This window comes from Magallana gigas, chromosome 7, assembly GCF_963853765.1.
Source record: "Magallana gigas chromosome 7, xbMagGiga1.1, whole genome shotgun sequence".
NCBI lineage: Eukaryota > Metazoa > Mollusca > Bivalvia > Ostreida > Ostreidae > Magallana > Magallana gigas.
The window spans coordinates 43,820,379-43,928,348 of NC_088859.1; the positions used below are offsets into that span (position 1 = coordinate 43,820,379).

The 107,970-nt window shown below is 33.9% G+C and overlaps 5 protein-coding genes across 11 annotated transcripts; 3 read left to right on the plus strand and 2 right to left on the minus strand.

Annotated features, from left to right (window-relative positions):
• Nucleotides 1-1,471: 1,471 nt before the first annotated feature.
• LOC105335511 (PDZ and LIM domain protein 7) lies at nt 1,472-15,870 on the plus strand. Of its 5 annotated transcripts, XM_066065069.1 has the most exons (14): nt 1,472-1,745; nt 3,132-3,283; nt 3,781-3,810; nt 6,421-6,517; nt 7,696-7,790; nt 7,929-8,155; nt 9,420-9,576; nt 11,393-11,575; nt 12,058-12,095; nt 12,496-12,745; nt 13,034-13,220; nt 13,401-13,521; nt 14,228-14,343; nt 14,815-15,870. In XM_066065069.1, the coding sequence occupies exons 1-14, from the start codon at nt 1,632-1,634 to the stop codon at nt 14,890-14,892; spliced, it is 1,845 nt and encodes a 614-aa protein (XP_065921141.1). In that variant the 5' UTR covers nt 1,472-1,631; the 3' UTR covers nt 14,893-15,870. The 5 variants fall into 5 exon arrangements, with proteins under 5 accessions (XP_065921141.1, XP_034314657.2, XP_065921144.1 ...); XM_034458766.2 differs by lacking the exon at nt 11,393-11,575; XM_066065072.1 differs by lacking the exons at nt 9,420-9,576; nt 11,393-11,575 and adding an exon at nt 9,845-9,881 and having other exon boundaries at nt 1,473-1,745.
• Nucleotides 15,871-19,384: 3,514 nt separating this feature from the next.
• Nucleotides 19,385-30,640, plus strand: LOC105335508 (4-aminobutyrate aminotransferase, mitochondrial). Its single transcript, XM_011439414.4, has 13 exons — nt 19,385-19,553; nt 23,353-23,504; nt 25,555-25,672; nt 26,180-26,229; nt 26,560-26,640; nt 26,730-26,822; nt 26,928-27,054; nt 27,916-28,064; nt 28,262-28,399; nt 28,639-28,806; nt 29,071-29,217; nt 29,364-29,475; nt 30,018-30,640. Exons 1-13 carry the CDS (start codon nt 19,502-19,504, stop codon nt 30,140-30,142), a joined length of 1,512 nt encoding a protein of 503 aa, XP_011437716.3. The 5' UTR covers nt 19,385-19,501; the 3' UTR covers nt 30,143-30,640.
• LOC105335507 (GTP-binding protein 1) lies at nt 30,085-38,207 on the minus strand. Of its 2 annotated transcripts, none has more exons than XM_066065073.1 (11): nt 38,050-38,207; nt 37,033-37,161; nt 36,080-36,188; nt 35,153-35,333; nt 34,512-34,758; nt 34,220-34,315; nt 33,790-34,028; nt 33,446-33,590; nt 32,678-32,860; nt 31,881-32,016; nt 30,085-31,644 (listed from the first exon to the last, which is right to left on the minus strand). In XM_066065073.1, exons 2-11 carry the CDS (start codon nt 37,120-37,122, stop codon nt 31,247-31,249), a joined length of 1,824 nt encoding a protein of 607 aa, XP_065921145.1. In that variant the 5' UTR covers nt 37,123-37,161; nt 38,050-38,207; the 3' UTR covers nt 30,085-31,246. The 2 variants fall into 2 exon arrangements, with proteins under 2 accessions (XP_065921145.1, XP_065921146.1); XM_066065074.1 differs by lacking the exon at nt 38,050-38,207 and adding an exon at nt 37,813-38,020.
• A 1,194-nt stretch (nt 38,208-39,401) lies between these two features.
• Nucleotides 39,402-68,686, minus strand: LOC105335506 (cadherin-87A). The gene is made up of 38 exons (XM_034458769.2): nt 68,580-68,686; nt 67,955-68,032; nt 67,161-67,232; nt 65,297-65,430; nt 64,529-64,672; nt 64,201-64,314; nt 63,427-63,561; nt 62,993-63,106; nt 62,432-62,510; nt 55,694-55,806; nt 55,234-55,440; nt 54,818-54,973; nt 54,406-54,573; nt 54,147-54,220; nt 53,821-54,029; nt 53,372-53,573; nt 53,142-53,211; nt 52,789-53,046; nt 51,709-51,835; nt 51,091-51,233; nt 50,104-50,434; nt 49,652-49,809; nt 48,598-48,747; nt 48,362-48,484; nt 47,953-48,139; nt 47,270-47,490; nt 46,529-46,723; nt 46,314-46,424; nt 46,032-46,176; nt 45,544-45,792; nt 44,955-45,196; nt 43,200-43,288; nt 42,787-42,894; nt 41,543-41,690; nt 40,916-41,040; nt 40,552-40,577; nt 40,385-40,419; nt 39,402-40,246 (listed from the first exon to the last, which is right to left on the minus strand). Exons 2-38 carry the CDS (start codon nt 68,013-68,015, stop codon nt 39,965-39,967), a joined length of 5,505 nt encoding a protein of 1,834 aa, XP_034314660.2. The 5' UTR covers nt 68,016-68,032; nt 68,580-68,686; the 3' UTR covers nt 39,402-39,964.
• Nucleotides 68,687-68,934: 248 nt separating this feature from the next.
• On the plus strand, nt 68,935-99,257 carry LOC105335505 (cadherin-87A). Of its 2 annotated transcripts, XM_011439406.4 has the most exons (42): nt 68,935-69,040; nt 69,370-69,421; nt 71,205-71,240; nt 71,778-71,870; nt 72,195-72,331; nt 73,317-73,394; nt 73,675-73,764; nt 75,870-75,980; nt 76,114-76,260; nt 76,903-77,043; nt 77,450-77,525; nt 80,966-81,099; nt 81,873-82,076; nt 82,468-82,632; nt 83,064-83,228; nt 83,643-83,710; nt 84,090-84,333; nt 84,592-84,740; nt 84,886-84,964; nt 85,076-85,148; nt 85,440-85,615; nt 86,865-86,991; nt 87,209-87,357; nt 88,149-88,287; nt 88,508-88,747; nt 91,010-91,173; nt 91,357-91,503; nt 91,920-91,937; nt 92,776-92,904; nt 93,204-93,396; nt 93,700-93,947; nt 94,309-94,494; nt 94,640-94,759; nt 94,883-95,021; nt 95,113-95,385; nt 95,775-96,061; nt 96,213-96,304; nt 96,616-96,702; nt 96,977-97,094; nt 97,672-97,802; nt 98,197-98,225; nt 98,336-99,257. In XM_011439406.4, the coding sequence occupies exons 2-42, from the start codon at nt 69,394-69,396 to the stop codon at nt 98,353-98,355; spliced, it is 5,430 nt and encodes a 1,809-aa protein (XP_011437708.3). In that variant the 5' UTR covers nt 68,935-69,040; nt 69,370-69,393; the 3' UTR covers nt 98,356-99,257. The 2 variants fall into 2 exon arrangements, with proteins under 2 accessions (XP_011437708.3, XP_065921140.1); XM_066065068.1 differs by lacking the exon at nt 91,920-91,937.
• The last annotated feature ends 8,713 nt before the right edge of the window (nt 99,258-107,970 follow it).

A 107,970-nucleotide genomic window follows, 5' to 3' on the forward strand; every position in this document is an offset into this window, starting at 1 on the left:
GTTTGGTTACAGATGATTTACTATATTTTTTACCTGAATATTATTTTATAATAGGAAGCTTGCAATAAGTCAGAGAGCCAGTAATCAAACAGGTCATTTTGTATGGCCTTCATCTTTTGTCCAAAAAAAATAATCCGTATTAAAAATCTTTCAAAAGTTAAAAGTCTGGTATCTACCTTTTGCGATATGTTGGGTGACTTTTAGGGCCTTCACCAGAGTTTCAAACCCCCGTATTTGGTGTTTTTAAATGCCCGTGTATCTTGGCAGGAAAAGAAGATTAGTAAAATTTAATGTCTAAATACATAACAGACATGGAGAGTGGTAGACCTGGCCTCATGTTGGAAGGTTTAAACACTGAACCGGCTACTGCTAACATAAACACAGTTATCTTCAGAGGGGTTTGATTAAATTGGAGTTTCTTAATCGGGCATTTCTCATTTCTCCCGATTACCTGAAGTAGTAAGGGGTTAAAGCAACAAAACACACGTGTACGTAAAATGAACATGGCGCATTATTAAGTATAGTCCAAAAATTTAGATACTAATGGTAAAATGTGGATCATCTTTCAACCATTATGTCATAATTTCGTAAATATATTGATATCATGAAAATTCAATGTAAAATTTTTTATAACATTAAAAATGCCTAACGAATAGTTGACATTTCAATAAATGTGTTAGAATAGTTTAATAACGTATGTTGTAATCTATACAGTTTTGTCGTAATTTTAACTGTCATCAAGTTTCATTATGACAAAATTTTTAGTTATAGACTAGTTCCGAGATCTGCTAGAATTTCAACTATAAACACGCTGTTTTGGATACGGCCAAAATCGGCGCTTGAAATGATGTACATGCATTATTATACTCTATGCGACTGGTCTGTTAATAAAAACAATGTTATTTCAAATACTTCGCTTTTTTATGTATCAAAAGCCATGAATTAATGTCCAAAGGGTAAGCTTTATAATCATATTTAAAGTAATTTTTACAGTACATTAGAATCACATTTCTACAAATAATGGTCAACATTTCCCTCCAAATTCAATAAAAAATGTCCTTGTCGGAATTTCTGGGCGTATCAATCGTGGTATCTTATCAGATAAAAAAATAAAATCATATCAAACAGGAAAAAAAACCGATAATTGATTTTCCATAGTATTCTTGTATAGGGAAAAACTAACGCTACTGCAAATTAATTGAAGTGTTTTATTTACAGATCGGGTGGGTGAAATATGCCTATGACTCTCGCATTTATCAATACAAAAGGACCCTGCTAATTTGGCAGGCATTTCCGCATACTCATTCACACTACAACCCTTTTTTAGATTTGTGACTAATTCTACCTAACATGCAAATTATACATATTAATGTTCCCCTGCCTTATTTGTACACACTTCCTATCGAGTGGGCGTTCCCCCACTGTCTACTCGGATACCTTCTAAGTCAACTAGTTCTCAGCTCTTCATAGCACATTGAAAAACAACGTGAACGTGAAAGCACCAGCTAAACCGTTCGGAACCCTTGTACCGTGTGCAAATGCTCCTTTGCCCATTGACTGTGAAGTGTATTGGGGGTACCAAAAAAGTGTATACATGCTGACACCTTAAACCGAAACGGAACTTTTAAAGTATGGCGTCGGTTCTAACTTTAGAGGCTAAATTAGAACGGGTGGATCCCACAACACCATGGGGATTTCGAATGCAAGGAGGAAAGGAGTTCGGAATTCCCTTGACGATTCTTAAGGTAAGGAATCTCTCTTCTTCAAGGACACACCCTACACCTGCACTCACACCTGTAAATTTTCACGGTTGACTAATCCCAATTTGACAGATTGATGTTTCCTCTAATGACCTAACAGTATTTTCACCTGGATCGGGATATAGTTATCAACCGGTTTCTTGATGGGAACTCTCTATACGACTATAGATCTTTCCACACGGTTAATTTTTTGTCACCTAATGCAATGAACTAATTAAAAATACTGTTAGTGACACACCTGACTGCCATGTATTACTATTTTTGTCATATTGTTATAAAGTACAGCATGTAGCGTTGGATCTGTGCAGAGCAAGTTCTAGGAGGATTAAGGGCCACTTCAAACTTGATTAGTAGTAATACCTCTATTAATAATACCAGATAACATCTGTGTTATGGAGTCTACGCCATTAACATTTCTTCCTCTTCTTTACTTCTTCCCTACTTCAGAACTAAGTAGACAATCTATGTTATGTTGTCTTGCTGGGTTTGTTCTCAGCTACAGAACTATAGCCAAAAAAATTGTGTTGGGTGCTATACCAATTCCTGTACATTCACAATTCGATGTTTCTTAGCATTAGTACATGAAAGCTCAGAACTTAGACATACAGCTACATATGTAAATGGTTACTATGGTTAGGAAAACTGTTACATCAGCAAGAGGATGGGTTGCCAATATCTGTCAAGGTATCAAGGTATTCCTGGAAAGTAATCACAGACAGAGAACGCTAGGATTTGTGTACCTTTCTTATCTCCTCTACTCACCATTCAGCCAGGCATCCGTTTAAAATAACTCTTACAGAATGCTGATTGCGAAGAATATGGGAAGTGGAGAAACATATCAAAACTTGTGTGTTTTGAATGTACAGTCATGTATCTATCATGTCGATCTTGAGTTATCAGATATTTTTCTATCTCTACCAAGAATCTGTGGGGGAGAGAAATCTTCAAATTCACCATGATCAAATTTTATCACTTCAACCTTTTTAGAACTGTAAGATTCTGTTATGAATAACAATATTGTTGATGATGCAGCCAAACATGCTCAGTATTAGTATATGGTACATCTTTTTAAAAAGATGGGTATTAATGAGATAGAATACACAGAACACTTATTCTCTTTTGAGAAGTGGACAGGCATAGCCAGTAATTCATTGACCAAAGCCTTGCTATAAGGACAAGAATAAAGAAGGAAGATGGTAATACAGACACGAAGAGTTCAATAAAACTTTCAAGAGATAAAAGTCATTATTATATCATGGTCATTATAACATATATAAGTGAAATAAGATGGAGAGAGAGAGAGAGAGAGAGAGGAGAGAGAGAGTATAATGCCATTTATTTGCTTTACATATATCTTGTTATATTTGTTAGGTAAATCAAGGAAGTCTTGCAGCTAAGTGTGGACTTCAACAAGGGGACATTATTCTGAAAATTGGCAGCCAGGAAACAACAAATCACAAGCATAAAGAAGCCCAAGACCTGATCATTGGCTCTGGCAACAAACTCGATCTCCTTCTGCAGAGGTAAAGAGTTGGGAGAGATGTCAATGACACAAAAGTTATTTTTATACCACCCCGCCCCCATCTGTGCATGGTGGATTTCCTCCCCATGTCCCTATTTTGTATGTCTGTCCATTGTTGGGTGAAAATTGTTAGGCCTCGATCTTCATGAGAAGTGCAACCACTGGATAAAATATGAAAATATTACTGGATGGTTTGCTACAGGAAAGAGCAATAAACTGTGCATATTGATTTGGTTATGGGTTAAAAGTTCCTGCCTTGCATGTTTGCAAATAATGTTACTAGTATATTATCTTTTTATTCATTCAGTATTCAGAGTTTTCTTGATAATGGAGAGTGTTTTGGGTTCACAATTTGGATGGGTTGGATGCATTGCTTTCTCTGTTTGAGTGACACGAGTTCAAATATACAGTGCTTTCAGCCTATTACTGCTTCTTTAAGCACTTGAGTAAGGGTTAGTTTCAAATCTTGTCACCTCGTATTTTTCTTTTAAATTCAAGAATCCGTGAAAAAAAGTCAAACAATAATCGGTAAGTACAGGAATGCTGATGAAGAGAATGAATCAGTTTTTAGAGTAATAGAAGGAGAAATTACTTGTTGTTTTTGTTTGATGTGATATTAATTGCCTGATACTAAATCTGAAGAGTTGACAAGTTTTAGTTGATAGGTTTGATGTCTAATGTAGATATAATGAAGAGGCACAAGTCACAAGACATGCATGGCCGTTAAATGATGTTTGTTGTACAGTATTTCTGTCGTGACATCTATGTGACCTACGTGTGAAATAGTTAGCATAGCTGCACTTTTCTCAAAGCTTCTGATGATGGAATTAAACAATGTGTTTCTATTTTCTATCTATTCTTTCAAGAACTAGGCATCTACCAGTAAATATTTCAAATTCCTGTGCTTTTCTTTTATTTGTTGCTGGAAATTGCTATTTCTTTTTGGAATGCTTCTTTAAACTGACATATCATTACTAGCCTCTTACTAATAAAACTTTACCTACAGATATAGGAATTTTAATCTTTTTGCAACAATTAAGGCTAATGATATATAGCTCATTGAAATGTTTAGATAGAGTGCATGCTCACATTTTTGTTTTCTGCTTCGTAAAGTCTCCGATCTTATCTAGATATCTTAGCTGTCTATGTGCATTCTAGTATTACATCATAGTAGACATATTTACAAACAGTACAATGTTTAAAGTACACTGACAGACTCTGTTAAAGGCAAGGCCCCTCCGTGGAGAAGTACCTGTACCTTAAGTCTCAACCTCCATATTGTTTATACCAGTACCATACATCTGTTAAAGGGTTTTAGCATTAGTCAATAAATCGTACGTTTTTACGTCCAGTAATTTTGGCAATTGTGGATTGCGTAGGTAGAATGAAAATCAATCAGACGCGTGTAATCAGTAATGAACTACAGGGGGGTAGAAGCTGTATCACACTCCATCACTACATTACACAGAGAGCACAGGGGCCAGGGAGGGCTATATATAGTTTTGTTTGGGTAAACTCCTAGTGATTACTACAGGTCATCCAATCAATAAGTATCATCATGTCTCTCACTGCCAATATCTCCCTCTCATCTAAAAAAGACAGACAGCTGGTTCATCTTGTGTTTACCTGATAGACAATCGTAACAGGATCACAGGTTTACACCAAGAACATGTGGAAACTGCCGGAAAAAGCAGACTATTACATGTTATAATGGGAAAGCTGATAAAGTGGAACCCCCAGTTTATGAGAGCTAGCATTATGAGGATACACATTAAAGCTTTTTACCAAGTTCTTTGAGAAAGCAGATTTGTTATCAATGATCTAGCATTATATTTGATACAGTCATGAAGATACATTTCTTAATCAAACTGTGCATGTATTGAACATTACAGAGGATAAAATAGAAAAAAATCATACGCCATTACACCTACAAAGAAATTAATCAGATAGCTCCTCAAACATGTCTAAGAAAAACTTAAATTGTTTTCTTTAATGTTTTCAAACCCACTCATTTGAATTAAAATGTTTGCACAGAAGCAGAAAGAAAAGATAACAGTCTATCATTAACCATCTCTTTCTCTGTGTGAAACAGCTCTATTGTGAGATTACTTACTCTTTATCCTGGGTTTGACAAGTTATTTAGAAACGTAGGATTTTTAATTCAGGAACTGCTGAGAAAGCATGAGTGTAATAGGTGTATATTGTTATGGCTTGCATAGTTTCTACGTGTATCAGATAAGATTTCATAAAGGCCTAGATGGGAAGCAGGGAAACATTCTTGTGGCTGATTAATCACACACAGACGCACACGCCAAAAACGTTTTACACCCCAGCAAAATATACTGAAGCCAGCTAGGTTGCATTCGCTGTTACCTGTGAATGAACTGTATAGTTCAATTTGCTATTCAGGTGCCGTGGTTTTATTAAACCACCTCAGTTATACAACCACCATTTGGTGAATACATCAACCGACATTTGATTTATGTGCAAGAATTCCCCATCTATTGAAAAATAATAAATCTGTGTGCTCAATATGTCTGCAATATGTGTTAGTTTAAAGCAAGCAGCCATTCGTTACCTGAATTCACTATACTTGCTGAGGTTTGATTTTATCAGTGATTCAGTGAAAGGAATTTTGTTTCTTAAACAAAACACAAAAACAGTTTGACTTATTTTCCAGGACAAGGGCAATTGAATTTTTAATAAGAAACAACAAGGCACTCATTAGCATAAACAATGAGCCATTTGACATTTGTAAAAGAAAATAAGGCTTGATGGAACTGTGAATTCATGATACTACCATACAAATAAATCACTTTAGAAACAGAGGAACCTTTGATCTGTAAATATTAGTCTTCTTTCGTTGTTCGACCTAAAAATTCTACCTGGCCTTGCCAGCACCAAAGTTCCTCATAGAAATTCTGAGGTTTTACCTCAATTTTGAGAACTTATCTCGAAGAATATGAATCAAGTAATTTTAATGTTTTTGGTGATGATATATACTCCGTGATACTAGACATCACTCTTTATAAAATTCCTGTAGATATATGTCATTTATATAGATATATAAGGGATTTAAATTATAAATCTATAAGTGATTTATATAAATCATGTCTTACTTTGTTTTCTATTTTTCAGAGGTGCTCCAGCCCCCCAGCATACTTATGAAAAGTTCGCTACCCCCAGCTTCAACTCGTATTCAAGCCCCTCTGGTGCCCCTCAGGCGGGCTCCCAGGTAAGAAAACAAATGTGGGTGCTGGGAGTCTCTTTGTAAGAGTGGCTATCAAACAATCACCTGCTAAAAGGCGATAGGGATCTGTAATATCTTCTTGTTATACTCGATAGCAAGAATGTTGGTAAACATGCCACCTTAAAGTCTGATAAGGGGAGAGGAAATTGATTCAAATACTGGACATTTCTTGAAAATTAATGTGAACCGATTAAAGTGTGTTAATGCATGTTTATATTGATGAAAGACCAGGACGGATAAGGTTAGGGTTGAGTCATTTAATACCGGGGGTCGTAAGGTGGTGTAAGGTGACAGGGAAAAGGAAGGGGTTTTATAACCCAGCTCAGCCAAGTCAACAGTGTCTGCTTGTGTATTGATAGCGGGTTCAATTACACCACAAAAATTTACACAGGGAATCTGTTGAGCCAGCGTTTATTGTTTACTACATATTTGTGAAATATAAACTGCTTTGCTTCTTGAGACAGACAAGGGTCTGTTAGAGAAGAGTTTACAACTTCCTAAACTTCAATTAAACGACCTCTTTTAAATTTGATATTACATGGTTTTTTTTGTATGAAAAGAGAAGTAGGCATTGTTGACAGCATGAGGCTGAGTCATTTTCAATGAGTTTGGTTCAGGAAGGGTGTTTTTGATGGAGTTGTCCGTATTCAATGATGTAATCGAATGTTATATTTCAATCCTCTTTGCAGGCTATTCAATTTCCTATTTTCAAAAATGTAAGGGATTAGTTTGTGTTTGACAATACACCATCTGACACTTTTATATGTGTTGTTATGATGAAAATCACTTTGCACTCAAAATTTAAGTTTGTTGTTTTGATTTTTTAAAATAATTATTATATATGATACCAATTTTGTGGGAAAAGACACAAAAATACAAAGAAAAATATACAATATATATGAAAAAATACATCTCCTATGTTTTTACATATATAAGCAAGTAACTTGAATGAACTTCTCAAGCCCAATATCTGAAGAAAAATACTCCCACTAATCAATCAAAGGCATACGCTTTTATCAAAATAAAGTAAATCTTTTAAGATCTCCTTGTAATAATATGCAGGTGTTAAATTTTAATTAAGATACTGGCACAAAAGTAATTGAATCAATATGAGTTGGTGGACATATATTGTGTCCCATGTACATTTAGCCATCGTTTTACAGAACTACAATACTGCTGCAAAGCCCTTTGGATCCCCTGCACCCAGGCCCGATGTGGACGCTGTCACACAGCAAACTAGTCAACTCTCCTTTGCCCCGTAAGTAAATCCTAAATTTTACAGACTTTGTTTTTCATAACATTAAACAAATACACAAAAAGTGTTTTTAATGACCATCATGGCAATTTTTGAGTGTAAATGTGATGAATTTTTATTGATGTTTTCTGTAATGTGCAGGAAGCCTGCGGCGGTGCCGGCTGCCCCTCCCCCTCCCCCTCCCATGCAGGGCCAGGGGCCAGGGTTCTACTCAGCCACCCCACCCCCTCCCCCTCCTGCTCAGACCCAGGGGCCAGGGTTTTACTCAGCTGCCCAGAAGTATGCGGACAATGAGGAGAAACCAACATTTGCCCAGCATCAGTCACGCTCCTTCAAATTCCTCCAAGGCATGATGGACAGTGGACAAGGTGAGTTCATCCAAACAGAAAGAAAATCAAAACTAGATAAAATAAACGATGGAATCAAGCATGCGAAAATATTTTGATGTAAATGGGCCAACAATATATATATATAAGCACTTGTGTATAAGAGAATTTCTCAAATTCAACTTTTTAATGAAGATGTGAAAATATCTCAACTATGTATGATGGAAGGAAGTAAGGTCTCAAGCCCTTTCACTTGGTACCAGAGTAAGAGGAAATAGAAAAAGGAAATAGCTGTTTTGTGCATTGTTGCTATTATGAAAAATTGTTGAAGTACATGTAAATGAATTGCAAGAAAATTATGTGACAAAATTGTATAAAATAAAGTATTGGAGTATTAATTATTCATGTAATATAATTAAAATACTTCTATCTGTAATTGGCTCAATTGCATGAATTGTAAGTGAACTGCATTTTAACTTTTCCTGTTGTGAAATGCATGAGTTGTTTCTCAAAAAAAACCTGAACTGCTGTTTGGTGTATTGCCAAAACATTTAGAAGCAAAGTTGAAAATCCTCTGTTTAATAAATTGTGCCTTTGTTTGGTGTATAACCAAGAAAGTAAAATGAATAATTAGATGGCAAAGTTGAAAAACTTTGGTTACATAATATTGAAAAATTACGCCTTAGTGATAGACAGAGCTCTAAAACCACCAAGTCATTTTAAAACAAATGATCAATTTCACTGAACTATGTGAAGAATTCAATGGTTTGAGGCTCTTTCCAGTTCAGATGGTTTGTCTTACTTATTTAAATTTGGTTGGTTGGTATACCAAACTTTTGCTTTTATTTTTTACATTTATTGAACATTTCAATTACTTATATCACAAAGCCGACTTTTCTAATCAGTAAACTTATCAGTATTAAAATTTGATAGGAAATGCCTCATCAAGTTTTTGTAAATAGTTAAATGTCATCTGTGCTTTTATATAGTAGGGAATAACTAGGGATGACATCATATGTCCTTACATGTAACTGCATTTAGTGGCAGAATTATGAGTCATTCAAGTTTAAACTGGCATGTGCAAAGTGTAGGTTCATCAACTGGTATCTAATTTTTCTAGTCCAGATTTCATTTGAAGTTTGAAATATTTGCTGAAATATGTTAGAAACTTGATCAATTAGGTATCAAAAGTTAAAAATCCAGTGTGAATACTAACAAATTAAAACACTTCTTGTGCAAATTGTTCATGTTTGCTATTTGAGATCATGCATGCTGTAGAGACTTCATAACACCCCACAATTTTCAGAGCCACCTAAAACCCTGCGACCTTCTCCTGGCCAAGTGGTTCGGAGTGTCTCACCCAGCACAACCCAGAACAACTTTAACTCCAAACCCCGGCAGTTCAATACCCCACAAGGAATGTATTCAGAGGAAAGTACCAATAGTGCGTTAAAGATGGCAAGGTGTGTATTTTCTACAGACAATGACAAACCCTCAGTTAGAATCCTGACAGCTTTTTCCAGGCTTTTTATATTTATTGTTCATCTTTTGCATGATTTCAGTTCTTCTGTAGCCTTTTTATAGTTACGAATTAACAAGACTTTCAAAGACAGGTGGAAACTAATGTCTTGTCCCCTAGAGTTTAGGGGAAGGGAAGGTAGACTGTCACAGGGTGGAAGGCCTGGTTTGGGTTTTTGACAGAAATGTTGACCTCAGTCATTTTGTTTACAGATATCCCTGCTAAGCCTGAGCCAAGTCCTCCATGGAGGTAACATGTCTTCTGCTTGTTAGAGGGACCATTTTGTAGGGAAGGTGCTATAGAAGATGGCCCCCATACAAAGTTGACTTTGACAATGTACTACCATAAATTTATCATCAAATGTTCACATAAGGACATAAGGTTATACATGTACTCCAATATAAAAGTAAAAAGTTGAAATTTTAGAATTGACTATATCTATATATGCCTCCCCCCCTCCCCCCCCCCCCCCCAAAAAAGAAGAAATTAAAAAAAAAAAAAACAATAAAAAAACAAACCCCAAGAAATTTGCTTGTTCATGTATTAAACTGTGCTTTATGCTTCCAAATTAGCAGACTTCTAGAAAAGTGAAGGATTTTGACCATTTTTGTGAGATTGCAAAAGTTTTGTTATTAATTTCTGATGTTATGCATACACGTACCACCAACAAGTGCAGATAAATGAGAAATAGATTAGAAAAACATTGTATGTAAACACTTCATCAACATTCCTGAAATACTTTAAAAATATTGATTCACACATTCAAAATTTTACTCTCACTAGAATGATAATGAACTAGAATTAAGCTGTTTAATTAAATTTATTTCATTCACTGCTGTACAATGTCAAAGTGTATTGGGGTCAGATATAGCCCTTTCTGAAATGAGTTCCTTGGAGTTTGCATCATCCTGGAGTTTGATGAATATTGTGTTTCAGTTTTCATTTTGTTTTACCAGTATTATGCAGCATGTTTGAAAAGATGGTCCAGTTTCTTGGGAATTATAGAATTTTTGCATGTAGATTGATGTTTTTTCTCCATGGGTCTGCTTGAAGCACAATCTTTGAGTATTTTGTAATTTTTCTATTTTTTTTATTTTTTTTTACATTTAATGGATTACCTTCCTGGCAGTCATGGCAACCAATCTGATGAGAAAAAATTCTGTCACTTTTTTTTTTCGCAGATATTATAAGTTTTTGGTCAAAACGCTTCATTTGGAATGTAGCAATTTGTTTTTAGTACCAGGCAGGGAAGTTCACAAGGAGTGATGTTGCCTTTACTTGGCTGATATTTTTGTGACTAAACTTATATCACTTAGCCTTTAATAACAGGGATAGATTCACCTGTCAGTCTTTATTGACACTGTTAATGAAATATCAACATGGATTTAGTGTTGCGAATTGTAAAGATTAAATAGCCATGTTATTGGCCTTTTGAACCCAGCAATCTCTAACAAAAAATGTGCTGTCTGACACAAAATCTTAATAGGGTTAGTCAGGAAGTTTCAAATTGGGGGACACTTAGGAAAAATATTTCAAGTATCACCTGCGCCAGCATCTAACAATGAATGTTAAGAGCAGGTGCTTGTGTTAAAAGTTTTGTCAATTATGTCTTCTTCTCAGTCTGCACCCATTGATCTGAAGTGTCAATTTTTTGTTTTTTATTCATGAGTGTTTATTTTAAATACCTTATTATGTAATAAACCTGTGTATGAATGCTCTGCATGAGAAAGTAGGATTAGAGCCCTGCATGCATGTTTCAGGACTGGGGACGAGCAAGAGGAGGAACAGACGGTCGACGCTCAGGGGAAGGTTGTGTATCGTCCCTCAGAAACATTCAAAATGGTGCATGAACAAGAGACCCCCAGCCCACCCAAGCAAGAAGATGATTACAAACCTACTCATTCCAGAACTTTTAAAATGCTCCAAGAGAAATTGGGAGCTGGGTAAAGAATCTAGTACATAGTCTGGTCTGTGCCACTGGCATTTCGAAACACAGAGAAGAAGTTAAAGATTCATGAAAATTTATGAAACATTTTAATGACATTTATAGACATGTTCTTGTTCGAAATACATACATTAAACTATTTTCTGGCACAGACTAGAAATTCTACAAATTGGTTGGAGCTAAAGCATGAGACGAATATGATAATTGCCTGTTGTGTATTTACCGTTAAAAGTTACCCAGATGTTGTGTGTTTATTCACCTGCATGTAATCCATCAAAAATCGATTAAATAAATGTTGAATTTTTTGAGCTCTTGAATTCATGATACAAAAGTTGTAATCTTTGTAATGATAAATTAAAAAAAACTTCAGTTCTTAAATGGGCATTTCAAGGATAATTTAATAAAAAGTATGGTTTATTCCCTTTATTATTTGTCATGAAATTCTGGAATTTTGATTTTTTAATTTTTTTATTTATTCAGGGACCAGCCCTCTACACCTAAGGCTCCCCCAGCACCAGGTTAGGGCAGCTAACTGTGTATATCATCTGAACCTCTGTCTCTGAGAATACTATAGCTTTCATGAAAATCTTCCAAAAACTGCATTGAATAGTTTGATAAACAGATCATCTAACTTATTGTATCTATGATATATATAAATGTATACTCAGTTTGATTGAATTTTTCTTGATTTATCTATATAAACAGTATTTAATTTAACATAAGCGATAGGCACAACCTATTTTAGCCGTCTCCCTTATTTTTCTTGATGCTTTAAGTATCATAATTTTCATTCAATATATGTGGATCTAGGCTCATTTGCCCTTGTCAGTCATTTTCAGAAATGCATATTTTAAATCTATGGCCTTGAGTAGCAAAACTATGATCTGTAATTATCACAGCATATTTTTCTTCCTCAAGCTCAATCTTCGGCGCCTAAGCCAGGGGTGTGGACTCCCCCAGCAGCCCCTACTGCCAAGCCTTTCACCCCCAATGTTCAGCCCCCTGCCCCTGCTGCTCCAGGAGGCCCCAAAATGGGCCCTCCAAGGAACCCAACTGGAGTCAATGCAGTTAGAGCCAAGAAGGGTGAAGCAACTATTTTCAAGAGCGGTGATTCAGTGCCAGGAATCACAAGAATTCCCGTCTGTTCTTCCTGTAGCATCTCAATCAGGTATAGCTATCATCACTGTCTGATTAAATCCCAATAAACTAAGAATAAACTTAAGTTGAATTTTAAATTGACAAAGTCTGTATGAATAAGTTTCGAAAGTAAAATGAAGTTTTTGTTGAGTGTTTGTAAATGTTTCTAAATTTACTAATTTGCAAGTACATGTACATGTACCGGGTATACAAACATTTTTGTTGAAAAATAAATCAAGATAAATTGACATAAGTCTGTTCCTGGGGCCTGAGTACATAAATCTTTAGAAAAGAGTTAACTTGTGTTGTTATGTTTCAGAGGGCCTTTTGTGGTAGCTCTGGGTAAGACCTGGTGCCCTGACCACTTTGTCTGTCAGAACCCGCGGTGTGGACAGAAACTGCTGGATATTGGTTTCGTAGAAGAGGGAGGCTTCTTGTACTGTGAAAAGGACTATGAACAATACTTTGCACCAACTTGTACCAAGTGTGGAAAACCAATTGTTGGGGTAGGTCAAGCCTCTGCGTAAAAGTGCGTTAGTAAACATGATTATTGGTTTGATAGATTTAAAGATCATTCTTGCATGATTATTGTCTGATTGGGGTTAGAGATTTCTAAAAAGTATTGAAATGAAGTAGTTTGTTTAATGAAGCCATTCAATGACAGTTATTTTCTTTGATCACTTCAGGAGTGTGTTAACGCTCTGCAGAAGACCTACCACCCTGTCTGCTTCATCTGCTACCAGTGTAAGCAGCCAATCGGCGGTAACCAGTTCCACTTGGAGGATGGCAACCCGTACTGTGAAAATGGTAAGTTGGTACAGTACTAGGATTTGTACCAGTCGAGTACATAGATGGTTGACATTTTGCTGGTACATACTGAGCTTGATGTACAAATGTTGACTGGGATTGACTATCATGTGACCCCTTGACGGATGTGATGGTGCCTGGCACAGTTATATATAGTGAGAAAATATTCATAAATGCTAAATAGTGGCAGTTTTCATAAGCTGAGAGTTCAGCTTACATTTATCTAGAACAAGCCACTTCAATACATTCAGCAGAAGTAGCTATCACTTCTCAAGGGAGACAAACCAACCTACTCCATTCAAAAAAATGTGATGAGGGCAGAAAATACATCACCCAATACCAACATTGAATAATTTGAAGATCTCTCAAGTCTTTATTCTTGGTAAATTGGGCAGTACATACTAAGTTTGCATTTTTGAATTAATATGAAGTATCTTGAAAAGTATGCATCATTTAATTAATTAAATCCCATTTATTGTGAATTTATTTACTAGACTTTTACTTGCACCTAAAATCAATTTTATTATTATCATTTTTTGTAAAGTTTATTTTTACTTTCTATAAAAATGGTAGAGGTAATCTTCTAATCAGGCATCTTTAAAGCTCTCAGTTTACCAGTATTATAATGGCATTCTTACCTTTGAATTAAATGTAAGAAATATCTCTGTTGTCTTAGAACTGCATAAATGTGCTGCTCTCATTGTAGACTGGAGGCAGATGTTCCAGACCATGTGCAAGGGGTGCGACTTCCCCATCGAGCCCGGGGACCACTGGGTGGAGGCCATGGGCAACAACTTCCACTCAGAATGTTTCAACTGCTCGGTGAGTGAATCAAAGGCCAAACTTTGGTGTGCATGGGCTCGTTTCCTCTCATTTTGACACCCATAAAGCATTTTACTTGTCATTGGAATACATGGAGTAGATTTCTTTTTCCAATTCAAATTTTATGAGTAAAGTAGGAAAAAAGGAAAATGGAGGGTACCATTATAAGTAAATAACCAGCAATGTTAACCAATTGAGGAATGAATTTGAAAGGTACCAAATTTTAATATGAGTGCCGGTATAAACCCAATTGGGACAGTTGATGCTTTACAACTGCTCATACAGATTGAATTTATTTGGATATTTGATTTTATAATATGTACGATGTACAAGGGGGAGACAATCTTGATTTTACAAAGAGTTTCTCTTTTTAGTGTGTATATACTGGTTGACTCATATTGTGAGCTCCTGTTATTTAAATACAATGTATTCTAATAAATTTTCTCTTTTCATTTCTTTTTTTTTTCATAGACCTGTGGTGTTAATCTAGAAGGTCAACCATTCTTTGCTAAAGGCGGCAAACCCTACTGCAAGAAACACACCCGATAAAGTTCTCCGTCAAAATCTTAGATCCTCCCATCCACAGTCACTGGACCTTAACCACCTCCTTCCGTGCCTGGAGTTCAGCAGAAATGTGATATGTCAAATTTTGGAAAACAGTAATAAATTTTCATTTTAGTGCCAAATCTTTCTTGATGATAATGGATATGTCTGTCACAGTTAGAGGTCAAGAATGAACTTCAATCACATGTTTAAGAATATTTGTGTTTTGACAGAGGTGCTTTTGTATTAAGCTGTAGAAATAAGCATGTCGTAAACATATCATATGAAAATGAGGGTCAGAATAGCCAGTTGTCTAGCTAGTCGTGATATTATACATGTATTGTTTTACATGCCGTGTCTGGGTGACTCCTTAGATGGTACTATTTATAGTCTTAATGGGTCACAGGGTGCAACCATTTTTGGCAAAAGAATCTCATGTGTGCAAGTATTAACTTAAAATCATGTAAACACTTTTAATCTTCATACAAATACTTATACATGTAAAGATAACTGCTCTAAAATGTTGAAGCTTGTAAATCTACTTTTTCATGCATTTGATTAACTGGATGTGCATTATATACTGCGCATTTCTAGGAGGAATTCACAATAGCTAATTTGATGTAACAGCTTTACAGCCAAAATAACTTTGCACAGATGTTACTCATTGTTTTGATTATGCAATTTGTACATGCTAGTCTCAGGCATTTTCTCTAATTCTTGTACCTATATCTTCATGCTTATCATTAGACTCTTTGTGGAAGTTAGTGGATTTGTTTGTTAACTTGCTTGTAGGATGTCCACTGTTTAATTTCCTGTCACAACATTGGTATGTTTTATTTGTTTATGGATGATAATGTAAATATTGAAATATTGATAAGTGAACAACACCAAGATCAATGATATGCTTTAAGCCAGTTCATTAATGAAGTAGGATTGTTTTATCAATGGATTAATAAAATATTTATCCCAAAATGAGATAAGAAATGTGTTATTGTTTTTTAAAGGTACTGCTTAGGAATATGGAGGATTGGTTAAGTACTCCCCCTATAAATTTATATCTTTGTTTACCTGATAATACTGTAGAATAGTAAACTTGTTTACCATTTTACCTACAGGGTTAAACAAAGGGTGAAATCTAAGGTGGACCAACTGTGCTGTGTTCTGAATGGGGAGATGTGTCTGATGTCTGTTCAATATTCAAACATCCTATATATCTGATAGTGTTTTATATACTTATTCAATTTTGACCATGGTGGTAGTCCACCCTACATTGTTTATCAACCCTGGTAGGTCAGTCATAGGATGCACAGTAGTAAATGACTACTGGTACCTAAATTTCACAAGCTTTAAGATCTGCTTAGCACATTTGTTTAAAGGTATATAACGTTGTTGAAATTAATTTTTCACGCTCCCTTTCAGAGGTTGCATATACTGAAATGGGTATACAGATTTATCAGAATATCTATGTCAATTAGGTTTGGTTTTGTGTACCATAGTGCATTTTTTTAAAAATTTTCTTTGCATGGGTTGCACATCTGAAATGAAATTCGGTATGCAGGTTTATCATAGAATATTTTTGTGAAGTTCAGTTTTAGGTATGATCGAGCAATTTTTGACAGTGCTGTGCTCCTTGGCCTTATAAAAATTCCAATTATTTGCAGTTTTCATTTATTTCTTTGCAGCGGTTGCACATACTGAAATGAAATTGTTATCCTAGAAATAAAAAAACCTTCCATTGGTACGCATAGGATTTGATCAGAGACTCACAATTTCTTTGAAAACAAGTGTGATTAAAAAACAAGTGTATTGATTGGTGGTACCATTTTGCAGGAACAAAATTTTCAATCAAAAGATGCCATAGTAGTGAAGATTGGGGGGGGGGGGTGTTATACTGGTGAAAGATTTAATTCCAAATTTAAAAAAAAATTAAAATAATGCATTAAAATAGTACCGGTAGTTTCAAGAATTCTAAGTTATGTTTAATGATAAAAAGCAGTGCAATCACAACCATATATTGGTATGGTATATTTGATATAGCATAATGCTATAAATATAAACATGCAGACAGTTATACGAGTGCAACCCGTCTGTCAACAGTTTACATATCTATCATGTACATCCAACTGGAATGCTTGTTTCCTATTCAGAGAGATTCAATAAGCATGTTTTAAGTTTAAACACAATCAGATTGAGAATTCTATTTATCGTATATCTGAATTCATGACTAAACATCTAATATATTGAGGCATATATGTATATTTCTTAAATGTAAAATGCATGTACATGAATCATATTCCAATCTGGTTGATTTTCATTTTTTTTTTAAAATAAGAATTGTAAAGTAGCACAGCAAAACAACTTTCATGAGTATAAAGCAAGCCCTATAATTCTTAATGTATGTACAATCCTGACAGTTCATTTTTAAAAGCTATTATGATAATTTTCTCCAAAAGGCTGTAGCCAGTTATACTGTAACACTATATATGCTGGTCAGGTACATGAATAATCTTGGTGACAGTAATGGCCTGCAAATTTGCCATGCATGTTTAAGCTTATTTGTATTACATAATAGATATTACAAGTAATTTTTGTGAAATAACAAATTTTCAAATCTCCTAAATACTGTGTCTTTGTATCTGCATGATGTTTAATCTTACAGCAGTTTATGGGAATAGTAAACATACTGCAGATGTTTGAGCTTGTTTTTACTCTTCAATTGTTTACATATCCGGTATCCTTATGTCACTCTTGCAAGTAACTGAAATAAATTAGATTTTCAATTAAAACTTATGACCAATTACTAAAATTAGTTATGATAATTTTGCAGATCATATAGATCTATTCTGTGTAGAATGTATACATATAATAGACCATATAAATAATGCACCTTGTGTATTATTTGTTATTTATATACACATGTAATTATACAAATACAAATATTTTATTGGCACAAACACAATTACAATAATTGGCAAAGGCCCAATGGATATATAGGAACATCATTGTATGTTTACAATAATTGCATGTACAGTATATATATTTTTACTGATCTATATAGATCAGTTTAACATTTCCTTAGACTAATTGACATCTGTGTTCAAAGCAGTCATTAATGAATTTAACAGTAATTTTTAAAATAGTATGTTTTTCACTATTTAAACATACATGTAAAATGTATCTTTCTTTGTCCAAGTTATTGGCAATATTCATTTCACTTATCTTATAAAAATTACTAAAATAGCTGTTCCTTAGATGAGAATAGGCTTTACATTGAAAAAGAAAATGAGTTTTATCTTCAATTGCACCAGTTTTACAAGCATTACAATATCTTTCATTCCTAAATGTGACATTATATCTACCACTTTCTATTGCAAGTTTATGTGCACTTAATCTTATTCTACTAATAGAGGATCTCTCAGATCTTTTCCTGAGTATATCAGCATAAGGACGTTCTTTTTCTCATATATAATTTTTGAAAAAATGAAAGTTTTTCTGAACTAAAAATTTTTGATGATTGCTCTTGGATACATTGGTCAATGATTCTTTGCTTTATGTTTGGTAAAAAGTGTTGAATTGTGCTTTTATAATTACTAATGTTTGAGAATCCCAAATTATCTAGGATGCCATAAATTTTCTTATATGTCATAGAGAGCAGAACGGATAAGATGCCACTGCATGTGGTTGAATGTTTTATTACATACTAATTAATTAAGATGGGTTTGTATATGATTTGAGATGTAGGAGCATCTTCAGATATTTTTTTCATTGATTGCATGTTCATAGTTCAAATACATAAAAAAAACATGTTTACTGAATTGAAAATGCACACAAATATTAAATTTAATCACATTTTTTAACCATATAAATTTACACACACAAAAACGGCTTCCTCAGGAACACTGAATTTCATTTTTAGAATGTTAAACCAACGCTTTGTATTAAAAACAAATTTACTAATGAATAGAATTTGGGTCATGGTTTTTCAAAAAAAAAAAAAGAAGGGTTGTTTGCAAAACCAGCTGAATCTAGATACAAGTAGCTTCGTTTGGACAAGAATCTATGGTTTTCTTCTTTGTGAAAATGTTCAAGGTATAATCTTATATTCTTATCTGTGTTTTATATAAACACAAAACTTATTGACATCTTGTAACCACGAGTTACGTAATTACATCTAATACTAACCCAACACGTGATAATGTTTACAAACAAAATTTTACTTTCTGTGCGTCTGCGCACTTGCATGATAACATGTAAAAATAATACCCAAGTGATTTAGCACCTGGGTAGAGCCAAGAGAAATACGTTTTTTATGGTGTTTTCATTATTAAAACTGATTTAACATATGTTAAATATATAAGATTTAAGCAAATAAAGGATTTTATATATTCGATTTACTATGCAAAGGCCAAATTATTGTTTATGATCGCAGCGTTATCTTTTCACTGCGAAGAACGAATTGATTGGGAACCGGAGGTGTGTCCTTCATTTACACCAGATTTATCCAGTTTTTTGAATTACGAAGTATACACTAGAAGGCCTTTAACAACAAAGTTCATTGAACGTCAGAACGCAGAGTTGAGAAGACAACAGCAGCAGCAAGCGGGCATATTGTTTAATGGCTGTTTTTCTACGCCAGAGTGTTCGTTTGGGAAACCAAGTCAAAAGTAGTAAGTTACTCTCCTTTCCGACTATCTCACTTCGCAATGACGCCAAAATGGTCTACTTAAGTACTTTGACTGCACGACGTCAGCCAGTATAGTTGTCTACGGTCCTTAGAACGAAGGTAATCAGACCTTACTATGAATCATGAGCTTCAAACCTATATTTATTGAAATTCTGTGTATCAACTGAAGTCTCATGTAAGATCACTATAGATGTACAAGGACTTTAAAACTTTGTATATTTTTTTTTGCGGTTTACTGCACAAAAATAAAAGTCGTGCATTTTTTCGTTCCAGCGCTTATATATGATTTAAACTGTAAATAAAATTTGCAAAATAAAAACGTGTGAGCTCTTAATTCAATGTGGCCAGAAATTAGTCCTGACTTTCACTTTCATTTGGAACCAGTAGCATTGGTTACAGTGATTGATTATGAATGATCGGCAAATTTTGATGAACTTAAGACAGGTTACAATGGTTACTTGTAGCACTGGTTACAAATTAGTTTCGGTTTAGGTTTGAGGTTATGGTTAGGTTAGGAACGGATTAGGGGTAGTTTAGGGTTATGACAGGTTACAGTGGTTACTGGTAACATTGGTTACAAAGTAATTAATTAAATTACGGTAGGTTAGGGTAAGGTTTGGGGTTAGGGTTAATGTAAGAGGTTAAGGTAGTATTAGGGTTAGGATTAGGGTTTAGGGCTAGGGTAGCCATTATAACTAATGTTACTGATGTAACCAAATAAAATAAGCCCCCCCCCCCTTGTAAATCGTGAAAATGACTGTCACCACTGCTACCCTTTGTCACCTAGAGGATATAGCTATAACCATTGTAACCAAAGAAAATAAGATCCCTTGCTTAACAGAAAAAGGCTTGTCATCTGCTGCTAAACAGGAAAAGGGTTGTCACCAATGTTACCTTTTGTCACCAAGAGAGTATAGCCATAATTGTAACCAAATTCAATAAAACAACCTGCTAAAAAAGGTCTGTCACACCTGTTACCCTTTGTCATCAAGAAAATATAGCTGTAACAGGCATTACTGGATAATATAAACCATCTATCGGAGAGATACCGGAAAGCAATTTTGTCATATATGTTACTTTTGTCTCCAGAAAACAATGCCTTGTTACTGGTGTCATGATATCTACTAATTCCTGTTCTATGATGAGGGGAGTCGAATGAAAAATGCACGACATTTATTTTTGTGCAGTTAAAGTTCAAGTAAGAAATGACTTCTATCATGATATTATGCCTGCCTTCAAAGAGAGAAGAATTGATAAATTTTTCAAAATAATTAATCGCCTTTTAAAAGATAAGATCACATGTGTAAACAGAAATTTTCTATCAAATATTGATGTAGGGACCTCTTTGGCAAACATAGGAGATGAAATAAAATTTTAAAAAAGTTACATTCATTTATCTCATAATTTCTTAATTATTTGGAATTATATAAAAATCTAACCTTAACAGCTTATCTTTTATATTTACAATCCAAGTATAATTGTTTACCAATGGATTATGAGACTGTTTGGGTACAACTTCACTTGACTATGATTCGTAAACATCTTTTTAATCTATACAAATCTACCGGTATATATAAAATTGCTGGCAAGACACATTTATCTGACCAAACTTTGAGTGCTGATTGCATCATATATATCTGGTCAATTTCATTTTGATTTGGCCAAATTTTATTTTGCTTTGAAGTGCGGAAAATGACAATTTCCCCTATATTCCTTTTTTTAATATACCTGTATTTTGAGATGGGGCCCTAAAAAGAACCAGATTGTAGATTTTATTGAAACTTTGCAAATATACTAGAGATGATGTAAAATACATATGGTTAAAAAGAATTTTTGCTATTGCATTTATGCAAAATAAAAAAAATTGGCTCCCTTAAACATGGCATTGTTATCTCACCAAGATGAAGATGGGGGAGCTAAATCTGCTTACTGTATCCCATACTGTGGGCATTGGTGTTGGCAACCGGAACTTCACCAAACTTGCATGGATGGTGCATTTGGACATACTTAATTACTATATTATACCCCCGCAAACAAAGTTTGGGGGGGTATATAGGAATCACCTTGTCCGTCCGTCCATCTGTCCGTCTGTCTGTTCAATTCGTGTCCGGTCCATATCTTTCTTATGGAGAAACATGGGAAGTTCTTACTTCACACAAAGATTGTTTATGACCTAAGGGTGTGTCATTACCTTGACCCAAGGTCATTTGGGCAAGGTCAAGGTCACTGGCAGAAAAAGTGCAAAATTCGTGTCCGGTCCATATCTTTTTAATGGAGAAACATTGGAAGTTCTTACTTCACACAAAGATTCCTTATGACCTAAGAGTGTGTCATGACCTTGACCCAAGGTCAATTGAGGAAGTTCAAGGTCATTGTTTAAAAAAAATCGGGCTCAGTATACCAATAATTCAAAATGTTTATATATTAAATGGCTGCTTGACATGTGGAATTTTGTTTGATTCGAGTCATGTTTGTTAACATAAGGATGCAAATGTCCTCATGCACTAACAGATAACTTGAACTAAAATGGAATTTAAAGAATAGAAATTACTTATTTATAAAAAATGGACGGTGATATAGATTCATCCAATATTTTCTATAATAGAAAAAATACATGAGTTATGATTTTTTCTTAGCGGGGGGTATCAATTGTGAGCTTGCTCACAGTACCTCTAGTTTAAGATTTAATGCTGAATCTGGACCATGAATTCAGATGCTACTTTTTGGAGCAGGTTAAAGTTTTTAGAACAGGTGCTCTTTGATAGCCACAACTAATTTTGATGGAGCATGTACTTGAGCATCAGTGGAAGATACACTCTTGATTTCTCTAAACATAACAGGTTAAAATTAAAGGTGTTGTATCAAGTTTGACCTGTTCTTTGAAAGCTGACAGTGATGAAAATGTTGGAAAATTGTGCAAGGTATTATGAGTGACTTTAATGTAAACTGTACTAAACTTTACCCATTATAAATCTAAAGATATCTGATTTTGTTTCTGTGAATTTTTCTGAGTGAAAAATGATCATTTGCAATGAAGATATCTTGGATTATTTGCCTTTCATTGATTCATTAATTTCATTAATTCTTTCACAGGTATATTTATTAATTTTTTTCCAAATGTGCTGGATAAATATCTTGGGACAGACTATAGTGTGTTGGATGGTATATGAGACATTCAGTTTCAGTGCAGTCAAACTACAGATAAGATGCACTCATGCATGCTCAAGAAATTAGACTTTAAATAACTGTTGATTATCTCTACTAGCTGTAATGTTTTAATTAGGTAAACAGAATTTTGTTGTACATGTAATTAAGTCATAGACTGACAGTAATATATTGCAACATTAAAGAGCTAGACCTACGATATAAAGACTTATAGGACATAGTACATTGTTGTTTGATAACGGATCCTTAAGTCATTGAGCAGGTAATGACCTCCCATGACCCTCCTCCACTGTTATTTAAATCCTTCACCGAGTTCATGGTACGCATACACCTAGTTGTTGGACCTAACTATGTAATGATACTACAGATGTAAGAAAGATATTGTTATTATGTATGTCCCTTAGTTGTTTGACTTACGCATACACCTAGTTGTTGGACCTGACTATGTAATGTTACTATACAGATGTAAGAATTAACGGTATTGTTATTATGTACGTCCCTTAGGTGTTTGACTTGACTATGTAAGAACGGTATTGTTAAGTCCCTTAGGTGTTTGACTTGACTATGTAATGGTTCCACAGATATATTAAAGAATGGTATACTTTTGTGTGCTTCAGGCCTACGGTTGTGTTGTGCCTCCCAGCATACAGTAGCAGAGCTTTCGCAGCATGTGACAGCAGGATGTCCAGAGCCCCAGGGTCCAATCCTGAGGACCACCCTCCCTGGCCCCGAGTCCCAGAGGCTGATGAAAGAACTGGACCAAATACAGGTTATTAGAAAAAACATTCACAGTAACACCCCCCCCCCTCCCCCTTCCGCTTGACAGCATCAGGACATCTAGCTATAATAGACATCAACAATGCAATGATGTAATCTGGTAAGCTTTTCCTCATCACAAACAGTTCCCACATTTTTGTTTTGCATACAGTGTGATATAAATAGATTTATTTTGGTTATAAATCTATTCATGTTCTATGCAGTTCTGTCAGTAACTAGATAGCAGGATGTACCTGGTACATTAATTTATTGTAATCACTAGGGAATTAATTAGTTTGAAATATTTGCTGTCTTCCTGGCTTTTTAATGATTTGGATATTTTACTTGCCAGGAAAATGCCAATTTCCTAGCTTTTTAACAATTTTGATATTTGACCTGCCAGCTTTCCTGGCAAATAAATTATCAAAATTATTAAAAGGCCAGGAAGACGTCGGACATTTCGAACAGAGTGACTAAGGATGTGTGATATTGATTTAATGACAGATGCGTTTTAATATATGCACTTGTTTAAAGGACAGAGATGTACATGGCATTTACTCATATATAAATCATTATAGTAGTACATACTATGTTCTCTTGCATTAGTGACTACATGTATTATTAATAGTTTAATTAGGGCATAGCTTTGCGGTTGCCCTATAGTGATCAATCTGTCCATCCATCCGTCTTTCTGTCCTTCCCTCTGTCCACCCAAGATCGCTTGTCTGGATCATATCTTCTCTCCCCATGGCCCAATCTGGGTCATACTTCACCTGCAGAGTGGCTTTGGGTGAAAGGTGTCCAGTGACTGTGAACTATGTTTCTAGTCTAAGGTTAAGGTCATAGCAGAATTATCGATAAAATCTTTGTCCGGGGTGTATCTTCTTTCCCCTTGGTCCAATTTGGCTAATACTTCACTCACAGAATGTATATGGTCAAAGGGGTTTCAGATCATATATACTGTCCGCTAAGCCCTAATTTGGCTCATAGTTAATATCAAGAGAGCTTTTGAGCAAAACATGTACGCGGGTACGCTGTGTTATAACTACATGTCCACATACTGGTACACATATTAATCAGTTAAGATTTCATAACTTGTAGGATGTGAACATGTACATAAATTTCAAGGCAGTTTTGTGACATTAATTCACTTAATTAACTCAAAATAAATGGTAAAATTCTTATCAATTTACATGCAAATGAAGCTTAAAATTCTATATAATGTATCACAAAAATATATTCACTCATCAATTAGATTATTTTTGTGTAAAAGCTACAAGTTTGTTCTTAGACAACCCTCTACAAGTTTAGAGAACGTGTAGATACCTTGTCGTCACAAAAACTTATGATGTAATATGCGAAGAATTTAGCTAGGTGATTCACCTAGTTCACGTACACGTTTAAAATATCAACCTCTCTAATATGAAGGATGCATTCATGTACATTTTTCATTTTATATAAATACCTAATTTAAAAAGGGAAACTAAATTTTTAAGTTCTTTTTGTGAACAGGCCCCTCTATCACTAAAATTTTTAAATTACTGAACTTTCTCAAATCTTTTTTAGGAACATTACATACCGGTAAATGTTTAGGTATAAGTACTTGGATTTGAGACTGAAAATTAATGTAAGGTGGAATAAGACATCGTCATAAAATGGCTGACCTCTGATCGAAATGACATTTTGTTTTATTAAAACAATTTTATCGACGGCAACATATAACTAATTACCTCATAGCCGAGTGGATAAAGTGTCGGGCTTGTGATCCGTACATACCGAGTTCGAATCCCGCAGGGGCTTTTGTTGTTACTTACTGAATTGATTTTTTAGATATTCATTTTTATCCCCAATTTGCAAATTTTTCGCTTATTTGACATATGTATACTCACAATAGACAATAGTTTATTTATCATTATATCTTTCATAATCAAATAATTTACAGTTAATTTGAGTGACTTTTTCCAGATGTGTTATTCCACCGTAAGGAAAGTTGTTGAAGGGGGAACTATATTGGCTAATTTTTACAATCATGAAGTATACCGTTAATTTGATTTTAATTTCAGAATGCAGGATCTGTACAGTTTTTTGTTGACTATGCAAAAAGTCAGGGAAACTACATTGCGGACGTGGATGGAAATGTCATGCTGGATATATTTACCCAGATTGCCTCCATCCCTATTGGTGGGTGTAATCCTCAATTTTTGTTTGAGCTGAAACACATGTAAAGTTGTTTTAATCGCAAGTTAATTTGGTTGTCCCAAAAAAAGCATAAAAAAGCTGCAATCAAGAAAAATTATTCCAGAATTGCCTTTTAGAGTGACTTGTTTAGAGGACAATTTTAGCAATTGTTTGAAACGGGATGGGGAATTGAATGACTTGAATGACAATTTTAATGTCTGCACATCCATAATAGATGAGGGTGGTTCATAGGGTTTGTTTGGTTTCCCTTTGAACTAACTTTGCACAAACTATGACATGTTCACAAACTACTACATGTATTGGACCTTTGATAAAAGTCATTATCATTTGATAACAATTACCTTTATCAAAAGTTCAGATACATGCAGGAAACAACAATGTTAAAGAAACCATGATTTCTACAATAGATGTAATTCTATGAATGTCCCAATAGTTTTTTAATTACTCAGTAATGTTAAAACTTGAGTATTTGTCCTTATTTTTTTTCAGGCTACAATCATCCAAATTTACTGAAAGTCATGAGTGACCCAGAAAATCTGGTAAGAATTTTTTAATTAGAGTCAGTTGAATTGAAATTCCAAAATTTTGTATAGGTCATATAGACCGCTTGAAAGTTGGGTAATTTTCTTGTTTTGGTTTTAGTTTTTTTAGGTTTCTTAGATGTGCTTTCATCAGAAAAATCAGTCATGGTAATAGTTAATGATTTTCTGAAATGACAACTTTTGAACAAATGAAAGTACCGGTACAATATGTAGATGTAGACAAACTGCTTGGGGTATATGTATGCATGCTTTTTTGCCAAGGAGGGATGATGTTTATTGCAAACCTTTATGGTTTATTTCACATACAATTGTTTATTTCCATTTTAGAGCACTTTTATCAACAGACCAGCATTGGCCGTGTTTCCACCCAAGGACTGGGTATTGCGCCTAAAAAACGCTCTGTTGGCTGTAAGCAACTTTCACATCCTCTAAATTAGATAATGATTCAAATCAAATCATGATGGATGTGTAAAACCTATTCCTTCTCTCTCCTTAAGGTGGCACCTCCAGGTATGCATCAGGTGCAGACAATGGCTTGTGGAGCTTGCTCTATTGAACATGGACAAAAAGCCATGTTCATTACATACCAAGTAAGTTTTGGAAGAATAACAACTCAAACCATTTTAAACACGTACTGTACCAGTAACATAAAATAATATACAATAAAAACTATAAAGCTATAACTTGTGTTACAGAGAAAGAAGAGAGGAGGCCTCCCTCCCTCCGAGGAGGAATTGACTTCCTGTCTCTACAACAAGGAGCCGGGATGTCCTGATCTGACCGTCCTGTCCTTCTCGGGGGCCTTCCATGGGAGAACAATGGGTCTGTACTAAGCTGTGGTTTCATCAGTATTTGTGGGAATTAATTTTCAAGGATTTAATGCAAAGCGCAGTATCAAAGATACTTAATTTCTGGACAATGAATCTATCAATACAATTTGTATTATAAATCAGCTCGCCAACAAAATCCAAAAAAAATTATATTCAACAAATGTTGATGAATCCATGGTACCCGGTACATCTAAAACACCAATAATATCTGAATTGTTCGTGGTTATGCCATGTGCAGCTTTAGATACACAAAAAAAGGACTATATATGATATGGGCCTAAAATGGCCCCCTAAAATGAACATCATCATTTTACTTTAATTCTTTGTTTTCTTTGTACAGATATATATATGTGATGTTTTTTCATTAAGTTTATTTTGAATTAAGTGCCCACAGATTAGAAATATGATATCATAAAGACAACCTTTTCCCGCCATTTTTGCATTTTTAGTACAAAACAGCTTACTTTCAAGCAGTTTTTCTTTCAGAAAACATAGAGCGCAAGCTTGAACAAACAAAATACTTTATTCAGAGATGAAACTAGCCAAGACTAATAACTGACAAAAAAATGTTCCTTGTTCAAGCATGCGCTCTTTATTTCCCATCCGTTAAAAGATGAGAAAAATGTCAAAATTTGATTGATTTTGATTGAATTATAGAAATAGTGTCACTTCTGACGTCATATACTGCAAGTGAGTGCAAATAAATCAAATTAATGGGTGAAAAATATATTTAATATCAACTCATCTAAAAAATAACATAACATTTTATTGTTCCCGAAACACTTTAAAAAACGGCGAAATATGGAGGCCAAATTCAACTGATATAGTTCTTTGTTACAATCGGTATTTATAGGTGCTCTCGGAGTCACCCATTCAAAATGGATTCATAAGTTGGACTTTCCAACTCCTGATTGGCCAATGGCAACGTTTCCCAAACTGAAGTACCCACTACATGAAAATGAGAGAGAAAACATGGAAATTGAGAACCGTTCCTTGGAAGAGGTAATATACTTACACATACCTCTGGGCCTGAATGCTTAAAATAGTAATTTCAGAAACTGAGCTGTATTAGATTTAATTCCTATTGATACTGTTCCAAATGGAAAATGAAGCTGATGGAAGAAAACATAAGTTTTGGAAATACTTTTTAAGAATTAAATTAGATTAAAAGTACACTTATTAGTTATTTTTTGTGTCAGGTACGAGACAGGATCTTTGAGTACAACAAGAGGGGTCGTCCAGTTGTCGGCTGTTGTATTGAACCCATTCAAGCTGAGGGGGGAGATAACTTTGCTAGTCCTCGATTTTTTCAGGAGCTCCAAAAGATATGCAAAGAGGTACCTAAAGCTCATCTTTAAGCTTTTTTCCAAATTTTTTTTGGAGAACCTGTTTTTATAATATATGTAGATATATAACGGGTAATGAGAATAATTATAAAACTCCCTTGTATTTTAAATTACACCAAATACAGTCTCCGTATGTGCAGACACAAGACTGAAGTTTTGGGTAAAATTAAGTCGATAGTTACATTTTAGTTTAAAGTAGAATGTTTTTAGACAGAGACTTGTCGTTACAGAACGAGGTGGTACTGCTGATTGATGAGGTCCAGACGGGGTGTGGGTCCACCGGGAAGTTCTGGGCCCACGAACATTTCAACCTTCCCGAGTCTCCGGACATTGTAGCATTCAGCAAGAAGATGTTGACCGGGGGCTTCTACTACAAAGATGAACTCAGACCTAAAGAGGTTTGTTTCATTGAATCAGACTCTGTAATCCTACATCCAATTCCAAGTCATGTATGAAATTTAAAGTTGCTCAAGCATAGATTAAATTTAAATTTTAATTGGGAAAGCTTTACGCTATAGAGAGATTGGTGGTTGTATTATTTTTTTATGATGGAAATTTGTTGGCATCAAAAATCAATAGAAGTTTTTAGAAATTGAATACAATGTACCGATGGTCAGTTTTGATTATATCTATTATATATATTTGTGATCATTAAATTTCAGGCTTTCCGTATTTTCAACACCTGGGTTGGTGACTCCTCTAAGGTGTTGCTCTTGGAGGCAGTGATTAACACAATCAAGGAGTACAAACTTCTCGAAACTGTCCAGGACACCGGGAACTACCTACAGAATGGACTCCATGAAATGGCGGTAAGTAGAGGGAGACAATTCATCATTACTGAAGTAAAACAGTTTTCAAATTAAACTCTGACTAAAAAGCTGCTATTATATGAAACAGTTTCATGAATTAACTTGTAAATACTATTTTAAATTGAATGTTGACCTTTTTTCTGTAGAAAAAATTCCCAAACTCTGTGAGTAATGTTCGTGGACTTGGAACTTTCTGCTCCGTGGACTTTCCAGATGGAGCGTTCCGTGACACCGTTATCACCAAGCTCAGGAACAGAGGTAGTATAGATAGGAATACCATTCAGCCTTAAAGCTGAACACCGCTCGTAACTAGGCACCTTCACACAGATACCTGGTATATGAACTCTTTGACTTCGTTACACCCAATTGCAGACATGAAACTTGTGGCTGACATGTAGTATTCCTTTTGTGGTCTTTGGATTTTATGCATTCATTTCTTATTCTATGTGCATATTCTGTTTGTTAAAAAATCATTGACCAATTTATTTGATGTTAGCATTCTATTGACTTGAAAACTGTAAGACTTGATAATTTTGCGATCGAGTAACACGGCGAGACATGATGTACATCCACACAGGTGAGACCTCTACAGTGAAGTACTTAACTGTTCAGAGGTCTGCCCCTTACATAACGGTTGTAGGGACAGCAGTGATAAAAGAGAAATATGGCGAACAGTGCCTATTTAGGAGCAGTGTTCAGCTTTAAGTGTTAAATTTTAACAGCCAAAGCCTAATCACTTCTACAAATGTAACAACTTTGATTCAGATTGAGAATGCATAATGTATAAATGCTGTTTGTAGGGGTGCATGCTGGTGCCTGCGGGGACAGGTCTATGAGGTTCAGACCCACCCTCATTTTTGAGAGGCGTCATGTGGACATCCTGATGGATACTTTTGAGAAAACCCTCAAGGAAGCCGGTCAGTGAGGGGGGAAGTCATTGCGAGGCAGCATCAGCATTAGATAGTGCTATGAACAATTCATTACAGGATAGTGAATGTAGTATTTTTTAAATCATCAATGCAGAGAATTTTTTCATTAATATTGTTTGTTATGTATAGATTTACATGGATTTGGTCTCGTGTTCTTTTAATATAACAATTTGTAAAGATTGTAGAACATATGTATTGATTTTTTAACATTTTGATTATACACATTTTGTGTTGATGCACATGTTTCTACTATGGTATACATTTTTTGAGGAGATACATAATGTGTGTGACAAATGGGTTTCATTGTATATGAACCCTCTTAGTTCTGGTACATATGTATTCCTAACATTAAATTTCATGTCAAAAGTTTCCCCATTACGTGCCATCAGAACTATATTAAGTGTGATTATTTGACAACTATTAGTATCTGTTTTATAGATACAGTTGTAATCTATGTGTACAGTTTTGAATAAACTCTAAATCTTAAAACAGAAGTTCTGGTCTTTCCTATTCAAAGATGTAAGATTGTGTAGAATTTCATACTTCGTATATGTACAAGCTATTGTATGGTGTAGACAGATGCCAAGTACAGGTCTTTGTGATCCTCAGTGGGCATGACTACCCTTTTTTACTTTCTGAATCTTATTTAGCACAACTCCCATACATTTCACTTTTTTAATGAACACACCAGAAAATCTGTATCAGTCTACATATAAAAATGATTTTTTAAAATGACATTCCAGTAAAAATTTGGGATTTTAAAATTTTTGCAAATTTTTAAATCTGTATGGTCTGCAAATGGACAGATGTTGGAGAAAAAAAAGTTCAGACAGCCACATTCTTGTTGATGAATTCCATCACTTTTGTTTTGTCATCAACAATGTCAATGAAAACAATGAATTTTGCAGCTTCTGCAGTATAAAAAGTTGATATGATTGATTGAAACTGAGTGGTTTTCACACTAAAAAATAGTTCTCAATTACAAATTACAAGCATGCCTTAAAATTAAACATGCACTGACAGTATACCTTTAGCCTTCTTTAAGCTAACTGTCACATGAATAGAAACTAGGCTAGTAAATGCCCCACACAAGTGTGAAATCAGGACTGAACTGTCACTTCTTGCATGGAGCTTGTTGATGGAAGGTTTTCCTTGGATTCCTCCATGTCTAGGTTCTTGCTGCTGTTCCGCGTGCGCCTTTTTTTGCTGGGTTTCTGCGGCTCGTTCTGTGGATGGACCTGATGGTTTGCTTCCTGCGCTTTTTTGGCTGCCCTCTGTTGCCGCGTGTTTTGTGCCACTGCACTCACATGGGGATACAATTTTGTAATGTTCCCGATGGCTTTTGTTCTGCCTTCTCTGAACACCATGCGCATGTCAGTCTTTAAATATTCAGGGTTTTTAATGAATCGGAACCTCACTATGGACTTATCGCCTGTTCGTAGATGTTCTTTGGTCATGTTCATAATGGTTGCTGTCTGTCGAACACTCCCAACATGCACTGTAACACAAAGCACACAATAAATCTGAAAACTCAAAATTACTCAAGAAACTTCAAAATAAGTTTGAACATACATCATTTAATAATTACTGTACATGTACTGGTACACTATCATGCCAGGATATTGAGCCACCACAAAATCATAAGGATTCCACAGTATCCTTTTTTTATAATAATGAAATTCCCTGTATCATGCGAGTTCATCCAGTTATCTACGTATACCAATGACCACTCACCCATAGCTTGGTATCGCACACTTATTGTCGTCGGGTGATGTAACACAAGGATCTCCCCTTCAAACTCCCAACATGCCTTAGGTTCAAGTTTCGGAGAAACCATCACCATACCTTTTCGTATTGAAGACCGTTTTACCTACAATAAAATCAAAATCATAATTTGGAGAAATTTTTTGAATTTCAAAAGAATTAAACTTTTGTTTTATTTTCATCATTCATCGCCTTTTAATTAGTGATGGGAATCGGTGAGATTTTCATAATCGATAATCGGTTTCCCGCAACTAACTATCGATTATAATCGGAGATTTTTATATTTTATAGTGTAGTGCTAAATAAATTTAAATAAACAAGTTACAATGAATAGACTTATTACTAGGCTTCTGTAATTTGATTTACTTAGTATTTCTAGCTATAAAAAAATTATATTCAAAAGATTTTCTTTAGTAGGCAGTCCAACATTAATTTTCTTCAAACCAAAATGGGTCCAAATTTGGGAATGTGCTATATTTCCCGAGTAAGAATATGGAGCTCGTCTGACATGTCAGCCATTTTCAGACCGCCCGCCATCTTAGGGTTAAGATAGTTTGCTTCTAGAATATTCTGTTTATGATATGTGCTCATTGAAAGGGAAAAAACCTCAACCGATTAATCGTAATGAAACCTTTTATGATCGAGCGCTTAGAATGCGATAACAATCGATCGATTTTCGATTATAATCGATGATTGGAACATCACTACTTTTAATATGTAAAAATGACCACAAATTGTATCCATCAGATTCTGGCGGTATTCCTCACCTTTTTGAGTGAAAACGAGGCTGTCTGACCTCCTTTGACCTCTCTCACTGGCATACGTTTGCGGTGTATACTCTTGACAGTGATTTGCTGAAAATGTCCGAGTGCATCAGGTCCAAGTAGTAAAGTGTCATTAAGTTTAATGGTACCTTGAAGAAGAGTCCCTGATACTACTGTTCCAACACCCTGAAATTATAGACATACATTTCATATATTCCAAAACATAAAAGAAATATTTTTTCAAAAATAACACCTGGTAAGTTTAAAGTAAACAGTTTACAATGCATCCTTTGAAGCTGCAATCCCATCATATTACACTATGATACTGAATAATTATAAGTATTGTGAACCAGCAATATATTTTACAGATAAAAAGAATAATGATGCTATTCCTTTACAAGATTGACAAAAGGTATCTAAATTGTGAGTATTTCTGATTTTCTTTTTGAAATCATTGCCAGTTATTTAAGAGTCTGGTAGGTTAAAAAACCACCTACCAATATCTGATTTTTCTAGCCATACACTGTTATCATGTTGACAAAAACAACAAATTAAAATTTAATAATTTAAATCTAACAGAGCTCTGCTTTTCTAGAAATTGCCATGACTATCCAGCTTTTATAAAGCAGAAATGAATATATAGTGTACAAAATGCTTCTGAACCTTACAACATCAGAATTTGCAGTATTTTTTCTTGGGCAGAAACAGCAATGAAATTCAAATTTAATTTGCATGACTTTCACAAAATGAGTTTTTTTTGTTGATACATACTGGTACTGAGAATGTGTCATCTATCTGAAATTCTGCTGGCGCTGTTGTTTCTGATTTTAATCGAGTTGATAGAAGATTCAGGAACATCTTTAATAAGTCTAAGTTTTCACCACTGACATTTGAGACTTGAAATATTGGACACATCCTGCATATCAAAATAAGGTAGATATAATTGTTGTTCAGAGAAGTATGAATTCTCAATGTTTTAAAAAAACCTAGGAGGTTTTTTAATAGATTTAAAAGCAAAACATGAACAGTAAATAATAAAATGTTACCACCTACATGTATACATACTTGTCTATATACTACACGTATTAATATACTTGACCCGTGAGGTTACACACCTTTCGGATGTGAAATTAGTGGCTGAGCACACAACATCATCAGTGTTTTGTACAATTACAGGGATTTTCCTACACCCAGGAGATTTGAGGATTCTCTGTAACATTTTGAGTGTCTCCTGCAGTACGTTGGGGGGACACATGTCAATCTTTGTCACAACAACAAAGACTGGCACATTGAGGGCCAAGGCCAGGCCCAAGTGCTCCTTGGTCATTCCTATCACACCAGCATTAGCTCCTATCTACAATGCAAGAATCAGATTTCATTTAGTATCTTAACACTTGTAAATACCACAATATCTGTTTTCAGAGGGATACATTTATCATATTTTCAAAGGCAAAATTAACACGTCTTCTTTCGAAAAAACAGAACTTCCAAAGCTTAGCTCATCAATAGCGTACAATGTGATTATTGAAAACCCGAAGTGCTTACCATTAACATGGCAAAATCTGGTGCATGCCCTGTCATGCCAAATACTGTAGTTTTTAGGTACTTTTCGTGTCCAGCTAAGTCAATAAATGTGATCACCTGTAATTAAGAAACTTAGTCTTAGGGCTGATGACTTCAAACTTCACACAGTATTTCAATACACATTCTTCAGAAGTCATATAACTTAGCAACATTCAAATATCAAATGAGTTTGTTATATTACATGTACCAGTATCTATTCATCAAAAAGCTAGCACATATATGACTCCAAAACCTTACATAGATTTATTTATACCTTTGAGGACTTTTCACATATTTTAATCCAGTCCAGGTTTCCATGGTCCGGTTTGTTAACAACATTTCCTGAGGCATCAAATCCCAGGATATCATTGCCCACACTACTGGTCCGTCCTGACTCCATCTCGTGTTTGTGTCGGAACAACCTCTGTCTAGCCATGCCACGCCCATTGTCAAGGTCACCATGAGTCAACACCCCTAGTAATGTACTCTTTCCTGCATCTACATTGCCCACAACTGCCACTCTGAAAGCACACAATCCCATTCATCAGTAAATGTTTACAGTCTACCTAAACTGACTTGTAAATGTAAATTCTGTAAACCAACTTTATTCAATGCAAAAAAATTTGCAAGGTTATAATATTTCTATCTCAAAACTGTATCTGTGTAGATTATCTACATGGACTTGGTTACAACAACTAATAGCTACCACAAACAAGATAATCGCTAGTGAAATAATGGTGAAGTAAAGGCAGTGCAAGTATTAAAAGTTTTTTTTACAGTACATACATCACAAAAGTTCCCATCTTGACAGAAAATCTTTTTTTTTTAAGATTAAGTATTCATGATAATTTGAATTCATTGTCTTAATGTGTTAACAGAGAGAAAGAGCAAGGCTGAAAAGGTAAACAACTCTACCTCACTTCCATAAAGTCATCAAATTCCAGCGATCGTCTCAGCAAGAACTCGGTCACCAAACCCTCTCCTTCTTTTCTCTCACGCAGCTGGGCCATTTCTAGACCCAAGGAATCTGCTATGCTTTTCAAGGTAGCTATTGATGCCTGCATATCTTCCTGTGATAGACCTGGAGCATCGCCCTCTAGGAAAATATTAATTCCAGTTTATACCATCTACATACAATACTTGAGACTCACTGTAAATTAATGCATCAACATTTTAAAGGGGCATGGTCACGATTTTGGTCAAATTCTATTTTTACGTTTTTATTATTTACATTGCTTTAGAAATGTAGTTCTAATAATCAAATAAAATTTGAGAGTCATTCGTAGAGTTATAAGCAGGATATAGGGCTCACAATTCTTTGTCATGTAAACAAGACTCGTGCCCTGTTTTTGTTTACATAGGTTCAATATACCAGTCAATAATCTTTTTCCAGCTATCTTATCTATCTTTAGTCTATATTTTTATTTATTTTAAGCATAGATAAACAGTTCGTTTAAGACTGAATTTTTTACTTCAACGTTCAAAATGTAAACAAACGCGTTGTTTATATAGCGATGAATTTCAAGCTCTGTAACTCGCTTAAAACCATGCCCCTTTAACATAAATGGCTGGGTTCACAATCTTCATGAATTTTTTTTTAGATGTTTGAATATGGAATTAAAAATTGTGCAATAACTCTTGTTGCATCTTACCGGCATTCATAATTATTTTTAGCACTCCCAACCAAGCATGGAAATTAATTTAATCTAAGATTTTCATTTGTGACAACATAAACCTTCCCAAACACTTTTCATGTGTGACTGCAATAAAAATTTCTTAATAAGAATACTGTTTAATGTGATTTGCATGCAGACTAGTAGAAAATTTGAAAAGTAATTTTACCTCCAGTTCCAACTTCATAAATTGTTTCCCCTTGACCTTCATCAAGTCTTTCTTTGATCATATCCACAATTATGTCGTATTCCTCATTATTTGGACTAATTAAATGTCCCTAAAGACAAGAAAAAATTAGTTTTTATGACATTTTAAAACTGCAAAATATGTGTTCATTCCACCTTTTTGTTAAATCTAGATATATTAAGTTTTGGTTTTCCTATCAGAACAAAGGACTATATTTGGTATGGTCAAATATCTGCACCCAAATTTAATCAATTTATAAATATAGTATCATATAAATATCAAATCTTCATAAATCATTGTACAGAGGATGCATATCACTTCAATCTTGATTTTAGTCACCAAAGCTGTTTATCTATGACGTCACCTAAGTAACCAAATTCCCACAATTTTGCAAACAAATGAAAATATTCTCTTTTTTCTTTATATTCTGCATTTGGAAGTATAGAGCGCAGGTATGCTCAAGTACAATTTTAACACATTTTTCTTCATAAAATTTTACACATTATACTAAAAAATGGTACTTGAGCAAGCCTGCCCTCGATGTTTCCCAGTCGAAAAACAATTGGAAAACACCCATACTTTAATTGCTACAAAACATCAATTTATCAAAATAAGACAATCTTCATGACATCATTTTTACATTATGACGTCACTGTGGTGATAACCTTTTACATACTTATATTCAATATGATTTCAAATATCTTCCGCCTTATTTTTAAAGCTTTTTATAAAACTTTAATATTGGGGGCGAAAAATGCATAATAGTACCGCACATAGTCCTTTCACCTTTGTCAGTTAAAAGCTTCATGCTCAGATACTTTTACATAGTAATTGAAGCATCTGGTTGACAAAGAGCAAAATGGAATGTAAACTTAGAAGTAATGCAGACACACAATGACATGCAAACTTTTGTCTACACTGTAAACAGATCTTACCTTGCTAACAACTGAGGACATAGCGACATCTTCCTCTTCCTCCGGGGAGAATAGATTCTCCCCATTCTCCATTTCTAGAGTTGCTGCCATTCTAAGATCTTTGTTCCTTGACTTCTAACTTTTGTAAACCTGTGAACCAACAAAAGATCGTTGAAGAAATGATTTTCACCCAAAAATTTAGTGTCACAGTTTGTTATTGTCTACACATTGTTCTCCAACGTCTCATCCCCCATATGTCAATGTTAACCCACATTCAATTAAATGCACAAAAACTTCATAATTTGATTGTTCATATTCTTTCTTATTTCATGCAAATTAGTCATTAACATTATCTAAAATGACGCAAAACATTATTGTTAAATTGACCCAAAGCTTAATTGCCCTTCGCTAGCACCTTAAAAAGTTTTTGTGCCTAAATCAATTTACATGACTATCCAAATGAGATTTGAAAGCAATCGAAATATTCCAAATTTTAAAACCTTTAGTGATATATAATATTTGCAAGAGTGTTTACTATGGCTTGACACAGAATAAGCAGTTTTTTTTAGGAAATTCTATACTACTGTGTATTGCATTGCTCCTTGGGTGCCATATGGTTCGTTTTATAGCATATATTACAAGGCAGGATTATTTAATCTGCAGCAAGTATCATGTCTGCTCTGGAGCATGCAACACACCTTGTCTTTAGTAATTATGAAAATAAATAAGATTTTGCCATCTCTATTTCCTATCGATGCAAACACAATATAATATTACGCAATAGATCTATACAATAAATACCGTTTTGCAAACTTGGAATGCAAATTATGCAACTTTTACTCCTTCGATCAAAAGTCCAGGCGAATATCTCACAAAAACTTTTTTTGATATATATAAAACACAAACTATATTCTCATTTGTTGAAGTAATTGTTAATGTAACACCAATGTAAAGTTTTCTCATACAGCAAAATGAAAATCTTATTCGCCTCCGATTTCTTCAACAGCATTTTCAACTAAGCAAACTCATACATCGTACCTCTATAATGTACCCTATGTATTCAAATCAATGATGCAATGAATGTGAAATTCTGGAAATCTGGCTATATTCCAAACAATATTTTGTTTTACTTCTTTTAAGTCGTTGCACCACCATGTCATCAGAACTAATACTTTCCAAACAGAAAACGTCATTGAAATTCCGGGGAAGGCACAGGGTAAAACCAGACTTTCACAAGACTAACTATCTTCTCTTTGAATTCGGTATTGTTTTAAACATTCAGATAAAAAGCTCTATCTAATGTACGTTCTTTATTTCGTTGTGTTTTTGTTTTACGTAAACGAATATAAAAAAGCGCTGCTTAGTTTTGGAGTTTAACCTGTAAACAAAATTTAATGAGGCCCATAGGTAATGTTGCTCACCTGAATGCTTTCTTTGGCGATTCATCGGAATATGAAGGTAGCGACATTGCAGAAAAAAACATAACCCGCGGTTATGTAAATTTTTTCTGAAATGATCGCTACCTTCATAACCCGCATGAATCACCAAAGAAAGCATTTTATTATTTATATTAACATCTTTCTTTCAACTAATTAATAAATAGATTATGAAGAGTTATTAAAATACCGTTAATGTACACAAGTACGTTAGCAAAAAGAAACAGCCAAATCGTCTCCTGTGAGACTTTGAGTCTGACATCATCATGATTAGTTTGTGCAGTCCGTGATTTTTCTTAGGACGCTGTTGGCTTTGACCAATTGATAAACAGGGCTTGTCAATTTTAATCCTGTCACTTTCTTATTAGTTTCAGCCGCTGTAGATTTCGACCAATCGATAAACGGGGCATGTATATTTCAGCCTGGCTGTTTCTATAGAGCTATGAATTAACTACAAGTTTCCGTAAGAGATAAAAGAAATAATACTTGGTAGATGTTAATATATAGAAATGATGTGAATTCTACAGCGAACCGTACGTGCATAATTTACGCGCATGTAACAATTCGCTGTGTTACCTGTTGCCAAATGTGTTGCTAACACTGAGGGTAATAGAACAGATTATAAACTACAACTAAACAAATCAGATTTCAGTTTTTAACATGAAAGTATAATAAAATTAAATATAAACTTATGAACATATGTTGCATGTACCAGGTACATTTCATGATTCCCCAGATGTAACTATATTCTTTGAGAAAACTGCGGATCAATTTTTAAAATTTTATTTCTAGACGGACCATCAATTACTTGGCAATCTATCCTTTTATCTCATGGTTAGTTTTACTGAACAATTCAGTGCATTATATTGATAATTATCAAAACTAATGTTCAAGACATCCAGACTTAACTTCAAATTAGAAAACAATAAAAAGTAATCATGGTGAAATGGAAAACATTCAAGTTTTATTTAAATATAAAAATATATTTGTATCAAAATGGTTAATGACATATAAAATAGCAGAAATACTTTTCAAAAACACATACAAACACATCCATCAATGAAACTGTGTTTTTTTTATAATCTATCATTCAATAACAAACAGTAGAAAAATGGAGCATTTCATATCATTGTGCTAGTGCAAAAGAATCCATGTATGTATAAATTACAATTTAACAACTTGGCATCTTAAGATCTGATTTCAAATACTGATGTCATCTTCAAGATTTCTCTATCAATCAGAAAAATGTTTTAGAATACAACAAGACTTGTTAACTTCCGTTGACAATAGATTTCATACAAACCCCCAAAGAAAAACACTTCGACATACATGAATAAGCTTCAAGGAGAGCATGAATTACTAGTACATCCTAGAATTTTTTTGAGATTGTTCTCTCCTAATCTAACAACATGGCAAGTAATACATTGAAGTAATACATTTCTCTGTCTGTATGTCTCTAGTATTTGATGATGATTCAGCACTATTGCTGGGTATCAATGATTTAACACGTTGCTAGGTTACATCACTTCTGTCTCTATCCTGTAATCCTCTTCGGCAGGCTCCGACAGTCGTGGGGTGTCTTTGGGACTTGGAGGGGGGCTGGGTGGGGGGCTAGAATCTGGACTAGCATCCCTAATTTCTACATTGATCTCATCGATCTGCTGAGGAATAGGTTCTGGAGCTCTCTCATCCAGCCGGCCCTTCCCGACTTTGGCATACATTGGTTCTCGAGGAACTGGTTCATCGTTCTGGAAGCCGGAGTTATCATATATCTTGAACTCTGGTACTTGTTGGAAAGACTGGAAAGATACAATACAATAGTTATAGCCCCTGCTGCAATTTCTGATTATACTTGTACCTGATTTCCTTTTTATTTGAAAGATATCAATAATATAGAAAAATGCTTCTAAATGTTCCTCCTGCGGCTCATTACTTACTGGATCATACCCTCCTCTGAAACTGCTCTTGTATCCTGTAAATAAAAAAACCCATTAACATTACGTTTTAGTCCTTATATCAGTGGTAGTAAACTATCTCATTTTAAGTCATCACGATTTTGATACATGCAACAAAGGCATCTTTTTAAAACATATTCAACGCTTACGCAGTCTCTCTTCTTTCTGTTTACGCCTGCAAAGCAAAGAAAATAGCGTCAAAAACTGCCTTAACTAAACAGCGTGCATCTTTTTAAAAGGTATCAAACAAAGAATTTGTATCCTTTGTTGAATAACTTGTTATTAGTTTAAAGATCTTGAGGCCGTATACCATATTTTCTTTTTTTTATAATGATTATCATGGAATATTCTTACAAAAGATGATCATTTACTACAGCTAACCCATTGAATATCTTCAAACAATTCAGAGTTATCCCCCTTTAACTGCTCAAAACAATTTAAGAAGAATCATTACATGAATAACAGCTAAACTATCATATATAATGTTGATTATTGATGGCCTTGAACTCTGACCTGCTTCTGATACACCAACATGCCAGCAGGAGGAAGAGGAGAGCGAGGATGATGAGGATGATGACCAATATCATCACCACCATTGTAGGCGTCCGGTCCAGGTAGTTCTTCTCTTCATTGCCCGCCTACATAAAACACGAACATTTAACTTTTTATTTTATTGCATATATTCATACACGTACTGGTACCAGAATGTATTGCCTCAAATTACAGGTTCTAACGGTAATGAAATTATTTTTCCTTTTTTTTTTTCTTTTTTTTTTTTAGAAGTTCTTCACATTATTCAACGTCAAAACTTCATATTAACTAAAGTTAAACCTTAGAACCTCAGTGCATCTAACTTTTTGTGATTCAAACTCATACATGAAAGTTTTAAGTGAATGGCAAGCAGTTGACAAACATTTTAAAATTTGCCTGTGTGAACTTGGTTGGTAATTAATAAATGAACATATACATGTTTCCTAATTTTTAAACTCATAGTTTTGTTGTTTTATTTCTTGGTAATTACTCCATTGAAATTTTCAATGCTATCAAGAAGAGTCTAATGTGCAAAGTGATGAACACCACAGAACAATTCTTCAGGGAGACTGACGGCATAAAAACTGCAAACTTTACAAAACATCATACCTCAATGTTCTGTATATATAACATATCAAACTGGTCACTGTTGGCTGATCTTTGTTGGTTTAGGAGATTCAGTAATTCAGTCGTGGGATAGATGTAGTATGAGGCTCCGTTATAGTTACGACGGATGCCAGATATGTACACGTCAGACCTGAAGAAACAACATACAGTAACACAGGTCAGCTGATTCCTAAAATGTTAACATATTTAGAGGTACTTTCCACAAATTGTGTCAATCTCCTTTCAAGAATTACTGTAGATTCCTTATTAAATGTGAGGAATTAATATCGATGTAAAATCACGAGTAGCACATCTCACGGAATTTAAAGTTTTGGTTTTTTTTGCCAATGTAAACTACAGGAAACTATGAAAAAAAATTGGCATTCTTGCAATTTGATGCAAAACAGTTAAATTGCAGAAGTAATTAAGTACCCGCATAAAATAAGGAATCTACACTAACTAAAATCTGTTACAAATCATTAATGATTTAATTATAAATGTTTACTGTGTGCACATTAATTATCATAAATACAGATAAAGCTTTCAATTGATTTTATAGTCAAAAAGTGGATGACGGTAATTCTAACAGAAAACCATTTCAATCACAGTGCAGTGTGGATTAATATTAGACTGGGGAATAAATCATAGCATCACCATTGCATGTCAGATGACCTGAAAATCAAACCATTTGTATTGTATTCAAACTGTTTTCAACGAACTAAAAAATCCTTGAAATAAGCATTTGACTATGAAAGACTCAAAACACACACTGAATTCTCTTAAAAGCAGTATATTTTCCATACGAAATGTTTCCACAAATACACGGTAAAATACAGTTACATTTAGATACTAAGTATGCCTTAATTTACAAATCTAAATTTGTTTTTAAGGTGGTTTGGGCAACTGTCAATAATAATGTGGATAAATATACATTATAATAAAAGAACTTTCACCCTTTTATAATTTAAAATTTTTACAATATTTGCCCCCAAAAAATGTTTTAAAATTTTTGGGAAAGGTATAAATTATAAAAGCTCCAGCGGGATTTGATCTCATGACATACAGATTCGTAATTTATAGTTAACGCTCTATCCAATTGCATTACATTGTAATAAGGTAGCTATTCCTGGAAAGAAAAAGTTTATAAAATTATACTTAATTTCAATCCGAAATATGTCATAACATAGAGGTGTCCCATACCATCTAAAGTAACCTCATTGTATTTCGCATTGTAAGTGATCACATACCAGATGGATGTAGTCTGTCCATCATCTAGAACATGGTCAACAATTTGGGTGGCGCATACAAAGTCAAAAATAAAGTCACCATTCTGTAAGGTAAGTTTCTGGAGGGATCTGTAAGGAAAAATTGTCGAATATAAATAGTGGTAGTTACATAATCAAATGAATTCTAAGTGAAGAAATTAGTTAAAGCACTGTAAACATTGTATTTGTAACAGTTACAATTATGCTGAGAAATTATCAAATTTGTTGGGGTCAATTCTTTGATAGGTACAAGCAAGAAAATATTCAATGCCATGTCCATGACATTTCTTAAAAACTTTTGCAAGTTTTTGGATACTGGGGCCATTTTGGATATCCACAACGTCAATAAACTTTGTATGATTGCAGGCATGCACACAACAAAGGTAAAAACTTACTTCTTAATTTGTTCAAAGAACTGCCTGACTTCAGTAGCTGGTTGTCTAAGAACCAACTTGACCTGTCTAGTCGGCTCGGTCACAAATATCTGCACACAAAAATAGATGTCAAATTAATTCCTTGTTATTTCAAGAAACTGTAGATTCCTAATTAAAGGCAAGGAATTAAGGTGGAAGGCTACATCGTCACAACATGTCTGACATCTGTTTGAAACGCCATTTTGTTCCGGATTGATAATATTTTGTCATGGTACAAAATATCTATACATCTTCTAACGAGGGAGATGATATAGGAATAAAGTCACCAGAACGCTTATAAGTATGTCAATTTTCTTCCTGTTTAAAGCTTTCAATTAACGTTGATTTTCAGCTGTTTTGTACGGAAAACGTGGAATTTAAATCATTTACTGTTTCACTGCTATTGTCAATACATTTTAGACATGTCATCTGCAACAGACGATCATACATTTGTGATGGATTATTGATATAGGTAAGCAGATATCATATTTTCACTTAAACTATATATGTATGATGAATATAAAATGAAAGTACCATAAGTACGATCCCTTGAATTGATCCCAATTTCCCAAATGTAAACTACTTGCATTGAAACTTAGACATTAAACTAATGTATTTTGATTTAAATAGAAAAAGCTAGGTACATGTAGCAATAGCATGCAGTGGAAGCCCGTATTTGCAAGCCAATTGAGGGAAGGACAGAATTCTGAAAAGGAGCATGTTTTTCATTTCCACACGTACATGTGTATCACTATGGACATCCAATGTATGTATAAATATGCGTATGGTTATTGTTTATAATTGCTATTGTATATAAAAAAGTAAAAGGCAATTTCACTACTAATATTTTGTTTTGAATAGTTAAATATATATAATGCGTTCATCAAAAATATAACTTTTCATCTTCAAATATTATCATAAGCACTACAAATCTTATATATACATATTTAGCATAGACTTGTTCCTTTTTCTTTTTTTTTCTTCGTGAATTTTATTAATTAAAAAATGGTCCCAAGATATTTGAGACCATGTAAAATAAAGAAAGACAACTCTTAAACAGGATCTTTCATACCAAGATTTTTGCAATAATTCAGTATTTTCTTTAATTTTTCAATTTCATTCAATTTCTTTTTTTTATCCTATTAACCAACGAATCTTGTTTATATTTTCAGATTTTTGTGGGATTTTGTCCAGCAGTTTGCCTTAAAAGAATTTTTTTATATTTAAGTTTCATATTTTATGTGGATTCCAATAAAAATCATACAAACTTCATTCATGATGATTTTGTCTTTTATTTCTAAACTTAATGACATTTCACTTCATAAGAATTTTAAAACAGAAATGTTTAAAAATTTGATAAATAAGGGGTTATCTGGAACCAGACTGATATTTTAAAAATTCTCTACAAAATAGAGTATTGTGTTTTGAGGTCTATTATTGTTGATTATTGTGCCGAGTATTAGTAACAAATGCATGCAACAAAAATCTCCTACACTTATTTGGTGTAGAGATCCACCTTAATATCCACTTAAAATTGCGAGAAGCACACCTCGCAGATTTTAAAATATCGCATTTATCTTTCAGACATATATAAACTAAATGCGCGTTCACGATTTTATGTTCTCGCAATTTGATGCAAGACACTTGAATCACGGAATTAAGTACCCGTGAAAAAAAAGGAATCTTCAGTAAACAAAACCTTTGAAAAATGTACCAGTTACTGTGGTATCAACCTACCAGGGCTGTGGTGTTGTGATACAGTGTTCCCTGGTCTGTGGCCCGGAGCTTCAGGTCAAAAGTCTGTCCCCCGTAGCTGTTCATCAGGACCGCATTATACAGGACACCGGAGCGGGAGTCAATCCCAATCGCATTATCCCTGTTCCCCTGCTGAATGGAGTAGGTCACAGATCCCACAGAGTCTGCATCCACAGCCTCCACCTTCAAAATGCTCTGACCAAGGGAAGAACGGACAGAGATACCTTTAGAAAACGAGAGAAAACATATCATTCAGTAACACAATCACTATGGTGTTAAAGCAAAAAGAAATTTTCACCACTATGCATACAGATACAATATACAGCTTGAAATGTCATAGCACTGTAGATCAATTTCATTTTGGGAGATCTCATTTCCATCAGAATATAGTTAATTCATTATTATTTGCAATATACAATTTTTCCTGATTGAAAAACAGGAGATTGACTTGTATGACTAACCTTGACAAAAAAAACTGTTGTTTTTTGCAAAACAAGTTCATGTTTAAATAGTTATCACAAATAAGCAGTGATTTACAGGGTCCTTCATAGATAAAAATACCCCCACTTACACCCATGGTAGAGATTCTGGGTAAAATCTGGTCGAACATCGTTGGCATTCTTGATCTGGATCCTCCAGGTGGCGATGCTTGGATCCATGGCCCTCCGGCGCCGACTCCGGATGACTGTGTAATCACTTATATTGTTAGTGGCTTGTATGTCCAACAGATACACACTCTGTTCTTCTCTATCCAGCCTCTTTGTCAAAATCAGATCTCCAGTCTCAGGAATCAATCGGAAATATCCCTTCTCATTTCCACCTAGTAAAGTAATATAATAATATAAATAACATTATCTTTTATCATCTATATATTCTTTTTTATTAAATTTTTTTAATTCTCATATTAGCAAAGCTTGTAATCTATTAAAAAAATATCAATGTAAACAAAGCATGTTTGAAACTTTAACATAAATATAATTTTTTTCTAGTGTGGTCAAACATACATGTAATTGTAGCAAGTTTTCTTTTTTTACTTTTGAAGCTGCACAGTACACTTACTGATGATGTAATAGAAGACCTTGGAGTACTGAGCATCATCTATGTCCTTGGCCTCAAAACTACTCCCAAGCAGTCTCCCAAGGGAAGAGTTGACTGGTTTGTTCTCATCAATGTCCTCAAACTGGATCTCTTTTGTCTCACCATTCTAAATTTATCCGTAAGTTTTTGTTATAACAGTACAGAAGCACACCATCGAAATCTTAATCTCCATACACAGTATATTCAAATAAACTGCAAAGAAACTCATTTCGGATTTTAACTGTAACTGCAGATCATACTTACAGAATTGGTTGGAAATTTGGGATCATTATCGTTAACATCCAGGATTTTGATGGATAAATACCGCGTGGTCTCCAGGAATGGGTCTCCTCGATCACGGGCAACAAGCAGAAGCTGGAAATAACATCACTTGCATGTAAAAAGCAACCAAATGAAAAATAATGGTAAAATAGTGCAAAAGGATGTGATAGTATAATACAATGAAGTCCTTTCAATACCAGGTAGCGGTCTCGGGTCTCCCTGTCGTACACCTTTTCGGCTCTGATGACACCTGTGATTGGGTTGATACGGAACTCATTGGTGATGGTGGTGTAAACACCATTGACATAGAATCCATAGTCAATGATGCCGTTATCATTGCGATCGGAGTCCTTGGCTTCCACATCGTACACCAACATCCCGAGGTACTGCTCCTGTAATTATAAGAAAAACTTTTTAAAAAACAGTGGCAGGTAATGCATTTTGTTTAGTTGATCACCATTAATGGCTCAAATGAGAATAATAGTATTCTATTAGATGAATCATTGAACAACACAAGACTCTGATCAAATACTATGCCTAAAGCATTGGCTACGTCAAGATACCAAACATTGTCTGCAATCTGTGGACAGCCTTGCAAAAACTATATTGACTGTGGGCAAATCTCCTAATAAACCATGTCCTATTCCAGTGGATTTCTCTACATTTTTGTGAAGGAATCTCCTCAAATACTAGCAGGTGCTTATAAACAGTAGCATGTTTTCATAACCTGATACCTGATTTCATTTATTCAAAATACAACAAGTTTATTAGTTGATTTATTAAATAAATGCATGTATTCAAGAAGGAGAAGAATTTTCATTGAGTTTGCCTCCCGTCAGTAAGCATACGTGAGTCTGGCCATGGAATTCCAACATTAGAAACCAATATACCCTTCCTTGACTTAGATGAATGACCTTGAATTTATTAGGATGACATACCTCTAATACATTGATGGTCATGTTGTCTAAGGGTGGAATGGTCCATTCTGGAGGAGAGTTTGTGGCCTCTAGGACAATAATGGTAACTTTGGCTGTGCTATTAAACGGTCCACTCCCACCTTCATCACGGGCCATGATGTGAAATACGTAAGTCCCAGAATTCCTCAGCAAGCTTCTATCTACACGAATTCTACCATTTGTTGGTTCAATTGCAAAGAAATCTGCATTGAAAAAAAAACCACCTTTATCATTTAGCAAGTTTCCGGTACATCAAATGAATGAAATCAAATAGAAATTCTACAACTGCATGAACACAATAATTTGTGTACTGTGAATATCAAGCATAGACAGAAGGACTAGCATCTGAGTTTACTCACTGTCAGTCTGGATTTACTCAGTCTGAGTTTAATTACTCTCAATCTCATTTTAGTCAGTATGAGTTTAATCACTGTCAGTCTGGGTTTACTCAAACTGAGTTTAGTCACTGTCATTCTTAGTTTAGTCAGTCTGAGTTTACTCACTATCAGTCTGTGTTTACTCATTGCAAGTCTGATTTTACTCACTGTTAGTCTGAGTTTAGTCACTGTCAATCTTAGTTTAATCAGTCTAAGGTCACTCACTATCAGTCTGAGTTTAGTCACTGTCAGTCTCGGTCTACTCACTGTCAGTCTCAGTCTACTCACTGTCAGGGTCTCCTGAGCCAGGCACCTTGGAGAACTGTAACCTGGCATTGTTCCCATCATCAGGATCGCTGGCAAACACCTGCAGCACGTGGGTGTAGATAGGAATAGTCTCAATGATCTGCTGGAGATACTCGGGCTGGTTGAACTTTGGAGGGTTGTCATTCTCATCCTGTAGGGTGATGTACACCTGGAGGGAAAATGGATTCCAACATTAGGACGAAACTAAAACTTTTGCGTTGTTCACATGTTGAACTCTAAACAAAGTGTTTTGAATCTCCTTACACAAGCTACTTCCACTAATACATGCATTTTTTAGAGGGTTTGAGTAGCGTAAAGCGCTACAGAACTTTCAATAAATGGTTCATTAAAAAACATAAGTCTGACTCGGATTTTAATCATGAAAACTTACTGTAACAGTTGAGAATCTGCGAACAACCGCATCAAGAGGGCTGTCGTAGGCAGTGACCTGTATGTCGAGTTCCCTCAACTCCTCACGATCTAATTTTGCTCCCGGTGCAACAAATATTTCCCCCTTAGTAAAAAATAAATCACATAAATAATAATAAGAATTTTTTCAAACTGTTCATGTAATAATCATTATGTACATGTTGGTTTTAGTGATACTAGTTTATCTAAAGAACTCACCGAGATGTTGTTAATGGTAAATCGTGTTTCCTCGGAATCCAAGGCATATCGAACAACCCCATAGTCTCCTTTGTCTTTATCAGTTGCAAAAACATTTGTCACAAATTTTCCTCCCTTCGAATTTTCTGGTATACGAACTGTGTAAGCACCCTGCAATAAATAACAGAAGCTTTTCTAGACATATAACTAATACATGCATTCATATGCAAATACACAACTCCATAGAGCAAAATTTAATGAAATATAAAATGATTACAGATATATCTCATGAATCATATGTGAAATCACTTAAGTTGGGACGACTGTTTACTCTTTCTGATTAAATATCGAAAAGTTTTCGTTGATGTCTTAATCACATATGTACCTAAGTAAACATAGGTCCGCTGTCATTGATGTTTATCCAATATGATTAAAATTAGATCTTTGATCCACTCTAAATAGATTGCTACACAGACAGCAAGGTGTGTAGCCTTTGTGTAGCGATCTATTAGGAGCGGATGAAAAATCTCATTTTAGTTAGATTGATGTTTACCTAATTGAATATGGGCGAGTCGTTGTTGATGTTTACCTAATTAAATATGGGCGAGTCGTTGTTGATGTTTACCTGATTAAATATGGGAGAATTGTTGTTGATGTTTACCTGATCAAATATTGGAGAGTTGTCATTGATTTTTACAAGATTAAATATGGGAGAGTTGTCGTTGATGATTACCTGTCAGTGATTAAAAATAGGAGAGTTGTCATTGATGTTTACCTGATTAAATATGGGAGAGTTGTCGTTGATGATTACCTGATTAAACACAGGAGAGTTGTCATTGATTTTTACCTGATTAAATATAGAAGAGTTGTCGTTGATGATTACCTGTCAGTGATTAAAAATAGGAGAGTTGTCATTGATGTTTACCTGATTAAATATGGGAGAGTTGTCGTTGATGATTACCTGATTAAACACAGGAGAGTTGTCATTGATTTTTACCTGATTAAATATAGAAGAGTTGTCGTTGATGATTACCTGTCAGTGATTAAAAATAGGAGAGTTGTCATTGATGTTTACCTGATTAAATATGGGAGAGTTGTCGTTGATGTTCCTGATGGTGACATACACAGTGGTCGTGTTACCAAGGCGAGGGGTTCCACTGTCCCACACCTGAGCAGTGAACTGAGAAAATTCCACCTCCTCAAAATCAACCCGACTACTGATACTGACAACACCTGGAAAAATAATACATAAAATATGTAGATTAGTGTCCAACGTATTCAGCAAGAACAAAAAGATTTAGAAATATAATGGTGAAATTATGAATCTTTTAAATAACCCTTTCACTTTTACATGTAATGTTATTATTGGATATTTATGCGATATATTTGAGCTTTAAGTAGCATTCTTACATAAATATTGTTTGAGAGTTTTTATTCTTTTTAATTTTAAATTCATAAGATAAGGACTTTGGCCTACATCAACAATATACTGGATATGTAATTACCTTAAATAGATGATATTGTTACCTGTCTGATATCCAATGGCAAAAAAGTTATCTGGATTTTGAATAATCTGGTACTCTGCAATAGGATCATCTTGATCCGTGGCCAGCAATGCCATAACGAATGTTCCGATTGGCTGTTCCTCGTCAATGGTTACATTGTTGTATGGCAGGAACTGGGGGTGTTGGTCGTTGTATTCCAGGATGTTGATGATGAGGTTTCCTGTGCCTGTCTGCTGTGGAGTCGCTGTCACATCCACTACGTGGACCGTAAGAGTTACCACAGAGGCTCGATCTCGATCCAGTTTAATATTTGTCTGTACATCACCTGTCTGTTGGTTTATGGTAAACAGTTGCTGCAAAATATAAATTGTAGACCTAAAATTAATTAATGTCACTGTCATGGCATGTCAATAATTAATTCTTTTACTTAAGATTGCATATGCATTGGTTTTATTAATACATGTGTATTGTAAAATTCAGAATTTTTATGAAACATAAATTCATGAAGAATTGTACTGTCAATAATTGATGGGTTTTTTTTCTTCAGATATCTACTATACATACATCAAGTACAGAATTTTACCTGTAATACTCAACAATTTACATGCTATTCAAATTTCATTTGATTTAAAATGAACAATCCAGTCATCATTATTGCAATTAGCAAGCTTTAATAAACTTTGATAGACACTGTAGGTGTAGTACATTTTCTCTACATTTTTAATTTGCTTACTAGAAACATAATCCTGAAAAAATCTTTGCTGAGTTGTGAAGATAGAAGTCACTAATAGATGGCGGTTTACAGTATTGACAAATAAGAGGGCCAGAGACCAATATAATTTCACATGTATGAAAACGTGTCTATAATTTTTTAAATAATGGGGTACCTTGATAGCTGTATATGGTTCTAGCTACCATCAAAATCCTACAGCCAGTCTTTAATATATTTAGTAACCTTATGTGAGAATTATTGCGAGTTTCCAAGAATGAGGACACAGAGCACACTTACGGTGATGTCATAGTTGCTTCTATCAACTGGCACTCCATCTGGTGTGATGGCAGAGATGGGTTCCACCAAGAAAAAGTTGAGCACGGAATTGTCATCCGGATCAGCGGCTCTCATCTTGTGGACACTGAATCCGATGGCAACATCTGTAACAAACAAAAGTCAGTACCATTAGTACCGGTAGTAGTAATGTCACTGATCGATGAATGTGCTTTATCAACAATCATTACTAATGATTGTTGATAAAGCACATTCATCGATCAGTTCAAGTACAAAACTGCATTTAACCTAATAAACCTTAGGAACTTAGAAAATGATGTAAATCCTGTAAATACAAAGCCAAATATTTGAAGTTTATGACAATCTAAGCATCACTTGACACTACTGTACATGAATACTTCAATGCAAATATTTTTTTCGCATTTCAGAGCCACATGTGGTCCCTTCTAGCTTTCATGAAAAATACGTCTCCAAACAAACTGTTGGTTTTTTCATCAAATCTAATTATAATTAGATTAATTTTACTAATATCAAAATTGCTTTCAGCCTAATTATTGACGCCTATTCTACTACCGCAGTGTGAAATTCATCGAAAATTACGTAATAATGAATATCATTTACTTTCATAAACATCAGCTCTCTGTGTGGAGGGGGTAAAGTAAGGGTCCTTGTTATTGGTGTCAGTGATCTCTATGGTGACATAACACGTGCCTGTCTGCTGGGGACGACCTCTGTCTCTGGCCTTGACCTAAATTCAACAAGATCATTAAATTCGATATCCAAAAAATCTTTGTTACATGAAACATTTTGAAACTATATTTTAAACTAGAGGTACTGTGAGCAAGCTCACAAATAATACCTAACGCTAAGAAAAAATCATAACTCAAGTATTTTTTTATTACAGAAAATAATGGATGCTATCAATTTCACCGTCCATGTTCTATAATGCTAATATGAGTACACAAACCAATTTCTATTCTTTAAATTCTATTTTATTTAAAATTAACTGTTAATGAATGAAGTTATTTATATCCTAATGATCAAATGATAATCCACATGTCAAGAAGCCATTCAATGTTTTAAATTTTTGGTATACCAAGCCCAATTCTTTTTTTCGAAAACTTCCAAAAAAACCAACATTATGGCAGGCCATTTCCAGAAAGGCAGGCAGGGATAAGAATCTCTAAAAATCAATTTTATGTGGCCCGACACAAGCAAGCTTTGTGTCATTTAGCATCTGATCATTTTATTAATACAAGACATTACACAGACAGGTATTATTAAGCATTTTAAAATGATAACCTTGAAATAGCCCAAACGACCAATTAGGTCAAAGTCATAACACACCTTCAGGTCATAAGCAACCAAAGTATCTCCATAAGAAAGATAAGGACCGGACACAAATTTACACTTTCTCTGCCAGTGACCTTGGCCTTGCCCAAATGACCTTGGGTCTAGGTCATGACAAAACTTCAGGTCATAAGCAATCTTTGTAAGAAGAACTTCCAATGTCTGTCCATAAGAAAGATATGGACCGGACATTTTGCACAGACAGATGGACAGACGAACAGACGAACGGACAAGGTGATTCCTATATACCCCCAAACTTGGTTTATGGGGGGTATAAAAAGGCAAGAAAACCAACACATCAAGTTATGTACGATTGTCACTTTTCTCCAATGCTCAATGTGATGCACTTACAGTCATATTATACATGCGAGTCAAATCGTAATCAAATGTGGCATCCAAGGAAGTAGAAATGACACCAGTGGTTCCATTGATAACAAACTTGCCACTGGCTCCAATCTCAATGCTGTAATCAATGATTCCAGCTCCAGTAGTGGGGGAGTCCTTATCATTGGCTTTGACTGTTAAAACATATACATTTCCACTTGTGGTTTCGCTTATAACTTCACGGTAATTGGTACTTTCAAACACTGGAACATTGTCATTTATATCCTGTAAAGAGAGTATTATTAAATCATTAGAGCTTAGTCTAAAGAAATTGTACAGAGTTCTGCATTCTAACACTCAGCCATTATAGACATACTTACAATGACAAAGATCTTGACATTTGCTGTAGGGTTGAATTTGCCATCTGTTGCTTGCACCGTGATTATAAAGCTAAAGTAAACAATATTGACAGTCATTTTAAAGCTATCTTTATCTATTATTTGAAATCATGTACAGTGTATGAACAATTTTTAATACCGGTAGTAGTCATACTGTTATAGTTATGGTACAATGGCTTTAAGAGAGTGACAAAGTTCCGCTAGTAACTTACAATCCCTGGTTGGCAGGTGTGTCCCTATAAAATATGGGTTGTTTGGCGGTGACCTTCCCAGTGTTTCGATCTATCTGCCACAAGTTGGTGGGGTCAGCAATTACTGAATATGAGATCTGGCTGTTGGAGTCAGGATCATTAGCCGTTACTATAACAACTGGACTTGGTTCTATCTTGCTTTCCTCAATGTAACTTGTATAGTCTGTTGAGGCAATTTTACAAGAATAATACAAATTGATCTTTCAAGTGTGAATTAGTAAAAGGCTATTGGATGACATGAATGTGAAATTTTTGTAATGTACGTTTTGATAATGTTCATCAAGAACATCAAAAACAGGAAGTTTGGATTATACACCTGGTATTATACTAGTACTTCCATGTATGCAAAAAATAGAAATAATCATAAAATTAAAACATGAATGCAAGAAATAAGAATAAAAAAGAGAAACCTGAGGTGGTGAATGCTGGGGGGTTGTCGTTGACATCCAGGATGTTGATGATGAGGTTGATAGTGACAGCCTGTCCCAGCCCATTGTTGTCCCGAGCTGTCACCGTCATGTCATAGCGGTGCTTCTTCTCATAGTCAATGCAACTTCCTGCCCCAGGGGTTGGGCAATTTTCCACAAAAACAACCCCAGAAGTTGGGTCAATACGAAACCTGAAACACAAGTGTTGATTTTTGTAAATATTAACTTTAAATCATGCATTGAATACTGCATGAAAATTCTTGTTAATTGATGATTTATTTGTAATCAATAATGCTAAAGGTTCTTACAGGTTAACGCCGTCACCAATCAGGCCGTAGCGAATACCAGCAGTACCAAGAATACCAGAGTCCGGGTCTGTCGCCTTGAAAACACAAAAAACCCCAACAAATTATAACAATCATGTATCTAACAATCAAGTGATGAAATGAAACGAAAACCCAGGTAAGTTTAAAAATTCACTGGAATTTTCTGGCAAAACCAATGGAAAATACTATGTTTTAAAACAAAGCTATTTGACAAAGAATGCAAAACGTCAATAGCAGATACCTGTATTTTGGTGACACTGGTGCCCCCTGGAGCAGTTTCCAATATACTCTCTTCGAAGTTGGGCTGTGTGAACTGTGGCAGGTTGTCATTGACATCCAGGATGTTGACTGTCACTGTAGCAGTGCCAGACTGCTGGGGCGTCTCTGTCTGGGTTTCCTGGGCAACGATCTAAATAGACCACAATCACCATAGATACACTTCATGGATCTAGTACATGTATTAATCATCACAAAATGAATGAGCAAATATACTCTATATAAATTTGATTCAGATTTTATTAACCATACTTGAATGATAAAATGACAATATTTAACTTTTTTACATTTAAAGCTGGATAAATGATTCATTCTGTTCCTTGCTCCTTTTAAATTTTACATTCCTCCCTCCCAGAAAAACAAGCAAAATCCATCACCTTCATGACATATTGTCTAGGACCCCTCTCATAGTCTATGAGGGAGGTGTTTCGGATCAGAATGATGGCTGGAGTGGACCCTTGTCCTGTCCCCGGAGACACCTCAAACTCATTGGTGTATTGGTCCAAGGTCAGTGTGTATACACCATTGGGTCCCTGTCAAGTATAGAATAACCAAATAATTACCTCTCATTTACAAAATAAAGATTACAGCCCAGATTATATAACTGATACAGAAAACCCATTACCCCACATCAATGAAATTAATTTAATATTTACCATAGATAATGGACGCAGAAAATACCAATGTTTCAGTATTTTTATCACAAAATGTAAATTAACCAGCGTACTTACATTTAAATGAATTTTAATTATTATCTAATAAATGTTTAATAAAAACCTAAATTGAGACTTACAACATCTAGATCAGTGACTCTCAGACTGAGGTTAGGGAGGGGCGTTTTGTTTGGGATATCCTCGGGGATGGTAACCTCATAGTTGACAGGGTTGAAGGTCGGAGCCTGGTCATTGATATCGTAGATATTGACCCGGATGGAAATTCTAGCCGTTGTCTGGGGGTCGTTCCCTTTCACTAGAGGGTTATTACTGATCACCTCACGAGCCTAAAGTTATTATATTGGCAAATCAGTCATATACCTGCATGTTAACTAACACGCATTATCCATATTCTTGAGTAAAGATTCAAATGGTCATTTCATTCTATAATACCCCAACAGTACTTTATAACTCCTTGATTTTTCATAGATATGTACTGAAAGTATTTTTTTTTATTTACCTCTAGTTTGCATATTACTGATATATCTAATTTATATTGTTTGACAGAGTCCTACATGTGGCAAATAAATCAGTACTTACAATGATTCCTAAATCTTCATAGCCTAAAGCAAATTCTGGAGATTCTCGATCCAATGCAATGTTATTGCTGATATTTCCAGTAGTCGTGTTAATGGAGAACTTATTTCCAGTACCTGCCAAACATCAAATGAAAACTATACCTCTGACAATGGAAATCTTAAGATAATTAAATCCAATTCTGTATAAGAGCACCTTTAAACAACAAATTTTAAACTTGTAAAACATTTATGCATAATTCTATCTCCAGATATTTGTGCATTATAATATTGTTTGAATATATTTTAATTATTGTACAATAGATACAAATGAAATGGGAACAAGTTTTTACAGTTTAATATTTCCATCTATTAAATATATAGCAAACATCTGCCAAACAAAGCATTACCGGTATGTGCGGAATTATGGAATTTTTGCCGCCAAAATTAATTACTTTTATAAGGAGTTTTAAAATAAGGTGAAAGATAGTTAAAAATTATATTAAAAATAAATGTGTGAAAAGCTATCATCACAGTTATGTCATAGAAATGACGTCATGAAGATTGTCTTATTTTGATAAATTGATGTTTTGTATCAAAATATGGGTGTTTTCCATACGTTTTTTGTCTGGGGAACATAAAGCACAGGCTTGTTCAAGTTCCATTTTTTAGTATAATGATGTATATAATTTTTATGAAGAAAAGCATATGTTAAAATCGTACTTGAGCATACCTGCGCTCTATACTTCCGAATGCAAAATATAAGGAAAAATAACAATGTTTTCATTAATTTGTTTGCAAAATCGCTGGAATTGAGTTATTTAGGTGACGTCATAGATCAGCGAATTAGCAATGATGACTAAAATCAAGATTCAAGTTATATATATAGGCATCCTCTGTACAATGATTTGATTTTTATAGGATACTATTTAAAAATTGGTTAAAATTGGGGGCAGATTTTTGACCATACCAAATATAGTCCTTTAATTAATTTTAGAATTTTTAGTCCAATGTAGAGAAATTCAGTTGTTATATTGACCTCCTAAGTCAACTGCAGGTGAACATAACATTCTAATTTTTCTAGATGGTTGGATAGCTAGGAATTTAAATAAATCAATCATAATTCATAATAAATAAATTTATTACCTTTACAAAATTTCAACGTGTATTATATGTGTGCATGGCAGTGGCGTAGCTACATTGAAGCAATGTAAGCATGTGCTTACAAATTTTTTCTGAATCAAAATATGTTTAAAATCCTTAATTTTTATTGCAAATCTTGACAATTTTTTGCGTTTGTGCCAGTATTTTCCTGAAGCATCCCAAACTTGTTCGTATATATGTAGTAAATTACTAGTAAAGGCCCTGTCACACCAAGCTGCTTCCCCACGGCGTGTTCACGGCATTGTAAAATTCATGGAATCGCCATAGGATCGCAAGGAAAATTCAGAAAAAATGTTCTTACGGAGCTCCAACGGCATGTAACTGCGTTTCCACGGAGTTCTACTTGGCCATTAACTGCGCTCTCACTGAGTCTCCGCCGAGCGTTCATGACGTGCTATGAGTTTTTACCGCGCTGACAGCGTGCACAAGACGTTCTTTACTTCTTGGTAGGTTAATATTATTTTTGTACAATTGTATGGGAAACAAACAAGTATTTACAACTAGTAAATAAATAATTAAAAAATTGTTTTGATTTTATGAAAAGGTACATTGTAATTGAAACATAACTACTTCTATACAATTTGTGAAGGGCTAGGACAAAACTCTTAGTAGTCAGGTCTAAAAAAAAGATCCGTTATTAGTTGTTAGAAAAGATGAGAAAACATCAGAACTAAATGGCATGAATTCCATCTACGTCCATTGATAGGTCTTGGAATATTAGCAAATGCTACTTTTTACAGTCATCTACATCCAGTTTGATAATTATCACATCACTTGCTATTGTACAACAGCCTTTTTTCAAGTTTAAGTGGTCTTGATGACAGCGCACTAGAAACGCCGTGGGAGCGCGGTTTAAACGCAGTAGAAACGTCACGAGAGCGCGATGAACGCAGCAAGAGCTCTTTGGGGTCGCTGTGTGAACGCAGCCAAATGAAAACAACTTGTTCAAACGCTGTTGATGCGCAGTGAGAGCACATTGAGAGCGCGATAGAGACGCAGTGAGATCCCAAAGGACTCCGTGAGGTCTCCATGCAAGCGCAATTGACTTATCAGTGCGTCTACACAGCGATTAGCTGTGTTCCTTGAGCGCGCCGACAGAGCTCTCATGGCCTTGTTGGAGATGTTACTGCGCTGTCACAGCGACCTCACTACACTTCTACGGCCTGTTTATCAGAACGCAGAGCCACGGCGCGTACTTTGTGCATGTTCAAAGGCTGAGGTATTTAATATAGTAGATTGTACTAGATTAAAATTACTGCCATCAAAAAGTGCTCGCTTCTAGGGGGCTGCTGCCCCCTGCCCCCTCTTACAGATATTTTGTTCGTAGCTATGCCACTGCATGGTATTATTCATGTCGGTTACTACATGAAGTATAATATATATTTTTAGATCATCTGATAATACACTTGCCCAATTTCCAAAACAAAAAGCCCACAGGTCACATCGCTCACCTGAGCAACAGTAGCCATAATGAAATCAGATTAAAGTCATATACAAAATATCTGGACAATGTAGTAGAAACGATCCTGAAAAATACAATTTTCAAAATTTTCTCCATATACATGTGTTCTTATGTAAAATATTTAGCCCCTTTTGTAACAAGGTAATTCATAGTCATAAATCACACATTGAGAAATGCAGTTCTCAAATACTACGAACCTACATCACACTTTGAGCCTCTGGAGAAGAAGAGAAAATGTGAAATGTTTACAGATGGTCAGAATGACAGACGAGTAGACAGACAGACTGACACCGGACAAAAAGTAATCAGAAAAGCTCACTTGAGCTTTCAGCTCTGGTGAACTAAAAATATAGACCAGGAAAAAGCAAAGAATAACTTATTAACTAAAAAGCAAAATTTCCAAGAGAAATGAATCAAGAATATATCAAAGGTTGCTTTTCTGAAGGACCTTATTTAAAGCCAGTGTGTGGGGGTGTTTTGTAAGAAGACTACTAATATGTCATGTGCTGAACTTACCATCTGCAAAATAAAGTAAAAACAAGATATCTGTGAGCCAATGCTCACTAGTGATACCCCCGCTTTGATGTGAATATGCAAAATAAGCAAAGTCGACATTTAACAGAAAGCTGGCATCCGATTGGCACAGAAATATATCCCACAATATGGCATGCCTAAACAAATAGTGTTTTAAAATTTCAAGCATCTGCGATAAATAGCTGCTGAGAAATCTTTCAGGAAAATTGGTTTGAAAATTTTGGCTAAAATAAACAAAGTACTCATTTAACAGGAATTTGACGTCCGATTGATACAAAAATACATCCCACAATATGGCATGCCAAAACAAATAGTGTATTAAAATTTCAAGCATCTGCGATAAATAGTTGCTGAGAAATCTTTGACGGAAATTTCTTTAAAATGTTTGGCTAAAAATAAACAAAGTACTCATTTAACAGGAAGTTGACGTCCAATTGGTACAAAAATACATCCCACGATATAGTATGCTTATACAAATACTGTGTAAAAATTTCAAGCATCTGCGATAAACAGTTGCTGAGAATTCTTTGACAAAAATTTGTTTGAAAATTTTTGCTAAAAATAAACAAAGTCGTCATTTAACAGGAAGTTGACATCTGATTGGTACAAAAATATATCCCACGATATGGCATGCCAAAACAAATAGTGTGTTAAACTTTCAAGCATCTGCGATAAATAGCTGCTGAGAAATCTTTGACGGAAATATGTTTGAAAATTTTGGCTAAAAATGAACAAAGTACTCATTTAACAGGAAGTTGACGTCCAATTGGTACAAAAATACATCCCACGATATAGCATGCTTATACAAATACTGTGTAAAAATTTCAAGCATCTGCGATAAACAGTTGCTGAGAATTCTTTGACAAAAATTTGTTTGAAAATTTTTGCTAAAAATAAACAAAGTCGTCATTTAACAGGAAGTTGACGTCTGATTGGTACAAAAATATATCCCACGATATGGCATGCCTATACAAATATTGTGTAAAAATTTCAAGCATCTGCGATAGATAGTTGCTGAGAAATCTTTGACGAAAATTTGTTTGAAAATTTTAGTTAAAAAATAAGCAAAGTCGTCATTTAACAGGAAGTTGACGTCCGATTGGTACAAAAATATATCCCACGATATGGCATGCCTTCACAAACACTGTGTAAAAATTTCAAGCATCTGCGATAAATAGTTGCTGAGATAAATGCGACAGAAATTTTTGTTACGGACGGACAGACGGACAGACAGACACACAAGGGTAAAACAGTATACCCCCTCTCCTTTGGAGCGGGGGTATAAAAAAGATGAAATGAAAAATCTTTACCATTCAATAAATAAATCATAAATAAATATATTAGTGTACCCTTTTACTTATAGATTATGTAATTTATTTCAATGAAGTTATGCTTGCAGCAGTTAAACATATATAAACAAGAAAGATTTCTATTCTATTTAGGTCATAAAAAGGTAATTCTTGGTTCTCAGGCCTGCCCTAATCTGATTTAACAATGCACATTTGCACATCTGTAACTGAATAAAAATAAAAATTTCTCTAGTGCACTTACAAGTTCTGGGGAAAAAGAAATCTGGATTTAAGACCGCATTTTAGATCACATACTTAAGTCAGTAAAATGCTTGACATACTGGTAATAGCAATCATTGCAATGCAATGATCCAAACTATATTGCAAATGGCCATCGAATTTACCGAGTTAACAATACGCTGTGTTCAAGTTATGACTAAAGCAATGATCCTAGTGTATTTACATTTTTCAGTGCCTTTGCCTGTGATAACACTACATATCAATTTTCTACTATACAGTCCAAGAAATTCAGATGACATATAATTGGGTGCAAGCGTGGTTTGCTTATTTATATTTAATTATTCAATTGTACAATTGCCGAAAATTATATTAATATAAGTAATAAGTAATCATTCTTTGAATATTATGAGGTGATAATTTTGGTCAAGGCGTGATTAAATCTATCTTGGAGCCCTTTAAGCTTTATTGGATTCGATCACGATCTGACCAAAATTATCACGTCATAATACTCAAGGAATTATTCCTTATTCCTTAATTGGACATTAAAGGAGCATTGTTAAACTTCATTTACCCAAGGCTCTGTCAAATCTCCAAGCTTTGATATCTCCTGAAGATGATTTGTTTACTTTATTTAGTTTTTGCTAATAAATTTAAGATCAATTAACACAATCAATATATGGTAACTATCAATGTGCTATAAAAAGCTTTTTGTGCCAAGAATTGCAACTTGTAAAATAAAAAAAAAATCCTGCATCCTTTTTTAATGAAAAGAAAAGTACGGTAAAACATGGCCCTGCATCATCTGTTTTTGATAATATATAATATTGGCCTGAGAACCTTCAATTAATTAATTTTATAAGGCCTCGCATCATGCATTTATAGAAGAAACAAAGGTAATCAAATATTACCGAACTCACTGAAATGAGGCATTACCTTTATAGACCAACCTTATCATATGTTTTATAAAAACCATATTTAAAACTCTAAATTACAATATTGTATGATATGATATTATATCATATGATACAAAATACTCTGCAATATAATATGGAATCATGTGATATAATACTAAAAATATTGTATCATATGATACAAAATGATATATTGCTCGATTCCATATCATATTGCATCATATTATGATATACATTACATATGATGCAACATCATGGGAATAGGAATCATATGATATATCATATATCTACAATCACACCCACTCAGCAAATTTGAGTGAGGTAGGACCAGGTTTTCTAAGCATCTTGTTAATTGAGATCAGGCTCTGTATGTGAAGCTTAACCCTTTTGTTTCAAATCCAAACTTAGATGAACTATGAAAATTTGTTTGGACATTTTCTCCCAACATTCAAACCTGCTTTGAACTAATCAAAAAACACCTACCCTGCCCCAACATCCAGATAATCAAGATCATCTTCTGTATCTGAAGATACCTCCATATAAATAATATATACCGGTATATAATGTGCAATTCTGATTGGATTTGAACAGGATTTACTTCATAAAGTAACCAGCTCTAAGACAGTACCCCACACAATTTAAGTTGCAAACCCATTAGTATGCCCAGGTGCCAAATCCATGCAAGTTTGGTACAGAAGGACAAATAATAACTTAAGTACAGGATCTGCTCTAAAACTTAAACCAGGTCCAGACGCAGACACAGATACCGAGCTAACACTTAGGGTATCGCATAAGCTTCCCAATTTATTAACATGCAATAAATTATTACTTGTTAGTATGTAGAATAAATAGAAGAAATCTGAACTCAATGAATGTATTGATGTATCTAACATAATTATGAATATAGGAACATTGTGGTGTTTTCTTTGTTTACATATTTTAGCAAAAAAATTTGCCAGCAGCTGCTCTTTTTGCATGGCATTTAAATTTGGTCAAACATAAGTCTGCTTTGATTCTGGAATACATTATTAGATACCCAATATAAAGCATACATTGTAAACATAAAAATAGAAAAAAAGTAGAATTCAAGAATTTAAACTTGGTTCACAATGATACTGCCAGGAACAAAGACTCCTGTTGGTGAATTAATTAACAAAACTTACTCTGTGTGAACTCATAGACGATCTGTCTTGGATTGTCTGAATCCCCATCAATTGCTTGAACATAGTCAAGAATTGTGTTCTGTATCAAACAAAAAAGAGAACATGTATCTAAAGGCATCATGGCTACAATATAGGATCCTGAATTTTTCCCCATGATATATGAAATATTCAAAGGTTTTTAATTAAGACACATCTAGATGCATACAGACTGATAATAATGCATTTCAAATGGTCCCCTGTTTGTCAAAGCAAATTTTTAGTTTTTGTTAGTCTTGCTTCTTGCTTTCCATAGACTCTTGCTCTTAGACTTAAAATGACTTGTGCATGAGAGTCAGGGGAATGTCATTTAAGTATAAGTATACTTTTATTCTTTAGCAGCAAGAACTGTAACTGTAATAGCATTATGCTTATTAATTAAACTGATTATTTTGTCTTTGATTATAAGATAAAAATAGTCTTATTATTTATTAAATAATCTTTTGTAAATAGTATCAAACATCTTCTAATAATTAATTAATAATATAACGTTTATATCTGCTATTGTGTTACATTGTCTCATACCGCTGGTATTCCTTCTGGTTTGTTGATGTCGTTAGCTTTAATAAATCTGGGCGGAGCATCCTGCACATTCAGAACGCTGATCTCTAAACTATTGTCTGTGTAAAACCTACCATCCTGCGAAAGTAATAGTTCGTGAATTAGATGTAATTAAAGGGCATGCAAAAATACCTTATACAGTTAACAATATGGCTTGGTTTTCAAAAAATAAATTCAAAATCTGTATAAGGTACATGTACATCGTATGCAACTATTTTTCTAATAAATGTTAGTCTTCCTATTTCCTTTCAAAATAATAAGTGGTTATTTGGATTGTTACATTATCCTGGGAGCATTTTGGTTTTTTGTTGAAACATCTATAATGAAAAAGCCATCATAAGAATAATCCATATTTTAATAAATTACGGTGTTTCCTCTGAGATAAAATTAGTACTTACAAATGCTGTTAGTGGCATCTGATAAAATGGTTTAGATTCATAATCCAGGGTGCCATCTAAGTAAATTGACCCCCTCCAGTCCTTGTTAGATACCGACTTCAATCTTAGTTTGAATTTATCACAAACATCAGGATACTGAAATCAAACCAAATCAAGTTATCAACAAAAATTGTACAAAAATTATCAAGCATGAAATTCACATTGAAGAGTCAACCAAACAATTATCATGTATTATAGGCAATTACAAAATTTGATTGACATAATTTTACAATGAAAAATGCATTTATATAAATCAGCAAAACTTAGGGGGTCATAATGCATGTCAAAATGTTGTGCAATCCAATCAATACACAATATAGTGTTCAAAGTCATAGTTCTCTGATCTGGACCTAAAACCAAATTATAGATCATCAAAAATGGTATTTTCATTTCAAAGGGCCTCTCTTCAATTCAGGACATTAGGATATAAAATAAATTTCACATATTATTTATATATAAATACTTGTGCATAATATGATATATATAATGATATGTTGGCCTTGACCAGGCACGTTGAGCAGCCGGGGGGTAAGTGTTGGGGGGTGCAGCAATTTTTCTATAATTTACATAAAATAATGAATAGACATGGAGTTGCCCCCCTCCAACTTTTTTAGGACCATGTTGAAAATTAAATTAAAAATAAGGGAATAAGCAGTGAAATTAAAGATATTACATAATAGTTACCTGGTATACCTGTGCCCCCCGCCCCTTTGTCCATATGATTGAAATACTTACAGGACTTGCTGCAGCTTTGGTGGTATTGCATACCAGTGTAATAAGTCCACTATTAGACACATCCAAGTCAGTGATTACCAAACTATCATATGCTACTGTGCCAATAGCTGCATCCTGTACATCGGGTTAAAAGGAAAAAGTTCAACATTAGATTTCCAGGAGACTGTTAATCCCATATCAATTATAAAGTCTACTGGTTCTTTTTACAAAACTTTTAAAAATATACATTTAAAAGCAAATTCATAGTTCTATAATTGCAAGACTTATCATACCTACAGCTATTTCACATACAGGTAAACTGATTCTACCTTACTTGGGAGTTTCTTACCTCAGACACTGTGAAAGAAAAAGTATCAGCTGAAAATTCTGGAGCATTATCATTGGCGTCAACAATAATGACTTTCGAAGTCCTTTGTGCCATTAAATTATTGCTTCCCAGTGCTGTTACTGTTACAAATAGCTGAGGATTCGTCTGAAAGAAGAAATACAGGAAAAATCAAAGCTTTGAAGCATGTACATATTTCAATTTCAATTTTTTTCTTTGTCTTACTGGGTTTTCTCCACATTAATAATGAGCATGAAAACAGTAAAATTTGGCTCACAAATTGAAACATTCATGATCTTTTTTTATAGTCATGCGTTGTTATTATGTTCAAAGTGTCCTGATGTTAAATTGTGCAATTAATTAATTCATATACATTAAAACATTAGAATTTGGCTCATGAACAAATTAACTGATTAACACATTTATGATTTTTTAAATTTCTGATCATGGTCAGTGCTTAGGCAGAAAAGTAACTGTATTATATTGTGCCCAGAATTTGATTTGTTCTCTTTCATATTGAACTTTCAGTATCTTCTGTTTTACATAATTTAATAAAATTAAGATGCTTTAAAATGGCTGCTTAAAGGATGCTAGGAGGACCATGAAAGAGAATTCAGTCAGAAAGAGTTAGCCCAAAGGGTAAATTTACCTCTAATTTCTGGCCATAATATAGTTATGAATGTTATTGCATTAACAAAAACCTATATATGCATAATTAATCATATAAGTAAACACCAAAAGCTTGCTCCTCATTGAGTCATTTGAATTTACCTCATAATCCAGCAATCTTCTCAGTTTGACTTCACCTGTTGCCCTGTCCACAAAAAATTTATCAGTCTCTACCATTCCATATGTGATAGGTCCTGTTCCTCCCCCCTCTGCCAATAGGGTGTACACAACACTACCTGGAGATTAAAAAAAAGTCATACTGTATACCGGTACTTAAATAAATTGTTTTCCATCCTGTGCAATATAAACTGAAAATCATCCTACTGATGTAAAATGAACCCTTTGGGTGCGTGATAATTTATTTTGTTAAACTTTCATGTTAAATACTGAAATCTGATTGGTTTAGACGCAGTTCATAATCTGTTCTATTACCCTCAGCGTTAGCAACGCACTAAGCAACGGGTAACATTACGAATTGTTACATGCGCAAAAATCATGCGCGTACGGTTCGCTTTAGAATTCACGTTATTCCTATCTAAAAGCAGTGATGTTTTCTTTAAAATTAAGACATTCAGTATAACAAAATAAATAGTGCCTGTTTGGGAGGATAACAGTTGAAATTGACACCCCGAGAAAACCATTGTCAACCTCCGCTTCGCGTCAGTTGACAATGGTTTTCTCGGGGTGTCAATTTCAGCTGTAACCCTCCCAAACAGGCACTATTTATATAATAGTACATCCCCCTTTCCAGCAATGTTTGGTTGCTATAATACACAATAGAAACTGAATGGAAACTGCAAATAACTGGAATTTTTCTACGTCCAAGGGGCATAACTTTGTATAAAGTTGTTCCATTATGCCCAAAATAAAACTTGACCTAGATATTATTTTGATAAAACTGTATATCAAATTTCATTTCAATATGTGCATTCTATGCAAATTAAAATAATGGATACTGCAAATAATTGGAATTTTTAAAAGTCCAAGAGGCATAACTCTGTATAAAATTGCTCGATCGTACATCATATCAAACTTGACCATGATAAACCTTTATACCGGATTTCATTTCAATATGTTCATCCTCTGCAAAGAAAATGAGCTGAAACTGCAATAATTGGAATTTTTATACGTCCAAGAGGGATAACTCTGTTGAAAATTGTTCAATCGTACCCAATATTGAACTTGACCTAGATATTATCATGATTAACTTTTATACCAAATTTCATTTCAATATTTATCCTCTGCAAAGAAAATGAACAGAAACCGTTGGTGGACTGACCAACGGACCGGCCGACATACCAATCGACAGACTATTATATACATAATTTTGTTTTCAAGATTTAAATCAAATACATGTATGATACTAGATATCACTGAGGTGGTAGCGCGTCACTTGAATAATGGACATAATTAGAAAATTTTGCTTTGATCTTAACCTATGACTACTGACTATGAAATTTTCCACTTGGCATTGAACTTCAATTCAAGCTTACTGTAACTGCTGCAGCAATGTACTGCTCAGATTAATTTTTCCAGATTAAAACACCTAGTGGTGAAATGTGAAAATGTAGATAACTGATTGATTCATTATGACTATATGTCTATCTTTGCAAAAAAGTAAAGGGGGTGGCTAAGCCCACTCCTAGCCCACTGGTTCAACACTTATGTTGTGAACTTCATTTCTTAAATGTTTGATTAACAATACTGTGGAATCATTAGAATTCATGGTGGCTCAATTTTCATGCTATTCGTAGGTAGCCCTCCCCACGAATTTAAATCCTCATTGACGGAAACAATTTTTGAAAGAGCTATCTTTGTTGCTGAAACTGTAGTAACTGACGCATCCACGAAATTACATCCCCACGAATCAGCAAAAAGTCATAATCCATGAAAATTGGCCCCCACGAATTTAAATGATTCCACAGTATACCAGAGATGAATTTGTAGAATGAATTGGTCCACTCACCTACAGTGGTATCCTCACGTACCCTGACATTAGACATATCATTTATAAATCTCGGAGGCTCCTGCCCATAAACTGCAAATACAACACAAACAAAATGATAAAATATATTAACTTTCCAGGGCTCTCATTTGTAACAATGGAACTAAAGGCAGCATAGCTCATTCCCAATTCAAAAAAGTTACAATCTAAATTTTTCCCCAAAGTGTTAATTATTATATCACACAAAATAAAAGAATGAATTAATTTGAATAGTACTATAACTACAGTTAAACTTCGTTATCTCAAACTAGATGGGACAATTTAAAAACTTCGAGATATCGATCCTGCAAGTATTTGAGATATCGAGGGTTAAATACTGAAAAAATTGGGCTGGGTTGGTTTGGGACTTAAAAATCACTTCAACATATATCCATTGTATTCAAGATATCAGCGTTCTAGATATTGAAGTTCAACTGCATGTATATATACTTACTTATATTGGTTAACATATCCTGTATGTTGCAAATCAGAAATAATTCAAACTCCCCAACCCAATGAGTTCTAATATATATAACGATTTTCCCAATGTTAATTATTACAAATTTCCCATCCAAAGTCTGCTGATTTTATAGAAAAATCATCATATAAATTATATATGTATATATATGTACTGAAGATGGAAATGCAGCCCAATTATATAATGACAATTTTTTCTTGTTCTCAACTTACATATAAGTATGTAGGTAGGACAGTAATTAAGTATCGGTAGGTACATGTATATATGCAAGTAATTGGAATTACATGTACATACATACCTATAACAATAAGGATACTAATCCCACACAGGGTCTTCACCCAAGGCAGCATCTTCATCATTCTCACGTTTCTGCAACCTGGATACGACATATGGTAATTAATTAAAAGCAAGTAATGAATTAATTAACAAATAATCAAGAAGATATATATATAATGTGTTCAACCTATTTGAAAGTGATCAACAATATTATATACATGTATATCAATTGCAATAATCTATATTATATTAAAATTGTAGCGATTGCAGTGGACCTTATATAAAAATATACAAATCTAAGGAACACTGTAACTAGTGTAGTTATTTTCTTGTATTGCATTGACTCGTTTTGCAGAGTAAATCATTAATGCACGTAAGTTTTTAATTATATAATACATAATATACACAAATCACAATAAAAACTAATTTAGAATATAATAGTTTACTGTAAAATTGAGATGGTTCATCAATAATAATAAGCTTTTAAAAAAATGATACATTGAATATAAGCATGCAGATTTGTTCTCATGCGAAATCAACAGAAATCGAAAAAAGAACCCCAAAATATATAAAATTCTGCATCAATTAGAGTTAATTTTAGTGTTGTATGCATTTGATATAATAATGACATGCCCCTACATACTTACCCCCAGTTTGTAAGCTCACCGCCCTGAAGACATGCTATGAAAAAATCTATTTTTATCCCAAGACAGGTTTACAAAGGTGTAGCTACCTGTTCTAATGAATATGCATGACCATGTGCTTTACCGACTTTATTTTTACCAAAACGAAATTGGTTTTGTAAAATCACCACATCTATTTTTTTATATTCATAATTAAAGTATGAGTTTGATATCACATTCTGATGTCGGTGATAACCGATTATTTTAGTTTACACATTTATCACGAATTAAATATGTTAGTTTTAAATTCGTTTCGGTAAAGTATTTTTTAGAAGAGCGTGAACTGGTTTCATGGCTGAGTGCATTGCGAATATGAATGAAAATAACAACAACGGGGCTATTTTTAAACCCGCAAAACCGGTTTTTCATGCTGGATCAATACACAGAGCTAACTACAATCAGCGGTTTGGTGGAATAGGACACATGTAAGTATAAATCGCATCACCCCAATCAGTAAACAGATTTTTACAAATTTACGTTAACATCACATCTATAAAAAGTTTTAAGGTTGTCCTGCACGTGCACCTTGCTAGTAAATGGGAGCTCCATCCTATATGTATTATGTGCAGTTATAAATTTAAAGTTTTTTTTTAGCAGTTTAGTTAATCGTTATTTGCTTATTCACTTAAATGTTTAATTCTCCTTTTCGTGAATCTCGATAATCTATCAGTATACAATAATTGTATCACGACAGCATATATATACCATTTGTATGTAGATCTCTTACAGTCTTATGGATTGTGGTTTTTTTTAGTTATAACTGTGGTGTCCAAGAGATATGGAAGTGTTCCTCACCCTGTTTGCAGGTCAGTTCATTAGATATAGCAGGGACGTATATACGTTCCTGGATATATAGCAGTTAATCAATGTTTATAAAATAGAGTATTTTTAAATAATCAATATAAGATATAATTAACCAACCAGAATGTTAATTAAGTTGATTCTCTCTAATTACACCAACCCTTGTAAATAAAGTGTAACTCCAAAGTCTTCTTTGAGTTGACTCAATTTTATTTTAATGACATGATTTTCGTTTACTTAAAATTCAATCCAGCTTCTCAAGATCATAAATTAATATACCGTATTTTTGAAAATTAGGTTGATACTGTTTATTGGGCCAAGGAGCCCGTTTTTAGCAAAAAAAAATTTAAAAAGTATAAATAGGTTGACTTCGAAGAATTGGTCGAAAAATTACCGCTAGTTTGAATGAAAACATGGTTTAAACCAATAGCGTTATTATACAATAGCCTTTAATTTTATTTCACAGTTTTAAACAAAGGGGAAATAAAATGCATTTCTTAAAAACATTGTAAGAAAATGTCTGAAAATTTTCAAACCAATTTATTCAGTACGGCCGGATTAATTTAAGATCGTTTTTTATTACTTCCCTGCCATGTGTACAAACTGGTGTTAACTGGGGGATAGTAACCTAGCCTGGAGGCATGACTACGGTAGTACATGTCACCCTGTGTCTCTGTGTGACTTTTTGCTGTGTATGTACACACAAGTCAACCTCCGGGCATGAGTAGCACGTGCCGAGAGTTCAACTGTGTTACATATACAGTAGGCGCTACCAAGACTGATTTCAGAGACACCTGGCTGAGATTTCATCGAGAGTTTTATTTTGGTTAAACAGAAAAAAACTCGTAAATGTATTCTATTATAAAAAAAAATTGGTTTTTTTTTAATTTCTACACGGCGACCCCCATCCCCCAGTAGTTACCCTTTATACGGTTCTCATTTTACTTTTACCACAAGAAATCGATTTTCTGTTTAACGTAAGCACACGATCAAAATGCATGTAATAATGATCGAAAGATGATTCAGTCAGCAATTGAAGTAAGAAATGTAAGAAGAAATAAATTTATTCACATTTGTTTCGATGATAAATTACTACAGTATATTGATGAAAATCCACACGATTTTTACACAGCAAGCAGTATTATAGTAAACACTTAAGATTTTATTGGAGGTTTGCATAAACTATTGCAAAATTTCATATCAAATTAAAAAAAAAAAAACATAAATAGGGCGAAGCGATGAAAAGGGCGAGGTCCACGTGTCAGGAAAAAAAGTTTCGACCTAATTTCCAAAAAATACGGTAACTTTAATTAAATTTTGCTTAATTTATTTTTTTTTAAATTTAATTGAACTGACCGATAAATAAACTGAGATTCCTAATTAAACACAAGGAATTTAATTATAAATGTGTAAAATCGCAAGAAGCATGTTAAATTCATCATACATTTTAAAATCTCACTTTTATTTTCTTAAGATTGGCTCTTTATAATTTATATGAAATTATAACAAAAGTTTGGTGCTAGCAAATTGATTTTATTGTTATTCGACACAACATAATAGCATCTTGGAAATAAGTACTAACATTAAATTATGAACCTTCAATAACTGGTGTATATTGTTTAAGATTTTCACTAACCAGTGCTTCCGGTGATTTCAGAATCTTAAATCACCCATATATCTGTGAAATGCATTGTTTAATATTGTGACATCAATACATGTACATGTATTATAAAATCTTGCTTCAGTTTCAGTCACAGTTCTTCACATGAAATGAATTTGTATTTTCAGGACTGTTTGCAGTTGCCTGCGGACAAATTAATTTTGGTAAGAATAAGTTAATTAAATGAATTTTTTGAGTTATCAGGCTGATATTTAAAGTTACTTCTCTGACCACTTCACTCTTTATTCTAATGCTTCTTAGCACACTTTTATGATCTTAACAATTAAAACATTTTAAAAGACCACAGGATTTCTCTCAATGGTTTTGATAGATGAACCTAACATACCGTAATAATTAAAAAAAAAATGAGGGATGGAATTTGGGTAGAAAAACAGATTCATGTCATATTGAGAAATAAAAATGTTCTCTTGTTTTAATTTTTAGATACGTCTAGAATATATTTTCTTAAAACAAGATGAATGAGCTTAATAATTAGCATCTGGACTCAAAATCTCAATTTTTGACCAGTGTTCAATTAATATTTTATGCCTGCTTTTAGAATAGATGTAAAGGATTTAATTTGGGATTCATCCTTCTATTTTTTAAAAACGGAGAAAAGCACTGGTTATCTGCATTGGTATCATGCATCCTCTGAGGCACAGAGGATAAGTAAGTATAGTTCTATTTCTTTATAACTCCAGCTCCTGTGTTTGACACAGTCAATACGACGGGTGTGGATGGAGACTTGAGACAGAGACTGGTAACGCAAGGAGTGTTGGAGAGTACGGCAGAGTGTAAGTGTACTGTGGATCCCTAATTAAACGCGAGGAACTAATATCTGTATAAAATCGTGAGAAGCAGCCCTTGTGGATTTTAAAATCTGGCTGGTATTTTTCACACAATTTTGAACTATAGGAAATAATAACAAAAAATTGATGCAAAGCAGCGGAATTAAGTACTTGCATAAAATAAGGAATTTACAGTAATCGCCTAAGACAACAGTCAAACATTTGTAAATTAAATTCAATATCATTGCACTCTGACATAATAAATTTAAGCATAGCCTTGCATGATTTTAGCACTTATAAATTCTACTTGTATTGTGTTTCATCATGCAGTCACAGTGCTTGGAAATTTGAAAGCCCATGTCCCAGGAAATCCCAGTGCCCTGCTAAAGTATGAAGCTACAAGTGACCAGACTTTGAAGGTCATTGAGAACGGAACAGTTCTCCTGAACCGTCCACTGGACAGAGAGGTGTGTAGTAAATCCGAGGGTTTTTTTTTGTGATATTCAAAAAAATTGACAGGAATGAAGACAAATTCTTTACAGAGATAAATGAAGGTAAAATCTGACAGCATTTTCCATTCTGAAGTTCTTGAAATGTTATGTCATCTTGCACAATTTTTTTAACATTATCATTTGGGTACTTTCATGTTATTAGTCCCCTACCGTTTTCACCGGAGGGGACTATAGCTTTCCTCTGCGTCCGTCAGTCTGTCCGTCCATCTGTCTGTCTGTCCGTCTATCTGTCCCACTTCAGTTTTCCACACTTTTTTTCTATATGCGTTTATGGAATAACATGAAATTTGCTGAACAGCTTCAAAATGTCAAACTACAGATCAAGTTTACACTTTTGTAGCATCTGGTTGACGTATTTTCGAAAAAATAAATTTTTTATATTCCAATTTTTTAATGTTTGGTTTCGTTATCGGCCTCGGTGTGTATCAAATAAACGAGGAAAGTATGTTGTCAGTAATAATATCGTGCATTTCTTGGACCATTCCTTTTATTGTTTCTAAAAAACAAATCAGTTCTGTAAAATAGTGTCAAGCATTGTGTTGTAAATTTAATCGACAGGGTTTTATGTATTATTACAATCGGGTTCGTTATCGGGTTGGTCTGTTGAGACGGCAAGAAATGATATTCTGCATAACATTGCATTGTTTTCACAAATTTCTACAAACCGGTAGGGGACTTGTATTGCTTATGCAATACTCTCAGAATGCTTGTTTGCGATACAAAATCTCAGTAGACATTTTATTTTGGCAGCGTTCTTCAGCCAGACAAATTAAGATGGAGGTGTTGTTTCAAAGGAAAAATCTTTTGGACTTTTTTTTTTTTTGAGTGGTTTAATATCATTTGACTTTCAAGATATTTATGCAACATATGGGGACAGAATATACCCAGTAGTGTATTTTGCTAAAAACAGTAATTTTTAATAAATGATCTTGTTTTTCAGGCAGCCTCCTCCACGGGGAATAACTTGAAAGTTACATTTGTGGCTTACTATTTGACCAGTACCGGTGCCAGACTTTCTGTAAGTACATTTATTTACAGGTTATGTAAATACTTTAATTCTGTTTGTTTCTTTCAAAAGCCAGGATGAACCAACAAAGAAAACGTGTCATTGTTTATATTTTACCTTGTTAGATTGTGATTTTATTTTGTCAGTAACTGGATGCACTCTCATGGATTTTTAATAAAATAGGAAAGAAAATACTAAATGTAAATATTAGCTGAAAGAAGCCAACAATTTTTAGCTCATAGAACTTTTGGAAACATAAAATTTAACATCCCAACTTTGATTCTATCTCTAGGCTGATACATCCATCACTATAACTGTTCTTGATGTCAACGATGTGGAACCAGCATTCCAGAAATTGCCATACAATGCAAAAGTAGCCGAGGTAAGAAAAGATTCAGTACTCAAAGATGCATGTAAACTGAGATTGTATCATCTTGAGAATTAGTTACTTGTTGTCTATGGCATGCCAAATTCACAAAAATGTGATAATCATAGTTTAACAGTTGATAAACTTGGTTTTGTCACAAACTTTGAGAAAATTTGGAAAATCTTTAACAATTTTAATTTGTGGCAGTCATTTTTTGCTAAAGAAAAAGTTTCTTATAGAAAATGATATAGGATATAATTTCTGTGTGTTCCAATATTTGTGGTTGAAAAGGGGTCACGAAAACTAGATCATCGCACAATGTGTAGATGTGCATTTTATCAGGAAATTAAAATTCCATTATTTTTCTGTGAATTTCAGCCATTTTCAATTTTATTATTACGAAAGCCCATTGAACTCATTTTCGTAGGTAAAAGAAATATTTTTTTTCATGAATAAACGCAAAATTTTTGCAAATAAATGTGAAACTTTCATAAATAAACGTGAAACTTTCATGAATAAACGCGTTACTTTCATGAATAAACGCGTTACTTTCATGAATAAACGTGAAACTTACGTGATATAACCCCAAACTTACGTGATATAACGCCACACTTTTGCAAGTAAACGGTAAAATTATGCGAATAAACGCGAAACTCTCGCAAATAAAAGCGTTACTGTCGCGATGTAACATGAAACTTTTGCAAATAAACGCGTTACTTTTGTGAAGAAATGCGAAACTTTCGTGATTAAACGCGAAACTTAAATACAAATATTGTCATTTCATACAAGAATCATAATGAAGAACAATGACTACATGAAATCAAATATATTAATTTTAAAGAAAACAAAATAATCTTATATAGAAAGATGTAAAGAATCAGATTAAACCTTATACAAATTGAATTAAATTCAAACGTGGAAAATCTTTAAAATCTTAGTACTGATTTCGCGATTTTCAAAGGACATAAAGCATCGCGTTTATCACATTTTAATGGGGCCCGGCACTGTATTATAGAAAATGAGGCGTCAACATATTTTATTATAACAAATTTTATTCGAATTAAAAGTTTTATAAAGTATCATTATAGAATTGAAAGGATATCATTGTTCAAAACGTTATAATATATGTTTTATCGCCACAACATAAATTAACGTCTAGCTAGTTTTAAACAACATCAGAAAGATTAGTCAGGCTGTGAATTGAAATTTTTTAGCTATTGTTCAAATCTAGATGACGTAAATTCGTCCTCTAAATTCATCACATATGTCATTTAAAAATCAGTACTAAGATTTTAGAGGTTTCCGACGGTTGAATTTATATCAATTTTATAAGAAAAAGATAATCAATGAATGCCTGTTCGAACACAGGGGCGGTGAAAAAATGAAAAAGGATAAAATATGATGCTCTAACTTATTATCTACTTGAACATATAAAATATAAAAATATTATGAAGTTTTATAAGATTTATTAATATCTATATGTAAAAAAGATAATTTTGTCTTCATAATTCAACGTAACACAGATATTATAGAAATAATGAATAATAAGTATTTTATGATTTAAAACTTATAATGTGTTTGTTTTCAATCGTTTTTCTTCATAAGGGTAATTGTATGAAATGACAATATTTAAATAATGATTTCGCGTTATATTGCGAAAGTTTCGCATTTATTTGCGAAAGTAACGAGTTATATTGCAAATGTTTTGCGTTATATCGTGAAAGTTACGCATTTATTCACAAAAGTAAAACGTTTATGGCAAAAGTTTCGCGTTTATTCGTGAAAAAAATTTTTTTTTACCTACGAAAATGAGCTCAATGGGCTTTCGAATATTATTTTGTTGTTGTTAAAGACACAAAAAAATGTGCATGTTTGCAGGAAGTTTTGATGTGATTATTTTCAGGAGTTATGCCCCTTTATCAAATCAATTCATGTGTTCCTTTAATGCATACCCTAGCATTCATTATTTGTAGTATTTCAAGTAATAGAGGAGTATATGTATGTGAGATTGCTCACATTTTCTTTCGTATTCATTTGGTTTAGGGAGAAATGGGTAGGTCTTGTAGGTAAAATGTAAACGATGGTGCTTGTACCTTGTACCCTCTGTCTTTATTCAACAGGATGCCAGTGTTGGATTCACTCTGTACAGTTCCATTGAGGTGATTGATCTGGATGTAGGCTATTACTCTGAGATTAGCCTGAGCTGCTATTTGGATCAACAATCTGCAGAGGTAATGGTATTTTCAAAAATCTTTCAAATAATAATTTTTGCAATAAATAAACTTCTAAATATCTTCCTATTATGTGTTGAAATTAAGAATATAGTGTTCTTTGTGTACAATATATGTGTATTCATGTCATTAGAGTAGAGCTCAGTCCCAAGAAGCCTGTGAAACTTTTGGTGTGAAACCTCGACAGAACTCCCAGGGTAACTACACTGGATTTGTGTTCCTAAAGAAACCCTTAGACTATGAGGTGAAGAAAGGCTACACCATGACAATCCAAGCCATTGTAAGTTCTAAGTTAACAAACACTTGAAAGTAAATAAAATGTATCATTTAACCTTTTGTTGTAAGTGTATTTGGGAGGACATTTTAAAGGGGCATGGTCACGATTTTGGTCAAATTCTATATTATTTTCATTAATGCTTTAGAAATTCAATTTTAATGATCAAATAAAATTTGAGAGTCATTTGTAGAGTCATAAGCAAGATACAGGGCTCACAATTCTTTGTCATGTAAACAAGGCTCGTGCCCTGTTTTTTTTTTTTTTTTTTTTACAAAAGTTTAATATACCAGTAAAAAATCTTTTTCCAGCTTATTTGTCTATCTTTTTATTTATTTTAAGCATAGATAAACAGTTTCTAACGTTTAAAACATTCGTTTTAGGTTTAAAACTGAAATTTTTATGAAAACGTTCAAAATGTAAACAAACACTTTGTTTATATAGTGAAGAATATTAAGTTCTAGCTGTAACTCGCTTATAACTCAACAAATGACAATTAAATTTCGGTTGCCTATTTAATATATTTTCTTAAGCATTGTAAATATCAAAATCAGAAATATAATTTTTGACCAAAATTTTGACCATGCAGCCCCTTTAATAGAGAGTTCATATTCAGTGTAAATTGTCTAATGTAAGTTTGAATTGTAGGACAACCCAACTCGGTCTGGTACAGGACTTCAGCTGATGACCACTATCAACATCCTGATAGAGGTCATAGACAAGCAGGATTCCCCGCCCCGGTTCCTCAGCACCCCCATCACTGTCACTGTGTTTGAGAATGCCGACAATGTAAGCCTTAATTGGTCACTGTGTTGGAGAAAGCCCAAAATGCAAGCCCTAAATGGTTAAATTTTAGGTTTAATATTTGAAATCTATGTTGTTTAATTAGAGTATGCTGTAAGAGAATGTTTGGATGGTATGAAACTTTAATGTACCTGTACTAACGTGATTTGATAGTAAGCTGTAAAGGAATGTTTATGTACTGTAACCTAAGGTTCTTTGACTAAATACTTAGTGGCCCTGCCACAGGTTAAGAATACCTGTGTGTTGAAATTTTCAACACACCGTATGCATTATATGTCATGAAATACATTATATTTAAACTATAGTATTGAAGCAAATTCTGAATTTGTTAAATGTGTGGTATGTTATTAAAATTTAATAAGTCTTTTAATTTTGATCCTTTAATTAAAAGGGTACAAGGGTTGGTTTTATCACAGCTCAAGATGGAGATGAAGGAAGCCCTCGACCAATCAAAATTGTGAATAAAGGTAGGCTACCCAATCAAAACTGATTCAATCAACCAATCAACTTATACGAAATGTAGCTGTAGTATCTGTGTTCTTCTGTCTGTTTGTTGAGTCTTGGTTTGAGGTAAAATTAATAATGATCTTAACTTAACAATATAAAGTATTACTAAATCACATAATGTATTTATCTTGATGAATTCAATTTCCATTCAAAATTTAGTTACTAGCCTTTAAAAGAATTAAAAATGTATATTCTCTTGAAGAAAAGAGAAACCTTTTAACAGTCTAGACGGACTCCCAAAACGGAGTCAACGGAAGTGAATTTCTGCAAGTATTTTGGACTCCGTTTTGGGAGTCTACGCATGCGCATTGTTTAATTAATATATTTTATTTCACTATGACCAAGGCTAAACACAATGATTTTTATGTGTGCAGAATAAGACCAAACACTTTTGTAAAGTATCTTTAAAATTTAATTCCATATTAATTTGTATATGTAAAAATATATCATGAATACAATGTGATATATGTGTGAATGAACTGTTTATGTCTTGGTGCTTAAGCAATGGGAGGTAAGATAAATATTGTAGGCCAATTATCCATTCAGCTTTCATTGTGATATCATAATGTACATGTATTTATTGCATGCAACATTTGTTTTCAGCTGTTGAGTTGCAAATTTTTGGGGTCCAGTTTGCAGTTAATCTTTTTAGATAATGACACTTAAGCATTTTAATAACACCACTAGTAATTATAACCCTTAATAAAACCTTTAAACAAATGATAAGGTTCTATATTACAATCTCCAGATACTCAATTGATACTTTTCACGACTGTGTTTTACAAAAGAACTTACGACAAATTATGTATATTTTCATTTTCATGGATTGGTCTTTAATAAACAAAATTGATATAAAACCATTTATTTACAACTATTTTTTCTGCCATAATCATATTTTACAGCCATCAGAATAAATTATTGATTAGTTCATGATTAATTATCATTCATTAATTCAGTCGTAAGTTCTTAATATGTAAAACGCAGCCCAGATTCCCATTTGATACTTTCCAGGATATTATTTTGAATAAAGATTCTGAAATGTAGTTGTGTGCAACTCAGCATGTTCATTAAATGGTTATGCTATCATTGCTAATTATAATATTGTTTCATTTAGTTATCATTTATGCCAGTATTGTATAGATTTATAATTACTGCATGTTTTACAGAAGACATCATGCAGACTAAGAGAATAACATAATGATATATATGTAGACAAAGATAACAGGTCACAAGAAATTCACTAATCAACATACCAACATGTACATAAGATCAATATATGCAGATGGTAACAGATTCTGAATCCTATTTTTATAAATTTTCAGTTCACAACTATTTAAGATGATAGTACGGTAATTGTTATCTTTCACATAACTTCTTGAAATGACCTGGCCAATTTTAATGAACCAATTAAAAATTAAACAGGATCATACATATACCTGTAATAGATTAATGTCATGTCTACCTTTTTAAGCTTACAACGTTGCCAGATGTAAAATTCAGGTTGGAAATCGGATTTTGTTGTCGTAAATCTGGATTTATGGGCATTCTTGAAATACTGATAGGAAAATTTGAATGAATGGACATTTTAGAACTGGGAAAATCCAAACTAAATTTGGAAAATTGGCATGTACCGGGTATGTACTTACGACCTAACAAACAGCTTGTATTATATTAAACTCAAAAGGTTGTTCAAGCAATCGCACATGATGATCAAGCCAGATCGTACTAAGGTATATCATAAGTGAGGACTATTTACGGTAAACAATGGATTAGAAAGGCAAAAATCTCACATATACTGATTCCTATACTCTGTCCTAAGTTTCTGCTTCCACCACTTTTTGATCAATATCTTTTTGATAAACGTAAATACCTTTGTGCCCAAACTATGTTTATCAACTAGAACAACCCCCCCCCCCCCATATTTTCAGTTTTAAAACGCCAACTCTACCACTTCAGGTTTCAATATAAACTCAAAATAGAAAGTCAAAAAGGAATTTTGCATTGCAAGCAAATGAAAAATACACAAATAACATTGAATAATTGTGCGAGGTGTCCTGAGTATTTCCGAATGGAGAAAAGATGTATTGAACATTTTCCATTATAAATAGTCGTAAGAAGTTTGTTTTCATTCAAGTGAGAATAGATGTAATGTCAATGAAGAAATCTTTAATTTTTTCCCATGCATCGATTTCAATTCTACTTCATTGACGCGGTTATGTGTATTTTTGTTAAAAATCATCATTGACAAAAAGTGACGGAAATAGTAACTTGAGATGGACTATAGATGATATCCTTTAATCTACCTTGATGTGTAGATGGACAAATAGTAATATTAATATTTTCAAGTACCCGGTACACATACCAGGTATAATGGAAAATTTTCTTGGATTTGGATTTTATTCCACACCTTTTGGCCTCCTTAAATTATGTTCTGACGCCATGAGGTTGGCTTTTTTTGTTCAATATGCATATTTGTGTTGGCCTTCATATGAATGTTAATTGTCTCTTGAATTCATTTCCCATTACACTCTAATCAATATTCTGCCATTTCTTAAACATTAATTGTTTAGATGATAAAGAATTGCTTTGTATAGATAATTAAAAGTAACTACATTGTACGTGACTGTATATACTTGAGAGGAATGTTTTGTACCTGTGTGTGCTTCATACCCTCAGGCTGTAAACTTAGAGCACCTGTTTATAAACCAGATGTGTGATTTTTCCTCATAATTCTTAAATCCTCAGTGATAGGTTTCAATATAATGAGTGATAAGATGGATGGTACAAATAATGCCTGCAATTTAGTTTGATTTAAGAAATGAATTCTGCTTAACTTTTAAACATATTACAGCATGCCGCATGAATATGTAATGTAAATTGTTGTTTTTAGCATATTAGAATACATTAGGAAATGACGATAGACCTAAGGTTGAAACAATCTATCCCATTTTGTTGTTCTATTTGTCTGTTAATGTTTTGCTTTGATATTTACAGTTTATTATATGTACTGAATCATAAACATGACATCCCATGCTAAACTGTTGTTATACCGATATTGATACATGATGTACTTACAATGATATATCATCTTCATACAGTGTTATAGTTTAAACTATGATGAATGAAAATAAATATTTTTTAAAAATGTTATAAATATCAGAGAAACAAAGCAATTTTAGAATCCATAGTGCAAATTTACGCTATATTATAATTAAATAAAGATTTATAATAGAAATATAGTAACAGACCTAATTTGCTCTGATTATTTTAAAGATACTTATTTGAATCAGATGCCTAAATGACTTAAATGGTAGTACTCTATATTTGTATTGAAAGATATAATACAGATAAAGCTAGCTTAGTGACTGGGATTATTCACACTGTGTTTCTGGCCTTGTAGACCCAAACAACCTGTTTTACCTGATGCCTGCTGAACCACAGGCTCCGGCAAACCTCCAGTATGTGTCCAGAATCCAAGTCTTTAAGAACATAGACCGCGAGACCCAGCTCGCCAGATACGATTTTGAAGTTGAGGTAAAGTGAACATACTGTTGCCAATATGAAGTAGAGCTATTTTAAAAAGAGCTTGTACTTTTGGTTGGATGTAACAATCCAGTTTGCTCATCAAATTTAAACAAGTTGTCAAATTTCTGATTTGCTGAGAGAAACTCATAAATATTCATAGACTGTCAAAATTGGAATATATACAGTAAAACCTTGATATCTCAAACAATAATATCTTGAATACTATGGATATGTCGAAGTGATTTGTAAGTCTCAACCACTTATTTTTTAAGTATTTTACCCTCAATATTTTGAATACTCGGATATCTTCAAGTTTTAAAACAGTCCCAACTAGATCGAGATAATAGAGTATGACTGTATTGAGTGAAATTGACGCTGTTTCCACTGAAGTATACAGCCCTGGATTAACTCGGACAAGTGACCTTGGGTTCAATGCATTCATTATAATCTGGCCAGTTAAAGATGATAAGACACTGCCTTCATCAAATTAGAGTTTGACTCGTACTACCTGAAGTCCAAGCTCTTGTTTAAATGGTTCTACTATTTCTCTGCAAATACCCTGAGCATTTCTGCTCGCTAACCATCTAACAGGTTTTTTTTTTTCATAGAAAATATTTAATGAACATTTTTAATCATTAAATGTCTCAAATAACGTTTTTCTTTAAATCCAATTTCAAAAAACCCACAATTTTTTGTTTTGGTTAGCAGGAAGACACTTCACAAGATTTTGGATACAGTACCAATAAATTGAATCTATCATAAATTAAATCTACCTGTTGTAGGCAATAGAGATGGAGAATGGAGTAGAGACAGACCAGAGGGTGACCACCAAGGTCATCGTGACGATCCTGGATATGGATGACAACATCCCCCAGTTTCAGCAGTCATTGTACAACGTATCTGTCCTGGAGATGGACAGTAGCACCCTGGTCAATGCAGCTACCACTGTACCAGGTCTAAACATGAGGGTCTCTGACCCAGACGATGTGAGTATTTTTATGGTATTTTGATTTGTCATAATTAGCATTGACCTTAATTTGTTTTTCAGCTCACCTTATGTGAACATCGAGTTCATCTTCGCTAGCCTAAGGTTTATGATCCAAGGGGATTGTAAACCAAGCCCTGGAAAAAATTTTGAAGCAGATCTTATTTCATTGACTCTATCCTATATTTAGACCAGAGTTGCATGAATGGCTCACCTACAATTTTATTGTAGCAGACAGGTTTCAGAAGCTGCATTGTCAAACAGTGATTTTTAGATTAATTTTATTCTGAATTATATATCCCCTTAAACTATTTATACCAGTTGTAAGATAGATTTCAATTTTTTTCCTTCTTTTGTACTAGTACATGTAATAAGATTATTGTCTGTTTTAGCCAACAAATGCCCAGTTTGGCATCTCCATACTGAGCCAGCCTACTGCTGGTCTATACAGTGTGTCGCCAACGAACGCCACTCAACAAGCTCAAGTCACACTGATTGTCAACCAGGCCAACCAACTGGATTATGAAAATCCCAGTATGCGCAGACAACAAATCCTGGTAGGTAAAGCAACGCTGATGGTTACTGATAGCAGAATTTATATGAAAGATTAAAATTTTGGCATTTTAAGCCAAATTGTTGAGATTGCCTATATTGAATATAGCTAAAAGTTCATTACATTTAGGAGATCAAAGTTACAAATATATTTTGCATTGATCAATTTTTTGTATTTTCACAATCATTTCATTATTGCAAAAAATAAAACTTTCAGAACAATTTGTCAATTACTGTTCACTAAATATAAGACTTTTAAAGAGGCAAAATCAAGGCTACACAAATCAAAAATTTACAGATCAACTTTATTTTTGCAAAAAATGTGGATACAGTAATTGGGATTTTTTAAGATGTCAACATTTTCTACAACAAGGCAAACAATGATGAAACATCTTGAGATACCTTTACTCAAATTTATCATTACTCGCACTTGTAGTTGTTGGCAAGGGATCTCAATAACCCAACAGACCATTCGTCAACTGCTACCGTGATAATAAACTTGGAGGACAGCAATGATAATACCCCAGAATTCCTAGTTCAAGAATACCGGGCCTCGGTGCGCGAGGATCAAGTGGTTGGAACCACCATCATTAAAATCACTGTAAGAATCTTACTTTTTTTCTCATTATTTACTAGATTTATCCTATTACATTGTACAGACTAAATTACAACAAATGTATTCATGCCCCTGACTTACTGTTTACCTGATAGTATCATTTCATTTCTGTTAATGTTTTAAGAATTTTAACTTTTTCTCCAAAAACTACAATGACAATCACAGCAATCTTTTTTTCTGTTTTTCTAAGTAAGTAGTGCGAAGTAATGGAGATATTATATCAAAGACTCTCTTTCTGTCATAAAGATAGATTCTTAAATAATACTTGAATTTTTACCTAATATTTAAACTACAAATATTAAGTACAAAGCAAAGACATCACATTGGTGTTTGACAAGAACATTTTGTTGTTGTTCTTGGTTGAATGTTGTGTGAGGAAATTCTGATTTTTGAAAACAGGGCTTTGACAAAGACAGTGGAAACAATGGTCTGTTGACTTATAGTCTTCGTGGTACTGGAATAGAAAAGTAAGTACCTGGTACATCATTACTGGTATCGTTATCTGGTGATGTTATATACCAAAAAAAAAAATTAATGTCAATTAAAAGAGGATAAAATTAACCCCTGCATAAATTCTCCATTTTATAAGATATATGGAATTTGAGTTTAAAAATAAAACATTGTTATTACTATTTCATTTGAGCAGATTTAATATCAGTTATTTAAATGTTGGCAAACATGTACAAGTAGCACGTATTTGTATTACATGTATTATTGTTAATAGTTTTGAAACATTAATTCTTGCAATTAATATTTTGAATACCATCTGTATTTACCAGTGAATCTATTCTACATGTGTGATTGGCGTTTCAAAAAAAATGAGTATTTGCTTTTGATTTTTACCAGATTTAATGTTGACCCATCAACAGGCCTTGTCACTTTAGCTCAGACTCTGGATTATGAGAACACACCAGCTTATCAGTTATTGTTCAGAGCTCAGGACAACGGTACCCCTAGCCGTGAAGCTTCAGTCAGTCTGACCATCACTGTCCTGGACTATAATGACTTTGGTCCCATTTTCAATCCCCCCTCCTACCAGACCTCAGTCAATGAAGGCGAGACAAATATCTTGATCCCAGTCATTGTGAAGGTAACGACAGATAGTGAAAATAGGGCTTAACAAAAATGTGTTCATGAATGCTAATTTTTTAAGAAAATAAAATTAGACATGAGAAAACTGAAATTTTGGGGAATAAGATGATCTTCATAACTAGGGTATGACAGAAATCAGTTATACTGCATACACTGTACCAGTCGATGGTCCTTTCCACTTGTGACAAAAACCAGTCTGAATTATTCTCTTTCTGAAACATGAAAAGTTATCAAGTGTTAAATGGTTTGTTAACAGGCTCGGGATGAGGAATCCTTGGACAACATCACCTATACAATAGTTTCTGGAAATACTATAGACAATGCCTTTGTTCTTCATCCAAGAACTGGGGTTCTGTCCATGTCCAGAGGCCTTAACTACGAGGAGACACCTCAAAAGAGGGGAACGTAAGTTATTTTTTTATTTGGACAGTGGCAGTTTTTGCACTCTTTTATTTCATAAAAAATTTAATTTTGATTTCATATGTTCAGTAAGTTCCTGAGTTTAGATACCTCCAGTTTAATATCTGTAAAATATTTGCGATGTTGATAGTTTCCGACTGATTGTAATGGCCACGGACGCGGACAGCCCCCCTCAGTCTGCCAATACAACCATTGATATCTCAATTATCGTAAGTGTGAAAAAAATAGACAAACTTGATGCTTGTATTTTCAAATATATAAATCAGATTGATTCAAAAACTAGACTTACAAGTTACATGTTCATGTATCTATTTGATTAGGACAAAAACAACCATGACCCCCAATTTGTGCAATCCCTGTACACTGCTACCATAAGTGAAGGAGTTCCTACAGGTAAATATAGCTAGTCTACAGCTTGTTGGATGAAACCTGTGATCAAATCAAAAAGTACCATGATACCAATAATCCTTTTTATTGAGTCAAGCATCCAATGAAAGTATTTTCATTTAGTTTGAAAATTCATGTCATTGCTGTAGAGAAGGTTCTTTTGAAAGAAAAAACCAGCTGTGTCTGTACAGTATTTAACAGCCAAACGCTTTCTTTTAAATATGTATTCAAGTTTATGATGCAAAAGTCTAATGTAGCTATCTATGATCTACTAAAAGTCATCTTCTGTATAATCAGGATATTTTGTGAAATCGGTTTCGGCCACGGACCAGGACTTTGGGTCCAATGGGAACATTACTTACTACATCTGGAGTGGAGGTCTGGACCACTTCACTATTGACCAGATGGGTCAGGTCACCGTCAGCTCAGGGGCAGCGCTTGATGTTGATGATGTCCGCAGTTACAACATCCTAGTAAGTGTCCATTAATCAGCTACCTCTGTGTATTTTGTGGTTCATTATCTTTACACCAAGGGCACTGTAAGACTAGAAGTCTGTTGTAATCGTGATTTATTTGATATGAAAGCCAAAAACTCTGTCCCGATTAATAGGTATTATTATGCCTTCTGTCAGTTTGTCGCTATATATTCAATACTCATCTATTTTCGCATAGTATCAAAGGTTTTGTGTAGTGTAAGCATACTATGCCAAAATAGAGCACAGCAAATATTTTCAATGAAAATCTTTCAAGCGCCGACATCGGGATTCCAACTGGCGACATTAAAATCATTCCAGCTTGAAGCCCAACGCGTAACCGCTACGCTAAATTAGCCGTTATAATATCTTACGGTATTTATATATATAAAACGTAGATATATATGACTGACATCAAGCAATTAGAATTATTCATTTTTCCAAAAACACTTCATTATTGACAGTAATTTTAAAGTTAAAGTTTCTTATAAACTTTTGAACAAATTGATTGAACATTTTTCAAAGAAATTCTACATGAGAATCACAAAAACGCTTTTTTAAATGACGCTTGATAAAGAATGTACAAGAAAAAAAATTCAATGAGATTTCGTCTGCTAAACCTTTCGAGTTTTCTCGGTCAGGCCAAATGTCTCTCATTTCTTGAAAAGAAAATAAACCTTTGTTGACTTTTTATTGTACAACAACTTGTTGATTAAATAAACAATCAAATCAATGGATTAATTTGAAGAAAAAAAAAACCAAACAAACGCTTGCTTTTCCGGTGATTATTTTTAGGGACTTGTCAACACTCGAACATCACAGCTACTTATAGCAAAGCACATCAGTATATTCAACAGTCGGCATAATAATAACAATAGTGTTGTGTTGTGCATGTACTATGCCTAAATAGTAGTCAGGGTTTGATACATAGTGCACGAGCTGGAGGCAGGTGCACTATGTATCAAACCCTGACTACTATTTAGGCATAGTACATGCACAACACAACACTATTATATAAATAATGGTGTGCTGCCTAACTTGCTGAATCAAATATTTACAAAACATTAAGTTTGAATTCTGAAAGTCCTCTAGAATAATGAAAAAAAAATATCCCGATACCAAAAGTACGTTATACAAGGAATAATTAGTTACTAAACTGTTAAAAGGATCTGTGTTGAACCTAGAAATGGCGTTGATGTAGATTTGTCAGTGTGACAGTGTATTTATATAACCGTGCTCTATGATTTAGATCCATGGCAGAGACCAGGGCAGTCCCCCCAGAACGGGGTCCACCACCCTCAGTGTGACCCTCACAGATTCAAACAACAAAGACCCCTTCTTCTCACAACAGGTGTACATAGGATCCATACAGGAAAGTGAGTTCATCAATGTCAACCTGCATGGCTTATAGAAAGAGTTTCGGTTTATTTTCATCATTTAATCATATTCATTTGGTCTTTTTATCATAAATGCATGCTTTTTTCATCTTTTAAGTTAAAATCATGCTTTAGAAAATAGCAATAAAAGCGATGAGTTAAAGAATTTCACGTAAATTAACCAGACATTTTATTTCGCTGTCCTTGCTTCTTTCAGCTGTGTCTATTGGAACCTCTGTGTTACAAGTGAAAGCTAATGATACAGACAGCACAAAATCACTCCAGTATTCCATTGAAAGACTCAGCATTATTGCCAAGAGCACAGACGGAACACCGATTGCCTCAATTTACCCCTATGACTACAGGGTATGTCCATTACTTTTATTTTTCTTTTGGACTGAAGAATATATATGACCAAGTGCATACCTCTAGAATGATCCTTCAGATCAAAAATTGGCTCATACTTCACATAAACAGAGCTTTTGAGTAAAGGGTGTGCAGTGACCTTAAACCAAGTGTAAAAGTCAAATGTGAAGGTGATAGCAGAATTATATGAAAAATCTTTGTCTAGAGCATGTTTTTTCTCCCTTTGATCCAATCTGGCTCATAGTTCACTTACAGAGTGCATACGGTCAAAGGGTGTGCAGTGACCTTAAATGATGTTTGTAGGTCAAGAGTCAAGGTTGCATTGGATCATGCCAGATTCTTTTTTTCAGAGCATATATATACTTTTCACTTGGTCCTTTTTGGCTCCTACTTTACATAAAAAGAGCTTTTTGGTTAATGGTGTGCAGTGACTTTATAATTTGAACCAAGTCAATGTGAAGGTCATAGCAGATCTCTTTATAATTAGCTTTAGATTGTAGATTATTTACCATTTCCTTAATCTTGCTCAGGTTGAAAAAAAATACCTGTATGTAAGGGGTAATGAGATTGAATTAAAAGTTATAGGGAAAGGTCAAAGACAAATTCTCTGAAATGCTTTTCATCCTATTGTCCATTATTTAAGCGGGGCTCTTTGAGATGGTCACCATCTCAATGTTGTCTAGTTATTATGAGGATTTTTTTTCCATGAATACAGTATGAATATGAGATAATTTTAATTTTTTGGATTTTAAAAAATTTGAGAGTGTACAAACCATTTGTTACTTTCACAGGAAGCATTTGAGATAGAGCCAACATCAGGATGGATTAAGGTCAAGTCAGGCTTGAGTCGAGACAGTGCTGCCGCAATAGACTTCAATGTCATTGTTAAGGATGTGAATGCTGAGAACAACCAGGAACAAACAGCCAAAGGTGACTAACTTTTTACAGCATTAAAAAGGCATTGTAAATTGGTTCTGTTTATGATCAAAAGCTTGAAATTTAATGCTAACAAGCAGCTGTTTTTAAAAACAACTTAACCAGTAGATACTTAAAATATGTCGTTTAAAATTTAGGTTCTTTTATGCCAAAACAGTAATGGATACTGGCAGATCAAGGCAATCCTTCTAGAAAAAATGTTTTTATTTTGCAGCCCTTGTGATAATAACAATCCTTGGGTCAGCTGATTTGACGCCATACTTTGCCCCTCCCTGGTCCCTCACAAACCCCACCTACTATTACACCCTCCCAGAGGAGCTGGCCATTGGCACCGTCACATCTACCCTCATTGCCACTGATCCCAAGGGTCCTTTCTCAATAAACAACTTTCAGGAAGTGGCCGAACCCAATGGAGGCGACTTAGGGGATTATTTCTCTGTGAATCAAACATCAGGTTAGTACATAAGAAATAAACAACGATTATTTAGTGAACATGGCGTTATGAATAGCAATTGCTCTGTTGGCATATTCCATGATGCGCTAGCGCATCATGGAAAATATGCCAGCAGAGCAGTTGCTATTCATAACGCCATGTTCACTAAATAATCGTTGTTTACTACTTATATTTGCATTTTACCACTTGCAAATACCCTGTATTAGCTTAGACCTTGACATTTAGCTATTGCATCAAAAATAAACTTTCAGACTGTAATGTATCTTTTTAATTCACATAGATTTGTTAACGGAATCAATGATATGGTATTACAGTAATTCCTTTAAAATGTTATTAAGGTCTTCTGTTTCCAACAGAAGACCTTATAGTGATTGTTAGATTTTTTCTTTCTTTCTTATTATTATTTTTTCCCCCTTTTTGTTTCGTGAATATCTCAGAGATGTCTAAATAGATTTTCCTAAAATGTTTAGTGTTGATTAAAAACAAAAATATCTAGAGGTTTCTAATCAAAGTTTTTCTAAATTCACTTCCGTTCGTCCGTTTCCTGTCCCGCGACAAAAATCTTGTCACCTCGAGATCTAAAAAACGATAAAGAATTGAACATCCAAACTTTGTGGGATGATAGACCGTTGTATGTAGATGTGTTTAAACTATTTTATTTTGTTTGTTGTAACTTCCGGTCATCACCGAAAGCACTTAAAAAATAATTATTTTTACGCATTAAATTTCTTTTCCATATAATAAGTATATAAGTATAAATCTATACATAGGTTATCTATGCAATATCAAATCAACAAAAAATTCTACTTCCGGTGAGACATCTCAATTATCTCAGGTAGCTTTTTTAAATCACATTTTGTAGCCGTGAGATCTCAGAAACTATAAGTGATCAAGACACAAAACTTTAATGGATGATAGACATTTGATTGAAAATGTGTTTAACCGGTTAAATTTTGTCTTCCGTCACTTCCGGTCCACACCGGAAGAGTTAAAAAAATCGAGCTGTTTATCAGTTTAACTGTTTTTCTTTGATATTTTTAGCTTGATAAATGAACAATAATGTACAATAGGCAAGTATACAAGAAATATTTAATGCAATTTACATTGAGCACTTCCATTTGTCCGTTTCCTGTCCCGAGACAAAAAAAATTATTTCAACAAGATCTCAAAAACGGTACCAACTTGAACAACCAAACCTTGTGGGATGATAGACCTATGTATATACATGTGTTAACACTATTTTGTTTTATCCAGCGTAACTTCCTATCGTCACAGGAAGTACACCCAATTTTGATTTTTAAAAATATTTTGGTTATTTAGCATTGAAGTATTATGTTAGCTATAGAAATACAAAAGGTCATCTACACATGGTAAAAAAAAGTTCTACTTCCAGTGAGACATCTCAAATATCTCAGGAAGCCTTCTTTTTTAAAAACAAAGTACCCACAAGATCTCAGAAACTGTGATAGACCAAGACACAAAACTTATATAGATAATGGACATTGATTGAACATGTGTTTGACGGGTTTCATTTTGTCCTACGTCACTTCCGATTATTACTCGAAGCGTTCAAGCAATAGAACTTTTTTTTTAAACTTTTAACTTTTTTAAAAACATTTTACTCAATGTGATGAGCAGTAACGTACCGTAGGTAAATGTACTAAAATATCTACTTTCCATTTCTTAAATCACTTCCGTTTGTTCGTTTCTGGTCCCGAGACAAAAACCTTTTTTCAACGAGATATTATAACTAACAAAAACTTGAACATCCAAACTTTGAGGAAAGACAAAATGTATATACAGTATATATTATATCCATTTTCTGTTTGTATTTTTTGTGCTGATTAATACACGAGGAACGGAAGACCTTTTTGTTGCTATAGCAACAAGAGTCTAGTTATAAGATATGTTTTAATATTAAGTACATCAATTTTATGGAGTTGAAGAAAAACACTTGATGTATCATATAGTGGTTTAAATCTATAACGTCATGGAAAAGTATATGACGTCACAACTTAATGATGTCTTAGTATACTGACAGAGCAATTGCGTTTATAGAAAAATAATTGCAGTTCCTCCATATGGACTTATAGTGGGAAAGAACAATGGATATGCAAATATACGTTCATGTATACACTTTCTCAATATTTGTTTTGTATATATACACATTGAACTGTTTTAGTTATTAGACAGATACCTGCAAGATTTCAAAATGTATACCTATCTGATTTGGCATTTTTAAGTTGTTGGTAACTCCTACAGGTCAAGTCAAGGTGAACAGGCGATTGGACTATGAAAACCTTACCTTTAAGCTCATTAAGTTCCGAGTGAGGGCTTTCTCAAGGGATGGCCTCAGGAGTGTGGATGCTAACATCACAATTCAAGTGCAAGACATTAATGACAATGTCCCACAATTCTCACAATCTGTAAGTTGGGTTTAATTAAGCTGTATAAATCTTTAAAATTTGTAAAAAGAAATTTTCTTATTGTATGGATTTCTGACACTTCAATTTAAAATCATACTGATTAAATTCTATCATCAGAAATTTTTTTGATCAATGATAATCATGAAAAATCATTTGGTGATGATTTACATTAAATCATTGCAGAAGTACACGGTGACTGTCTCAGAGGATAAGGTTTATCCCTATCAGATTGCCTCAGTCTTTGCTCGAGACTTGGACAGTGGAAGTTACTCTGAGATTCAGTATTCTCTCAGTGGTCAGGGTCATGAGAAATTCATGATTCTTAAGTCGGTAAGTTTATTTAATCGACTCATACATGTATATTGAAAGTTATTTATAACTGACTCAGAGACAAAAATTCAAATGTATAGAATTTCTTTGGGGGAAAATGGTACACAAATACATGTAAGTAGAGATGTCAGATTGATTCAACTACATGTATTAGTAACAAGATCATGGTAAAATAGGATTCACTGCTCAAATTTTGAGAACAAATAAGAAAATATTGCATATTTTCCCATGAATACTCAAATATTGATTTTAGTATTTAATACTTGAACCTTTAATTATACTCTTTATTTTAATTGGTTACTGGTTAACAACCCTGCAAATAAAGTACAGTATTTCACATCAGGGTATGTTTGTGAACAGTTTACATGCAAATGTGAAAACTAGTAATTTTATTCTGAATAGCACATGTGTTTCAGACAAGGGAAATTGGAGTTGTAAGTATCAAACAGGAGTTAAAGAAGGACAATGAATGTCACAGTGCATGGCTGATAGATTTTATATGCATATGAATGGCTCAAACTGAAATTTAAAGTCATCAGTTGGGAATGTTAATTAGGGCATGATCTTTGGCAGGTAGTGCAATACAAAGGACATGGCTTGTACTAGAACATGAGGAAAAAAAACCCTCTTGACAAAACAATGTACCGTATGCCAAATTTGTGTGCTAGAGATATAGTCAATATCTTATTTGCATGATAAAAGCTTTGTCGGCCCAGAAAGAAGAGGTGATATGTGTTTTATTTGCATGCACATTTTGTAGCATTTACGATTGATTTTATTGAAGCTGGAGAAGGGATCTGTGCAGTAAGAAGATCATTGCTTATGCGACTGCTATGGGGAGTGGCATTAAGGTTCATTGACCCTATGATATGGGATATAACTCACACTGGGATAAATCGCTATTCTTCACATGTAAAATGGTCATCTTAAAATGTGATCTCTGTCCCATTTTGGCTTGTATGCTTTAATTTACTGAAATTATATGTATTCAATTTATATACCAGATTTTGAGGAAGCACTTTTTGAAAAACTTTTGTATATAAATATGGGTATATACTATAGAGGGTTGATGAACCTTGAAACGTGAAATGTTACGTTATGTGTGAACAAATCACAGAAGGGTACTTATTGATAAAAGCTCACTGCATGGATGTGTAGCACCCCACTAGCATTCATTTCAAAAGTTGTAACAAAAATGTCTGAAAAACTTTGTCAATATGTTTCATTGCATTACTGTTTCCATGACAACTAACAATTGCTTATATTTTTCAGGGACTGCTTTTGATCAATAATGGAACATTTCTGGATCATGAAACAACCCCTGAATACAGTCTTTTGCTCACTGCCCAGGACAACCCTCAAGCTTTATCTTCAGAGGTTCGACAGAGGTCTTCAGTTCCGGTAGGATTTTACATCAATAGCTTTACTAAGCATTACATCAGCTATACCACATACTGGGAAATATTCGCTTCTGTAGCCCTCGTTGTCACTGGGTGAATTTAAGACTGGGAGAGTTACAATGTTTCAAATTATCTCTCTTAAAATTCAACTGTGTTCAGGCGATTTCAAGATGGGGCAAAACTGTTCGCAAGTGGGGAAGGGGGAAAATTACACGGGGCAAAAATAATCATGTATACAGTATTTCCACTACATTGAAGTCTTGTTTTTTTAATGTAATTTATTTATTTTCTATTTTGCAGTTGACGATACAAGTCACTGATATTAATGACAATGCACCGAGCTTCTCAAGTCCTGAGTACTCCTTCTTAACAGTTGAGAGTTATGACTTGAACACAAACATTGGGGAGGTTCGTGCTGTTGACAGGGACAGCGGAGTCAATGGAGAAATCGTTTACACCATAGATTCTGTGGAACCTGTCCCAAGAACACCAGGTTTGATTAGAATTATATTCATAAAATAATTCAGATTCATAAAATTATAAGATGTCTATGTTACATTTTCTTTGTTAATTTATTTTAATAAAGTTTATTCTCAATCAGTATTCTTGTAATTTATAATACCTGAGCTTATGTTGATATATTTATGATGTACATTGTTAGGAAAGTTAAGTGAAATCTAAATTAGTTTAAATGTATTTTCTCTCATCATTCTCATCATTGATTTTCAATATCCATCAATGATTGTTTTCTGTGTACTCTTTCCATTCTAACAAGACTATATCTTGGTTTGTGTAGAGGAGGACTATTTTGGGATTTCATCAGAGAGTGGCATGTTGTACAGCAAGAACTCCCTGCGTGGTGCCTCATCCAAGTCCCCCTACAAGCTGGTGGTGAAGGCCCAGGACAAGGGAAGCCCCGTCCTAATGAGCACCACCATAGTCAACATTAATGTAAGCAGCGGGCAGCTGGACAACGGCAAACCTATCTGGATTTCCCCCCGCTTCGGAGATTCCAATGCTGTGACTATAACAAACCTAACTGAGGTAAGCACCATTATGTTGTAAGATTATTTCTTATCATTGGAACAAGTATGCTTTTACCATTTGAAACTTGGAAAAGTTGTCAGGAGAAATACAAATTGTGCAAAAATAAACTACATGTAATTTTGTGAACACATTTTTGCCACAACATATTCTTTTTAATTTATAAATTTTATATTGTACACATCAGCAAAAATAATGTGACTCACATTATGTGAGTTTTATTTTTTGTGATTATAAAATGTTATTGATTGTCAAAAATAGATCATTCCAAAAATTACTAGATATACTGTAAATCTCTGCAGTGCAGCTTAGAAAATATTTTATAAAATCATGGAAACAATATATTTGATATATATTACAGCACGCTGACCTTGGGACAGTGGTGATTCGAGCCCTTGCTGTACCTCGTACCCCTGGAGCCTCCATCGAGTACTCTATCCTCAGTGATAATGAAGAAACAACAGAGTTCGCCATTGATAAGGACACAGGAATTGTCACTGTGGCACGTAATCGTACACTGGACAGAGAAAAACAAGAAACTCATGATGTATGTTATACTTGTAAATCATATCAAGTTTTTTGCTGTTCCATTTTTGTTTTAATGTACATGTATTTCATTATCCATGAGATTTTCCTTGATTTGATATAACATTGATAAGATTTTTAAAAAAGTTTTTTCTGCTGATTTCCAGTTGATTTTGCTGGCAACTGATACATTGAACAGAACTCTACAGAGCACTAGACTCCTGTCTATAAAACTACAGGATATAAATGACGAAGAACCATCTTTTAATAACTGCCCCAACAGACAGGTTAGTGTGTTGTAAGGAGAAAAGGAGAGAAGAGGCTATGACCATTAGATACATAACTTCAATGTTATTTGACATAAATCTTAAGATCAGAAATGAGATGTTTAGATCTGAATATTTTTACAGTATGATGTCCCAACAGAGACATCAGTGCGTGAGGGTGAACCTGTAGGGACGCTGGTGTATACAGCCGTGGCTTGTGACCTAGATAACCCCCCCTACAACACTGTTCAATACAGCTTCTATGAAAATAGCACCTTGTATTGTAAGTTTCGATTATTTTGTTCCTGGCTGTACCTTATAACGAATACATGAATGGTCACTCTTGAAATACTGTATTTCATACTTGTTCGAAGGTTACCCAAACATCACCCAGAGCTTTAAGCTGGACGCTTCTACTGGACAAATCACCACAAACAAAATCCTGGACAGGGAATCTCATACCACCTACCTCATCTGTGTCAAGGCTTCAAAACCGGGACAACGCAGGAAGCGAGAACTTCCCAGCAGACAGGAACTAGAGGCACATCTCCGGCAGTATTCTACTGGGGATGTCCTATTCCTCCTGGTGACAGTGTCTGACATCAATGACAACAAGCCTACATTTGCTAAAGCCAATGTCTACACATGTAAGTCAAGAGATTTCTCTACACAACTATCTTTATTTTTATTTCAAGACAATTTTCTTAGTATACATATAGATGTTAACATTAATGTACAATGTCTTTTTGATTAGAGATAACTCTACTTGGATTTTTTATCTGAATTCCTTATGAAAACTTGTCAAATTGAATATTGGTTTCTTTCACCAGTTTTACCACCCAGGTACATGAATGCTTGTGTTGAGCGCACTAAGATTTCTATGGACAAATATTATTATTATCACAAAAACAAAATTATATTTTAGAGTCCTTATGATTTTCATAGATGTCGCATGTTATTCCAAAAAAAAAAAGAATCATGTAGATAGCCTTGTTTAACCGCTTTATTCTTATTAGAGGACTTTTTACTTTTTTAGACATCTTTTCCTATCCTATAAAAGACACAGTATTCCAGCAGACTGCTAGTGATCCTGACCTTGGGGACAAAGGTCGTGTCCGTTATAGCATTATTCTGTCTCAATATGTTAACACAGCCAAAGGGAGGAACATTTCCGTGTTTGATGCGTTTAAAATTAACTCTGACTCTGGCCAGGTGTCAGTGGGTTTCCAGTCCTACAAGTATTTCATTGGTGGATATTTTGAGCTCACTATAAAGGGAGAAGATTACCTCAATACCAATATGTACAGCACATACAAATTAAAGGTTGGTAGTAGTATTGCCATTGGAATGTAATACGCATGTATTAACAATAATTTAGTTGATATTTCTTTGCAAAAGAGCTTTGAGGTTTGAATTATACAGTATTTTTTAATATGCTTAATATTAAGCTCTGAATTTTTTAATCATTTAATAGATATATGTTGGTGAAAAAACCAGCCAAGTTCGAGTTGTAATGGATGCTGACGCAAATCGTGACCAACAGCTGTTTGTTGAGACACTAGAAAAGTAAGTTAAAGTTTAAATGAATAACATTGCATATATACATGTATTTTCTTTTCCAATTATCCAACAACATACAATTTTCAAATCAAACAAAATAGACAATTAATATAGCAGATTTGATGAAAGCAAGTTTTATACATTGTATTAAGTTGTAATTTTGTTAATGGCCCATAAAATCCTGTATGTACATGTATAATGATGGCCTCTCAATATTTGGCCCACGTGTGAGTTATACACATGAATATGAGATCTGATCAATGATACTTTTCCATAATTTGATGATACTTTTCCATAATTTTATTATTTTCTTTCAGGAATTTGAATCAGAATTCCCAAAATGCCCTGTACATTCCAACGAACACCCGTTACCATAAGACTGCCTCAGGCACCAGTGTGAATCAGTAAGTACAATTGTTAGCTTCGTGTTTTGAAAAAAAAACAAACTGTCAAATATTATCACTATATACTTTTACTCTTATTTGTATTTTTGTAAAATATTATCACTATATATTTAAACTCTTATTTGTATTTTTTATCTGTTGGAAGGAAATAGTTTAAAATTCATGGTTTGTATTACTTTCAATACAAAACAAGAACCCTTAAGACTTTAAGACAAAGGGTGGCCTTTGGCTGTCCATACAGCTGCATGTAAGTGATAACCTTTTTCAATTGCAGGATTGACATATGTTTCTTTGTTGTAAAGAACAACCGAGTGATAGATTCCTTTGATGGTACTACATCTCTTAATGAAGTTCAGTCCATCTTGTCTTCTCAAAACCTTTATAGCCCAGGGGTAAGTCCATTGACTCTTATTCTTAAAGATATCTTAACATTTCACAGTGCAATTTGTGAGTTGTTTTTTTTGTAATTGTGCTCTTTCAATAACAACAACGTGGGTAATGCTATATGAAATAAACTTGATATTGATTGATATTTCTCAACAAATTGGCAATTACTGGTAAGAGGGTCCAATGGTCATGACCATTTTCAGGCTATATGTACCTCCTTCAGATGAAAATCTGTACTTTAGATGAAGGGCTCTGTATAGAGATATAGAGAAATGTACACAATATAAAGCTAGATATTGGATTTTCTCTTTACTAAATAATACTTTATGACTACAAATATCAAACATGTGCATGTACAGTAAAACACACTTTTAACAAAGTTCCATGGACAGGGGGTTTTGCTTCTTAATAAGCGTAATTTTTCATATCTGTCTGTTTTACATGTAATTAAGTCAAGGGGAATGAAAATCAATTCGCTGTAAGTGTCAATTCATTATAAGCATGTTTGCTATAACCGTGTTTTACTGTATTTAAAAGTTTAAGACAGTTCTGATATTAATTGAGTTATTTTGTATTTTGCAGCCCTGTGAGCCTGCCACAACAAAGTCCCTGGAAGGCTGGTCTGCCTATTGGTGGGTCCTAGTGGCCTTCGCTATATTCATGTTCGTCATCATCATCATACTTATATTTGCTGTTAGAGCTCTGTACAATGAGTAAGTAGAAGTATCCTGTATTTTTCACATTGATCTAATTTGAAATCTTATGTATCTGGTATTTTAATTTTTGCATTGATCTACAAATTTTGGCTTTTTTAAATTGCAAAAAATAAAACAAACAGAAATAATGTTGGTTAAACTGTCATTGTATACTTTTTATATCTTTATAGTGCAAAAAATGACGTGAGCAGAATTTTATAGTTACAGATTTACTTCACTTATGTATGATTTTTAACATGCAGGGAAAAAAGAGGATATATAAGATTTGGTTGATAAAGATGAAATAGCAATTATAGATCTTTAAAAGAGGAAATCTAAATTTTGAAAGTTTTTGTCAACAAAATATTATGGTAATCTATTTAAACATGATTTGATATTTCTTTTAAAACAGCTACAAGGAATCCATGCTAGCTATTACAAGTAAGTTTACATACTGCTAAAATCATTGAAATATTATTTTCAGACTTTACCTATTTTCTTTTTACCGTTTCATCAATGTGGAGAATTAACTTGTTAATTCTATATTTCAGAGGTGCAGTTAGTTCAGTAAAGAGAAGAAAACGTTGAAAGTGTTATTTTGTGAAGAAATTTAAATTCCGGTCACCTTATCTGGAGAAGAAGTGAACTACGGTAACTGCAACATGTGAAGTTTCTTTATTCAGATGTGATTTTGCCAGACCTTTTGACTAAAAATGGATCACTGAAATATTTGTAAATGAAGAATGAGAGTGTTCAGACAATACTGACAATTCCAATAGATTTGTATTATTTGTTCTATACTCCAGGTCCTAGAATCTTGAAAGAGTCTTGAACTTGAGTTGAAATGTTAATAGTCTTAAAAACACAAAAATTAAATTGGTTTAACAAGATTTGTTGATTAGAAAATATTTTTCTGATATGGTTATTTAAGATCAAAATGTTGATTAATCCTAAGAGTATTCATGAACTAAGGCTTGAACTAAGATTACATGTATTAATTGCTGTTGGATGAAATCTCTGAATTTGTAACTTGCCATTACCTAGGTGCAGAGATGTAGCTCTATGGAAAAATTGGCCTGTCAACCCGAATTTGCCACAGAGCTACATTTAGCAAGTCATTATTAGATGAGTTGTTTTTTTTTCTATATATTAAAAAAAACTCCTGTTTTTGTAAGTAATGTCAATAGTGCTGGGTGATTGTGATAAGAGTGAGAGAGAATGGTGATTGTTAATCTATTCAGCAAATGCAGTGAAGATACTCTGATGTTTTGCAGAGGAAGTTTGATATAAAATATTGGAAACCTAGAGAAATACAATTTGCTGTCACATATTGATAACTGAACAAAAGTGTAGAAAAAGGAGGAAATCTATTCACTATAATATCTCAGTTAATGATATTTTCTATATTTTTATATTATTTATACATGTTTGTATGATGATGCAGTTTTTGATATAAATATTTTTATACATATATTAGAATTGTGTTTTTATGGAGTTTGATGGAAATGCTGATTGATTTTCACCTGGTCTTGGACCTTGATCAGCTGAGGATTTTGAATCTCTCTTTGATGCATGGACAATTTATAGTTATGAAAGATCAAATGTGTGTATAATACAATGATTTCATCCCAAAAGAAAGAGGACAAACTTTTGTTTTGTGCACAAGTTCACTATCCATAAGCGACAAAGTGCGGAATAGAAGCAGAACACCATCCTTGATAAGCAAAGATGGGCTCTGCACCAATGTAACTTTTAAAAACATCTATAACCTAGTGGTTTGCAAAACAACCCGGCCTCAAAACCCTGAAGATCGTACTTTTTATCCATCACATGTAAATTATTGCTGGTGTACAAAAGCCTACTGGGTTCGCGTAACTTTTGCGAATTGACGCGTCACTTTCACGATAAAACGCGTACTATTCGAAAACAAATGCAAAACTCTAGGTATGGCTATAAATGATCACAAGTTATAAAGTCGCGGGCTCATTTCCAGTAACTCCTATGGCAGTATGTAAAATATATTTTTTAACGTGCATTTTCCAAATGGATAGTTATTCTACATGAATAAATCTGATTCTGGATCTTCAAGATGTAATTATAATCATCGCATATGTCAGTACTGCAATAGTATCTATATAAATAAACGCCTACACTTGCGTGCCAAAAGTATTGCAATTTTTCTTTTTTCCCTATATATTTTATTGAAAACAATACTTACTTTTAAACGTTTTTCTGTTGATATTTTTTAAATAAGAAATTTATACTGATTCAATTTAGATTCAATTTGCACTTTTTTATATGCATTTAAATAGTTTTTTGACAACTCATTCGTAAAAGAACGTGGGGGAATAAGCCGAGGCATAAAACCACTTAAGTCAATTTGAAAAACCCGCAATTTTTTTTCTTACAAATATTACTTTTGTTACATTTATTATATAAGTATATGTAATCATTTGCATTCAGTATTGCCAAAACCTTCAACAATTGACTTCAAATTTACATGATATTAAGGAATCAAAATATGTATATGCTAATTGAGCAACAAAATGCTAATGAAATCTGATGTTTATACTACAGTTTTTTATGGAGTGGGTCATCATACCATTTTTAAAAGACGTATACTGATAAAACATGTAAATGTCTATCTTTTTCAATTAAAAAAATAATGGTACCAAGACCCACTCTATAGTAAAAAGAAAATTTTCTTCCTTCAATTTCAAGATGATCATTAAATGACCAGAACCGAATTATGTTTGCGCAATACTAAATTGAGTTAGTTATTTAAATAAAATAAATCAAGTTTTTCCGTGGTGTAGCGGATAGCGAGGAGTTTTTCGAACAAGAGTATGTTGCAGCGGGTGTTCGATTCCAATGGATTGTGTTGTAAAAATATTTTTGTATCTTTGTTCACTTTGTTTAAATTCGGAAAACTCATTTGACGTAAAGAAAGTGGAAATTGCGTTATCGTGAATAAAACACATGCTAAATGCGTGGTTGTCATTTGAAACATACTAGTGATAGGGCAGTGGCCACTTGTGGGCGTATCTCCCAGGTTTTTTAGTATTTCAACCACAACACGGAGATATTTTTATGAGCTCTCCTATATATCTTTTGCAATATGCAAGCCGAACAGTTTTACTTTGGATTGTGAATAACAAACCTCAGGAACTGAAGGTTGGAAAAATATTTGAATAAGATGCCAAAAAGCTAGAGAAATTCGAATTTAACAATTCAAGTCTTTTCAAAATCGGTCTTCATGGTCAAAGGGTTACTTTTTAACGATTCTTTTAAATGTTTTTCAATGAAATATCAAATATATAGTGAAAAGAAAAAATGGCATAGTTACTTTTGGCACCTCATTGTAGTCTACATAGATGGAGCAAGTCATCCGTACATATATTCATCTACCTAGTTATTGCTTCATCGCCAATTCATACTTTTTGTATATAATTTTATCGACATGTTCATGAAAATGTATCTTTGAAAAGACATACCCAGTATTTTCCTTTAAAAAAAAAAGGGGGGGCAACTTTCTTCATTGATGTGTACGTTGTTTTGAAAGTCCATGTTCAGAGGTATATACTAGTATTCATAATTAAAATTTATAACGTTGACTTATGACAGTAAGTTTCAAGAGGCAGTTTTTCACAACAAGAAGGATTCCCCTTTTAAAAAACATGAACTCTGTCTCATTTGTCTGTGTAACCTTTTTTAAAATTTATTTCATTAGTACAAACTTTCCAGATAAAATTCTACACTGCTTTATGTATAATTGCATGTAAAAAAAAAAAGATTTACAGAGAATTCTGAAACTTCTCTTTTCTATTTTATCAATAACACCTTGAGGGAAAATAGCATAGGAATAGCAACACCTTCTTTTATTTATATCAGGGAAAACATTCTATCATCTTGATAGAGTTAACCTATCAATATTTATATATATAATATATAAACAAAACCGAACGTATAACTCCTATATATTATTCAAAACTATCATTTATTTGAATATTTGGTTGCCATATTATTTTCGATGGCTCCTCTACCGCCACTGGGGTATATATAACAGTCGAGAAAGTTACGGTCGGTTGCACGGACTTCAAAATGCATGAACTACACATTGTAGTAAACTGTTTGAAAAAAAAAATAAGGAAAACTACAATCAATAAAACACAAAATATATTTATTCTTTAAAAGAATTTCAAAGGTATCCATATTATTTTGCACAGATAGTGCTACCTTACTTCGCATGCATATCGAACACGTTCATACAAGGTGCATAAGGTCTGCTTCCTTTTGAAGACCTCGGCGGCACTACATCTAACACAGTAGCTAAACGATAGTAAATCCAAGAAAATAACAATGTAACATTGTTTTCATCGGTTTCTACAAACACACTCCGTTTCTAAAATCCATTCGATCATGGACATTACTTGATCGGCCATGGTGTGCTCATGTGCGATGTTACAACTTACACAGGAAGCGTCCTACAATTATCGAGGATTTTAAAACATGTGTGCCTGGATTTCAGTCTGCATTCTTCGCTTCTTCGTAATCTCGCATCTTCGCCCTAAAGGCGAAGGTGCGTAGGTCGAACTGGCCCTATCGGAACACCATAAAGGAGCGACAATAGAATCGCTCCTTTGCCTTCGCACTCTTCGCGCTTCGCCGTCGCATCTTCGTACTTTCGCTCCCTCGCCTTCGCAACTTCTCACTTTCGCCTGCGCAACTGTGCACTCTCGCATCTTCGCCCTAAAAGCAAAAGTGCGATGGTAGAAGTGGCCCCATCGGAAAACCATGGATCTTTTCACTCAGGTGCACCCTTCCCTCTCTTCATATCCTTTACCTATCTGATTTCTCTTTTTTTTCAATTAACCATTTTTGAGTAATTTGTTATACTAGCTAGTCTGTTTAACACGCTTCCATGTTTATTATAATACTAGCTGGCGTGGTTATCTCTTTGAAAGTTCATCTACATTGTCCCATTGAACAAAATTTTTAGCTCCCGAGACGAAGTCAGGGGGAGCTTATGCAATATATCCTGGCGTCGGCGTCCGGACTCGGTTAAAGTTTTTTGAGCAAGTCATGTATCTAAATTATTACTTGTCCTATCTTTACAGAAACGTACTAGTGCCGCATTTAAAAAAAATTCATTAAAATTACAACTTTAAAGTTGGAATTTCCCACTTTAATCTTGGAATTTCCAACTTATTCTGTTGTTTTTACGATAGGTTTTTCGATTTCAGACGAATTTCTTTTTAACGCCATTTAGATACTAATTCCAAGGCTTTGTTTTGATCTCTTTTAAAATTGTCTCTTGGTGTGTTTTTTCTAATCCTCCATTTAATTAACGACACCCTCTTCTTTTAAATAGTAAGATAACATTTATTTGATTCAAAATTATTTCAATATTTGAAATCTGATACTGTATACATTTAAACGTTTTAATCTTTTATATTTATTAAGTTGGAAATTCTAAGGTTACAGTTGAAAAAATCAATATTTAAGTTGGAAATTCCAAATGTAAAGTTGGAATTTTAAGGAAAAAGTATTACAATGTGACGCTAATACGCTTCCTTATATTTTAACTAAACTTGCATGGGTTGTGCATATGGACTTCTTTATGAATTTGAATGGATGCTGAATCTGGGCCATGAATTTCAGATGCTGTAGCTTATTTAAGTTTTTGGAGCAGGTGCCCTTTGATAGACAAATTTTAGTTATTATTGGTTCAATCTTTACCAAATTTAAAGAGATGATGCACCTACACTGTTGCACTCCAAAGGCTTGGATGATGAATCTGAACCACAGGTTTCGGATGGTGGAGGGGTTTAATGTTTTTAGAGTAGGTCACATGTTTATGTAAATTATAGTACGTATTCAAACTTGCATGGTTGATTTAGAACCATTTTAACAAGAGCTTGGACTTTGGGTAGTTGGTGTCAAACAGCAATGTGACGTAGGCCTGTCTATTTCATTGTAGGGCACTCAGCCATTGCTCTTTGAAATCAACAAGATTTGTCTGGGTTTTGAGCTAATACTATGCAATAGGTGTACATGTATATTTCACTCGAAACCAGCGTCATTTTTAACTTGTTTTGACGCAAGAAATAGACAGCTACGTCCTACTGAAAGTCCAAGGCCTTGTTAAAATGGTTCTAACTATGTAAATGAATCACAGAGGTAGCTTCAGATACGACTAGTAATCTTCGTTATCAAGATGCTTAGGCAGATTGAAGATTTTAGAACAACTCGAGTTGTGCTAGGGCCTGGGAGCTTGTTACAAAAGGAAGTAAATTCTGTTCATACCTAGTGAGACTCTAATTAAATACCAGAACCACTGGGCCAATTTCAACCAAACCTGGTACAAAGCATCCTTAGGCAAAGGAAATTCAAAGGTGTGAAAATTAAGGATCGCACCCTTTTTGAAGGCGAAATAATAAGGAATAACAGACTTATTTTAAAAAAAATTCAGAAATCTTCTTTTCAAGAACCATTTGACCAGGAAAACTGAAACTTGTGTAGGAGCATCTTCAGATAGCGTAGATTTAGTTAAAATCAAAATCTTGAGGAGTAGGGTGGGGCCGCATTGGGGATCCATTTAACAAAGGAAACCATTCTAATTCACAAAAACTAAAAATCAGAGTGTTCTACTGCCCTCGGCCAATAGAACCAATAAGCTGTTTCCTGCACCTCGGAAAAATATCCTGGTCTAATGTATTTGTAATTGTAATTGTATTTTTACATCTACCGAGTATTATTCCCTCTATTTCTTACGGAAACTTATAGTTAATTCATAGCTCTATAGAAACAGCCAGACTGAAATCTATACGCCAATTTTATAGATTGATTGGTCGGAATCTACAACCTTAAGAAAAATCACGGACTGCACGAAATAATCATGGTGATCAGGCACGTAGCATCGTTTTTGAAAGTGGGGGGGGGGGGCAGACTCATCCAACAAATTTTGACAAGCAAAAAAAAAAAATAAAAAATAAATAAAAATAAAGAAAAATTTCAAATTTTCCAAAATCTTCAAAATCCTAATATCCGTGTGTGTGTGTGTGTGGGGGGGGGGGGGGGGGGGGGGGGTGCTGGCGTAGTATATAACTTCAATTTCACTCCTCTTTTCCTTATTTACATATCAATTTTTTTGCATACTCCCAAAAAAGTGGGGGGCCAACTCCATGGTAATTCCATTTTTTATATGTAAATTTTAAAAAAATTGTTGCTGCGAGAAAAAGCCCCCCCCCCCCCCCCCCCCCGATGCTACGTGCCTGATGATGTCAGACTCAAAGCCCGATAGGAGACGATTTGGTTGTTCCTTTTAGCTAACATACTGATGTACACTAACAGTAATTTAGTGAATTTTACTTACTTGTTAAATTCAATTTATTACTTAGTTAAAAGAAAGCATTTAATTTTTTAGAATAATATTCACTTATATACTAGTACACGTGACCTATAGACTATAGGAGGTCAATATAACTTTTTTAATATTGCATTGTATAGTAGTGTATTGATACATGTAAATATTGTGTTTTACAAAACAGTATTAAATTTACATATATGATTATCATACAATTTTGTATCACATGATATCATACGATTTTATGCAAAACCAAACTAGAATATCCAATATTTTGATGAAGATCATTAACTAAGATTATGATATAATATAATAAAGGTGGTCTCATAAAGGTGATGTCTCATAAAAGTGATGTCTCCGTGAGCTCTGTAATCTGTGATTACCTATGTTTGTTTAAAGTGATTAATTTACAGCCATTCCTCCGACAAATATTAAATAGGCTAATATGTTTCTTATAATCATCTCTGTAAGGCAGAAGCTTTTAATGAGTTTATATTACAGCGGGTCTTAAATCTAAAAACCTTTAAAAAATAGATCTTTTATAATTTTTAGCTCACCGAGACGAAGTCAGGGGGAGCTTATGCTATACCCTCGGCGTCGGCGTCGGTGTCGGCGTCGGCGTCGGCGTCCGGACCTGGTTAAAGTTTTGTTGCAGGTCCTGTATCTAAGCTATTACTTGTCCTTTCTTCACCAAACTTGCATGGATGATGCATCTGGACCTACTTATGGAATTGAAAGACTTGGATGCTGAATCTGAGTCCTAAATTTCAGATGCTGGAGGAGGTTACTGTTGTTGGAGCAGGTTAAAGTTTTTGTTGCAGGTGCCCTTTGATAGCAATATCTAAGTTACTGCAGGTTCGTACTTCACCAAACTTGCATGGATGGTGTGTCTTATGATACTGATGCACCCGACAGGCTTGAGTGCTGAATCTGAGCTATAGGTTTCGGATGCTGGAGGAGGTTAAGGTTTTTGGAGCAGGTTAAAGTTTTTGTTGCAGGTGCCCTTTGATAGCAATATCTAAGTTACTGCTGGTCAGTACCTTACCAAACTTGCATGGATGGTGTGTCTTATGATACTGATGCACCAGGCAGGCTTGGGTGTTGAATCTGAGCTGTAGGTTACAGATGCTGAAGGAGGTTAAGATTTTTAGAGCTGGTTAAAGTTTTTGTTGCAGGTGCCCTCTGATGATTATATCTTAGTTACTACTTGTCCTAACTTCACCAGACTTCCATGGATGGTGAGTCTTATGATACTGATGCACCAGACAGGCTTGAATGCTGAATCTGAGCCATAGGTTTTGGATGCTGGAGGAGGTTAAGGTTTTTAGAGCTGGTTAAAGTTTTTGTTGCAGGTGCCCTCTAATGATTATATCTTAGTTACTACTTGTCCTAACTTCACCAGACTTCCATGGATGGTGCGTCTTATGATACTGATGCACCTGACAGGCTTGAAATGCTGAGTCTGAGCCATAGGTTTCAGATGCTGGATATGGTTAAGTTTTTTGGAACAGGTCAAATGTTTAATAGATAATAGTACTATTTCACAATTGCATAGTTGATTAAACTGTAATATGAATGAATCACAGAGGAAGCTTCAGTTGCAGAGCTTGATCTCCATTATCAAGGATGCTAAAAAATATATCTTAGTTATTACAGGTCCTAACTTCACCAAACTTGAATGGATGGTGTGTCTTATGATACAGATGCACCTGACAGGCATGGATGTTGATTCTGAGCCACAGGTTGCGGATGCTGGAGCAGGTTAAGGTTTTAATTGCTAGTGCCCTATGATGATGATATCTTAGTTGTTACTGGTCTGAACTTTATAAAACTTGCATGGAGATGCGTCTTATGTATACTGATGCACCTGACAGGCTTAAATGCTGAATCTGAGCCATAGGTTTCGGATGCTGGATGAGGTTTAGTTTTTTTGGAACAGGTCACATGTTTTATAGATGATAGCTTGCATAGTTGATTTAACTATATTATAAATGAAACGCAGAGGTTGCTTCAGATGCAGTGCCTGATCTCCATTATCAAGGATGCTAAAGAAATCTCCTACCTCACTCAAACCTGCTCGATAGATAGATGTGTTTGTTGATAAATGATATAATATGATTCCTATGATATAGTATTGTATGGTATGAAACAATATTGTTTAATATGATACAATATAATATCATATGTAATATTATAAAAAGTTATATGATAAGATATGATATTATATCAATTTTTTATTTTTTTATGTTATGATATTGTATCATGATATCGTTATATATAGTATTGTATATTATGATACAATATTGTATCATATTATATTGTATTATTAATTTATTATTTTATCACACGATACTATTACATAAGATATTGCAAAATATAATATTGTATCCTATGATACAATATTGTATATTCTATAATATTGTATCATACCATATTGTACAATATGATATAAGTTTCTGTAATATAGAATCATATCACATGAAATTGTATAATATGATACTGTAATATTTTATAATATCGTATCATACGATATTGTATAATATGATATTGGTGTATAATATGATATATAATCACATCACATGTAATTATATTGTATGATATTGTAAAATATATTATTGTATCATATGAAACAATATGTATGATATGATATTGTATTATATAATATTTTACTTCATCACATAATATTGTATCATTTGATATGATACATCGTTGTATCAATTATCATATGATACAATATCATATTATGTATCAAAAATGATACAGTATCATACAATATCATACTATATTATACAATATAATATATGTTTCAATGTTATGATG

Bases quoted from the DNA above. Each gene is read 5' to 3' on its own strand.
- LOC105335506 (XM_034458769.2), bottom strand. From the start codon at position 68,015: ATGATGAAGATGCTGCCTTGGGTGAAGACCCTGTGTGGGATTAGTATC. The intron at 63,107-63,426 runs GTAAGTACTAAT...TTACTTTCGCAG, and splicing joins AGATGCCACTAACAGCATTT to GATGGTAGGTTTTACACAGA. The intron at 48,485-48,597 runs GTGAGTTCTTTA...TTTTTTACTAAG, and splicing joins TTACCATTAACAACATCTCG to GGGGAAATATTTGTTGCACC.
- LOC105335511 (XM_066065069.1), top strand. From the start codon at position 1,632: ATGGCGTCGGTTCTAACTTTAGAGGCTAAATTAGAACGGGTGGATCCC. The intron at 9,577-11,392 runs GTGTGTATTTTC...TGCATGTTTCAG, and splicing joins AGTGCGTTAAAGATGGCAAG to GACTGGGGACGAGCAAGAGG. The intron at 13,221-13,400 runs GTAGGTCAAGCC...TGATCACTTCAG, and splicing joins GTGGAAAACCAATTGTTGGG to GAGTGTGTTAACGCTCTGCA.
- LOC105335508 (XM_011439414.4), top strand. From the start codon at position 19,502: ATGGCTGTTTTTCTACGCCAGAGTGTTCGTTTGGGAAACCAAGTCAAA. The intron at 27,055-27,915 runs GTCTGTACTAAG...CGGTATTTATAG, and splicing joins CTTCCATGGGAGAACAATGG to GTGCTCTCGGAGTCACCCAT. The intron at 28,400-28,638 runs GTACCTAAAGCT...TTGTCGTTACAG, and splicing joins TCCAAAAGATATGCAAAGAG to AACGAGGTGGTACTGCTGAT.
- LOC105335507 (XM_066065073.1), bottom strand. From the start codon at position 37,122: ATGGCAGCAACTCTAGAAATGGAGAATGGGGAGAATCTATTCTCCCCG. The intron at 35,334-36,079 runs GTAAAATTACTT...ATATTTTCCTAG, and splicing joins TTATGAAGTTGGAACTGGAG to AGGGCGATGCTCCAGGTCTA. The intron at 33,591-33,789 runs GTGTGTAACCTC...TTTGATATGCAG, and splicing joins ACTAATTTCACATCCGAAAG to GATGTGTCCAATATTTCAAG.
- LOC105335505 (XM_011439406.4), top strand. From the start codon at position 69,394: ATGGAAGTGTTCCTCACCCTGTTTGCAG. The intron at 93,397-93,699 runs GTTTGATTAGAA...TGGTTTGTGTAG, and splicing joins ACCTGTCCCAAGAACACCAG to AGGAGGACTATTTTGGGATT. The intron at 96,062-96,212 runs GTTGGTAGTAGT...ATCATTTAATAG, and splicing joins ACAGCACATACAAATTAAAG to ATATATGTTGGTGAAAAAAC.